At 42.4% G+C, this 139,664-nt stretch overlaps 1 protein-coding gene and 1 long non-coding RNA gene across 2 annotated transcripts; one reads left to right on the forward strand and one right to left on the reverse strand.

Annotated features, from left to right (window-relative positions):
- The first annotated feature begins 13,358 nt into the window (after positions 1-13,358).
- LOC115148688 (uncharacterized) lies at positions 13,359-14,657 on the forward strand. The gene is made up of 3 exons (XR_003866717.1): positions 13,359-13,782; positions 13,956-14,170; positions 14,469-14,657. It is a non-coding gene; the product is annotated as an uncharacterized LOC115148688 (long non-coding RNA).
- Positions 14,658-20,860: 6,203 nt separating this feature from the next.
- LOC115148689 (junctional adhesion molecule C) lies at positions 20,861-70,885 on the reverse strand. The gene is made up of 9 exons (XM_029690793.1): positions 70,751-70,885; positions 26,153-26,221; positions 25,867-25,980; positions 25,498-25,650; positions 24,521-24,723; positions 23,766-23,865; positions 23,491-23,614; positions 23,231-23,285; positions 20,861-23,133 (listed from the first exon to the last, which is right to left on the reverse strand). The coding sequence occupies exons 1-9, from the start codon at positions 70,833-70,835 to the stop codon at positions 23,098-23,100; spliced, it is 939 nt and encodes a 312-aa protein (XP_029546653.1). The 5' UTR covers positions 70,836-70,885; the 3' UTR covers positions 20,861-23,097.
- Between the last annotated feature and the right edge of the window lie 68,779 nt (positions 70,886-139,664).

The following is a 139,664-nucleotide window of genomic DNA, read 5'->3' on the forward strand; positions in this document are numbered from 1 at the left end:
GAGGTAATATGTACATGTAGGTGGAGTTATTAAAGTGACTATGCATAGATAATAACAGAGTAGCAGTGTAGAAGGGGGGGGGGGGGGGGGGGACAATGCAAATAGTCAGGGTAGCCATTTGATTAGATGTTCAGGACTCTTATGGCTTGGGGGTAGAAACTGTTTAGAAGCCTCTTGGACCTAGACTTGGCGCTCCGGTACTGCCTGCCGAGTGGTAGCAGAGAGAAAAGTCTATGACTAGGGTGGCTGGAGTCTTTAGCAATTTTTAGGGCCTTCCTCTGACCCAGCCTGGTATAGAGGTCCTGGATGGCAGGAAGCTTGGCCCGGGGATGTACTGGGCCGTACACACTACCATCTGCTCTCGATGGTGCAGCTGTAAAACCTTTTGAGGATCTGAGGACCCATGCCAAATCTTTTCAGTCTCCCGAGTGGGAATAGGTTTTGTTGTGCCCTCTTCACGACTGTCTTGGTGTGCTTGGACCATGTTAGTTTGTTGGTGAGGTGGACGTCAAGGAACTTGAAGCTCTCAACCTGCTCCACTACAGCCCCATCTCCTTTGTATTGATCACGTGGAGGGAGAGGTTGTTGTCCTGGCACCACAGTCAGGTCTCTGACCTCCTCCCCTATAGGCTGCCTCATTGTTGTCGGTGATCAGGCCTACCAATGATGTGTCATCAGCAAACTTAATGATGATGTTGGCGTCGTGCCTGGCCGAGCAGTCATGGGTGAACAGGGAGTAAAGGTTGGGACTGAGCACGCAACCCTGAGGGGCCCCCGTGTGGAGGATCAGCGTGGTGGATGTGTTGTTACCTACCCTTACCACTTGGGGTCGGCCTGTCAGGAAGTCCAGGATCCAGTTTCCGAGGGAGGTATTTAGTCCCAGGTTCCTTAGCTTAGTGATGAGCTTTGAGGGCACTCTGGTGTTGAACGCTGAGCTGTAGTCAATGAATAGCATTCTCATGTAGGTGTTCCTTTTGTCCAGGTGTGAAAGGGCAGTGTGGAGTGCAATAGAGATTGCATCATCTGTGGATCTGTTGGGGCGGTATGCAAATTGGAGTGGGTCTAGGGTTTCTAGGATAATGGTGTTGATGTGAGCCATGACCAGCCTTTCAAAGCATTTCATGGCTACAGACATGAGTGCTATGGGTCGGTAGTCATTTAGGCAGGTTACTTTAGTGTTCTTGGGCACAGGGACTATGGTGGTCTGCTTGAAACATGTTGGTATTACAGATTCAGACAGAGGTTGAAAATGTCAGTGAAGACACTTGCCAGTTGGTCAGCGCATGCTCGGAGTACACGTCCTGGTAATCCGTCTGGCCCTGCAGCCTTGTTAATGTTGACCTGTTTAAAGGTCTACTCACATCGGCTGTGGAGAGCATGATCACACAGTCGTCCGGAACAGCTGATGCATGTTTCAGTGTTACTTATTATTTAGCTTGTCTAGTAGGCTCGTGTCACTGGGCAGCTCTCTCGATCTTAGTTATGTATTGACGCTTTGCATGTTTGATGGTTCGTCGGAGGGCATAGCGGGATTTCTTATAACTTTCCAGATTAGAGTCCCACTCCTTGAAAGTGGCAGCTCTAGCCTTTAGCTCAGTGCAAATGTTGCATGTAATCCATGGCTTCTGGTAGGGGTATGTACGTACAGCCACTATGGCGACAACGTCATCAATGCACTTATTGATGAAGCCAGTGACTGATGTGGTGTACTCCTCAATGCCATCAAAAGAATCCCGGAACATATTCCGGTCTGTGCTAGCAAAACAGTCCTGTAGTTTAGCATCTGCTTCATCTGATCACTTTTTTATAGACCAAGTCACTGGTGCATCCTGCTTTAATTTTAGCTTGTAAGCAGGAATCAGGAGGATAGAATTATGGTCAGATTTGCCAAATGGAGGGTGAGGGAGAGCTTTGTACGCATCTCTGTGTGTGGAGTAAAGGTGGTCTAGAGTTTTTTTCCCTCTGGTTTCACATTTAACTTGCTGATAGAAATGAGGTAAAACTGATTTAAGTTTCCCTTCATTAAAGTCCCCGACCACTAGGAGCGTTGCCTCTGGAGGAGCGTTTTTCTGTTTGCTTATGGCGGTATACAGCTCATTGAGTGAGGTTTTAGTTCCAGCATCGGTCTGTAGTGGTATGTAGACAGCTACGAAAAATAGAGTTTGGTCTACAGCTTATCATGAGATACTCCACCTCAAGCGAGCAAAACCTAGAGACTTCCTTAGATATCTTGCACCAGCTGTTTGAAAAAAATACATCGGCCCCACCCTGTGTCTTACCAGAGGCTACTGTTCTATCCTGCCGATAGTGTATAACCCGCTAGCTGTATGTTATTCATGTTGGCATTCAGCCTGTTCGGGTGTTTGAATTATATTCTTCATGTCCGACTCATTGAAGAAAAATTCTTCGTCCAATTCAATGTGAGTAATCGCTGTTCTGATGTCCAGAAGCTCTTTTCGGTCATAGAGACGTTAGAAGCAATATTAGGTACAAAATAAGTTACAAACAATGTGGAGGAAAAAAAGAAAAAAAACAGCACGGTTGGTTAAGAGCCCATATTTGGTAGTGAGTGGAAATGTCAAGCGGATGCTACATATTTATACATCCAGTGAAATATCTGTTTCATTGTTCTATCTGTTGTTGGGTCGTCACTAGTTACATATGTTTGGTGACGTTGTCGTGGCAACGGCAAAACATAATCTAGCAATTTTATAGCGACAATTCAAGGAGCCAAGGAAAAATACTTTGCATTGTCAAGTCAGTCTTGAATTCATTGTTCAAAAGAGTTGGGGTCAAGTAACTTGCTAAAGAGTTGAAATGTATTCATTGTTGGTGTTTTTGTGCAAGGGTGGGATTTTGAATTCACTGAAACTGGATACTGCCATTGTCATAAATGGATCCAAGGAATTGAAAACGTTGTTACCCTATGTGACTGAACCTGAGGTGTCCACTAAGAACTGATCGCACATCACAAGTAAGAACTTTTTTATTAAGAGTGCAAATTGCATCGTCTTTTCTGTTTAGCTAACCTTAACCTCAAGTACTTGTTTGACACAAGTAGCTAACCCCTTTAAAGCTGGAATTCTTAATGGTGAAACTGCCACGTCCATTTGGGATATTACAACAACAAAGAAGTTACTGCAAACAACGAAACACTTTTTTTTCCCTCGGACATCATTGCATGAGTGATAGAAAAGCACAAAATGTACCGTTTCGTCCATAAAACAAAACAGTGCTGCGGGCAGCTGAGTGAAAATGGAGGAAAACTAAACTTCCGGGGGCCCTATCATCCTTTCACTCCCTCCTCTCAACCTTATTTTCCTTTGTATCCGCAGCTAAAGCTACTTTCTACCACTCTACATTTCAAGCTTCTGCCTCTAAACCTAGGAAACTATTTTCCACCTTCTCCTCCCTCCTTAATCCTCCACCACCTCCCTCTCTGTGGACGACTTTGAAAAAAAGTTGTCATCTTTCTCCCTTCTCTCTCCAGATGACATCCTGCGACTAGTGAGGTCTGGCCGCCCGACAACCTGCCCACTTGACCCCATGCCCTCCTCCCTTCTCCAGACCATCTCTGGAGACTTCCTCACTAACCTCATCAACTCATCCCTAACCACTGTCTGCGTCCCCTCTGCTGGAGTTTCTCCCCTCCTCAAGAAACCAATACTTTACTCATCTGACGTCAAACTATAGACCTGTATCCTTTCTTTTCTTTCCAAAACACTTGAGTGTGCTATCTCTGCTCAACTTTCTCGTTATCTCTCTCAGAACGATCTTCTTGACCCTAACCAGTCAAGCTTCAAGATGGGTCATTCAACCGAGACTGCTCTTCTCTGTGTTACAGAGGCTGTCCACACTGCCAAAGCTGACTCTCTCTCTTCTTTTCTCATCCTCCTAGATCTATCCGCTGCCTTTGACACTGTGAACTATCAGATCCTCATCTCCACCCTCTCAGGGCTGGGCATCTCAGGTTATGCACAGTCTTGGATTGCATCCTACCTAGCAGGCCACTCCTACCAGGTGATGTGGAGAGGATCTGTGTCTGCACCATGTACTCTCACTGCTGGTGTCCCGCAGGGCTCGGATCTAGGCTTTCTTCACTCTATACAAGTCACTCGGCTCCGTCATATCCTCACATGGTCAAACCCTACACCCAACCCGAGCACTCTGTTCTGCCACCTCAGGTCTCTGGCCCTCCCACCCATACGGGAGGGCAGCTCCCGCTCAGCCCAGTCCAAGCTCTTCTCTGTTCTGGCACCCCAATGGTGGAACCAGCTTCTCCCTGAAGCTAGGAGAGCAGAGTCCCTGCCCATCTTCCTGACAACATCTAAAACCCTTCAAACAGTATCTTAAATAATCCTCCTCCTCAACTTGAATGTACTTTCTATGCCTGTGACGTAGTTGTCCCACTTAGCGATCTTACGATGAATGCACTAACTGTAAAGTGCTCTGGAAAATAGTTAAATGCTAAATGACTAAAATGTAAATCTGGTGGCCGACGGAAAATAAACAGACTGAAAATTAGTAGAAGTGACACTACTATGACTTGATTGTGATATGATTCAAATGTATCAATACCAATCAGCGATGGCACATTTTCTTGTCCATTAAAATAACATCAAATTGATCAGAAATACAGTGTAGACATTGCTAATGTTATAAATGACTATTGTAGCTGGAAACTGCAGATTTTTAATGGAATATCTACATTGGCATACAGAGGCCCATTATCAGCAACCATCACTCCTGTGTTCCAATGGCACGTTGTGTTAGCTAATTCAAGTTTATCATTTTAAAAGGCTAATTGATCATTAGAAAACCCTTTTGCAATTATGTTAGCACAGCTGAAAACTGTTATTCTGATTAAAGAAGCAATAGAACTGGCCTTCTTAAGATTAGTTGAGTATCTGGAGCATCAGCATTTGTGGGTTTGATTACAAGCTCAAACTGGCCAGAAACAAAACTTTCTTCTAAAACTCGTCAGTCTATTCTTGTTCTGAGAAATTAAGGCTATTTCATGCGAGAAATTGCCAAGAAACTGAAGATCTCATACAACGCTGTGTACTACTCCCTTCACAGAACAGTGCAAACGGGTTTTAACAAGAATAGAAAGAGGAGTGGGAGGCCCCGCTGCATAACTTAGCAAGAGGACAAGTACATTTGAGTGTCTAGTTTGAGAAACGGACGCCTCACAAGTCCTCAACTGGCAGCTTCATTAAATAGTACACCCAAAACACCAGTCTCAATGTCAACAGTGAAGAGGCGACTCTGGGATGCTGGCCTTCTAGGCAGAGTTGCAAAGAAAAATCCATATCTCAGACTGGCCAATAAAAAGAAAACATTAAGATAGGCAAAATAACACAGACACTGGACAGAGGAACATTGGAAAAAAGTGTTATGCACAGACGAATCTTAGTTGAGGTGTTCGGATCACAAAGAAGAACATTTGTGAGATGCAGAAAAAATGAAAATATGCTTGAGGAGTGATTGACGCCATCTGTTAAGCACGGTGGAGGCAATGTGGTGGTCTTGGGGTGCTTTGGTGGTGGTAAAGTGGGAGATTTGTACAGGGTAAAAGAGATCTTGAAGAAGGAAGGCTATCACTCCATTTTGCAACGTCATGCCATACCCTGTGGACGGCGCTTAATTGGAGCCAATTTCCTCCTACAACAGGACAATGACCAAAAGCACAGCTCCAAACGATGCAATAACTATTTAGGGAAGAAGCAGTCAGCTGGTATTCTGTCTATAATGGAGTGGCCAACACAGTCACCAGATCTCAACCCTATTGAGCTCTTTTGGGAGAAGCTTGACTGTAAGGTACATAAGCAGTGCCCATCAAGCCAATCCAACTTGTGGGAGGTGCTTCAGGAAGCATGGGTTGAAATCTCTTCAGATTACCTCAACAGATTACCTTTGACGACAGCAACGTTTGAAGGACACAATTATTATTTAAATTAAAAATCATTATTTATAACCTTGTCAACGTCTTGACTATATTTCCTATTCATTTTGAAACTAATTTCATGTATGTTTTCATGGAAAACAAGGACATTTCTAAGTGACCCCAAACCTTTGAACAGTAGTGTCGATATACTTGGGATTCCTATTCAACGCATAGGACTGTCTAATCCTATTTCTAATCCTATTTTCTGTCTAATCCTCCCGAATGGCGCAGAGGTCTATGGCACTGCATCTCAGTGCTAGAGGTGTCATTACAGACCCTGGTTTGATTCCAGGCTGTATCACAACCAGCCGTGATTGGGAGTTGCATAGGGCGGCGCACAATTGGCCCAGCGTCATTAGGGTTTGGCCGGGGTAGGCCGTCATTGTAAATAAGAATTTGTTCTTAACTGACTTGCCTAGTTAAATAAATAAAATAAAACAATTCCTACACCTAAATTCAGCTTGCCAAAGCCACAATGTAAAGTTTTTCACAATAAACCTGGCACTGTCAAAGAGTGTAATGATGAATCCTGTCTATCGCTGTTTGTAGGAGTTTGTCAAATGGAAGTGCTCACTGTTCATCCGTTTCGTTGCCGTGCTGGTGGATCCTGACCCTATTATCGCTAGGTAAGTGATGATCATTCATCAGTCACCAGTTCGAATAAAAAAATAACCAAATTAATTGAGGGAACTGTTAAATTAATCCCCCCCGTCCCCGTCCCCGTCCAACTCCTGCTCAAGAAGAACCCAGTGAGGTTCTCGCAGCACTTCATCGAGTGCATCTTCAACTCCTATGAGAAACACAAGACCTACAACTAATTCCCTCAAAAGGCCAGGATTATGCTCCTATTTGGGGTTTAAAGAAGTTTCATATTTGGAACCAATTGCTTTCTACAAGGAAGGTAATAAGGACTATTCGGAGTCTGTGATTTTGAAACTGTACGCTGTCTTTGGGATATTGCTGACCAGCCCCTCATGGTTAGATGGTCAGAGATTTGCGCAGTGAAAATGTTTTATAGTCAGTGTATGAGTAGTATAAATGGGTTGGTTGTTAAAGTGATAATGCTCAAGAAGCCAGTGTTTGGAGGATATATTGGCACGGGTGATAAGCCCGAGACAAAGTTGATATATACTCCAAACACCGGCTTCGAGGGCATTATCACTTTTATACAACGGGTTACCAACATATTCAAATAATGACTGACATATTTTCATTAACATTTTGATTATTTTATTCATACTATTTCATCCTTCCACAAGATATAGACCCGACATAAGTCTCGGGTTGCTACCAAAGCCGGCTGGTCATTTGTTCTATTGGTTCTGTTGCTAGAGACGCGACCCAGTCGTTCAGTCTTTTTATTCTGTATCTATGGACGCGACCCAGTCGTTCGTTCTAAATATTCCATTGCCATACTGGCTGGCAACGTTCTTATCCCTTGCTTGCTAGCTAGCCAACTACGGCTAACTTACAGTCACGTCAAAAATAATAACAATAGCTGTATTTGCATTTGTTTAAGCAGTTTTCTAGTGACATGTATTTGGATACATCCATAATTGCCGATCTTACTTTGCTACCTGACGGTTTTTACTTTTTCATTACCGTATATTTTTTCTTTTTCCCTCACTCAACTTTTTTCATTCAACTTTCTTACCCCAGAGGTTTTATCTGGACATGGTTCGTCAGGACTTCAAACAGCCGAAGCTAAGTAACATTAACATGATGCCTTCTAATTGCAGTCGTTGTACTTATAATATACAGGAGAACGATCGCCTTACGGCAAGGATAGCTGTGCTGCAAGCCCAGCTTCAGACGCAATCGTTAGGCAAGGGTAATTTCAGTGTAGGAAAGGATGAAACAGCGTCTGTGCCACCAGTAAGTACAGATAGTAACGTTAGTATAAACCCCCTCGCACGGTCCCCGCAGCCGGACAACTTTCTCATGGCTTCTGGAGGGAAACGCTGTAGGAATGCTCAACCGGTGTCGCTTATTCAGCCGACAGAAACTTTCAACCGGTTCTCCCCATTAAGCGAGTCGGAGGCCGAGACTTCTCTGGTCTCTACTCCTCCCGTTATGGGGTCTGAGACGCCGACGGCTCCCACCATTAGCTCTGACAAATTGAAAACCCTAGTCATTGGCGATTCCATTACCCGCAGTATTAGACTTAAAACTAATCATCCAGCGATCATACACTGTTTACCAGGGGGCAGGGATACCGACGTTAAGGCTAATCTAAAGACGGTGCTGGCTAAAGCTAAAACTGCCGAGTGTAGAGATATTGTTATCCACGTCGGCACCAACGATGTTAGGATGAAACAGTCAGAGGTCACCAAGCACAACATAGCTTCAGCGTGTAAATCAGCTAGAAAGATGTGTCGGCATCGATTAATTGTCTCTGGCCCCCTCCCAGTTAGGGGGAGTGATGAGCTCTACAGCAGAGTCTCACAACTCAATCGCTGGTTGAAAACTGTGTTCTGCCCCTCCCAAAAGATAGAGGGCCAATTATCTACAAATTCTTTCTGGGACTCACCCACAAACAGGACCAAGCCTGGCCTGCTGAGGAGTGACTGACTCCATCCTAGCTGGAGGGGTGCTCTCATCTTATCTACGAACATAGACAGGGCTCTAACTCCTCTAGCTCCACAATGAAATAGGGTGCAGGCCAGGCAGCAGGCTGTTAGCCAGCCTGCCAGCTTAGTGGAGTCTGCCACTAGCACAGTCAGCGTAGTCAGCTCAGCTTTCCCCATTGAGACCGTGTCTGTGCCTCGATCTAGGTTGGGCAAAATTAAAAATGGCGGTGTTCGCTTTAGTAATCTCACTAGTATAAAGACCTCCTCCATTCCTGCCATTATTGAAAGAGATTGTGATTCTTCACATCTCAAAATTGGGTTACTTAATGTTAGATCCCTCACTTCCAAGGCAGTTATAGTCAATGAACTAATCACTGATCATAATCTTGATGTGATTGGCCTGACTGAAACATGGCTTAAGCCTGATGAATTTACTGTGTTAAATGAGGCCTCACCCCCTGGTTACACTAGTGACCATACCCCCCGTGCATCCGGCAAAGGCGGAGGTGTTGCTAACATTTACGATAGCAAATTTCAATTTACAAAAAAAAAACAATGACGTTTTCGTCTTTTGAGCTTCTAGTCATGAAATCTATGCAGCCTACTCACTCACTTTTTATAGCTACTGTTTACAGGCCTCCTGGGCCATATGCAGCGTTCCTCACTGAGTTCCCTGAATTCCTATCGGATCTTGTAGTCATAGCAGATAATATTCACATTTTTGGTGACTTTAACATTCACATGGAAAAGTCCACAGACCCACTCCAAAAGGCTTTCGGAGCCATCATCGACTCAGTGGGTTTTGTCCAACATGTCTCTGGACCTACTCACTGCCACAGTCATACTCTGGACCTAGTTTTGTCCCATGGAATAAATGTTGTGGATCTTAATGTTTTTCTTCATAATCCTGGATTATCGGACCACCATTTTATTTCGTTTGCAATTGCAACAAATAATCTGCTCAGACCCCAACCAAGGAGCATTAAAAGTCGTGCTATAAATTCTCAGACAACCCAAAGATTCCTTGATGCCCTTCCAGACTCCCTCTGCCTACCCAAGGACGTCAGAGGACAAAAATCAGTTAACCACCTAACCGAGGAACTCAATTTAACCTTGCGCAATACCCTAGATGCAGTTGCACCCCTAAAAATTAAAAACATCTGTCATAAGATACTAGCTCCCTGGTATACAGAAAATACACGAGCTCTGAAGCAAGCTTCCAGAAAATTCGAAGTGAAATGGCGCCACACCAAACTGGAAGTCTTCCGACTAGCTTGGAAAGACAGTACCGTGCAGTATCGAAGAGCCCTCACTGCTGCTCGATCATCCTATTTTTCCAACTTAATTGAGGAAAATAAGAACAATCCGAAATTTCTTTTTGATACTGTCGCAAAGCTAACTAAAAAGCAGCATTCGCAAATGGAGGATGGCTTTCACTTCAGCAGTAATAAATTTATGAACTTCTTTCAGGAAAAGGTCATGATCATTAGAAAGCAAATTACGGACTCCTCTTTAAATCTGGGTATTCCTCCAAAGCCCCTTTGTCCTGAGTCTGCACAACTCTGCCAGGACCTAGGATCAAGGGAGATACTAAAGTGTTTTAGTACTATATCTCTTGACACAATGATGAAAATAATCATGGCCTCCAAACCATCAAGCTGCATACTGGACCCTATTCCAACTAAACTACTGAAAGAGCTGCTTCCTGTGCTTGGCCCTCCTATGTTGAACATAATAAACGGCTCTCTATCCACCGGATGTGTACCAAGCTCACTAAAAGTGGCAGTAATAAAGCCTCTTGAAAAAGCTAAATCTTGACCCAGAAATTATAAAAAACTATCGGCCTATATCGAATCTTCCATTCTTCTCAAAAATTTTAGAAAAAGCTGTTGCACAGCAACTCACTGCCTTCCTGAAGACAAACAATGTATACGAAACGCTTCAGTCTGGTTTTAGACCCCATCATAGCACTGAGACTGCACTTGTGAAGGTGGTAAATTACCTTTTAATGACGTCAGACCGAGGCTCTGCATCTGTCCTCGTGCTCCTAGATCTTAGTGCCGCTTTTGATACCATCGATCACCACATTCTTTTGGAGAGATTGGAAACCCTAATTGGTCTACATGGACAAGTTCTGGCCTGGTTTAGATCTTATCTGTCAGAAAGATATCAGTTTGTCTCTGTGAATGGTTTGTCCTCTGACAAATCAATTGTACATTTCGGTGTTCCTCAAGGTTCTGTTTTAGGACCACTATTGTTTTCACTATATATTTTTCCTCTTGGGGATGTCATTTGAAAACACAATGTTAAATTTCACTGCTATGCGGACGACACACAGCTGTACATTTCAATGAAACATGGTGAAGCCCCAAAATTGCCCTCGCTAGAAGCCTGTGTTTCAGACATAAGGAAGTGGATGGCTGCAAACTTTCTACTTTTAAACTTGGACAAAACAGAGATGCTTGTTCTAGGTCCCAAGAAACAAAGAGATCTTCTGTTGAATCTGACAATTAATCTGGATGGTTGTACAGTTGTCTCAAATAAAACTGCGAAGGACCTCGGCGTTACTCTGGACCCTGATCTCTCTTTTGAAGAACATATCAAGACTGTTTCAAGGACAGCTTTTTTCCATCTACGTAACATTGCAAAAATCACAAACTTTCTGTCCAAAAATGACGCAGAAAAATTAATCCATGCTTTTGTTACTTCTAGGCTGGACTACTGCAATGCTCTACTTTCCGGCTACCCGGATAAATTACTAAACAAACTTCAGTTAGTGCTAAATACGGCTGCTAGAATCCTGACTAGAACCAAAGAATTGTATCATATTACTCCAGTGCTAGCCTCCCTACACTGGCTTCCTGTTAAGGCAAGGGCTGATTTCAAGGTTTTACTGCTAACCTACAAAGCATTACATGGGCTTGCTCCTACCTATCTTTCTGATTTGGTCCTGCCATACATACCTACACGTACGCTACGGTCACAAGACGCAGGCCTCCTAATTGTCCCTAGAATTTCTAAGCAAACAGCTGGAGGTAGGGCTTTCTCCTATGCTGCTGCTCCAGTTTCAACTGTTCTGCCTGTGGCTATGGAACCCTGACCTGTTCACCGGACGTACTTGTTGCACCCTCGACAACTACTATGATTATTATTTGACCATGCTGGTCATTTATGAACATTTTAACATCTTGACCATGTTCTGTTACAATATCCACCCAGCACAGCCAGAAGAGGACTGGCCACCCCTCATAGCCTGGTTCCTCTCTAGGTTTCTTCCTAGGTTTTTTGCCTTTCTAGTTTTTCCTATGGAGTTTTTCCTAGCCACCGTGCTTCTTTCACATGCATTGCTTGCTGTTTGGGGTTTTAGGCTGGGTTTCTGTACAGCACTTTGAGATTTCAGCTGATGTATGAAGGGCTATATAAATACATTTGATTTGATAACAATGCGCTAATGAGGCGCGATTTCGCCTGGCATAGAAAATGTGATCACGGGGTCTCCCGAGTGGTGCAGTGGTCTAAGGCACTGCATCGCAGTGCTAGCTGTGCCACTAGAGATCTTGGTCCAGGTTCTGTCGCAGCCGGTCGCGAACGGAAGACCCGTGGGGCGGCCCACAATTGGCCCAGCGTCATCCAGGTTTGGCCGGGAGGGATGTTCTTGTCCCATCGCGCACTAGTGACTCGTGGCGGGCCGGACGCAATGCACGCTGACACTTTCGCCAGGTGTACAGTGTTTCCTCCTACACATTGGTGCGGCTGGCTTCCGGGTTAAGCGGCGTTGTCAAGAAGCAGTGCAGCTTGGCTGGGTTGTTTTTCGGAGGACTCACGGCTCTCGACCTTCGTCTCTCCTGAGTCCGTACGGGAGTTGGAACGATGGGACAAGACTAACTACCAATTTCGTGGTAGCCAAAAGGGGTAAATTAAAAATAAAGAAAATGTGCTCACTCGTCAGGAGTGACACTGTTGTTCAGAGGCGCTAACCAACAACACTTCGTTTCAAACTGAAGCTGGAAAGACTGCAAACTAGCTGCATTTCGTTTTAGCTTTTGTTTTTAAGTAAATTTCTTTGTGTATATATATATATGTGTGTGTGTGTGTATGTATGTGTGTGTGTATATATATATATATATATATATATATATATATATATATTTTTTTTATTTTTGGGGGGGATATATCCATAAAAATGATGCCAGCTGATTCATGATTTCGACTGGCTGAAAAACGCTGCCTGACCTCTCTGTCTGTCTGTCTCCTCCCGACCCCTACACGTTCATTACTATTGGACAGCTGGAGATCGAATTTGAATATTAAAACAATGTTGCAAATGTCAGAGAGACAGGTGGCAAGGTTTATACAAAGTTCTGCTGTTGAAAATGACATGTTAGTCTAAAAGAAATGGGAGATAATGTCTGGATGCTTTTTATAGTGGAGATCAAATTTATAAAGTGCCTGGCTGGGCTGATGAGACAGTGGATTGCACAGTCAGATGGAACAGAGTAAATAGGTATTTTAACGTCATAGATTTAGCCGGTGGTAATTTGTGGAAAAGACACTGGCTGGAATGCGCTTTTAACCAATCAGCATTCAGGATTAGACCCACCTGTTATATAATTCGCAACAAAACTGAAGTGTGCGCAACTTTGGGGCCAAACAGACGGGTTTGGTTTAGATTGTTGACAACATGTAAACTATATTTCGTCAACAATGTTTATTGAAAACAAATACATTTGCACAATGAGCACTTGTCTATCAAATGCATCGTTACAGTTGTTGATTAGCTAACTAGCTAATTTTTGCCATATTAGCATTGACATGAAATCAGTCAAAACAAGGCATGGTATCAAGAACAAGATGAAACGAGCCACTTACGTTTCCCCACGTCAGTTTATTGTCATTCTTGCTCGCAATCTGGCCATCCAGAATCACAACACAGCAGACTTCTGCCCCATGGAAGCCTGCACATTGTTTTTGTGAGGTTGTCAGCTAAGCCATGTATGGGACTTATTCTTTACTGTTCTAGTGCGGTTGTGAACTAGACAATTTGAATTAGCTATTCAAGAGCAATTCCCCTAAAAGGAAATGTGTGCCATGTGTTACAGAGTACATATGGGTGCCATTCTGTTCAATAGCAATTATGTAGCTTGCCAGTACCTGGTCCATAACAGGTTGGAAAACACTGTAAATGTCTTATTTGTTCTCCCTGAAAGGAGCCCAGAACAAAGAGAGGAGGGTAACGATCTATAAGTTCCAGCTAGAACATCCTAGGTAAGAGCAACAACTGTGGTACATTGCAGGGTTCTCCCCGAAGAATGTAAAAGGGGCGCTGTTACACCTTGTGGACTGGCTGCATCACTATGTAAATACAAATAAATATATATATTGCATTTTTTACTTGATTTGTTACCATTTAAGGACATTTTGTTTACTCTACATTGCAGGAAATGGCAGTTAGTTGCAAAATCTGAGTTCAAATGCATGCTTTGTGGATGGGGAGCTGCCCCTGGACAGTGATGGGGCGGCGGTGCTAGCCGAGACCTTTGAGATCCTCAGCCTCAAGGAGATCAAGCCGTCAGCGCTGAGTGGGGCGGCAGGGGCTGGTGGCATCGAGTAGATTGCCATGACCAAGGTGGACCAGAAGAAGGTGGTTTCATAGGTACGTTAAACTTTGAATATTGGTACTAGTAAAAATAGATTATGATATTTGTACTAGTAAATAATACAAAAGGGTACTATTTGGTTGCCATTGAAGCTTTGTTTCATTATTTACTTTTACAAGCAACATGTCTTAATAGTATACACACTGTTGTATTATAAAAAAAATTGTAGTAGTGATAATATTGATGATATCACTCTTTGTGTACTTAAAACCACAACTTGTGTTCCAAGCCACTAGAGGGTGCCAATGGCTAACTAACAAACCCCCATCCATCCTTTCATCCACCCACATCCAGAAGAAAGATTTCATCGATAACATGATTCCCATCATCATCAATCTGAAGAGCATGCTGAAACCGAAGCGCTGGCCAGTTCTGAAGGACATCATGGGCTCCCTCCAGGTAAGGCAGAGAGAGAGGACAGCCATCATCATGACATGGAGTCCATTGTCAAGGATAATGTCCCTCATAACGACCTTAGAAATTATACTGAACAAAAATATAAACGCAACATGCAACAATTCATGTAAGTTACAATTCATATAAGGAAATCAGTCAATTGAAATAAATAAATTAGGCTCTAATCTATGGATTTCGTTCACATGACTGGGAGTACAGTTATGCATCTGTTGGTCACAGATGCCTTCAAAAGAAAAGGTAGGGAGACATCGGTGGCATTGTGTTGTGTGACAACTACATATTTTAGTGGCCTTTTGTCCCCAGCACAAGATGCACCTGTATAATGATCATGCTATTTAATCAGCTTCTTGATATGCTACACCCATCAGGTGTATGGATTATCTTGATAAAGTAGAAGTGCTCACTAACAGGTATTTAAACACATTTGAGAGAAATAAGCTTTTTTGTGTGTATGGAAAATGTATTGTATGTTATTTCAGCTCATTTACATTTATTTTACTTTTTTCGTTCAGTGTAGAAACATAAAGTCAATTTAAACTTAAATGTTTAAAACACATTTTGAAGAGTAAAAATGTAAGACTACGCATGGTTTGCCATACAAAATGTATTCCGGACTACCGCAGCAACACAGGGACATAATAGCCTACACACAGTCCGGAGTCCCACTCTTGATAATACCGTCATAGAACCCCACCCCACCCCACTTTGAGCTATGCAGTCTGCAATCCCCATTCTGTTCGCCTCACATAACCCACGCTGTATTTTAAAAGCTATACATTCTAAAAACATTTAACAAGACTAGCTAGGCCAACGAAAGAGGACATGGACGTTAACATTTTAAATGTAACATTTTAAGAATATTTAGCTCTCCCAGCTGACCGACCTCCACATGGGGTCTGTACACCACCGTTGGGTTCGCGTGGCAGAACAGCAGTGTATACCTCTCATAGAAACTGGACCGGAACATCAACTAGGCTATACTCGGATTCAGGTTGATCGCTGTAGGTTTTAGCCTGATTCATTACGTAGAATAGAGGAGCACGCTGTGTTTACACACACTGATAAAGCTTAGCTAATAAATTTGCATGTCCAAGAACACGCTACAACGCGCAGCGCGTTCTGTTCATAAACGCCGGGGAGAAGGCTCGCACTCCTAGCAACCCCACTATCTTGGTTACCCAAATTCCTCCGCACTACCTGTTTTTGTCGCCGGCTGCTTTACCCAGCAGCGAACAGCAACCTCCCCCCGTTGAGGTGAGTGCAATGCGGATACTTGCGAAGGCTATAAGCCTAATATTCATCAAGACCTGCCTGAGCGCTCTGCTGTGCCTTATCAGTTTCAGAGTCTTGCAAGCAAAAAGTTCATGATTTAGTGACATCATCCCTTACAAGCTGTCCCACAGCTTCACCACAATATGTTGGTTGTTTTTATGTTTTCTAAACCGAGGCACAACTTGGCGATACTTCCAGGAACGCTTTCGAAATGGACCAAACGGACCAGGCCAAGGTTTTAGGTTTGAGAAGTCAGTGAGAGAAGTGAAAGGTTCTTCCTTAGTTGTTCATTTTCTCAATCTAAAGGCACAAACTAGATTCAAGCCAATGTCTGAAGTAGTTGAACATGTTACTACTCCAACCTCGTGAAAGGGACAAACTGACACGTTTTCATTTGTCAAAAACAATACAATTATGGATTCTTTCAACCCGACTGTCACCCACCCGCCCTTCATCCACACAAGGTTTCAATCCATACAATGTTTCATGACCCTAAACCCGCCCGGGGACAACAGGTTATGAGTCAACCTGTGCATCACTAATACATCTAAACAGGGCTGAAAAGTGGCTGGTAGCAGGAATATATAACTACTTATGGTAATATATACATGTGAACAGGAGTAATATTGCAAACTAAAATAGCCTCCAACACTCTACTGAACAAATTGGATGCCATCCGTTTTGTCACCAAAGCCCAATATACTACCCACCACTGCGACCTGTATGCTCTCATTGGCTGGCCCTCGCTTCATACTCGTCGCTAAACCCACTGGCTTCAGGTCATCTACAAGTCTCTGCTAGGTAAAGCCCTGCCTTATCTCAGCTCACTGGTCACCATAGCAGCACCCACTTGTAGCACACGCTCCAGCAGGTATATCTCACTGGTCACCCCCAAAGACAATTCCTCCGTTGGCCGCTTTTCCTTCCAGTTCTCTGCTGCCAATGACTGGAACGAACTGCAAAAATCACTGAAGCTGGAGACTCATATCTCCCTCACTAGCTTTAAGCACCAGTTGTCCGAACAGCTCACAGATCACTGCACCTGTACATAGCCCATCTGTAAACAGCCCATCCAACTACCTCATCCCATACTGTATTTATTTATCTTGCTCCTTTGCACCCCAGTATCTCTACTTGCACATTCATCTTCACATTCCAGTGTTTAATTGTTATATTGTAATTACTTCGCCACCATTGCCTATTTATTGCCTTAACTCCCTTATCTTACCTCATTTGCACTCAGTGTATATAGACTTTTTGTTTTCTTTTTTTCAACTGTATTATTGACTGTTTATTCCATGTGTAACTCTGTTGTATATGTCGAACTGCTATGCTTTATCTTGGCCAGGTTGCCGTTGCAAATGAGAACTTGTTCTCAACTAGCCTACCTGGTTAAATAAAGGTGAAATAAAAAAAAATTCAATTGTCTACAAGCTACATATTTAATTTGTCACATGCGCCAAATACAACAGGTGTAGGCCTTACAGTGAAATGCTTACTTACAAGCCCTTAACCAACAATGCAGTTTTAAGAAGAAAAATAATTGTGTTAATTACAAAATAGATAAGTAGAAAATAAAAGTAACAAATAATTAAAGAGCAGCAGTAAAATAACAATAGCAAGGCTATATACAGGGGGTACTGTTACAGAGTCAATGTGCGGGGGCACCGGTTAGTTGAGGTACTATGTACATGTAGGAGTTAGTGACTATGCATAAACAATAAACAGAGTAGCAGCAGTGTAAAAGAGGGGAGGGGGGATGCAAATAGTCTGGGTAGCCATCTGATTAGCTATTCAGGAAGCTATCCAGCTGTTCAGGAATCTTATGGCTTGGGGGTAGAAGCTGTTAACAAGTCTTTTGGACCTAGACTTGGCGCTCCAGTACTGCTTGCCATGCGGAACATGAGAGAACAGTCTGTGACTAGGGTGGCTGGAGTCTTTGACAATTTTTAGGGCCTTCCACTAACCCTACCTGGTTTCGAGGTTCTGGGTGGCAGGAAGCTTGGCCCCAGTTATGTACTGGGTCGTACGCACTATCCTCTGTAGTGCCTTTCGGTCGGAGGCCAAGCAGTTGCCATACCAGGCATTGATGCAACCAGTCAGGATGCTCTCGATGTTGCAGCTGTGGAAACTTTTGAGGATCCGAGGACCATGTCAAATCTTTTCAGTCTCTTGAGGGGGAATAGGCTTTGCCGTACCCTCTACACAACTGTCATGGTGTGTTTGGACCATGATAGTTTGTTGGTGACGTGGACACCAAGGAACTTGAAGCTCTCAACCTGCTCCACTACAGCCCCATCGATGAGAATGGGGGTGTGCTCGGTCCTCCTTTTCGTGTAGTCCACAATCATCTCCTTAGTCTTGATCACGTTAAGGGAGAGGTTGTTGTCCTGGCACCACACGGCCAGGTCTCGGACCACCTCCTTGTAGGCAGTCTCATCATTTTTTTTGTAATCAGGCTTACCACTGTTGTGTCGTCTGCAAACTTGATGATTGAGTTGGAGACGTGCATGGCCACACAGTCATGGGTGAACAAGGAGTACAGGGGGTGGATGAGCACGCACTGTATGTGGGAACTTCTTCAAGACTGTTGGAAAGCATTCCTCGTGAAGCTGGTTGAGAGAATGCCAAGTGTGTGCAAAGCTGTAATCAAGGCAAAGGGTGGCTACTTTGAAGAATCTCAAATAAAATATGTTTTGATTTGTTTAACACTTTTTTTTTTTTTTTTTTTTTTTTTTTTGGTTGCTACATGATTCCATGTGTTTCATATTTTAGATGTCTTCACTATTATTCTAAAATGTAGAAAATAGTCAATAAAGAAAAACCCTTGAATGAGTAGGTGTGTCCAAACTTTTGACTGGTACAGCATATTTATTATTGTCACATCAGTTTACAAACAATGTAAAAATAATATTTCAGTTAATAAAACCGCATACAATTATATTTTTTTGCTTTCTTGAGGAAGGCAGCTCCAGAATGCTAGTGTTTCAGCCTTGCTCAGTGCTGTCTGTGGTGGTGGGGCAGCCAGCGGAAAAAACGTAGAGTAGGGGTTGGTAATGTTCTCTAGTGGTGCCGTGATTGGCTCAGTGTTCTGTCACTCATGGGGACACTATGTCACTGTGAAATCTACAGGGAGAGCTAGAAAATTCAAGCCCCTTGGGTGCTGCCATAGAGTTACATTAGAAGTGCCCATCCAAGAAGGCTCAAGGTCATTGGCCACAGATAAAATTACGTCAAATCAAGTTATATCTACTGTAGATTTGATTGGACTGATCATGTCAACATCATACTTTCTAAATCTTAGCTAGCAGTCATGTATCAAGTTGACAATCTACTGGCAAATCCTTTTCGACCCTTGTCATATGAAGAGAAATTATAGATAAAACGAATCGGTGCTCATCGGCCATTGGACATAAGCCTTACACAACAAGTTGGACATAAGTGGTTTGGAAGGAATCAGTGGCAAACTGCAAGCTTTGCAAAGCAATCACTAGCTTGCTATTCAATGGAGAGGGTGTGTGGTCCAAGTCTGGGTTTAAGGGTCTCTTTTCCAAGCTTAAAAGGATAAACATTCACTTGCAACACACCATGGGCCAGAAAAGGTTGAATTCATTGGTCATGCGTCAATCCAGCATGAATTCTGCTGCGTTCAAATGAACTGGAAACTCTGAACTGGGAAATCTCAGACTTCAGTGAGTTCAAGACTGGGAACTGGAACAAGACTGGGGGGGGGGTCCCAGTTGTCTTGAAAGCACCGTAAATCCACAGAATGCCAGATTTTTAAGGAAACATTTGTCCACAAGAAGGACCGCCGTACCACCTTCCTGTTCAAGTGACCACAGTAAGGTGAGTTCAAAAATGTATTGTATGCTGCTTCATAAATTATGCCAGGGAGATATGTATACTGTAGCTAAGAAAGTAATACTAAGTGTATGTTGTGTGGTAAGCTGTTTGTAGCCCATGTAATAATAACTTGGTCCCCTTCCCCTCATAACTTCCCCTACTGTTCTGACTGGGTGGTGCACATGTAGCCTACAGCCTGTTTGAGAAATGCAATCATCGAATATTGTAAGATTTTTAATTGTCTGCTTATATGCCCCTTATATGCAGTAAATTAGTCTGAATGGACGGTTTTGCTGCCAGACAAGGCTCCGCTGATAGCCAGGTGTAGCGGTGGTAAGGATTCACTCCATGGTGCTGAAAAGAAAGCTCTGCTGTTGGGACAGCTTTATGTAGGCCCTAACAGGTTGTGGACACCATTTGTCACCATTATAGCGGAATTAATGTATAGTCTTGTGGCTTTGCTGGCATGCATTGGTGATGAAATAAAAGTTTGCCATAGTAAAATCACCACTGGTGGTGTTTTCAGGTACTGTCAACAATTTACTGACTAAATGAAAGGTCCTTAAGGTAGAGAGAAAAGTGCTGCCATTGAGTCACAAATCAATGGCTGGCAGCCCCATGGTAAATCCCACCAAGAACAGTGTCCGGAGGTGGCCATTTCCCAGTCACTAAAGTCATCAGTTGGCACTAAGCTACAAAGCTAGAAGTTCTACTATCTTAAAAGCTGCTAACCTAAAGCCGAACCCTACACTTGATCCTAACCAAACTGCTAACCTTATGTCTAACGTTAAAGACCAAAAAGCTAATTTCCCAACATAATATCCTTGTTACATGTTACTCAGGTAACAAACTGAGTTACATTCGGGAAAGGAGTCAGCACCATCTTCAGTGACCGGAGAACAGGTTTGCTACATTTTGATCTTTCGACAGATGCCATTTGATCATAAGAACAATGTGATAATGTGTTCGGTTTGACTTTTTCTTCACAGGTTCAAAGACTGGGGAAGATGTCACCTGATCAGCAGTAAGTAAAAATTGTAAAGCGTTAAACCATTAATGGGCCGAATGTTTCACCTGATTATTCTCTTGTATTTTCAGAACTCGTGTCAAGGCAATGGAACTTGCAGTCCCCACTCAATAATAAAACAAGACAAATCCATCAATAGTTTATTTCTGTCTTTTTCATGTTCTCTTCTGTCCATACTGAACACACTCGCTGTCCTATCGAATATTTTCTGTTTATTTTTGTAAATTAAAATCCACCGCACATGTCAGAATATTAGGAGTTTTATTATTCATAGACATACGGTTTAAGAATTCTCAGAGGATTTGTACCTGGCCTGAGATGGGTGTTACATGAGTTTGGTTCAGAAAATGTAATCCATGAATTAAACATGTGAACACATGAAAAGCTTGAACCTTTACATGACCTCAATGCCAACCTCCAGCATTGGAGAAATTAGAGGAAGATTTTCAACACTGGATAGATGGAACCTCGATCTTTGGATTGGAGGAAACATAATTGGCAGTTAGTATTTGGCTTAGCTAGCCCCAACCACAGAACATGTGTTGGAATACATCGTTCACTGTGTATTTACAACTAAATTGTAGGTTTTAAAGAAAGGGCTTGTAAATAACATCTATTTTCAATGCCTTGGAAGTTGCAGGTGTTTTCTGGCTTTATGGTAAATGTAGGCCACATGCTTTTGTGTTTCTCCATCTATTTAGTCTGTTAAACTTTGTATATGTTCTTCTGTTTTGTGTACTAGTGCTGTGTCTTTACCAAAAATAATTCCCACTATATTTAGGCACTAATACATCTCTATTTCTACTCCAATGGAAAAAAGTTGAATCCTTTAAAGAATGTAAAACAAATCTATATACAAAGCAAAGCAGATATGTACAAATTATTTGGGTGGGAAAATGTTACACTATTGTCTTAAGAATAGGTGGCAATGTCATCATTCCTCTCAAACGCTGTTTGTAGAGTTAAAAATGGTATTAATGTTTTTGTTAAAAAATGTTGAAGCTGATCTATTGTTGTAATGGCAGAAGGCACTTAAAAGGAATGATCTTTATCAATGTACCCGTTTTGTGAAAAACTCAGGCAATTGTTGTGTGTATCGTAATGTTTTGTAACGCTTGGAAATGTCTGAAATAAATTAAGTTGGGAAAATGTTAAATACCATTTGTCTAAGTTGTTTACTTCAATTTTCTATTTCAAATTCAGTTATTTTTGCCTGGGGTAGAGATGATTGAACACTATTGATATCTTCCTATGAGCAAACATTTGGCAGATCAGCTCTACCATTACCATGTATTTTTCAAGCCATGGAAAGAGTTTCATATTGCCTCCTTTGGGTAGTTTTACATCTGCTTATTCTCCAATGTTTTTCACCATAGTCTTGATTGGTGGGGGTGGGAGGGAACAAACAATTATCTATATACAATCAGTACAATTTTTAGCCAACATCAACCCTGTATTATTACATACTGAACATATTCCTGACACAGCAAAAACCCCAACCTGGACAGTATATTCAAAATATACAGGATAAACAGAAAGCACAGAAGGACACTTAAAATCAAGGATATGCAGCACTGATTGTGTAGTGTTTCCTAGCTTTTGGTTGGTACTCTTTGAAGCCTCCTACTGTCTAAGACTATATCTACAATACAAACATCAACATGTAACTTTCTTTCAATATTAACATGGAAATCCCAGCAGTAAATAAAATATCTAAGACCATTCTAGAGGAAAACCTTTATGCTAGGTTTTGTAATTAGATTTTTTTCATGATCAGGAAAAGTGACTGTTTACAGCTGAATACTGAGTGGTTGAAACGCATATTTTTCCCAAAACCCCCCAAAAAACGGTTAGTATTTTACAAATATTTAAAAAAGTAAACCTTTATCTATAGACGTTTCAAAATATATTCCATCAAAAATACTGACATTTCGCTGGTAGAAAAAAAAAGGTTTTTGAAGCAAATGTTTACAGTAGAAATGTGTTATGTTAGATTTACTTCAGAACGTAGCTAAATACTTTTTTTCCCTCCTGGCAGAACATCTTACATAAATGTTTTTTTTTCCCAGCAGATGTTAAAAACCTTTTAAAACATGCAATAACTAACTTAACTCCATAATTTAGCAAAATAAGTTGATTGGTGATAAACGGTCAACAAGTTGGTTTCAAAACTTGTCTGGATCTAACAATGGTTAACAGTTCTATATAGATGTGAAAACTTGTCACCTTTGGCAAACTTCAATCGTTTCAGACATGCTGAGAGCTCAAGGCACGTACTGTGGCAGCTCACTGGTCATCTCACACACTTAATGAGTTCAGTCCAAAGTACCACACTTTTCACTTCCATGCCCTTCGTCTTCCTCTTCAGATGACAAACGAAGATTTGTGTCGGAAGTCGCCCTGGAATACAAAGGGAAGAGCAAGTAAGCTAAAGTTAAAGGACTGCCTAGTTGAACTTTTTTGAGTTTAAAAAAAATCTTAGTTTTTCTTTACGCACCTCGTCCTCGGTTCTGACGTAGTCCACCCCTTCTCCTTTGGCTGGTGCTTTGTAACTGAAACACAATGGAGACATGATCAGAAGGCATTTATGTTGTTGCAAAAACAACACATTTGTAGAAAGAATTGTTCCATGCATGTTATAAAACCTTGGGCCGTAAGTTAACCAGGTCAAGTTGTGAAGTCAAGCTTGTTCATAAAGTCTAAATTGGCAAATGTTGAGCCATGACCCATCCCTATTGCCGCTCAATTTTCACTCACTTGTTTCCAGTCTGTTTCTGGCTGGCGAAGTAGCCACGCTTGTACGCAAAGCAGAGGCCCACTGTTATGCACAATAGCACCACCACCAGCACTCCCAGGATGATCCTGGCAATATTGATATCATCTGGGGAAAAACAACAGGAAGAATGAAGAATTGAAGTTGAGATACCTTCAACTGGCTCTTTATGAATTGAATACCGGACTACTGGAATGACATGCTTCAACAAACAACATGTGTCTTGTGTACAACTTTGTCAGCTGTCAGACAGACTTACAGATTTCCATTGTCTGCGGTCCACACTCTGAGTGGCCCGCGTCGTTCTTTGCTCGGCAGAAGTACTCTGCTGAGTCGTTCATTCTGACAGCACTGAATTTCTGCAGAGGAAAAACCAACAACAGCAAGTCTCAATTACACTCCGTATAACCGGAGTCCTTTCATTCTGGTGTATTTACTGCATGTGGGAAAGTGCAGGCTTATAACAAGGTTCAATTTGAATTACATTGGGGGTGGAACTGCCCCTAAAATGAGTTGCTTTACTCTTCAACAGATATCCCTTCAGTTCTCGTTGTATGCTGTCTCCCATCGGATTTTAACCCACGTTAATGACGGTCTCGTCCTCTAATTCTAGTCCTGTTAATAATTAGTTGGCTTTCAGTTGGATATGAAAAGCAGATTTGGCAGCATGTGCTGGTGGTCTTCAAGGACAAGCGGCCAATATGAACAGTAGTAGGGTGTGACTCCCTGGAAGTAAAGTATGTCAGTGACAGCCAGGCCAACCTTTAGAAGCCAGTGTAAAGGTTGAGTGGAGTGAAGGGGCCGAGCCACTGACTATCTAGGGGGAGAGGGAGTTCAGGAATGTGCCAATGAGGACAGCAGATTCCCCTAATGGCTCAAGCCCCCTCACACCATCAACTGTCACCCCAAAATATCTGCCCCTACCGCTGGGGGCATGGCCACCACCCCCGCAGCCTCGCCCTGCACTACAGTGTCCCCTTCCCTCCCAGTCACCGCACACAAACACACACTCACCAGGGTGCCTGTTTCGGCGTTGAGCGTGTAGGAGGAGTTGATAAACTTAGAGCTGGTCTTGGGGTCATCTGGGATTTCCTCCTTGTTGCGGAACCATTGGTACTGAGACTTGGGGAAACCCTGATCCTCCACGCATCGCAGCTCTGCCGCCGTCCCTACAGGCACCGATTTGGGGACAGCACATTTCGGCACCACTGGCTTCACTGTGGACACAATCACACATTTAGCAATGGCAACATTCAGCATCTGATTGTGTCAAAAACAGCATAGCCCATAATACACACTGAATTATAGTTACTAGGCCAATGAATGATCTCGGAGGGTGGGTATGTGTTTTTTGCCCCGTGCCAAACCCTGCCAACACTTTCCATCTTTAGCACTGCGATTTAGCGGGGATGCAGTTTCAGAGGTTTCCCCATATAGCCCAGAACACGCCTTTGGAGCAGAGCTGCCCCACAGTCAAAAAGCATCCTCATACAGTACATGTGCCAAAAGGTTGGCGTGACCTAAAACACGGTTTCAGCTTACAGCATCGATAGTTATCACTATTGCAGCTCTGTTTTAGTAAAACAGAGGAAAAACGAGTTCCTGTAAACTGATATGGCTGTTTTAGGTACAAAGACATGTTCATTGTGTTTTGTATGTTATGTTTCAAAGCTTCAAGGTTTAAGACTAACGGCAAACATTTTAGCAGTGAAATGAGATGCATTAAAGAATTGCAACGCAAATGACTGATGGCAAACATGCAATTTCACAGAGGTAGCGGCAATGCTCCCTTCCCCAAACATGTCATTTCAGTCATAGCCACAAGGTGATGCATCTTCGTGTGGGTGTACAGTCTTGAATTTGTTCTGGTTTCAATATTATACCACAGTTTACTGTAGTAACACAACTAATGATGTGCTTCTGGTGCAAAAAGCTGGTGATTATGTGTTGAGCAGATGAAGAAATGCGGCTGGGTGGGATGATAGACCTACCTCTTATGACAAGGTTGATCAAAATCTCATCAAAGGATTTAAGGTCAGTCTGGGCGCTGACCTCGCAACGATAACTGGCTGAGTCTGATCTTGTGGCGTTGGTTATCACCAATGTCGCAGGCTCTCTGATCCTTGCTCTGCCCTCCAAATCTCCTGCAGGAGTAAAAAAACATGCTTTAAGTTCCCATTGATTTAATACAGGCATAATTGATGAGTATAAAACAGAATGTCATTCCTTCATTAGTCCAAGTTGTTTGTGTCTGTAAGAGGATTTGAATTTTTTGGGGGGGTTTTGTCACTTTGATATTGATGTTGGAGATATTAGTGAAGACGCCATTACGACAAAGCACTCCGTTGAATCTGTGTTACCTGAGATCTTCTTCTCAAAGTAGACATAACTGGGCTCCCCATCCTTAATTTTCTTCCATTCGATTCTTGGGTTTTTTGTGGAGATGGACTCTATCAAACAGGACAATTCGATAGCTGCCAGAGGAGACAAGAGGGAATTAGATGCAAGTTTTTTTTTTAAGGAAGAAACAAAGGATAGATGTTATCTAGTTCTGGTTCCTTAGTGTCATGTCAAGGTCAAGCAGGAAATGTCTGTAACTGATTGTCGTGTTGGTGTATATATTACGACATCTCTATTGGCTCTTACATTCAAACTCGTTGGCCCATGGTGCATCATTCGTTGTTTTCAGTATTACTGCCAATACGTTGAAGTAGCCTGCAAAACAGGAAAGGAAGAAACATGAGCCTTACTGCCAAACTTTGCCATTACACACACGTGCAATGTCCATTGGTGGCTGTTCGCAGGGCTGTGGTATGTCAGCTGGCTGTTATGCCTGCATTAGGCATGTTTCTAACCAGTCAGTTCATCCAAAATTCCAGAAACTCAATTAACATCAAACCCCTCCATCCCCTTGCTCCCAGTCTACCACCCCACCCAGACGCATTCTTCATTCTTTCCAGCGTACCCTGACCTGAATCTGTTACCTTCCATTTTTAGTCTGGCGGGGCAAACCAATGCGGGCATACGCAAGGCGAGCTCAGTTTCTGCGCACGGTGGGTAATTGTGCAGGCAGACACGTGCCCTTCTCGGTGCGGGCTCTCCCGTGCCAGTGGCAGCCTAGCCGCTGGCTGACACGTGTGCCCATGTAGCAGTAATGGGCCTTGGGTGCCCTGGAAACACGCCCGCTTTGGTTTGTGACAGAGGGATGTACTGTAAAAAGTTAAACCTAAGCAATCTTAAATATCTTATATTAGTGATAATTTACTAGTATTAGTGTTTTCTTCTGACCAAACTAAATTATCGAACATCAATGGCATATAATTTCACTTGTTTTAACGAAAAAAAAATAATACTTAATACAAGTAATTTATCTTACATGTATTTCAAGATATTTTACCTTAAATCGTCTTATCTTTAAATAAGATAAATGAATTGCAACTCCATCACTTTTCAACCTCATATTCATTATTTCCAGCACCAAACCAGTGTCTACATATGTGAAAACGGTGTGTTTCTATGATCTGTGGTTAAAAAGATAAGTGTCCAACAAAATGTTTCTCTGTGACATCACAGGGTGGGATAAAATTTTTTATAAAAAAAGATTTTCAAAAACTGCAACAAGTTTCTAGCCAGAGGGAGGGTATTTTCTTGCTCCCTACATCACCGTGAATCTCATAGTGTTTCAAAATCACAGTTTTCAAAATGTTTTAACTTACGATGATATAGAACTTAACATTATTGTTTTCTACCAAACGTACAAACGTAGAGACACTGGTTTGGTGCTGGCCTTTTTTAGGTTAAAATAAGCACAATTATCTGCCAATGATAGTAGATAATTTAGCTTGGTATGAAAAACCCCCACTAATTTTAATAAATGAATTATCACTCAATATAAGATATTTAGGCTTGATTAGATTTCACTTTTTGCAGTGTGCACCGCAGAATCACACAGAAAGGCCATGCTCCCACACATGCATCCCAACCCAGTCATACACCCATGAATAGTCTCCCTGAGACTAAAGCTTAGGCTCAAGTAGCTGCTAGAGGCCTAAGCCCCCCAATCCATTAAAAAGACAGGAGCACATTTAGAGCCTTTTACTGTTTTAGAGTTCACCGGGCCTCTGCTGACACAGTGAATTAGCAAAGCACCACACAGTTCTTTCACACAGTAAGGCGAGTCGGTGACCTGAAAGCGTAAGGTCACGGATCCTTTGGTAGACCATTCCCCAGGAAATTCTACTCACACCCAGGCATTAAAGTAGGTGTATTTTCTGTGACACTCACCCACTTCCTACTAAGTCAAGGTCAGCTTGCTTTGGTATCATACCAGTTCCCTGCTATCCAATACACTATCCAATGCACGCATGGTTGAGGGAGCTGTCTGGGGTTGCCTTCTAAAGCAGACAGGGTAAGCTGCTTACCCTAATGTCTCTGAGATCATTACTAGATCACAGCTTGTTTACCTTATGTCGTCAGTTTAAACACCATGCTATACATTGTCCCGCATGCTGAAAAAGGTGATTATCCGCCCTCTTACATCAATATAAGATTAAACAATTAAATGAGATGTAGTAAGGGAGTGATCTGTTTACCCTCACTACTTGGACAGACCAGAGCCTTAGATATGCAGTTTTAGAAACTGTTCTTCGTCCTGTCAGCATTACATGGCAACACAGGAATTTTGATAGCACACAGGGCTGCGGGCCAGAAGGTTGTGGGTTGGCATACCACTGTGGACAAGAGTAGGGGTAGAAAGATCACCTTTATGGTAAAAACATTGCATGAATCTATCATCGTATTTGCAGGTCAGAGAAAGAAAAAAAAAGCCTTTTAGAAACATTTCACGCAATTGTACTTCATTTTACATATTAGGAGAATATTTTTTAATTCCACACAAATTACTGAAATTGCAGGCTAAGGATGGACAGAGAAATAGGCCTGTGTGTTTATCTTACCATATTTCTGCAATGCCAAATCAGTGTGTCTTGTTTGCAACGAACCTGTCCCTGTTTGTAAACATTTTTATCTGAGCATGGTACTTTCAAAAGTTAGGCCTACCTTTCCACCCTAGGCCGACCAACGCAGAAAAATGTAAGCTTTAACTGCTGGCTACTCTTCTTCTGTGGCTTAACCCAAAAAAAAAGGTCACAAGTGTTTCCCTAAAAGCTGTCTGGGTTTAAACAACATTATATTGTACAGAAAATGAATAGCTTAATCAATTGACAGTGACAGAATTAGATTACTTCCCAAGCAAAGTACATTTCTTGTCTCCTCGGTTAAAGGTTGTAGCTCAGCCTCTGAATGTCATAGAAAATTAAACAATGAAAACCCCATATCCGTCAGAGTCACATCTTTCCCGTTATTTTACAACTTGTTTGTAGCGTAAAGCATCGCCGACCAAAGCACTGTTATAGATCACTTTATATAAATCGGAACCATTTTATTTTCTTCAAAATGTTTAGCTAACAAGGGGTAGGACTGTTTTTTCCATTTTATTTAATAAAAAGGTAGGCCTATGGCATACCCTCTCATACCCCCTCAATTCAAGTCTTGGTTTTAACTTAACAGCCCGTCACTGACACAGAGGTAAGCCATTTAAAGAGTGCAAGGTGAGTGTAGCATTGACCTACAAATCTATGGATATAGCAGCTTATAGCCTCATTTCGCCTGTCAAACAGGTAAGCCTACCTCTTTATTTTTTAAATAGGAAGAAATAGGCTCCAACAGAAAGCCCTCTTGCTGTTAGTAAAGTCAAATTAAAATGAATTATGCCTACTCGAATTTGCCTACATTTCCGATTGATTTTGCTGCAGCTGCTGCTTCAAGTTTCTGCACCACAGTGTAAGTTAGGCTACTCGGATCTGGCTTATTGTGAGGTCAATAACTCTGATAAATACATCCTGAGCAAGAAACAAATTATTTTGAATAAAATCAACTAAAGTAGTAAGCTATCAAAGTTCACCTCCAGTCCTCATCACCGTGCTCTCTTTCTCAAACTGAACAGAACATAGGCATAGTCCCTGCGCAAGATAGTGCATTTTTTTGGACTAGACCTATAATCAACAACAAAAACATTGTAAGAAGCCTTTGACTCTCCTCCTGAACTCCCACCCTAGGCCTACACAGCACAGCCATTGGTTAGACAGGACACACATTTATCTTTTTATCAGCAAGATCAGAGCAAGATCAGAGCAGGTCGAGGCTCAGGGTTGGAATATTCATTGCCGTGTTAAATGCAGCCTAGTTGTATTTACACCGTCACAGCATCTATGTTAGAAATGTAACTTTGCTCTGTGCTTCTCCGAGCATGGACTTCGTAAACTACAGCCTATAGGCTATGGATCATTTGATTGAGAACACACCAAATAGCCTATAGGTGCACATGATATTGCGTGCCCAGTGGAGAATCAGAGATGAGGGGTGGCATCGGGCATATATATAGCCGTATATATAGATATATATCCGAATGTGGCAGGGGCTACAGTCCATTACGGATTACAAAGAAACCCAACCGTGATCTGCCCAACGATGCCTCTCTACCAGACAAACACACATCGATATATGGCCTAATATAGCCACGTGGCAGGGGCTACAGTCCATTACGGATTACCAAGGAATACCCAACCATGATCTGCCTAACGATGCCTCTCTACCAGATGAACTTAATGCATTGTAGGCATGCTTTGACAACAACTATTGAGCCAGGTGTGAGGGCTGTCAACGACCCAAAGGATTGGGTGATCTTGCCATCTCTGAGACCGACGTGAGAAGAGTCTTTAAATCAGGTCAACACCCGCAAGGCCGGGGACCCCGACGGTATTCCAGGGAGGGTTCTCAGGGCATGCGTAGAATAGCTGGCAGGCATATTCACGGTACTTTTTAACCTCTCCTGGTCCCAGTCTGTGATCTCCATGTTTTAAGATGACCACCATCATTCCTGTTCCTAAAAACTCTAAAGCTTCATGCCACAATGACTACCGCTCTGTAGCTCTCAGTTCTGTAATCATGAAGTGCTTTGAGAGGCTGGTTATGGCACACATCAACTCAAGCATCCCAGACACCCTAGACCCACTCCAATTTGCATACAGCCCCAACAGACAACGCAATCTCAATTGCACTCCACACTGCCCTCACACACTTAGATACGAGGAATACCTGTGAGAATGCTGTTCATTGATTACACCATTGTCCCCTCCAAGCTCGTCACCAAGCTTAGGACTCTGGATCTTAACACCTCCTTCTGCAACTGGATCCTGGACTTCCTGACGGGCCGACGCCAGAAGGTGAGGGTAGACAACGTCACCTCCGCCACGCTGACCCTTAACACAGGGGCCGCTTAGTCCCCTTCACCCACGATTGTGTGGCCACGCACGACTCCATTATCAAGTTCACTGATGAAACGGCGGTGGTAGGCCTGATCACCGGCGACGATGAGTCAGCCTACAGGGAGGTCAATGACCTGGCAGTGTGATGCCAGAGCAACAACCTCTCCATCAACGTCAGCAAGACCAAGGAGTTGATTGTGGACGGGGCGACAGGGCAGCAGTGGAGCAGGTAGTCAGCTTCAAGTTCCTCTGTGTCAAAATCACTAAAAACTTAAAATGGTCCAAACACACACGCACAGTCGGGAAGACGCGACTATGCCTCTTCCCCCTCAGGAGGTTTGAGGGTTGTACGGACATAACATCACTGGGGCTGAGCTCCCTGCCATCCAGGACCTCTATATCAGGCGGTGTGAAAAGATGGCCTGAAAAATTGTCAAAGAAATCAACCACTCAAGCCATAGACTATGATTTCTGCTGCAGCATGGCAAGAGGTACTGGTAGATCAAGTTTGACACCAACTAGCTCTTGAACAGCTTCTGTCCCCAAGCAATATGACTGATAATTTCATAACAAAATAGCTACACGGACTATCAGAGTTAACCATGCATCTTTTTTACCTTTTATTTCAATCTTTTCACTGTCTATGCACACTCACAAACACACACTGTCACTACAAAACACACACACTCCATAATGTTCTCACTCACACATAATATGTACATACGTTTATATTGACTCCACACCCGCAAGCTACTGGTACTCTGTTTCTCTTCCATCTTGTTGCCTAATCCCCTTACCCCTATACATATCTATCTCCATCACTCCAGTATCCCTGCACATGTAAATATGGTATTGGACCTGTCTTTTTAAATATTTCCTGTATATAGTATGCTTACTTAAATACACAAAAGTATTTCATATTTCTTAATCGTATTTCTCGTGTTTTTTTCTAGTAATACATTGTTATTGATTATTGCATTGTTGGGTTTTGAGTTTGCAAGAAATGCATTTTACTGAACTTGTGCATGTGATATTTAAACTTTAAACTTAATAAGCAACTAATTCTAAACCACTGAGAAATACAGAAATTAAATCAATTACAAATGACATGATCCTCCCCTGGACTAGGTTTAAAAAAATACTTAACCCTCCCCTTGACTGAAATTGAAAAAGCACGACCCTCCTCCATTTTCCTCCAGGTAACCATTCTGTAAATTTCGATTGATTGATCGCTAAAGTTCAGGAGTGAGAGCGATGGAAAGGAAGGACTATGAGTAATTCTTCTTTAGTGTAAACCTTTGAAACTTTAATGTTCCCCACATTGCTAATGTTAATGGCTATGAATCTTTAATAACAGTATTTTGGGCTTTGTCTCTCGAGATGTGATCCATTTCATACAGTTCTAGTTCAGACAGACAACAAAAGTTAGGCCCTGAGAGGAAAAAGTTTTTAATTTTGCCTTTTAAAAAGCCCACAAGCATTAGAAGTGACAAGGAATAAAAGCAGTATAAAATACAGTATTTTGTTAATACTGTAACAATGCTTGACTGAAAAGCTAATTTACTGTGTTTCTAAACTGAAACATCAAATTGTTTTGTCAAAGCCTGAAACATATTCCTCTATTCCAGAATATCAAGGGACACGAAGACATACCCTTGGTTATGAAAATAGAGCTCTTTGGCCACGCACACCAGTGGTGGGTTTAGCGTCGAAAGAAGGATGCATATCCAAAATGGAACCTCATACCTACTGTAAAATATAGAAGGGGAAAGGGGATACCTAGTCAGTTGCACAACTGAATGCATTCAACCAAAATGTCTCTTCCATATTTAACCCAACCCCTCAATCTCTGAAGGGGGGCTGCCTTAAAATCGACATCCACGTCATCGTCACCCAGGGAGCAGTTGTTGTGGGGGTCAACTGCCTTGCTCAAGGGCAGAATGGAAGATTTTTCCAACTTGCCAGCTCTGGGATTTGAACAAGCAACTAATCGCTAGGCTACCTGCCTTCCCCAGGTAGTGGTGAATCTTTGAAGTTATGGGGCTATTTTGCTTCCACTGGTCCTTGGGTCCTTGTTAAGGCCAACGGCATAATGAACTTTACCCAGTACCAGGATATTTTTAAGAAAAACATGGTTGTCTCTGGCAGGAGGCTGGAACTTGGCCGCAAGTGGATTTTCCAGCAAGACAATAACCCAGGGCATGCATCAAAAATCCACAAAGAAATGGTTAATTGACCACAAAATCAACATTTTGTAATGGCCCCCAGAAAACTTGTGGTCCATAAGGACCTGGAAAGGTTATGTATGGAGAAATTGTCTAAGATCCCTCCCAATGCGTTCTCCAATCTCAATAAAACATTTTAGAAAAGGCTCAGTGCCGTTATACTCACAAGGGGAGGGTGCCGGGAGTATTGAAAACAGGGTTGCCAATCATTTTGAACCCTTTTCTTTATATAACTTTTTGTTGCTCATCTTTATCAAGGGTGCCAATGATTTCAGTCGTGACGTGAGGTAGGAGTGTATGTTAATGAGGTAATTATAGAGGCCAAGTATCTCATGGTACAACTTGATAAAATAAAAACCTGTTGATGATCGTGTGCACATTAAAGCTGGAATCCTTGAAACAGCCACATCAGTTTGTGATTATTACAACAACAAAGAAGTTACTGCAAACAACGAACACCGTTTTTCCCCTTCGGAAATCATTGGACTCATGACACTCCTCAGCTCGACAGAAACAATAACAATAGTGGTGGGGCGGCCAGTGGCGCGGTTTCCCCCCTACTGCCGTTTCCATCTTTAAGACAATAAACCCATATCAGCTTGCCTAAATATATTACTAAGCATTACTTTGTCTTTGATTTCACCAAACAGCTTTCTTTTGAATTTACTGACTAAAAGGCTAGCTAAGGCTGTAAATAAGACAGTATTAGTGCATGTTTGGTGCTTAAGTTAGCTTGAAACTTTTGTGAGGTCTGGCCTAGAAACAACTGTCCAGGAAAAAAACTTGCAAAAACCCCAGTCAAAAGGAATAACATTAAATTCCATCTACATCCAGAGCCTAATATTAAAGCCACAACACAGTCTTTGGGAGTGCAGAAGGCAGCTTTTTAAACGACATACTAAATTATACTGTGAAAATATATACTGTCCCCGACGAGTCCCGACGTTTGGTAATTTACACACAAAATAGACTAGTCTGCAGACAGGAAGTCTGAATTCCTAATCATTTCCCTGGGTTGGCAGGCGAGGCCAGCTGAACAATACAAGAGATAGAGCGGATCCAGCAGGCCGGGCCCTTGCTTGAACATACATCCTCTTAACAATGACATCCTCCTTAGCGTTTGCACAGCAACAGATGGAGCTTTCCTGATGGGGGCATTAGCGGATCGGCGGCAGTGGCCAGTAAAGCATTCGGAGTCAGGGCGACAATGAGGAAGTGATGACTGTGCACTGTGGGACAGGTATCTCCCGTCTCTCTTCCCGTCTGCCACATCCTGCCCTATGACGCCTCTGTCTTCCTGTCCATTCTCTCTCCGCCTTGCTCTGGGAGAGACTCTTCCCAGTGCCATGACGCAGCCCGACACCTGCGCCTGAGAGGCTGCTCTAGTGTTTCCCACTGGGTTCATATACAGTGGACGGACAGATCTTTGCAGTGTGTGTGCCTTTGTGTGTGTAGTTTAAGCCCTCAAACCATAAAAGTGCTCTGTGACCTATATTACCCTGTCTTTACTTCTCTCTTTCCCGTCTTCCTGGCAGGGCACAGCCGTGTGCCATCTGGCAATTTACATGAATGTTTTTTAATATCCCTCGCCCTCCTCAAGAGGGAAGGCTGGTTCTTCTCGGTAATCTTAGTGTAATGCCCTGATAGAATCCCAGGTTTAGCAGTGCTGAATAAAACAATAGCAGAGCAACTGGAGAAAAAAGCCGTCCCTTAGCTTCATTTCGAATTATACATGCAGATGACATGGAGCGATGGTGATTGAACTGATGACTAGAGAAAGGATGCCTGCATGTGAATTGGATCCTAGCTTTCTATGGTGTTTTCCTATTGGGAATTTCACAAATATTTCCCCTTCTGGTAGTAAAAGAAAGTTATAGAGGAGTGTGAAGTCATAAATGGAGGGTTCCAATTAAGCTTCCCAGTGAAATCCCCAAGTGACAACGCTGCCTAGCACCTCAGCAAGATACTCCCATGCCCCTTTGAAAAACCCCAGACATTAAAGTACCTAGTTTGCAAAGTATCTTCTAGTTGTTGTCTTCAAACATTTTTTTTGTGTAATGCACACAAACACGTGATTAGCAATTTGACACATATCCTCAGTGAACATTCAACAGCACGTGAAGCGGATAATATTCCTCGTTATTTTTAAACTGCTCCATTGATTCAGTTCCCCCAGGAGGAGGAGGCTGTGCGTTCGCTGAGCAAGTGGTGTCCACAGAGCAATTCATTATCCTCCTTAGTTAGCAATGGCATTGGATGGGATGTGTTTCTGTGCTCTGCAACTTCCACTCCATATTGTGTTAAACGTGGCTCTAGTGCTAAGAAATAATGTCCAGTACAACACCTCAAGACTTAAGCCCTCTTCTCCCTCTACTGCTCTTAAAAGTTCTGCATGGCTGCCTGTTGGCCAAGGTGTAGAAAAGGTCATACATTCTCCAATTCAGCCACTCGGGTAACTGCACTTCTGTACCTCCACAGTGTCTTGGCCTGCAGAGAGTTTAACTTGTAGGCGAGGGAGGCTATGTGAACACTTGGAATGCCTCCAAAGAGTAAATATTTATCTTCGCAAGCAAAACTAGGTTACAGTTTTTGTCACCACATACAGTGAACTACAAAAGTATTGGCAGAGTGACATATTTTTTGTTGTTTTGGCTCTGTACTCCAGCACTTTGGATTTGAAATGATACAATGACTAGGAGGTTGAAGTGTAGACTGATTATGGATAAGGCTGAATGAATCGGGAATAATAATAATAATAATAATAATAAGAGTGAGAAATTTACAGAGGGTATTTTCATCCATATCGGTTGAATCGTTGAACCACTTTTTGTACATAAGTAAGTAGCCTTGCACAAGCCTTGGCGTGTGAGAGCTGGAATGGCTCATAGAAGCAGGAACCTATCTCCGGTTTCTGTAGTGTGAGGCAGCTTGAAGTACAAGTACACCCCTGGACAGGACCCTCGTCTATCACAGGCCTTACCCCCGATCTATCTACTTAATGCTGCGTGCCAAGCAGAGACGCATCGGGTCCCAGAGATGCATCTGGTTCGCATCGGATCCCATTTTTACAGTCTTTGGTATGATTTGGCCGGATCGAACTCACCACCTTCCAATCTCAGGGTGGACACTAACCACAAGGCCACTGAGTTGGTCATAGTCCCCCCATTTTAGAGGACCAAAAGTATTAGGACACAATTCACTTATATGTGTATTAAATAGTAAAAAGTTAAGTATTTGGTCCCATAGTCATAGCACGCAATGACTACATCAAGCTTGGGAATCTCCAAATTTGTTGGATGCATTTGCTGTTTGTTTAGCTTGCGTTTCAGATTATTTTGTGCCCAATAGAAATGAATGGTAATAATGTATAGTGTCATTTTGGAGTCCCTTTCATTGTAAATTAGACTAGAATATGTTTCTAAACACTGGATGCTACCATGATTACAGAATATTGAATAATGATGAGTAAGGAAGTTAGAGGCATACATATCACCCCCCCAAATAAATTGCTAACCTCCTTATTGTAATGGTGAGAGGTTAGCATTTTGGGGAATGTTTATTCACAATTCATTCAGCATTATCCATAATCATAGTAGCATCCACATTAATGTAGAATTGTTTAGAAACATATTCTATTCGTATTTACAATAAAAGTGGCGCCAAAATGACAATACATTATTTACCATTCATTTCTATTGGAGACAAAATAATCTGAAACAACCAAAACAAACAGCAAATGCATCCAACACATTTGTAGAGTAACAAGCTTGATGTAGTCATTGTGTGCTATGAATATGGGACCAAATATTAATTTTTGAGTACTTTAATACACATAAGTGAATTTGACCCAATACTTTTGGTCCCCTAAAATGGGAGGACTACATGTATGTACAAAAAGTGCTGTAATTTCTAAACGGTTAATTCGATATGGATGGAAATACCTTCAAATTAATGCTGACAGTCTGCACTTTAACCTCCTAGTCAATGTATAATTTCAATTATTCAGTGCTGGAGTACAGAGACAAAACAAAAACTAAAATTGTCACTGTCCCAATACTTTTGGAGCTCACTGTACTTAACCACTAGCTAGGTTTCCATTCAATTGGTGACAGATTTTTATGCGAATATTCAAAAATGTGCATAAAACAATATGTACATTTTCCCACCAGAGATGTGTTTCCATCAAACTGACTTATTGCGGATAAAAGGCTGTGCACGTAAAAATAACTTTTTTTATGTACTGAATAAAAAAATACAAGTTAAATGGGTTTCCATCACATTTTCAACTATACTGATGGTTTAGTCAGAAAAACTGTTGCATTACAGTATATAGCCAATGTGCCCACTGGTCTTGGCACGTGCTCTAGCCAACAGCTTGCAGATACAGTGCGGGTAAGCTACCTACATGATGAGATTATAATTTTTTATTTGTCAAAACGGCAGCCAAGCATCGATCAACATGTCACCACAATAAGACCCTTGATTTTATTGGAAAGGAGCATCAAGCTCATCACCGTGCACTTTGACCACCCTGTTAAGTTCATCATCAATTATTTCATCTGTAGCCTAATAAATTGCATGCTTTCCGAGTCGTAGGTGGAGGACCACACATCATCACTTGACTCTAAGATTACTTTGATATGATGGTAATTGTATCAATATTTGCGCATAAAGGCGTTTCCACCGCCATTTCTCGCATAATTAATTTTACTGAAACAAAAAGATCCCACCATGTTGAACAAACAAATTGTCTGTCGACATTCATAAAATTGTACCAGAATTTCCTGTTTCTGTCCGCCCAGTCGTGATTTTTTTCATATGTCAGGTTATTCCTTCGAATGAAATGGTTGGATAAAAACCTGGTTACAGAGAGTGTTTTTCTTTGGTCGGTGCTGCGAGAACTTTTCTGGGAGGCCCTTCATGAAATGTGCAGGGTAAACCACATTGTGGTTTGAGTTACTTTGATCCCACTAAAACCAAATGCTTTCACAATACTGTTAGACAGGATAGTGTTCAACAGAAGTAAAATAAAAATAGCCTAATCTCAGTGGCATGCTTTGCTTCCTCTCAAAAATACGAATCTGATTTGTTTTAGCCTTAGGAGATGCCAATTCCCACATAGCTTAGCTGCAAATATATACACTGTCTCTGGACTCGGCCAGACTAATGAATTCATAAATTGACATTTATATTCCATATAGAATAAACTCCTTTCTAAGAAAGCATTAGCACTGACCCCAAACAAAGCATGTTCCAGTTTCCACAGTTTCTATAGCAAAACATGCAAATTCCTGGACCGCTTTCCCTTCCCCCACCAGTAACCAGGAGCGCTGGTTGTCAGGGTTGGGGAGTAACTGAATACAGTTACTCTTACATGTAATCTGATTACAAAACAAATGTAATCTGTTACCAGAAGGGAAAAAAACATTGTAATCAGATTACAGATACTTTTGAATACTTTTAAATTCAGAAAGAATGTTTGCAAAAAAATACATTATGACACATTTCTGTTCTCTCAATGACATTAAATTCAGCATTGAAAAAAGGTGCAAGTTTAAGTTTGTTCCACCTGAGGGAGTCTGACCTCAAGTCAAATGCGTTTGATGGATAATTTTTGTTCTTTTCTGCCTCTTGTGGGGAAAGTAATCCAGAAGTAATCAGATTACATTACTGAGTTTGGGTAATCCAAAAGTTACGTTATTTACTGATTACACACGGTAAACATCTTTCATTCTGCCCCTGAACAAGGCAGTTAACCCACTGTTCCTAGGCCGTCATTGTAAATAAGAATTTGTTCTTAACTGACTTGCCTAGTTAAATAAAAAGGTTAAATAAAAAATAAATAGAAAACTACAGTTTTGGATAGGTAACTAACAGATTACATTTAGAAAGTAACCTACCCAACGCTGCTGGTGGTAGCCCACCATTTTTATGAACTGGGGGAAAAGTGGCTAAATGTGGGTTTTCTATTACAGCACCATTGTGTCACCAGTGATTATGTTAATGCAGTGTTATTTTTTGGGAACTATATATAAACTATATGTTATATAAACTATATGTTTCCATATAGCTTGGGCTGACACTGAGGACTTGTGAAGAGCTGATTCAAAAACCACTGCATCATCAAGACAGTTCTTTGTGAGAAAGTGTTAACCGTGGAAAGTGTTGTTAACCCATGTTCACAGTTAGCCAATTATGTAAATCCCAGCTGAAAAAAGTACCAGTGGCCTGGGCTTGGCCCCAGGTTAGATCAGGTCCGCCGGAGCAATGGCCCATTAGATGGAAACTTAGATGGAAACAGAAAAGTCTGAGCCTTTTGGGGAAAACACTGGTGGTAAGTCCTTAGTGAAAATGTGCCAAACTGACCTCAAGTCTTCAGTGAGAACAACAACAACAATAGCAGGGACCGGTTTTAGGGCAAAGCTTGCAGGCCGAGTGACCGCAGGTTATGTTGTCACAGCTGAGGTCATCCAGCAGTGTCAGTGACCTCCAGCTCCTCAGTGGAGGTCACTCTCGACAGCTGACTTGACGGGTCAACTTTGTCATCCCCTCTCACCCCTATTTTTACGCTTCAGGTCCAACACAGTTTAACATTGTTGTTGGGGTAACATAGTGGCGAGGGCACACTGAAGCCTCTTTATATAAGAAGTGAAGATTAGCACCGTGGGCCGACTAAGACCATTACCAGAGGTATTTAGTTGAATTTTCATCTCGTTTCTTAGACGATAAGCAAAATCGCCCACCATTTGCTTTAGTAAAGTGCCACTTCTGTTCTTATTGGATGATACAAATAACCTCTGGTTTCAATCAAACACTGGATCCATCTGTTCATCCTCCAAGCTTGAGCTCTGACAAGATATTCTGAAATGAAAGGTTTGTCTGCTGTCACAGATGGGCACAGATGAAACCCGAGGAGCAATATAAGCATCTGTGCGTAGGCGGCAATGAAATACAATGAACAAAAATATAAATGTGGATGTTGGTGTAAAGTGTTGGTCCCATGTTTCGTGAGCTAAAATAAAAGATAAAACATTTTCCAAAAGCTTATTTCTCTCCAATTATATACACAAATGTGTTTACATCCCTGTTAGTGAGCATTTATCCTTTGTCAAGGTAATCATCCACCTGACAGGTGTGGCATATCAAGAAGCTGATTAAACAGCATGATCATTACACAGGTGCACCTTGTGCTGGGGACAATAAAAGGCTACTCTAAAAGGTACAGTTCTGCCCCACAACACAATGCCACAGATGTCTCAAGTTGAGGGAACATGCAACTGACATGCTGACTGCAGGAATGTCCACCAGAGCTATTGCCAGAGAATTGAATATGCATTTCTTTACCACAAGCCGCCTCCAACATCATTTCAGAGAATTTGGCAGTACGTCCAACCAGCCTCACAACCGCAGACCACATGTAACCACGCCAGTCCAGGACCTCCAGATCCGGCTTCTTCAGCTGCGGGATCATCTGAAACCAGTCACCCGGACAGCTGATGAAACTGTGTTTACACAACCAAAGAATTTCTGCACAAACTGTCAGAAACAGTCTCAGGGAAGGTCATCTGCTTGCTCGTCGTCCTCACCAGGATTTTGACCTGAATGCAGTTTGGTGTCGTAATCGTCTTCAGTGGGCAAATGCTCACCTTCAATGGCCACTGGCACGCTGGAGAAGTGTGCTCTTCACGGATGAATAGTGGTTTCAGCTGTACCAGGCAGATGGCGGACAGCGTGTATGGCGTTGTGTGGTCAAGTGGTTTGCTGATGTCAACGTTGTGGACAGAGTGCCCCATGGTCTAGGTGGGGTTATGTTATGGGCAGACATAAGCCAACACAATTGCATTTTATCGATGGCAATTTGAATGCAGAGATAACGTGACGATATCCTTATGCCCATTGTCGTGCCATTCATCCCATCACCTCATGTTTCAGCATGATAATGCACAGCCCCGTGTCGCAAGGATCTGTACACAATTCCTGGCAGCTGATGTGCCACGCTGCATGAGGCAAATGATGGTCACACCAGATACTGACTAGTTTTCTGATCCACGCCCCTACTTTAAAAAAAAATCTGTGACCAACAGATGCCAGTCATGTGAAATCTATAGATTAGGGCCTAATTTGTTCAGTGTATTTAACCCTAGGCAACTTTAACATTTGGCCACTATTGCTATGCTGTGATTGGACAATATGTTGTGATAGTACCCTAAGATTCACACATCATCTTTGTGCCTCATTTCCTCGAATCACAGGTTGTCGCTAGACTTGCCTTGCCATTTTTCCTCTCTCTTTTCAGCATTGGGTAATAACTGAACAGGCTAAATATGGCACCGGCGGAAAGTCCTTTTGTATCCAGGAGGCTGGGGTTGCTAGTGGATACCAGATCAGGGAAAGTCCTTTTCTATCCAGGATGCTGGGGTTGCTAGTGGATACCAGAACAGGGAAAGTCCTTTTCTATCCAGGATGCTGGGGTTGCTAGTGGATACCAGATCAGGGAAAGTCCTCTTCTATCCAGGATGCTGGGGTTGCTAGTAGATACCAGATCAGGGAAATTCCTCTTCTATCCAGGATGCTGGGGTTGCTAGTGGATACCAGATCAGGGAAAGTCCTCTTCTATCCAGGATGCTGGGGTTGCTAGTGGATACTAGATCAGGGAAAGTCCTTTTCTATCCAGGATGCTAGGGTTGATAGTGGATACCAGATCAGGGAATGACGTCACATTGGTTGCATCTATATGATGATTGAAACAGTCACTGGAGAAATGTTAACTCGTCATAAAATGATTCAATATCTAATGGTAATGCATACAGGCAAATTTCAAGTTCAGAAATGTACATGGGCTTTGTGGTCTTCCCTCATTCCATTGCGACTAAATATAGTGCAGTTCAAGCAAAGATAACGCAAGCCTCTCAAAGAAAATACCTCAGAGTCCTTCAGCTGCCGAGCAAATGTCATCAGGCTTGATATGGGAGAGGAGGGCTGAGCGTTGTAACAGTGCAAGAGAGCAGCAAACTTCAATAGTATATGCAATATTAAAGTGATAATGCTCAAGAAGTCGGTGTTTGGAGGAGATATTGTCATGGGTGTTGTTGCAAATCGTGCCATACAAGGGGTTACCAACATATTTCCATTAAAAACATTATTTTGATGAATTTATTCATACTATTTAATCCTTCCACAAGATATTTATTAAGCAAGTCAGTTAAGAACAAATTCTTATTTTCAATGACGGCCTAGGAACAGTGGGTTAACTGCCTTGTTCAGGGGCAGAACAACAGATTTTTACTTTGTCAGCTCGGGGATTTGATCTTGCAAACTTTCAGTTATTAGTCCAACCACTAGGTTGGTTATTAGTCTAACCACTAGGCTACCTGCTGCCCCATATAGTCCTGACACAAATCTAAGTTTGCTACCTAAGCCAGCTAGTAGTTTGTTCTGTCACCCAGTCATTAAGTCTTTTTGTTCTGTATTTTGGGCAGTAGGAGTGAATGATAATGCCCTCGAAGCCCAGTCGTTCTTTCTAAATGTTCCATTGACATACTGGGTGGCAAACATTCTTATCCTTTGCGTGCTAGCTAGCCAACTACGGCCAACTTAGTCACATCAAACTGTGCAGCCAGAAAAACAGTAGTAAGTAGCTGCATTTTGTGTTTGTTTAAGCTGTTTTTAGTGACATTTATTTGGATGCATCCATAATGAGCTATTGATGCACGATTTCGCCTGGCATAGAAAATGTACTCTTTTCAGAACACTTGTTTAGAGGAACTAGCCAACGACACACTTCAAACTATAGCTGGAAAGACAGCAAACTAGCTGCATTTCATTTAATTTTACCTGTACATATCCATAAAAATTATGCCAGTTGATTCATGATTTCGACTGTCTGAGAAAAGCTGCCTGCCTGTCTGTTTTGTCCGGACTCCCGACATGTTTATTACTATGGGACAGCTGGATATCGAATTTCCATATTGAAACAATGTTGCAAATGTCGGAGAGACAGACAGCAAAGTTTATCCAAGTCTCCACTGTTGAAAACCAAATGCTAGTGTAAAAGAAATGGGAGATAATGTCTGGATGCTTTTTATAGTGGAGATCAAGTTTATAAAGTGCTTGGCTGGGCTGATGAGACAGTGGATGGCGCAGTCAGATGGAACAGAGTAAATAGGTATTTCAACGTCATAGATTTAGCCGGTGGTAACTTGTGGAATAGACACCAGCTGGAATGCAGTTAACCAATCAGCATCCAGGATTAGACCCACCCGTTGTATAACATGCTATATCCAGTAAGATACCTACTGCTGAGAAGAAACTGTGTGGACTCTCTATCTATCTATATATATATATATATATATATATATATATATATATAAAAATAATGGTCTCTGATTAGAAGTTGTGGTTGGGAATCAGTAGTAAGCTCATTTACATTCCATCTTCTCCAGGTCGACTCTGGCAGAGTTCAGTTTTACCCGGAAGGGCTCTTTGCGCATTCATTTATTCTGCATTTGCATGTGTGGCTGCGATAAGCCCCGCTTCAGGGCAGCCCCCTGTGCTTTTACGGCAGGGAGGGGTCCTCTTGATCTACGCAGGTCAAAGAGTAGGCCTGACTAGAACCAATGAGAGAGTGGAGGGGTTAGGGGGCGACGGTGTCACCGAATGCCTGGGAACCTGTCACTTTGCATCAGTGTTTTCATCTGGCCGCTATCACTTTGTCCTCCAGCTGAGTAGTTACTAACTCACAGGGCTGGTCCACAAAACTTCACTCTTCACCTTTGGTCGCGCAGCCATACCAGTTGTGATCTGCACTCGCTTAACATTAGAATACGGGATGTCAAGTGCTCTAAAATGTGCTATTCAATTGAATTATTAACTAAATGCAAAACATTTCTGAATGGTCTTTGAGGAGAATATTGCCACCCTCATTCATCGAGTCATGTGCAGCGTCTTTGCATGATAAAATCTTTCCTTGATTAAAATAGTGCTCTTGTTTGGTGTCCTACTGGCGTTTCACATGGTCCAGGCCCTCGTGCATGCCAATTGAGACCATTGTTTTGTGACACAGTTTTAGGCAGTAGGAGTGAGTGAATGATAAATTCAACTGAACAATTGTTGATGGCTATTGTGTGCCAGGAATAATGGCATTCCAGCTTTACCCAGTAGAAAAGCATAACTAAAACTTGCATCCCCCAGCCTACAGGCCTAACTGAAATAAGAGGTCCAGAGATCTCTCTGGAACAAAATATGCCTGACCAGATTTACATCTGTAAAGTTGTTAACAGAAACATTGCTGCATTAACTCCTATAAAGATATGAAATATTTATGTTAAATTCAAGGTTGTTAAGAATGTAATCATGTTGTGATAATTAATGCATTCTTTATTCCTCTTGACTTAATATGATATCAGATCTCAACACTCAATATTCCCTTGACGTAAAGAAACAGGCACTTGATTCACAGTATGTTACATCACACTTATCTGCACCAAACAGACATCAGTCCTACTCACAATTACCAGCATTTATCCTTACTTTTCTCCATAAACTATTCCGCTGAGCTACAGAGAAAAATGTCATACTGTGTGCCACCTACAGTGCATTCGTAAATTATTCAGACCCCTTCACTTTTTCCACATTTTGTTATGTTACAGCCTCATTCTAAAATTGATTAAATAAAATTTTTCCTCATCAATCCACACACACACACACACACACCACACACACAATGACAAAGTGAAAACAGACCTTTACAAAGTATTCAAACCCTTTGCTATGAGACTCGAAATTGAGCTCAGGTGCATCCTGTTTCCATTGATCATCCTTGAGATGTTTCTACAACTTGATTGGAGTCCACCTGCGGTAAATTCAATTGATTGGACATGATTTGGAAAGGCACACAGCTGTCTATATAAAGGTCTCACAGTTGATAGTGCATTTCAGAACAAAAACCAAGCCATGAGGTCAAAGGAGTTGTCCATAGAGCTCCAAGACAGGATTGTGTCGAGGCACAGATCTGGGGAAGGGTACCAAAAATGTCTGCAACATTGAAGGTCCTCAAGAACACAGTGGCATTCATCATTCTTAAACGGAAGAAGTTTGGAACCACCAAGACTCTTCGTAGAGCTGGCCACCCGACCAAGCTGAGCAATCGGGGGAGAAGAGCCTTGGTCAGGAAGGTGACCAAGAACCTGATGGTCACACTGACAGAGCTCCAGAGTTCCTCTGTGGAGATGGGAGAACCTTCCAGAATGACAATGATCTCTGCAGCACTCCACCAATCAGGTCTTTATGGTAGAGTGGCCAGACGGATGCCACGCCTCAGTAAAAGGCACATGACAGCCCTCTTGGAATTTGCCAAAAAGGCACCTATAGACACATGAGAAACAAGATTCTCTGGTCTGATGAAACCTGAATGCCAAGCGTCACGTCTGGAGGAAACCTGGCCCCATCCCTACGGTGAAGCATGATGGTGGCAGTTTCAGGATGTTTTTCAGCGGCAGGGATTGGGAGACTAGTCAGGATCGAGGGAAAGATGGACGGAGCAAAGTACAGAGAGATCCTTGACGAAAACCTGCTTCAGAGCACTCAGGACCTCAGACTTGGGCGATGGTTCACCTTCCAACACGACAATGTACCTAAGCACACAGCTAAGACAACACTGGAGTTGCTTCGGGACAAGTCTCTGAATGTCCTTGAGTGGCCCCGCTAGTGCCCAGACTTGAACCCGATCAAACATCTCTGGAGAGACTTGGAAATAGCTGTGAAGCGACGCTCCCCATCCCACCTGACTGAGCTTGAGAGGATCTGCAGAGAAGAATGGGAGAAACTCCCCAAATACAGGTGTGCCAAGCTTATAGAGTCATACCCAAGAAATGTGATATCCATTTTTATTTGTAATTAATAAGGAGTCATTTAAAACACGTGATATCAGATATATACATATACATACATACATGTAACGTAAGAAAATGTGGAAAAAGGGGCCGGAATACTTTCCGAATGCACTGTAGTCTATTCCCTGTGTTGTATTAAATGGCAAGCATACTGTTTATATTACTACCGCTTAGGTAATCTCTTCGTACTTGCCAAGGGCAACATGAAATTCAAAACAGCCAGTGCTATAAGTCTGATAACATCAATAGAATTATGAGAGGGTGTTCTGATAACAGGTAAAAGAATCTAAGCTTGGAACTGCTAATCTACATATTTATATCCAGGCATATTTACACAGGAAGCATAAGTCATGCACATTTTAGTGGGTATGAAAGTGAGAATGGAGAGGAGAGGTGCGCCAGTTCGACATTCTGCTGTGCATAAAGTGAAGCCACCATGCTATATGGGTTGTGCATAGCCTGTTCTGGAGTCAATACTGTACATTAAGTGCAGGTTAGTGGTGAAAAATCAGAGGTAGCGGGTCTGGTAGGGTGAGAACAGGTTAGCGTTTGAGAAGCCTTGCAGCTATAGTGGCCCCCATAGTTCGCTAAATGGTTGCACTCTCAAGTAAGCATAGCAGCACTACATCTCCTGATATTTTACATGCAGCTGGGGAAGCCTTGACCATTCTCCCTTAAGATCAATAGGTGGCTGATTTTTCAACCCCCGGCTGGCCCGTGTAAGATGCTGAAAACACCTTCTGTCAAGGCAAATTGAGTGGACGGCACCCCTGATGTAGCACTCCGGTGCAAACAATCTGACACGCCACACATTTCGGATGTCAAAATAAATTGGGGAGCTCCCTCAGACCGTGTAAGGGCTTAAGAGATCCATGGGCCTAATTCAGCTCATCAGAGTTTTGGCAAAGGATAGAGTCAATCCCATGCTCGAAGCGAAGCTCCTACAACAAAAATCTGTGTTAAATCGTGTTGCTCTCGGGTGCCAGAATTAGCTGCTCACAGCACTCTGCACAGATGGCATCTGCCCTGCTCGCTGCAAATGCCTCACATTCTAGTCCAAGCAGACTGACCTTTTCCTAAATCCTAATTAGGAATGTAATTTCCACCCCAGCCTTTCCAACTGCAATGAAAATAAATGTATATGCTTTGTCGAGAAATGGAAAATAGCTTTGCGGGTTTAAATAGGTTTCTGGGCCAAATATGGTCACAAATTGTGATTGTGATGACATTTTGAAATATAAACTCAAGCAACGGGGTTGAAACATGGGTGTTGCTAGTTCACTCCATAACCCCTGACAGTGTTCATACACAGATAGATAATACTATTGTGGTTAAATCTCTAGACAGTCCCTGAGAGTAAGAGCTACATATGTATAACGTCATCCTATAATAATCCCAGCTCCCACAGACATATGCACAACATGTACTTCTCATCCTTCAACTCTATACCTGCGATAATAACTCTTTCCTAAAGCTTCCCATCAGCATGATACAACTCCTTAATAATTCCTCACAAGCATAAAGAGATACCAATGCGTGAGTTTCCAGAATGTTGCCTCAGCATTTAGTTTACGTCATAATGGCCCAATACACTGGGGTAGGTTCGGCCACATTGGCCCGAGCTACAGCGATAAGCGGCCATTGTTGAGAGTGCCAGCCGATGTATGCAGCAGACACCGGTGAGCTAAGGCTTGTCTGACAGCTGAATAATAACGGCACACTGCTAGCAGAGACGTGTTGATTTAGTGGGGGCAAAAGCCTTAATCCGCCTCACTTCCTGGTCCAAAGGATGCTCGCTGTGCGCTGAAAAAGGGCTGAGTTGACAGGGCGTCCCGTGTGACACTGCCTCTGGGGACAAGGCCATTGGCCAGACTTCACTGGCTCGCTTGAGCTTTTCACAAAACTGAGACTTTTCACAACCTACATATCTAAATCTAGCAAAGTGGTTTGGCTTTATCTATTCAGCTCTCTGTGTTTCCCAATGGAAGTTATCTACTACGTAGGCTTAGATCCTGTTGGAAGTGAGTGGAACAGGTCCGTTTTCTATTGGACAATGTGACAATGGCTGAAACACATTGTAGCACAGCCAGAGATAGTCACTTACTGAACTCTTTAGCCACACAATCATGGTGTTCACAGGGCAGAGTCTGTGAACGCAGCAGGAAGCTCATGAAGTCTCCATAATGGGCCTCCCGGTAGCATTCAGTCCACTCATCGAGATGCTATCTGCCCTGGAACAGCAGCCCAAGCACAAATCCCATCGCACCCACTGTCTTCCTCTCCAGCAGTGCCCCCCCCATAGCCAATCCCATTAATTGCCTTTTGTTTGCACTCCTGAACAAAAGCCATCTTGTGCAGTGGGACAGCAACTTCAAATGACTGGACAGTCAGTCTAGTTGAATGGATAAATAGCCTATACATCCCCCTAGTCACCTCTCTATTCTGGACACTGTTAAGCGGTTTCTTTTTTCATGACATGCCCTGGATTCATATCAGGGATTTCATGACATGTCATGGTTGTCAACAGCCATTTTACTTGATGAGATAGTGTGTTGTAAGGTATGCATTTTAGAATGGTATTCTCACTGGCATTAAAAGAAAAATGAGCTAGCACTTCTATATAAAGAATAGTGAAGGGTGGGGGGAGGGAATTGATACAGTTACATATTGCAATGTCATTTTTGGACGATATGTCTATATTCGACTCAATTTGTTAAAAAAAATATATAGTGCCATCAGAAAGTATTCATACCGCTTGACTTAATCCAGATTTTGTTGTGTTAGTCTGAAATCAAAATTCATATTTTTCCTCACCCATCTACACACAATACCCCATAATGACAAACTGAAAGCATGTTGTTTTTTTGCACATTTATTGTTAATGAAATCTCATTACCTGCAGTGAGGGAAAAAAGTATTTGATCCCCTGCTGATTTTGTACATTTGCCCACTGACAAAGAAATTATCAGTCTATAATTTTAATAGGTTTATTTTAACAGTGAGAGACAGAATAACAACAAAATCCAGAAAAACGCATGTCAAAAATGTTATAAATTGATTTGCATTTTAATAATTATGTGTGTTTATTATATTATAATTAAGTTTATGATTTGATATTTGATAGAGCAGTCTGACTGAGCGGTGGTAGGCACCAGCAGGCTCGTAAGCATTCATTCAAACAGCACATTTGTGCGTTTTGCCAGCAGCCCTTCGCAATTCTTCAAGCATTGCGCTGTTTATGACTTCAAGCCTATCAACTCCCAAAATTAGGCTGGTGTAACCGATGTGAAATGGCTAGCTGGTTAGCCGGGTGCGCGCTAATAGCATTTCAAACGTCACTCGCTCTGAGACTTGGAGTAGTTGTTCCCCTTGCTCTGCATGGGTAACGCTGCTTCGAGGGTGGCTGTTGTCGATGTGTTCCTGGTTTGAGCCCAGGTAGGAGCGAGGAGAGGGACGGAAGCTATACTGTTATCCTGGCAATACTAAAGTGCCTATAAGAACATCCAATAGTCAAAGGCATATGAAATACAAATCGTATAGAGAGAAATAGTCCTATAATAACTACAACCTAAAACTTCTTACCTGGGAATATTGAAGACTCATGTTAAAAGGAACCACCAGCTTTCATATGTTCTCATGTTCTGAGCAAGGAACTTAAACGTTAGCTTTTTTACATGGCACATATTGCACTTTTACTTTCTTCTCCAACACTTTGTTTGTGCATTATTTAAACCAAATTGAACGTGTTTCATTATTTATTTGAGGCTAAATTGATAGTATTTATGTATTATATTAAGTTAAAATAAGTGTTCATTCAGTATTGTTGTAATTGTCATTATTACAGATAAGTAAAAAATAAATAAAATCGGCATTGGCTCCAATAAATCGGTATCGGCGTTGAAAAATCATAATCAGTCGACCTCTAGTGTGGACCATGTTAAATCCTTAGTGGACACTGAGGAACTTGAAGCTCTCGACTCGCTCCACTACAGCCTGTCGATGTGGTTGGGGGAGTGCGTGGCCCTCCATTTCCTGTAGTCCACGATCAGCTCCTTTGTCTTGCTGACATTGAGGCAACGGTTGATGTCCTGACACCACACTGCCAGGTCTCTGACCTCATCCTTATACGCGGTCTCATCATCGTCGGTGATCAGGCCTACCACCGTTATGTCAGCAAACTTAATGATGATGTTGGATTCATGCGTGGCCTCGCAGTCATGGGTGAACAGGGAGTACAGGAGGGGACTAAGCATGCACCCTGAAGACCCCCGTGTTGAGGGTCAGCATGGCGGATGTGTGGTTGCCTACCCTCATCACCTGTGTGCGGCCCGTCAGCAAGTCCAGGATCCAGTTGTAGAGGGAGGTATTCAGTCCCGGGGTCCTGAGCTTAGTGATGAGCTTGGAGGGCACTATGGTGTTGAACGCTGAGCTGTAGTCAATGAATAGCATTCTCACATAGGTGTTCCTCTTGTCCAGCTGGGAGAAGGCAATGTGGAGTGCAATAGCGATAGCGTCATCTGCGGATCTGTTGGGGAGATATGCCAATTGGAGTGGGTCCAGAGTGTTTGGGATGATGGTGTTGATGTGCTCCATGACCAGCCTTTCAAAGCATTTCATGGCTACAGATGTGAGTGCTACACATCTTTTTTTTATGACTCAAAGATGAAGGTTCATACCTCTGTATATTTGTAGGTAAAAATAACCGCAGTTAAGTGTTTCAATAACCGCAGTTAACTGGCCATGTGCTCTATGGCAACCCAATGAAAAATGGGTCCTGGCAACAGAACCCATTTTGATGAATGACCCATGAATAGACTCCTGAAAATGATTGAGTGTTACGAACGACTTTACTCAGAAAACAACTAGCATGGGGCATGGTCGGAAGTTATAGGCTACCTAAACATTGTCTGAGCCATTCAAACAGACTATTCAGATTTTGCATGTTTTCTTTTTTACCTATTATTTACTGACAAAATAGCAGTGTCAACACTTTTATTCCGGTGGAGAGCTGTCCACAATCACTACTATCGATTGAGGGACTCAGCGGTCATACGAGTTATATACTGCTTCAGCTAAGAATATATATTTTTACCAGATTTGAAGTAGACCTGGACTCAATAAATATGGTTATATATTTTGTGAAATGCTGTGGGCAGCAGTTCTGGCGTATTTCATTGTTCCTTAGTAAGCAGTTAGTGTGGAGTGAGTGCGGAGGAGTGTAGAATGTGAGGTCACCCAAAGCGTTTGACACAGTGGGGACAACCGGTCACAGGTGATGCAGACTTTTGACAAGCGTGGACAGGGACAAGGGTCCCTTTTTAAAACTCACCCAAATTCTACCCATAGACTTTCAGTGGGAGAAAGTCCTCCCAGGGCGAAGTCAACTAATGACAACAATCATAACTTCCCCCGTTCATTTGTTTACTGTCCCTTTTTATAATCCTCGCTTGTTAGTGTGAATATCCTTGTCCAACATGTAAAAGGCTGATTAAAGTTCCTTGCTGAGGCAAATACATTGCTCTGCTATGATATATTCTATGTAGTAAATGTTAAAGTTTTCACTATAGTAGGGTTTGTATTTTCATGTTTATTGACATTACAGCGGACCCCATTTTGTCGACTGGTCAATTGTTTGGTTGATAGATTATTGGTCGAGATTTTTTTTAGTTGAGCAGTAGCAAGTGTATAAAAACAAAATGATGGCACACGAGACATGTCGGATTCATGCCTGTCTGAGTGGACTAATCCATTGGAGGTCGCGGGTTCGGCACACCAGTAGTACAGTTACCATTAACTCACAACTTCTAATCTGCAATATTTATTTGGTTACATTAATTTCTGTTAATGCATTAAACATATTTTTACAGTTTTATCGTGGTCATTGTAGAAATGGACACGTTTGCAGAACCTAGGCTACGCTTGTTTGTTTAGGAGTTCTCAATTTATTCATTGGCTTTTGCTTGGAGCGCTCCTGTCAATCTTGATTAAGGACACGCACCTGATTACGCATATAAAAGTAGGACTAGTCGACCTGGCCTGCACGCAAATGTAGGCCTATAAAATGTGCCCATTTGGGGATCTAATACTATTGCTGATAGTCTTAACTCGCCATCACTGTAAAGCTTCTCAAAGTGATTTTTTCTTTGTCTCAAACAGCAAGTCAACAGTCTGTTTTTACATCCATTGAACATGACAATTGTTCCTCAACGTAGCCCATTTGAAAATTCTTTCCAGCTCTTTCCCTTTCGATTACCACTCAGCATAAAAAAAAGGGGTCTACCTGATTACTTTTAATCCCTTTCGCAAAATAGCCTACAGCTGTGTATGTCTGTCCGGAGCTCACTGGCATGGGAATCTCTGAGGACCCAGAATATTTTATAAAATGTTGCAAGTTTGCTATCATGAGCTTAGGGCAGGACCAAGTTAATACAATGTTTCCAGTTCGTTGCAGACAGGCCATGTGTAGCCAACGTGACTTATAGGATATTTATTTTCATCAGGATATTTACCTGCGTGCTGCAATATTTTTATTTGTTGGTTTTACAGTACATCCGGAAAGTATTCAGACCCCTTGAATGTTTCCACATTGTTACATTACAGCCTTATTCTAACACTGATTAAATCGTTTTTTCCCCTCCTCAATCTACACACAATATCCCATAATGACAAAGCAAAAACGTGTTTTAAAAAAACCAAACTGAAATATCCCACTTTTACTCAGTACTTTGTTGAAGCACCTTTGGCACAGATTACAGATTTGAGTCTTCTTGGGTATGATGCTACAAGTTTGGCACACCTGTATTTGGGGAGTTTCTCCCATTCTTCTCAGCAGATCCTCTCAAGCTCTGTCAGGTTGGATGGGGAGTGTCGCTGCACAGCTATTTTCAGGTCTATGTGCCTTTTACTGAGGAGAGGTCACCATCTGGCCACTCTACCATAAAGGCTTGATTGGTAGCGTGCTGCAAAGATGGTTGTCCTTCTGGAAGGTTCTTCAATCTCCACAGAGGAACTCTGGAGCTCTGAGTGACTATCGGGTTCTTGGTCACCTCCCTGACCAAGGCCCTTCTCCCCCGATTGCTCAGTTTGGCCGAGCAGCCAGCCCTAGGAAGAGTCTTGGTGGTTCCAAGCTTCTTCAACTTAAGAATGATGCAGGCCACTGTGTTCTTGGGGACCTTCAATGCTGCAGGCTTTTTTTGGTACCCCTCCCCAATCTGTGCCTCAAAACAATCCTGTCTCGGAGCTCTACGGACAATTCAACTGTGGGACCTTATATAGACAGGTGTGTGCCTTTCCAAATAATGTCCAATGAATTGAATTTACCACACGTGGACTCCAATGAAGTTGTAGAAACAGCTCAAGGATGATCAATGGAAACAGTTTCGAGTCTCATAGTAAAGGGTTTGAATACTTATGTAAATAAGGTATCGTTTTTTTATTTTTAATACATTTGCAAACATTATGGGATATTGTGTGTAGATTGATGAGGAAAACAATTAACGTAATCAATTTTAGAATAAGGCTATAACGTAACATGTGGAAAAAGTCATGGGGTCTGAATACTTTCCGAATTGTTATATATTGGCAATGGCAATAAGTTACTTTTAGATTTGTATCATTTTAATTTAGAATTTTGATTAACCACATGACATTGATTATGAGATATGAAGATTATTATAAATTAAGTTAAACTGTTCCACGAAAATGGCATATTAAAATCATAACTGGCACACAGATCAGTAAGATTACTTGGCACTCCAAATGGAAAAGGTTGCCGACCGCTGGCGTTCCACCAGACTTTTCTGGTGGAAAAGGCGTCCTTACCACCAACTCTCCCAACTCTAAAGTCTCCCAAATTCCACAGCATAAGATGCATAACTTAATAAATCAGGACTATTTCAGAACCATTTCCAGACTAGACACTAACACAATGCTCTCATATAACAAAAAAAGAATTGAGACTTCAAAGTGCGCAATTCCCCGGTGAGCAATCCTAGCGACTGACCCAGTCAGCAGGCCTTCAAAACAACAAAGGCATACTCCAGACTGAAATAGTTAGCATAGGCCGTCTGAAGAGCAGGACAGGGAATGTTACCACTGACCTCCCCCAGTACCCCTGCTTCCATCACCTGCTCGGGAGGAATCCCCCACAGGTTTCTATGGGGAATGCCGGATAAACGCGCTGCATAGCAAAACCGCTGCCCGCTCCGTGCCCCCCATTCCATGGCCGGCTTTAGCACTAGAAATGCAGTCACTCGCATGCCGTTACAGGAAGTAAGACATACTGTACAATGTTACAATGCAACCTGGATGTTGGGACACAATGGTCAGTCACGGAAGTGCTATCATGGCAAGAACAGAGGAGAGCTGTTGACCTTTGTCACCTGCCGGTCTTTGCTTGCATCAAACGTAAGTCCTCTGTGGTGTTCTGTTTGATAAACAAAAGTGCTCCACCGTCAATAGCCTTCCTTTATGTTTAGCCTCAAACATAAGGGAGGAAAAAGGGGGAAACATCAAGATTAAAGTTGCATACAAACGTGAAATTCTGCCACAGTTGCCTGGCAGGGACTTTTTTTAAGTAAACAGTATGCCTTTCCCTGAAGCTCTGAAAGACTGAATGATATAGTTGGCAGATTAAGCAGTGTTTACATGTCAAGACAGAGTCACAAAAAAGATCTGGACCTTTCTAAACCCGCAGGTAATCCTCATTATTTATTCACTATACAGATGTGCAGCTGAGGTGTGCTCATAACCATCATCTCTGTCTGAGGGTTTCTTGCTATGCTTGTTCTTATCTTCTGTGTCTCATGCAATGGAGAATTCCTTTGTATATGCACTTTAATGATACAGTTTAACCTATTATTACAGTACTAGCTGAGTAATTGTAGCATGACAGCTAACCCGAGAGGAAAAAAATTGCCCTTTAATGGGAAATAATTATGGCCAAGCTCATTAGTCACACTGAGGAGAAAATCCCCAGTAATTGAGAATATCCATTACTGGGGAGTGTCACTGGTCTGCATACTGCTTTCTATTTATTTTTTCAAATATTATTATTTATTTGTATATTGTATTATGCACTGTTGGGAAGGGCCGATAAGTAAGCATTTCCCTGTTAGTCTACACCTGTTGTTTACGAAGCATGCGACAATTAAAATTGTATTTGATTTGAATGTCCAGATTCTGATGGACTCTTTGCACCTGCAATTACAGTAGCCTCACCGCCGATAAGTGATGTCTCCAACTGATTGGCCAACTGCTGCCTCTAGTCAAGCGCCAAGCTAAACTGAGGGGAAAACAGTCAAATTGAGTGGGTATCAGTATGTTTAACCTACTGTACATACAGTACTCTACACTACCTTCATTGCTCAAATCTGGGGCCTCCTGTAGCTATATGCTTGATCACAAGGCCTTCCACGAGGCCTTCCACGAGGCCTTCCAAGCCCTGTCATTCCCAGTGCAACGGAGGTCGGTCTCAAAACACTGCACTAACAATCTCCCTGAAACCACGGGATGCTGCCCACGGACATACGCGGGATGATCCTGTGTTGATGATCTGAAATAAAACTGCATGGTTGGCCAGTTCCGCATGAACGACCGTCAGTGCGGGGAATTAATTACACTGAGCAGGAGGCTGTTTAAAAGGGACTCGTCAGCCAAGAGATATACTGTAGATTCCCTCAAAGTGTGGTTGAAAATGCACAAACCCATAAGATCCTTATCGTGGCTCAAACCGGATATAGACAGAATGGGTGGGTCCGAGGAAGCTGCGGTTCAACTTTTGGGGGGTGAGAAACTTTGGTTTTTCCTCTTCTCATCCAACAGGCACACTTTGAAGCCCCGTGTGAGCACTAACACAAGTCGTCCTACGTAAAATGCTTTTGTTCTTGTGTTTTCTACCGTTCTTATTTATTCAATCAATAAATTATTTGTGTGCTCTATTCCTTCTCTCTGCTGTTTTATGCGTTGAATATTTCAGGAGACGCACAGCTGTGCTCTCATTGTTCTTTCGGAAAGACTAAGTCACGTCTTCATCATACCAGCAGTGCATACTGGAAATGAAGAACACTGGTCAAGCCCCTGAAGACATTTGACTCTTTCTTTCTCTATTACTGCTATCAGCTCAGAGTCTTAACTTCCTGATTGTGACAACTCTTCTACTGGTGCAGGTTGACCAGATGTTCCATCAGGGTCATAGTACTTTCATCTGATTTGACAGGACTGTCAGGATATATCTCTGAACTATTTAATTTCATGGTTTGTTATCAATATGCTACATTGCAATGCAGGAAGTCTTTGTCTGAAGATCAGGGTTTGTACAGTGAGGGGTGTCATTTCAACCAATCTCACAACTGATGACATTTTGGGATTTAATAAGCCTATGTAGGACTGCAGACTGACTCAACATGGGTCTGACAAGTCACAACACACTTGTCTGTGTCGGGGATTCAGGGCAACTAAAGTCTGCAATGCAAACCCGTGGGTGGATGGATGAATCAGAGGTTCTATATTAATCTTAGCTTTAATCCATGCAGAGACTATGGAAATGGGGAGGGTATGACAGAATGATCCTGTACAGCTTGCAGATAATTGTGACACTGTGTGTGTGTGAAATGTGCATTCATGCATAGAGGGTCTTATAATCAATGACTTAGAGCATTGTTTTTAGAAAGGAATATTATTCCAGTGGAGACTTGATAAATGCCGCATCTAGGTTTAGTGCTTCGTATTCATAATTTGGGTTTTGGCCATTACAAAAATGGCATGTTTTCTAAGAGCTACAAAACATGCCATTTTCTATCACAATCTATTGTAATACTGACTTCAAAAGCATTATTGTTGCTTCTATTGGGATTAAATAGGTTAAGAGGAAAGTTTGTGGATCTTCGCACTTCAACAAGCAAAGGAAAAAAGGGGTTTTAAAAGGGACAAATTTAATCTGTCTTTTATCTCACCTCCCATGTTGCTTTGCTCACAAGAAGTCGTAATTTCTACATCTCTGCCATTCATCTATGAATTCCTTCCAGCGTTACTCTTCTCGTGTCCAACTTACATGGCCATCTATGGTGAACGTACCAGTATCTTTGTTGTGATATCTTTCCACATTGTGAGGATCTGTTTTAAGCCGCATAATCCCCTCCAATAATACTGTCTGATTATTCTGCCTGTGTGAAACCCCTCCAAGGTCTTGGTGGCTCCTTTTAAGGTAATCTTGTAAGCCCTGATCATGACCATTGTGTAAACATGTTCAACTCGGGAAGTGCGACTAGCAGATGAGATAGCGTGGTCATTTTGGGATGTCTCCGTTGCATTTAACATTAGAAACAATTTAGTTTCATTACAACCTTCTTTCTTTAGAAATCGAGAAATGCCTGAGCTAAATGTGACACATTTGACGACAGTTGTCTACTTTTCTCTCCTATTCGCTTTTTCTTTCCCCTCCTCATCCCTGGCTGATGCAGCAGTGTTTATGAAAATGTATCGAAATGACTGCACTTCCATGCGTTGGTCTTTTTTCTTCTTTTTCTTTTAACTTGCCAATGTCACCAGTTCAGGCAAGCACCCTTATCAGCCCATATAAGCTCTGCTACTAAAATGGACTCTTAAGCAAGCTTCACACATGAATGATTAAACCCTCTTTCTCCAGCTCTGAGGCTACGGCCTTGTCCAGCATCCGGTTACAGCCATGACAAATGTCAGCCAAAGCTCTGTTGTCACAATGAAAATATTTTTCTATAGCTTGCTGTAACATAGTTGACAGGCAAATACTACAGAATATACACCCTCTACCGGAGTTCAGTCGAGGGCCACCATGGTACAAACTCGCCAACAATTTCTGGCATGTCGACAAATATCTCAGGCACTTACTTACCCAAGGTATGCACTCACACACACGTGTGACAGCTGTACTGTGTACATACTGTATCTGGGCTTCTACCGTGTTCTCAGGCACAACTCATGGCAAACCTGAAAACATGGGTCGCCTACGTCCCTGTGATACATTCTGACAGGATTAGGAAATGCCATTAATGTCGCTGGAAATCAAACATTTCAGTGCTCATTAAGTATTTACTGTATACATGCTCTGTTCGAACACTTTTCTCAGGCTTTTTTCCCTACTTAACTGATGATGTTTTAATGGATGTGCTCCAGACTAGGTCAGCTGAAAGCCATCGTGAATATATGTTCTTATTACTGGCTATACTTACAGTCCTGTTTCTGTCTGTATTTACCTGGTATGTACTAATGAAATTATGTGATGACAATTAATACTTTTTGGTCCTTAATTCAAATAAAGCAATACTTCAAAACACTATTACCTGGGCCCAAATGCTGGTGTTTTTTTCAATGAACCCCAAATAAACCAAACAAAGTTATTAAGCTATTATTGATTATTTATTACCATTTCACCAAGTACTAGGTAAATAGCATACTGTAATATAAAGAGTATCCGTGTTAAGAGCATTAATAGGACAAAATTAATTACTGAGGTCATACTTGCTCAGTTACACTGTGGCATCTCTGCCGCATCAAATCATCCTTTTTACCAGTTAATACAGTGGCCCCTAAGTGTTAGCCCTAATGCCATATGGTCTGGTTACAAATCTTCCAACACTATCTGACCAGTCAGCTAAATTAACATTGCAAGTCTGATGCTAATGGTGGATTTAACAGTAAAAAAAGGCTACTGATTCTAATAAGGCCTTCCTTTGTTTGACACAAATGATTTCTTGTAGCTTGTCTGTTCTCTGTCGCCTACTCACCATCATTTTAACATTTAGTGGAGAGAGGCTTTATTTAAGCAATAAGGCCCGAGGAGGTGTGGTATATGGCCAATATTCCACGGCTAAGGGCTGTGTCCTAGCACCCCGCGATGCGTCGTGCATAAGAACAGCCCTTAGCCGTGGTATATTGGCCACATATCACAAACCCCCGAGGTGCCTTACTGCTATTATAAACTGGTTACCAATGTAATTAGAGCAGTAAAAAGAAATGTTTTGTCATACCCGTGGTATATGGTCTGATAAACCATGGCTGTCAGCCAATCAGCATTCAGGGCTCGAACCACCCAGTTTACGATGTGAAATATAGTGTGTGTTTGTAAATTCAATCTGGAGTGCCAGAGTGTGCTCAGAGTGCACTCTGTGCGCGTAAATTCAGAGAGTTGTCAGATTGTCAGTTCGTAAATTCAGAGTGTTTCGCTCTCGGAGCGTTCAGAGCATTCTGGGCTCACAACGGCAGTCAAGCCAACTGGCTAACGTTGGCTAGCTACTTCCAGACACAAATGAGAGTAAAATCTCACTCTGACCATTTTATGTGTTTTCATGTTATCCAGAGCGTTGGTGACTGTAACCGTGCTGCTGGCAACAATTGAATTGTGCTTTTTTGCCGACGTTAAACTGATACCGGCCATATTCAACCGGTGTTCAGCATTCGTAAATTCATCAGTTATTCTGAACTCTGGCACACTCAGACGAGAGTGCTCTGAAATCGGGGTAGACAGCCAGAGTGAATTTACGAACACATCCATATCAATTGGGAACTGTACTGTAGTTGTAGGTTGTAGGCCTACCTATCAGCTGCCCAAATACAGGGTTCGATATACAGGGCTGCCCACTGGCCCGGGGAGATTTTGGAAACTCTCTGGGCCAATCAGTGGCCCGCTTGGGCCAGTAAAAACAACATGGTAATCATGCTATTTTTAATCTAGGTTATATAATTGATGAAAAAAAAAACAGATTCCCGAAGCTGTTATTTCGTTTTTGTCGATTACTTATCACCAGTACGTCGTACACATATAGTAGGCCTATATCTGTCGGGCAGAGAGAACATGCACATCTAAAACGGCTGGTTGTTGCATGGACTTATGATCTCTACCAGTAAATGGTAAGGCAAGAATGGGTATGCAAACCAGGTATTTAAAAAGTTCAAACTGTTGGTTGAATATGTACAATTCAGTCATGATGTAATTGCCTACTTTGAAAATCAGACATTTCCTCTTGGCTATTTGCTCCTTGAAAAATCCTTCAAGTTACGGCAGCCAATTTAGAAGTTCTACTGCAACAATATAATTATTCTGTGATTTCATTTCTTATCAGTTTTTATGAGCGTTTCAATTGACAGGTGTTCTGCCAGTCTGTTGCTTTTGTTGCGCTAAAACCATGTGCGGTTATTATGAGCAAGATAACATTGAACGCATTTCATTACAAAGGGAACCCGGTTTTTGGTTGCTTTCTAGTTTTAAAACAATAACCAATCAATGGCTCTTCAACATCTCAAATGGCAAGACTGACTAGCTACCACATGGACAGACTTCATTAGTGTTTTTGTCGGGAGCATGATGTCTGTTTAGTCAATGCCCACCTTATTCTTACATCTTTTATCATGTGAATGTCAATGCATAATGCCATTGGAAAGGCCTATTAAAACATGCATTATTCTTAGTGGTAATTAGGGTTGCACATTTTGGGGAATATTCAGTGGTGGAAACTTTCCGTGGGAATATATGGGAATTAACGGAAATATATGCAAATGGATATTAATACCGTTTAAATGTAGATGTTTTTCGCATTGGATATATTTACCATATCATATGAAGACAGAAACAAAAATTTTACCTTATCATAAGTAGACATAATTGCAAATGATTAAATCCTTCCAATAGAAAAATAAAAAACTAATTTAGTTACGAACTGAACTTTAATTAAATGAGTTGACTCTTCACATGGGATGATTTCACTGAACAACAAAAGAAAGTGAATATTGAATGATCCATCGCATCTCCCAAAAACATTTTCAACATACATCTGTAAAATGATAACCAAAGCTTTAGTTTCTTGGCTGTCTTCCTCTCAGGCTTCCATGTCTTCTCCCTGGACCTCCTCAATGTCCACCTTTTGAACACCAGACTCTGATTCACTGTCACTTTCCAACCTTGTTGAGGATGGCTCGTTGTCAGGCTCAAAAAGCAAAAAGTTTGCCCGGATGGCCACCAATTTTTCAACCCTTGTATTTGTCAGCCTGTTGCGTGCTTTGGTGTGTGTTCCCAAACAAGGACCAGTTGCGCTCTGAGGCGGCTGATGTTGGTGGGATTTGGAGGATGATGGCGGCAACAGGGGAAAGAGCCTCAGATCCACAAAGTCCCTTCCACCAGGTGGCTGATGAGATATGTTGGCACGACTGCCATATTGCATCTCAATCCCAAAGCCCTTGCTTGGAAGTGTACTTCGCCAGACTGCCAAGAACCTTGCCCTCATCCAGGCCAAGGTGGTGAGACATGGTAGTGATGACACCATAGGCCTTGTTGATCTCTGCACCAGACAGGATGCTCTTTCCAGCATACTTGGGGTCCAACGTGTATACTGTGGCGTGTATGGGCTTCAGGCAGAAGTCTTCAGCTTTTTGATGCATTTCAGAACTGTAGTTTCCTCTGTGGTAGATTGATGACCCTTCACATACCTAACCATTTCCTTGGCTCTGTTTTAGAGTGGATCCATTGTTTTCAATGCAATGATGTCCTTGAGGAGCAGATTCAATGCATGAGCAGCACAGCCAATGGGTGTTTGCAGCATTGTCTGTCACCAGTGCAAATACCTTCTGTGGTCCAAGGTCATTGATTGCTGCCTTCAGCTCATCTGCAATGTAGAGACCGGTGTGTCTGTTGTCCCCTGTGTATGTGCTCTTGTAGAATACTGGTTGAGGGGTGGAGATTATGTAGTTAATTATTCCTTGCCCACGAACATTCAACCACCCATCAGAGATGATTGCAATACAGTCTGTTTCCTCTATGATTTGCTTGTCCTTCACTTGAACTCTGTTGAACTCTGCATCCAGCAAATTAGTAGATAAAGCATGTCTGGTTGGATGGGTGTATGCTGGGCGAAGAACATTCAGAAATCTCTTCCAAAACACATTGCCTGTGAGCATTAGAGGGGAACCAGTTGCATCTACAGCTTGAGCAAGACATTAAATCAGCATCTCTGACTACGTTCCTCCATTGAGTCAAAAAAACTTCTGATTCCAGGAGGACCATGAGCTGTTGCTATCGATAAGGTGTCTGATTCATCATTTTCACCTCGAATAGAAGTAGAGGGACTTTTGTCAGAGGTTGCTTGTTGTGAGCGCTGAGGGAACTTTATGCACTCGGCCAGATGATTCTGCATCTTTGTTGCATTCTTCACATATGATTTGCAAATGTACACAGCTTTTCCTTCTACATTAGCTGCAGGGAAATGTCTCCACACATCCACACCGTGGCATTTTCCTGTAAAGATTAGAAAAGAAAACGAGTTAAAAAAAAATACAATTCTATGTACAGATAAATAGTTAAGTAGTTAGATTAAACAACTCCTTTGTAAAATAAATGTTTTAAAATGAAACATGTTTGGAAACCGGTGAATTAACACTCAGTTAGCAGGCTCAAGCAAACTAAAACCCACATGGTAGCAAACACTAACTAGCAGAAATTGTTAACAAGTTAGAAATTATTTAAACACTTTGCTGTAGGCTACTATTTACTTGTTAACAAAAAAATCATGCATGTCATAAAATATATTCACCCCACCCAGTATTGTAATCAAAACTTACCAGAAAGCATGTAGTCCTTGGCTCAGACAGTGTAGTAGTGTGGGCTCAATAGCATCTCATTAGTGTGCAAGATCTTGAGAATCAGCTGTGCACTGCAGAGTTCACTGCACATGTGATGGAAGAATGCACTGTGCATGCAGAGGGTTGATATTCCATGGAATTGGGGATAGTTTAACCAAAATATGCCACAAGACCTAGAATTGCCTTATGTGTATCCCACAAAAAAAGGGTCACTGTTATAAGCTAACTTCTTTTATGAATTTAAGCAAAATTCCCCAAATTCCTGGGCTTAATTTCCCATGGAAAATTTCCAGGAAAGTTTCTGACCCTTTGCAAACCTAGTGGTAATGCATACCTTTTGGAAAGTTTTTTTCCTATAGGCTATTACAACAATTCATATACATTTTGTAATTGAATTAAGTGCTTAAAAAAGTTACAAATCTTTGAATTTGACTTGCCACTGTCTGTATGAACCATGTATAGGCTACTAGCAAATCAAATCACCTGCTATTGAAATTATGCACGCATCATTCGCTTTCCTGTCAGATTTTGAACTGGGCCCGTTTTATTTATCTTTTTCATTTTGGCCAGTAGCTTTCAGTTGCCATTGGCCAGTTGCCACTGGCCTGTACCTGAATGTTGAGCCCTGTGAATAAGAACCTCTGGACAAAATTGCTAAAACTATGTAATACCAAACTTTGATGGAACAAAGAGTTATCTGATCAAAAATCTAATTTGCGATGGCATGGTAGTCTGCAGTAGACTACTGTACATTTCCTGAGCTTGAGATGGTCGTAAGAAGGATTTCTCCCTGATGATGAATAATTTGTGGTAAATGTGTCATTGGGTGGATAAAGCATCTGGGCCAATTACCTTGGATAGAAACATAAAGAAAAGTCACAGTAAACTCCCAAACACTTCCTTTGGATGACCACAAACATTTTTGCCAGGTCTTAGCGCAAGAATTGCACATCCCTCCCTGGAGGCCGTACAACCATGGCTCTTGCATACTGACATTTTTCGGTAAGGCACTACATCAAGAGAACGCATCAGCTTGGATTAGTTACGGTCAACAAAATTATTGGAATGTCTATTTATTACAATGCTGGTGTCATCTGCCCTTCATAGAGCAGAGTTCTTAAGTGTCTAAGGGATTGGAGTCATCGTCACACCTGCAATTCACAGGAAGGAGAGTGTTTTGACTGTCAGCTTGGCTGTTGGTGATATACATGTTTTGGGACCTAACACCGCTCTCTCTGAAAGTGCCAAATTGCATTTTCAGAAGGGTAGAAAAGCAGTGATGATTGCGCTGAAGCTAGCCAGTTGTCGTCAATGTGTCTTTGATGAATTATTTTTTGGTCAAGGGGAATTTCTAATATGATTCAAATCTATTCTCCAATTCTGAAGAGGAGAAACAATTGAGATAGAATTTAAGATAAAAAAATTCAAAAATTCTGACAATGCCAATAGTTTCTATAGTAGTTGTATTATGGTTTAGATGTCAACACTATGCATATGTTTCAAGTTGAATCATATATTTAGAGTTGCTTGATTACAAGCCCAATGCTTTGGAATAAACAGCGTTCAACACCTGAGGGTGTCTCATGATTCTGGCATCTGGCTATTTATAGAGAGAGTAATTGCCTTTGTGAAAGTATGGTAAATAGAGGATGAATCCAAAGCGATTATCTGGCTATGACTCCCAGCATGTAGCTCAGCCTTCCCTTGCCTTTTCAGACAGGCAGTTCTTCAGCAGCATTCACTTCATCTGTGCACTGTCATTAATTATTCTGTAATAGTTTCACCAATTTGACAGCATCCCAATGTGTGATTGATGGCGGTTGCTCCTGACCTGTTGATGTGCTGGCTCTATCTGAATCCAGTGACTGAACACAGTTAGTAAAAATCCTCTGGTGCTTCCTCCCCTAGGGATCATGCGACCACAGATAGCCAAACAGGAAATCACCCAAGCACTGCTCAGACAGCCGATTGAAGAGCATTTCAAAGATTATTCTGCAGACACAGAATAAACATATCATAATAATGTCTTAGTAAATCAAACAGCCTGCTATTGACAAGGGGAAATATCTCTTCCAGACTTAATGTTGACATATCTCATGACAGACAAAAGTGCAAGAAAGAGAAATAATTGTCATCCATAATTCCATGAAACTACATTGAGGCCTACAGTACCAGTCAAGTTTGGACACACCTACTAATTCAAGGGTTTTTCTTTATTTTTACTATTTTCTACATTGTAGAATAATAGTGAAGACATAAAAACTGTGAAATAACACATGGAATCGTGTAGAAACCCCAAAAAAGTGTTAAACATATCCAAATATTTTTTATATTTGAGATTCTTCAAAGTAGCCACCCTTTACACACTCTTGGCACACATTATAGAAAATAGTAAAAATAAAGAAAAACTCTTGAATAAGTAGGTGTGTCCAAACTATTGACTGGTACTGTAGGCCTCAATGTAGTTTCATGGAATTATGGATGACAATTATTTATCTTTCTTGCACTTTTGTCTGTTGTGAGATATGTCAACATTAAGTCTGGAAGAGATATTTCCCCTTGTCAATAGCAGGCTGTTTGGGGTTTGGCCAGTACATTCAGCTTATACAGCCAGGCTCTAGGCCTATTTTTTTAATCAGTGCTTCTTCCACATGATAGTCTTATTGACATTTGAAGAATGTACATGTTTGCCATTCCTGGAGCACACAGTAAGCATGTCATTTTCAACTTTCCCCACAGCATCTGCCACTGCTTACCAAGAGGAGAAGTGTTTTTTAAAGCATGATAGTGCCGACTTCAATAACCTTTCAAGCTCTTTGTGTGAAGTTCATGTGGATTTGTATCTCATGAAAGACCATTCCATTTTTTATCCAGCTTTTATGTGTAACTCCTTCAGCTAACACAACTGTTATGCTTTCTTAGTTAACTCCCCTTTCATTTTCTTTAAGCCCAATTTATCCGCAGGGGTTTCCTTCTATCTCTTAACAAAACAGGTCAAACAAATCTAACTGTATTTGTCTCATGCTTCGTAAACAACAGGTGTAGAATAACAGTGAAATGCTAACTCACCTTCCCAACAATAAAGAGACTTTTTTTTTTAAATAATAGAAAGAATAATACGAGGAATAAATACACAATGAGTAACAATAACTTGGCTATATACACAGGTACCAGTACAGAGTCGATGTGCAGGGGTACAAGGTAATTGAGGTAGATATGTACATATAGGTAGGGATAAAGTGACTAGGCAACAGGATAGATAATAAACAGTAGCAGCAGCATATGTGATGAGTCAAAATAGTTAGTCCAAAGGGGGGGGGGGGGGGGGGGGGGGGGAATGCAGATTGTCCGGGTAACTATTTGGTTAACTATTTAGTAGTCTTACGGCTTGGCGCTAGAAGCTGTTAAGGGTCCTGTTGGTTCCAGATTTGGTGAATTTGTACCACTTGCCTTGCAGTGGCAAGAGATCAGTCTATGACTTGGATGGCTGGAGTATTTGACAATTTTTAGGGCCTTCATCTGACACCACCTAGTATAGAGGTCCTGAATGGCAGGGAGTTCGGACCCAGTGATGTACTGGGCTGTACGCACTACCCTCTGTAGCGCCTTGCGGTAGGATGCCAAGCCATTGCCATACCAAGCGGTGATGCAGCCAGTCAAGATGCACTCAATGGTGCAGCTGTTGAACTTTTTGAGGATCTTAGGGCCCATGACTAATCTTTTTAGCCTCCTGAGGGGGAAAGAGGAATTGGCGTGCCTTCTTCACGACTGTGTTGGCGTGTGTGGACGATGTTAATTCCTTAGGGATGTGGACACCGAAGAACTTGAAGCTCTCGACCTGCTCCACTACAGTCCTGTTGATGTGGATGAGGGGCATGCTCGGCCCGCCGTTTCCTGTAGTCCACGATCAGCTCTTTTGTCTTGCTGACGTTGTTGTTGAGTGGGAGGGGTATTGTAATTCCCTGTACATTAGAATGCCCCCCCCCCCCCCCATATGCTTTTGATTCAGAATGCCATATGTGCTAACATACGGCGTCTGAGGTTTGGGAGGGACGCCACAGATATTTCTGGTCACCCATGCAGTCACACCAAACACCTCCACCCACTCCTGCTCAGCTGTTTCAGGGCATTCCACTGTAGGAGGTATGTGCTGCGCTGCTTTTATCCCACACATAGACCTTTGTAGTGCAGTTATCGTCTTGTTGTTGTCCATGGATTAGCTTCAACTTGAGTGTAACTTCTCAATTCTGAAATGAATCTGCATGTTTTGTGCACATCACATAATTCAAAATGACATTTCAGATTGTTGTCAAAACCTAACCCCAGAATAGGTCAAATGTAAACAGCTTTACATGCAAACTAGAAATGTAGGCTGGAGCTGCACGCCTTATTAAAGGAAATGGATGCCGTGCTAGTTTAAATGGACAGTGGGTCTACCATTCTCTCACAACTGCTTTGTCTGTTGGGAATAACTCTTAACTCTCTAAACAAATGAGCGCTGAGTGGGCAGCCACTCTTCCCCTTTTCCCTGCCATTTACTGTCTTTCCACTAAAATATCAAGCTGGATGTGACTCGCCAGGAAGGGTCCAGCATGCCATTTAGGGAGTGCTCCAAACATTTGCTCACAAGCTGTGGGTGGGAAGGGAAGCATCTGATAAAAAGCACCTCCTGGGGGAAGCACTAGCAGCACTTTCCCTGGGGCTCACTAACTCCTGCCTACCCCAGTAATGCCACACATTTCAGACAATGAAAAAAGCACCTGTCATCTGGCACTTGTTTAAATGGATGCTTGTAGTTATTAAAGGCGTCAGCTTGCTTCATTTCGGGTGGCGCCTAGCCGGGCTCGGCTAGCAGAACCGAATGTGTGTGCTCGCATACCCCCTTAAAAGACCTTCGCTTGAAAAATAAAAAAAGCAGCAATAGTACTGTTTGTCCGTTTTGAGACGCCGTAGCCAGTATACATTGTCTCAAAATAGTCCGAATTAATCTAAGATAAAATGAATGACAGATTTCTTGAGTTAACGGTTTTGACGAGATCTAAGGGCCCCCGAGTGGCGCAGTGGTCTAAGACACTGCATCTCACTGCAGTATCTGGTTCGAATCCAGGCTGCATTACATCTGGCTGTGATTGAGAGTCCCATAGGGCGGCGAACAATTTGCCCAGCGTCGTTCGGGTTTGGCCAGGGTAGGCCGTCATTGTAAATAAGAATTTGTTCTTAACCGACTTGCCTAGTTAAATAAAAAAATTGTAGTGCAATTTTGCATCTGACTAGGATGTCTGGTGCAGTATTTCTCAAGTGAAAAAACGTGCATAAGGACGAGTCGTCTCTCGTTGAATGACAACAGGCACTTCATTGAAGAATCCCTACTTTTGACCCTTCACCGGCGAGGGGGGGGCGTAGACTTCGGCTACCATCTTTGGTTTTACTTCGGCTACTGTCTTCGGTTTGCTTCGAGAAGAAATGCTGTGTGCCTGAACAGCCGAAAAAACCCTTGCCGAAGTCCAAAACATCACAAAATGTCATCATAATATATGCACGAACTGTTCCGAACTGTTATGGCTGGAAAGCACGTGGACGCCTTAAGTCAAACAAGACAGACGTCTTATCCTTCATTGTTTGTGTGTGTCTTCTTTTCTTTACATACAGTATCTCCTCAAATAAGGGACTTCTCTTCTCACCCAGAGACGAGGCTTAAGCAGACTTACTGTGAGCTGGCATAGAGCAAAAAAAGAACTAGACCAGAGTCAATCATTTCAGTTGGCCAAGCCTCCACGAGTAGCCAAACAAATGTCCCACATTTGCTAAAAGGTAATTTATCAAGTCTGAAATGACATTTGCCACAACCATGCTTTTAAGAAATACATGGTGGATTGTAATGCATGTTTCTTTCACATTTATTCAGACTGGAAACAAGTTTTATTGCAATCAATGAACAAACTTGCATTTTAGAAAACAATAATTCTCGAACTTCAAATAGGAGTGACTGGACCTAAAGGGTTGTTTTGCCCAGGCGCTTTTCTATGCCTATTAAGGAAAGATCAACGTTTATATTGGCCTGGCACTGTTCCACTTTGAGCATTGTTCAGCTCCCACATATCTTGGCACTTCTAAGTGTTGGCAGGAGTACTTAGGCAAAATGCGTTCCCGAGTGCTTACACCTTTCTTAGGAAATCTGATGTAAAACAACTTATGTAAATCCAACAGCCTGTTCTCTAAGATCTGTGATGAATAAATACACAATAGCTACATTTCTCATAACTATTCAAAGTAAATATAAACTACCACATGAGTTCAAAGCAGTTCTTTGACAATGAACAAACAAGCCAATGATGAGTTAGCCTAAAACCAACGAAAGAATATGCATAGCAAGAGATCTAATTCATTTTAGATTCAAGCAACAAACATACATTAAAAAGTATTTAAATGTACAAAGCTGATTAAAGTTATTTTCCTCAGAAATGTTTAATTATGTTTTTCTTTCAGAACTATAGTTGTGGTCAAAAGTATTTCCAACAACAATCAGGGTTAACCAGCTCTTACTATATAGCCTACAGACAATAACAACTGGATAAGCTGTAAAATAATACACCACTTAAAGCAAACTAAATCAGATTGTCAGTAGGACTAAGTCCAGAGCAACAGAGAAAGACACCAGCAACATATTTGGAAGCAGCCTTCTTACTATTCCTAATTAAATCCACATAGAATTAAGCCAAGCCACACACTTGGATGATCAGAGGGGCTGAAGGCAAACTGAAGTCTGTGCCCCCCCCCCTTTCTTGTGTGTCTGTCGTCATGAAGGGTTCAACCAGGCTTAAAGTACACCAGGAAAACAGTTAAGCCAAGCCCTCGCTCAAAGCAAATGAGCACCACCAGTCCATCACGTGGTGCTGTTTAATAAGATCCTGCTACATCTAGTCTTATTTACTGTGTATGCGAGTAGCCTTAACTTAGTTATCATTAACTAGTGATTATACTTCTCATTACAATACACACAATATCAATTTGACATAGGCTATACTATAACACCTGCTACAGGCTATTAGGAACCATTTGGGAACAATTCTAAATGTTTTGGTTACATTTCTGATACTGAGTTCTATTTTGTTTAATTAAGCATAGGCATATCAATGACAACAGTTGTGAAAGTTGATACAAACGTAATTCTAAAATGTTAACATAATAATTAAACGTTCTTTCCGAGGATGTGACCATGCATGAGTTGTCTAAAACACGAGGGAACACTTTTCCGGAACAAATTGCATCATACCCTGTCAGAAACATAGCCCAATCAAAACATGAAAAAACGCCACAAGTTGGCCGGTTGCAGAGACAAATCGCTTGATCTGAGATGGCTAATAAAAAGTTACAAATCAACGTTTTAGAACCGATCTTCAATGAGTTCTCAACGCTTGCAAAGCGCGCTGCATGCTGCTTTCAGGCGGACTGTCTTTATTCCCGAATGGGAAAAAAAACGGTCTCGCATCACTGAATATTGCCAGTCTTAACTTTTATCAACCACAATTCAAACACGTTTGAGCAAACGTATGTTACTATCAAATACGTATTTATTCAACGCAATAACACATTTAGAGTTGAATTGATAGTTGACAACTTTTGAAAGTAAGGAGACGGACAAAAGGGTCTCGACTCATCCCCTTGAAACAACACGCCTCTAAAATAATTGATACATTTTATATCTTCTTGCTATTTCATAATGTAAAGTTTGTAGCAAATAAACATGCGCTGTCGATAACTAACTGTATGTAGAGCAGTTTGCGGGGGGTTATATCTCTGGAGTTCGAGAAGCTAGACATGCCTCCAAATGCCGTACAGAAAAACGGTGCACTGTCAGGCTCGCAGCGGATCAAACATTCCAACGAGCCGACAAGGTTTGAACCTCATGCGTTACCAAACTATTTCTTACTTCTGGTCTTCGATTGCTTACTTTATAATTTAATATATCTCCATTTGAAATCAGAACATCATCTATGAATAACGAGATAGCTGGTTGGCTATAGCTAGTTTGCTGAGTTTAGTTAGGTCGGGAAGAATCACTTAGGTTATATCCTAACGCAGATCACATTGTAGCTCGAAAATATCAAAGTAGCTCATTCTGAATAACAAAAGCGAATGTCACGTCCAGAACGTATCTGAGCGAGGGAAATCAAGCGTGGTCCTCATGCATTTACTTACAGTGAGTTGAGAGCAGGACCAGAATGCAAGCCAGACGTGTTAACGCCATCTTGGAGTCGATGCAATGTTCAATTTGGCCGTACATGCGCAAAGTTAAGAGCTTTTCAGTAGATGGATAGAGGAGGACTGGCCGGGGAGAGAGAGGCGGGGAGGTGAATCAGGTTTCGGTGAATCAGGTTTCCATAGCTACCGAAAGCATCACTCACACAGTCAAGAATTTATGGTTGACAATAAGTTGGAAGACCAGACGTTTTACAACGGTGGAAGCTGTGATTGGGGACTACTGTATTAGGCTACCCATTCTATTATATCAGACAAACTCTGCTGTGAGATTTAAGATACAAATGACAAATTGATCATTTAAAAAAAATGGATCATCAGATATCCGAACAAATCCCATTCTTAAAAATAAACAATAGGCATCCTTCCTAAAACAAATGACTTTGAGATGTTTTGTTGACTATTCATGTTGTGTAGAGTAAACAAGGGATTAATGTGCATTGATTGGAGGCTCTTTTTACTGGCCTAATCCTGTCAGTAGTAACTGCACTTAGGTACAACTCCACAGCTGTGTCATCAAGCAGATCAAGATTGAAAGAATCTGCTACTTATCCCAGTCAATCTCAATTGAGTTTGCATGCAATCGTTATTGCTTTTAGATAGCTAAGCCAACCATTGGAATAGTGTCTGCTAGAAAGTATTTGACTGGATGTGTGTGGATTGCGCGAATGTGTGTGCATGTGTATGCGCATGCGTGCTTCTGTGTGTGTGCGTGCTTGTGTGTGTGTGTTGGTGTGTGGACTAGGAAATATTGTCTGGATTGTGGTGTAAACACCTTAAGTATGATTTCTATCCACACTCATTTATGTGCCTCAAATATGTTGCTTGCAATTTTATTGCGACAATATCAGATTAAATGTGTATTGCTTTGATGAACTGGAGGGTATAAAAACTATTAATTGCATTACACTTTTCGGGTTGTCAGGCTGTCTTTTCCCTAATGAGTTTGTATGGTTTTTAAATATCAGACCATGTAAGTACTAAGTAGTAATACAGAAAATGGAACAATACTGGTCATTTTACAAGTAGTTTACTGTGTTCTGTGTTGTCAAGGTCCACGCAGTGAATAATGTTCAAATGTAAAACGCATTCCCATGTATGCAGCTAATGCACCAGTGTAGGAAAGTAACCCTTAAACCCCCCTACCCCCATACACGCACAAACAATATGTAACAGCTTCTTTTGTTTCCATTGTTTCTCTTATCTTTTGAATAATAGAGGTGCCTTGTCATTTAGAGACTTCCTGAATTCTCAGGTTTACTTTCAGCACTTAAGACAACATTCTTCGTTGCCATCCACTTTAAGTCCAAGTTTTTGGCTATGAGCCCATATTGTATTCACGGCCATCGTTCTTATCCCTGGGTTCCCCTTTCAGGGCATGTTTTAAGCAGAAGGGACGTATAGAGTCAGAAACTTTGACTTGCATGGTTGAATAAAAAAAAAATCTGGATTTTGCCTTGAAACCCATCTCTCGCATCCCTCCCTAAGTATCCATATTTATTATTATATACTCGTGGCTGTTGCTTGTGGCCATCATCAAGGTCAGCGGCTATCTAAGAAGTTCACAATGAATGTCCTCCCATGAAAGTTTAGACACTTGCTATACGTATATACCGAACAAGAATATAAACGCACATGCAACAATTTCAAAGATTTTACTGATTCACAGTTCATATAAAGAAATCAGTCAATTGAAATAAATTCATTTGGCCCTAGTCTATGAATTTCACATGATTGGGAATACAGATATGCATCAGTTGGTCACAGATACCTTAAAGAAAATGGGCCTCACAATGGGCCTCAGGATCTTGTCACAGTATCTCTGTTAGAGGTTGACCGATTATGATTTTTCAACACCGATACCGCTTATTGGAGGACCGAAAAAAGCCGATACTGATTAATCGGCCAATTTTATTTTTTTATTTTTTTGTAATAATGACAATTACAACAATACTGAATGAACACTTATTTTAACTTAATATAATACATCAATACTATCAATTTAGCCTCAAATAAATAATGAAACATGTTTAATTTGGTTTAAATAATGCAAAAACAAAGTGTTGGAGAAGAAAGTAAAAGTGCAATATGTGCCATGTAAAAAAGCTAACGTTTAAGTTCCTTGCTCAGAACATATGAAAGCTGGTGGTTCCTTTTAACATGAGTCTTCAATATTCCCAGGTAAGAAGTTTTAGGTTGTAGTTATTATAGGAATTATAGGACTATTTCGCTCTATACAATTTGTATTTCATATACCTTTGACTGTTGGATGTTCTATTAGGCACTTTAGTATTGCCAGTATAACAGTATAGCTTCCGTCCCTCTCCTCGCTCCTTCCTGGGCTCGAACCAGGAGCTCATCGACAACTGCCACCCTCGAAGCAGCGTTACCCATGCAGAGCAAGGGGAACAACTACTCCAAGTCTCAGAGCGAGTGATGTTTGAAACACTATTAGCGCGCACCCCGCTAACTAGCTAGCCATTTCACATCAGTTACACCAGTCTAATCTCATTTTTTTACATTTACATTTTAGTCATTTAGCAGACACTCTTATCCAGAGCGACTTACAGTAGTGAATGCATACATTTCATACATTTTTTTTTCTGTGCTGGCCCCCCGTGGGAATCAAACCCACAACCCAGGCGTTGCAAACACCATGCTCTACCAACTGAGCTACAGGGAAGGCTAGGCTTGAGTTGATAGGCTTGAAGTCATAAACAGTGCAATGCTTGAAGCATTGCGAAGAGCTGCTGGCAAATGCACGAAAGGGCTATTTGAATGAATGCTTACGAGCCTGCTGGTGCCTACCATCGCTCAGTCACACTGCTCTGTCAAATCATAGACGTAATTATAACACACAGAAATCCGAGCCTTTGGTCATTAAAATGGTCTGATCTGGAAACTATCATTTCGAAAACAAAACGTTTATTCTTTCAGTGAAATACGGAACCGTTCCGTATTTTATCTATCGGATGGCATCCCTAAGTCTAAATATTGCTGTTACATTGTACAACCTTCAATGTTATGTCATAATTAATTACGGCCTTTGTTAGGAATAAATGGACTTCACACAGTTCGCAATGAGCCAGGCGGCCCAAACTGCTGCATATACCCTGACTGCTTGCACGGAACGCAAGGGAAGTGACACAATTTCCCTAGTTATAAGAAATTCATGTTAGCAGGCAATATTAACTAAATATGCAGGTTTAAAAATATATACTTGTGTATTGATTTTAAAGAAAGGCATTGATGTTTATGGTTAGGTACATTGGTGCAACGACAGTGCTTTTTTCGCAAATGCGCTTGTTAAATCATCACCTGTTTGTCGAAGTAGGCTGTGTGATTCAATGAGAAATTAACAGGCACCGCATCGATTATATGCAACGCAGGACACGCTAGAATAACTAGTAATATCATCAACCATGTGTAGTTAACTAGTGATTATGTTAAGATTGATTGTTTTTTAAAAGATAAGTTTAATGCTAGCTAGCAACTTACCTTGGCTTCTTGCTGCCCTCGTGTAACAGGTAGTCAGCCTGCCACGCAGGCTCCTCGTAGAGTGCAATGTAAGGCAGGTGGTTGGACTAGTAACCGGAAGGTTGCAAAAACGAATCCCCGAGCTGACAAGGTAAAAATCTGTCGTTCTGCCCCTGAACAAGGCAGTTAACCCACCGTTCCTAGGCCGTCATTGAAAATAAGAATGCGTTATTAACTGACTTGCCTCATTAAAAATAAAGGTGTGTTACATTTTTATTTTTTATTTTTTAATCGGCAAATTGGTGTCCAAAAATACCGATAACCGATTGTTATGAAAACTTGAAATCGTCCCTAATTAATCGGCCATTCCGATTAATCGGTCGACCTCTAATCTCTGTGCATTCAAATTGCCATTGATAAAATGCAATTGTGTTTGTTGTCCATAGCTTATGCCTGCCCATACCATAACCCCACCGCCACCATGGGGCGCCCTGTTCACAACGTTGACATCAGCAAACCAGTCGCCCAGATGACGCCATACACGTGGTCCGCGGTTGTGAGGCCAGTTGGATGTACTGCCAAATTCTCCAAAATGACGTTGGGGGTGGCTTATGATAGAGACATTAACATTCAATTCTCTGGCAACAGCTCTGGTGGATATTCCTGCAGTCAGCATGCCAATTGCACGCTCCCTCAACTTGAGACATCTGTGGTATTTTGTTGTGTGACAAAACTGCACATTTTAGAGTGGCTTTTTATTGTTCCCAGCACAAGGTGCACCTGTGTAATAATGATCATGCTGTTTAATCAGCTTCTTGATATGCCACACTTGTTCAGGTGGATGCATTATCTTGGCAAAGGAGGAAAGCTCATTAACAGGGATGTAAAACAATTTGTGAGAAATAAGCTTTTTGAGCCCATGGAAATTATCTGGGATCTTTTATTTCAGCTCATAAAACACGGGACCAACACTTTACATGTTGCATTTATATTTTTTTCAGTGTACTTTGTTTATATACTGAGTATGCCAGGCCCACCGGTTTGTGTCAAGGACTGCAACGCTGTAGGGTTTTTCATGCTCAACAGTTTCCTGTGTTTTTCAAGAATGGTCCACCACCCAAAGGACATCCAGCCAATTTAACACAACTTTGGAAAGCATTGGAGTCAACATGGGCCAGCATTCCTGTGGAATGCTTTCGACACCTTGTAGAGTCAATGCCCCTCAATGCTATTCTGAGGGCAAAAGGGGCGGGCTGCAACTCAATATTAGGAAGGTGTTCCTAATGTTTGGCATACTCAGTGTATCTTCTCCATTGATGTTGAAATGTGTAATGCGTCAGGTTAGATTTTACTACTCAGCGTTGTTACAACCATCATCAGGGATTGTTACATGGATCTATGCATTTCCAACTGCATCTAAGTAATAATACTAGCAATACCCTGATTTAACTTTCATTGTCAATTTGTTTCTTTTTCATGGAAGATTCTTTATCCATAAAATGAAGTGGGCAGAGAACGATCCCCTCTTCACATTATTTAAGATAAAATTTGAATTTATCTGTAAATGTGAAAACAAAAATGCAATACGCACAATAGAACGTTTTGACAAATTGAAAATGTATGTAAAACCTCTGTCTGTTAGGTTTATGTACTCTTGTTTGTATTTTCTGTTTTTGTATTTGTTGTGTTCATAATTAAAAAAATAAAATATATATATATATGAATAAAAAAAATAATAATAATATTAATAATAGTAATCAATGATAAGGACATTAGCAGATGCTTATCAGATAGCACACATCACACACTCACCCACAGTTGAGAGGAGCACAAGGTCAGCTGCACTGCATGTTGTGGGGTTTAACACTCCATGGTACAATGCTAGGGGATTGTTGTTAGGATCCAGTCACCAGATCAATTCTCACCATGTTTTACTGCCCCCACAACCAATGCCATGCTCCAGCTAACAGCCATCGGAACCACAATTTTGGTTCAGTCCTCTGGTTATGTAGCTAAGTCAATATAACACTGACATCATGTCCAAGCCCACTTCCCCTTTAACAGAGAATTTTAAAGATACAATTTGAAGTGCAAAATGATCTCATCATATAAATCTTAAATCACATTTTCCAGTGTGCACTGCTGTTTTAATGTATCACAAGACCCTTAGTTTACATTTCCCTTTGACTCTGAGTGGCATTGGCTCACTTGCTGCTATGGTGACCATTCTCATGTTGTAAAACGCTGCAGACAGAAGACGAACTACCTCCCTTGGTCTGTTTTACCCGGACGCTCTGGGTTCACCGAATCTGTCAGTGAAATTGTCTTTGGGTCCGGCGCTGCGACCTTGACCCGTTAGCACTTATAAACTGTGTGAATCTCAGGTGTCCTCTTTATGGCAGTGCAGTCACATGTACCACCAGATAGTACGTGAGCAAAGCCTTCTGGTCCTCTGTCCCTTCGGTCAAATAATCTATATGGCACTGTAGACTAAATCTCTTTTTAAGAGGGCCTCCACGGTATTCCACTATAGTGCAGTATTTGATTTGGATTCATGCCTTTGACACAAGGACATGTAGGCGAGTATATCAGATTCAAGTGGATAGATGGGTGGGTAGGTAGCTGCTCATCCAGGCAGATACTGTGCATACTGTATGTCAGTGGTATTCAAACTTTTTCACCAGGCACCCATTTTTTCCACCAGAATTTCTGGGGACCCCCACCCCAAATCTAATGACACAACCTTAAAATCTGTACATTTTTGGATCAACAAACAACCTTCAATTCATTGCATTTTCATCTCTTATCAAAATGAAAAGGAATCAATAAATATATTTACTCAATAAAATTTTCTCAAAAACGTTTGTATAGTATTCCGTACAATAATCTGTACTCAAAACATTTTCTTCATAAAAACATTTATTTTCCACCCATTTTTTTTTTTAAATTGGCGACCCAACTGCAGTTCAACCGCAACCCAACTGCAGATCCCCCGAGGAGTCGCGACCACGGCTTTGAATACCACTGCTGTAGGTGGATGGATAACATCTCTTGTATCATAGTTTGTAAAATCCCTCAAGGCACATATCAAATTAGCAAATAATTATATACACTGAGTGTATAAAACATTAGGAACACCTTCCTAATATTGAGTTCCACGCCCTATTGCCCTCAGAACAGCCTCAATTCGTCCGGCATGGACTTTATAAGCTGTCAAAAGTGATCCACAGGGATGCTGGTCCATGTTGACTCTAATGCTTCCCACAGTTGTGTCAAGTTGGCTGGATGTCCTTTGGGTGGTGGACCATTCTTGATACATACGAGAAACTGTTGAGTGTGAAAAACCCAGCAGCGTTGCAGTTATTGACATTCTCAAACTGGTGCTCCTGGCACCTACCACCATACCCCGTTTGAAGGCACTTCAATATTTTGTCTTTCCCATTCACCCTCTGAATGGCACACATACACAATCCATGTCTCAATTGTCTCAAGGCTTGAAAATCCTTCTTTAACCTGTCTCTTCCCCTTCATCTACACTGATTGAAGTGAATTTAACAGGTGACATCAAAAAGGGATTATAGTTTTCACTTGGATTCAGTCTGTCATGGAAAACGTGTGTGTTCCTAATGTTTTGTACACTCAGTGTACATAATCAATTCAACAGTTCCAGTGTAAAGGAGTTGGTTTGGTGAGTAACCTCGCCTGAGACTTAACATTAGCTCCCAGAGATGACACCTAGACTTAGTAATGGTCGTTTTCGAATAACAAATCCTCAAACAGAGTAGAAGAAGAAAGGAGAAAGGAAAAGTATAATCAAATAAAAAGGGCCATATCTGTCCCCTCCAATGATGTATATAAACCCTGTATTACTATGTATTGGCCAATGAGAGGCTTTGAAGTCACCGGTCAGCCATATTGGCACCCCTCAGAAAAGCAGTCTTCCATAGGGATTAATGGAATTCTACAGTATTTCATTGACATTTTTCAAGGACAAAATTACATATATTTAAGTATTTTGTTGTTGTTGTGGTGACAGTAACATTAGTAATTTCAAAAAAGTATACTTTAAGGGAAATGTTTTATGTTTAGCTCACATAATGTAATTTAAAAGTATGCACTAAGGTGTCTGTAATAGAATAAACCTTACAAAAACAAATGTAGACATTTATAAATGCATTTCTATAGCTTCCAAAATATGTTTTACAGCGTTGGGGGAGTGCCAAGATGGAGGTGCAGTGGCTTCAAAACAGTGCCCCCTGTAATTCATCTAGTGTATATATAAATGATTTGTCCCCTCGGTCTTGGGGTTCAGCAGCAAAGCCATTACATTACCCTGCTGATGTGCGAACGTTACAGGCTTTCATCATTTGAAGCCTTTATCAGATTCAAGGACGCTCAAAGGAGAAATCTGAAAACCGCCACAACATTCAGTACTCAGACGGATCTCCAGTCTCCACTAGGGGTCGGGGAAGCAGGCACGCAATCAGGGCCCAATGTGACAGTTGATTGGCGAAGGGTGAAGGCAAGGGTATCAAGTCAGTAAATGTATTTATATCCCTGATGTTTCATGTGTTATATTTAGAATGTGATAGACAGGAACACTGAAAGCTTTTGTCATCCAAATTATCTTCAGGCATCTCGCATAGAAAAAAAGATAACACTTTACTTGACATGTAATAATATGTCATAACAGCTGACATAACTTGTCCTAACCTGTCATAATATGGTCATAACACTTATGACCCATATATCTACACCTGTTTTATGGCTGGTTATGACACGTACATAAGTGTCAAAACCCACGTTTATTCAAATTATTTTTTCCCCAGCCAAGATGTTTCCTTTCGTTTGAAAGTCTGTTTGTTAAATCATTTGTTGTTGTTGTAATGAATTCTTTACAGTCATTTTTTTCATCATATTTCAAATAACTTTTAGAAAATACACTTTACTGACATGAAGCATTATGACCATATTGTGTCACTTTACTTGGACTAACAAAATACACTTTATGACACTGTCAAGAAGCGTTATGACCATCATAATCATAAACTCAGCAAAAAAAGAAACGTCCCTTTTTCAGGACCCTGTCTTTTAAAGATAATTCATAAAAATCCAAATAACTTCACAGATCTTCATTGTAAAGGGTTTATACACTGTTTCCCATGCTTGTTCACTGAACCATAAACAATTAATGAACATGCACCTGTGGAACGGTCGTTAAGACACTAACAGCTTACAGACGGTAGGCAATTAAGGTCACAGTTATGAAAACTTAGAACACTAAAGAGGCCTTTCTACTGACTCTGAAAAACACCAAAAGAAAGATGCCCAGGGTCCCTGCTCATCTGTGTGAACGTGCCTTAGGCATGCTGCAAGGAGGCATGAGGACTGCAGATGTGGCCAGGGCAATAAATTGCAATGTCCGTACTGTGAGACGCCCTAGACGGCGCTAAAGGGAGACAGGACGGACAGCTGATCGTCCTTGCAGTGGCAGACCACGTGTAACCACACCTGCACAGGATCGGTACATCCGAACATCACACCTGCGAGACAGGTACAGGATGGCAACAACAACTGCCCGAGTTACACCAGGAACGCACAATCCCTCCATCAGTGCTCAGACTGTCCGCAATAGGCTGAGAGAGGCTGGACTGAGGGCTTGTAGGCCTGTTGTAAGGCAGGTCCTCACCAGACATCACCGGCAACAACGTCGCCTATGGGCACAAACCCACCGTCGCTGGACCAGACAGGACTGGCAAAAAGTGCTCCTCACTGATGAGTCACGGTTTTGTCGCACCAGGGATGATGGTCGGATTTGCGTTTATCGTCGAAGGAATGAGTGTTACATCGAGGCCTGTACTCTGGAGCGGGATCAATTTGGAGGTGGAGGGTTCGTCATGGTCTGGGGTGGTGTGTCACAGCATCATCAGACTGAGCTTGTTGTCGTTGCAGGCAATCTCAACGCTGTGCGTTACAGGGAAGACATCCTCCTCCCTCATGTGGTACCCTTCCAGCAGGCTCATCCTGACATGACCCTCCAGCATGACAATGCGACCAGCCATACTGCTCATTCTGTGGGTGATTTCCTGCAAGACAGGAATGTCAGTGTTCTGCCACGGCTCAATCCCATTGAGCACGTCTGTGACCTGTTGGATCGGAGGGTGAGGGCTAGGGCCATTCACCCCAGAAATGTCCAGGAACTTGCAGGTGTCTTGGTGGAAGAGTGGGGTAACATCTCACAGCAAGAACTGGCAAATCTGGTGCAGTCCATGAGGAGGAGATGCACTGCAGTACTTACTGCAGCTGGTGGCCACACCAGATACTGACTGTTACTTTTGATTTTGACCTCCCCCCTTTTGTTCAAGGACACATTATTCCATTTCTGTTAGTCACGTGTCTGTGGAACTTGTTTAGTTTATGTCTCAGTTGTTGAATCTTGTTATGTTCATACAAATATTTACACATGTTAAGTTTTCAGAAAATGAACGCAGTTGACAGTGAGAGGACATTTTGTTTTTTGCTGAGTTTATAAGCCAGATCGGCCTATCACGTACATGACCTTATGTCAGTCTTCAGTCAAAAAGAGGGTGTCTTGTCCTCAGCCTGAAATCTGCTCCTGCATTCAACCCAGTCATCAGCCACAGAGCATTGGAGTAGGTGCATGTCTGACATTAATTTGTGCGGAACTATAATGATAGTTTCATATGGTCAATTTAAAACAAATATATAGATGTCATAAACATACTGTTGACATGTTGGCTATGGTGTAATGGAGTGTTTTGCCAGGTGTGGTAGATTTTGTGGGTTTTAACACTCTTATGTAGGTGTCATAACCAACTGTAAAATAACTACTGTGATAGGTTTTTGAGGGTTTTTACACTCCTATGTAGGTGTCATAACCAGTCATAAAATAATGCAATATATGTCACAACAGTTCTAAATATATGTGTTGACAGTGTATTTATTACCATATTATAACAGGTTATGAAACGTTATGTCAGCTGTTATGACATATTATGACATAGTTATGACCTTGTCATAATGTATTATGATGCTGGGTGTCAAGTAAAGTGTTACCGAAAGAAAATAGTTGTAAAAAAACACTAGCGTCCAGAAAATGATATTTTAGATAAAATGGTCTGTAATATTTTCCTCCTTTCATGCTCGTTTACAATTTCCACTTGGAACTGGCTTAAGGGAGTAAAAGGATTGAGGAAAGAAATAGAAAGCGATTGAGAATCCAGATTAAATAAATGGGCAATTTTTTCCTAAGGGAATGCGATTTGTCTCAAGTAACCACTTATCATGCTGTGCAAAACTGTCACGGGCATATCGAGGATGCTTCCATACAGTTATTATTACATTTTAACTTGGAATGACCCTCAACTCCCAGGCACATAGTGCTTCATAGCACTGTAGATATTCTCCCTGCTATCACTAAATACTCATAGCAAACCCATATAGCACAAACCTTAGAGGAAACAAAGCACAAGTCGCTGCTCAAGTTAGACAAACAAAATTACTGTTAAGTGTTGAAGCCTTACACACATCAGAGTAGGAATTCACAAATGTATTTTTTCTAATTTGTTTTATTTAGTTGGGCTTCTGAAGCTGTGCCTTGATTAACAGAGGAACCCTAAAGTTGTAATTGTGAAAAAAAAATAAAAAACGGTGACTAACTTTAACAAATGTCTTCATTTATACATTTTATTTAACCTTTATTTAACCAGGTCAATACTTACAATGAAATAGTTCATAACTATAAGAGAATACACATTCCATTGCTTTAAAACAGCATTGAGCCTGATTGAGCATGATTTGATCGTACACTAACAGAAAAGCTGTTATAGAATCCACCCCTTAGTTGTTTGTTTGTCTGTTGGTGCATATTGTCACGTCCTGACCAGTAAAAGGGGTTATTTGTCATTGTAGTTTGGTCAGGGCGTGGCAGGGGGTGTTTGTTTTGTGTGTTTCGGTGTTTTTGGTTTATGTTCTATGTTATCTAGTTCTATGTCTTTATCTAGTTTTCTATTTCTATGTTAGGTTTTTGGCAATGATCTCCAATTAGAGGCAGCTGGTTGTCGTTGTCTCTAATTGGAGGCCATATTTAGTTGGGTTTGTTTTCTCTTGTGTTTTGTGGGTGGTTATTTTCTGTATAGCCTGTGTGCCTTATGGAACTGTTTCGTTGTTTTGTTATTTTTGTTTAAGTGTTCACGGTGCTTTAAATAAATTAAGAAGATGAGCACTTTACCCGCTGCGCCTTGGTCCAATCCTTACGACGGCCATGACACATATGATGAAAAGAAAACGGACCAAATACAAAACTATTTGCACTCAAAACAGACAAAAACCAGAGATGGATAAATTATTGATTTAATAAATCATAAGTACTGGTGCACGGCATAAGGTGCTCACGAGATTAATAGTGGGGAAGCGTTTTTCAGTGCTTCGCACACAATCAAACATATAAGAAAACGGATCAAATACGAAACTATTTGCACTCAAAACACCCATCCAGGACATCTAGTTGAAACGGTGCCTGAGGAAGTCCCGCAGCATTATCAAGGACCCCACACAACCCCAGCCACGAGCCGGTCTCTCTCTTACAGTCGGGGAGACAGTGTTGGAGCATGAGGTCTGATACCAACAGGCTCAGAGACAGTTTCTATCTAAGCCATCACTGCTGAACACTTGAACTGGACTGAGCACCTGCACTGACTTTTCGCACCTTCGCACACATGCTCTCACTCAGACACGCACAGACATACACACACACACATATACAGAACATTCATGCTACAAACAACATCACAACTGCTGCTACCAGTCTCTTATTTACTATTGCTAATACTGCACAATTTAAACACCTGCCGCCAAATCCCCCATTTCCTGATAAATGTCTAAATATTGGACTGTAAATTGTGCTTTCATGTATTATACTCATGCTAAAATGTTTATTATATTCTACTTAGCTATTTACTTTATATTTTTGTATTCTTATCTTTTAGAATTTCCTATTGTTGTTGCGTTGTCAAGAAGAAAGCTACAAGTAAGCATTTAGTTGGACAGTGTATACCATGTGTATCCTGTACATATGACTAATAAAACTTGTGAAAACTTGAACAGATGGCACTCTGGGTAGGTGCTCAGTGAGGTGGGCCCTGGGGTGAAAGGATGGGTGAACCCCCACCCCCTAAGAGGTAACATAAGATCACCTCAGCAGACATCCACAAACCCTTACTCAAGAGAACCTCATCACAGCAAAAGCAGTGGAGGAACTTCTTCTCAACAGGCAAAATAATATATAAGTAGTGAAACAGAAAGCATATTGATAAATGTGTCTTCTGAACAGGGGGATGTGGGTGGTGGGTTTTAAAAAAAGGCAGGAAAGAAGAGGAAGGAAGCTGGTTGCAAGGGTGCCCTTGCAGGATATATAGAGGTTAGTGTTCTTAGTCATAGAATGGAGCTCTGTAACGCCCTGGCCATAGAGAGGGGTTTTTGTTCTTTATTTTGGTTAGGCCAGGGTGTTACATTGGGTGGGCATTCTATGTTCCTTTTTCTATGTTTTTGTATTTCTTTGTTTTGGGCCGTGTGTGGCTCCCAATCAGGCACAGCTGAAGCTCGTTGTTGCTGATTGGGAGTCACACATAAGGAGCATGTTTTTCCTTTGGGTTTTGTGGGTAATTGTTTCTGTTAGTGTTTGCACCTGACAGGACTGTTGGCTGGCGGTTTTCCTTGTTTTGTTTGCATAGTGTTCTTTAATAATTAAAAATGATGAACACTAACTCCGCTGCGTTTTGGTCCACTCTCTCTTCAGACAGCCCTTACAAGCTCAAACAAAACTACAATTTGTACCTACACTATGGTTACACTGAACTTGTCTATTGGCTTTGTAACTACCATGTACTGACAAAAAAATATATATTGTTTGGTAGACGTAGAAAGAATCTTACATAAATGGTGTGTTCGTGAAGAGTATTTTAAGTCTTGGAAAAAAAAGCAGAACACCTTAAAAGCTGATAAAAGGGATAATATATTCATGAAATAAGTTTTTTCAATCTTATTTTTCAGATTTTTTTGTAACGTTTTTCAACCATGTCAAGTTACTTCAGTAGGCTATCAGCCCACTTTCACCAAAACCATTATGCTAACATGTTAATATGCTATTGTCCACTAAACTATAACATAACATACTGAAATCACTCCTTACTGTAACATACTGCCAGTGCCATGTGGCTAATTTTAGCTGAATGGCTTTTTAAAGGAATTATGCTGTTGTAATGATAGTCAGGACAGTGGTCCCTAACTGGTTGATGAATACATTCATTGAATAATGGCAACAGATGTCTGGTTAATACGCAAGTGATTAATTTCTTTCTGCTGAGGCGAGTACTTTGCCAGCACATAATCAGCCATTGGATTCTGTCCGGATGTATGCATTTATTGCTCGGGTAAGGGTCTGTTTTGCTGTTGTAACGGCTGTCATAGAGAGGGGACCAAAGCGCAGCGTGTTGAGTGCTCATGATTAATATTTATTTTAACTCAGAACACTAAAGAAAAAATAAAGAGAAAACAAAAGCGCACAGTTCTGTCAGGTACATAAACTAAACAAAAGACAACTACCCACAAACACAGATGGGAAAAAAACCCCTACTTAAGTATGATCATCCCAAAAAAACAACAACATAGAAATAGAAAACTAGAACCTAAACATAGAGGGGGTGAGCATGTTTTGGTATGCCTTCTCTCGTGCAGTCTTTCCTGCTTTTCTGAAGGGACACCTATCCAAGAAGGCTAATGAAATGCACTTCCTCACTGGCACAAGCAATAGCTCCAACTTCCCTTCCATTGGAAACAACATGTTTTTCACAGATCTCAGGAAGTGGTCTTTGAGGTGTGTTTTGTATATATCTTATTATCAGACAGACGTTTTTAGCTATTAAGCTACACTTTGGAAGTTATAATTAAGAAAATCATTTTTGGGATATTGTCAGAGAAATTAGTTTTGCTGAGGCATTATTTACAGTTAATTTCATTGATATAGTGGCAGTTTAAGCCTATCTCAATGAAAAGAGAAGACACATTGTATTGGGTGAACTTTAAATGAACTGGTGTTTTCTTCTTTTTCCAGAGTATGTAGGTCACTTGGTCTCATCACAACAGGTCACACATTTATTCCTTCTGCAAACCAATGTGTCAAATATCAGTCACCCTCCTATTAATTTAACTGTACACTATCAGGATGGAATAACTTTATCTGGTCAAGGCAACACTGTAAATCACTTAACTTAGCTAGCCATAATATGATTGTTCCCCACTAAGGCAATCTTGTCTCTCTAGCCATAAGAGAAATGGCCTCAGTTTCCTCTGAGGTTTTCAAGCGGCTCTAACAATCACCCAATCTGTTTTATGCCAAACATTACATCAGTCTGCGCCCATAGAGATAGACAAACTTGTTCCTGTTAGAAGGAGCCATGTTAATGGAGAGGAAATATACTGCTCAAAAAAATAAAGGGAACACTTAAACAACACATCCTAGATCTGAATGAAAGAAATAATCTTATTAAATACTTTTTTCTTTACATAGTTGAATGTGCTGACAACAAAATCACACAAAAATAATCAATGGAAATCCAATTTATCACCCCATGGAGATCTGGATTTGGAGTCACACTCAAAATTAAAGTGGAAAGCCACACTACAGGCTGATCCAACTTTGATGTAACGTCCTTAAAACAAGTCAAAATGAGGCTCAGTAGTGTGTGTGGCCTCCACGTGCCTGCATGACCTCCCTACAACGCCTGGGCATGCTCCTGATGAGGTGGCGGATGGTCTCCTGAGGGATCTCCTCCCAGACCTGGACTAAAGCATCCGCCAACTCCTGGACAGTCTGTGGTGCAACGTGGCGTTGGTGGATGGAGCGAGACATGATGTCCCAGATGTGCTCAATTCGATTCAGGTCTGGGGAACGGGCGGGCCAGTCCATAGCATCAATGCCTTCCTCTTGCAGGAACTGCTGACACACTCCAGCCACATGAGGTCTAGCATTGATTGCATTAGGAGGAACCCAGGGCCAACCGCACCAGCATATGGTCTCACAAGGGGTCTGAGGATCTCACCTCGGTACCTAATGGCAGTCAGGCTACCTCTGGCGAGCACATGGAGGGCTGTGCGGCCCCCCAAAGAAATGCCCCACACCATGACTGACCCACCGCCAAACCGGTCATGCTAGAGGATGTTGCAGGCAGCAGAACGTTCTCCACGGCGTCTCCAGACTCTGTCACGTCTGTCACGTGCTCAGTGTGAACCTGCTTTCATCTGTGAAGAGCACAGGGCGCCAGTGGCGAATTTGCCAATCTTGGTGTTCTCTGGCAAATGCCAAACGTCCTGCACGGTGTTGGGCTGTAAGCACAACCCCCACCTGTGGACGTCGGGCCCTCATACCACCCTCATGGAGTCTGTTTCTCACCGTTTGAGCAGACACATGCACATTTGTGGTCTGCTGGAGGTCATTTTGCTGGGCTCTGGCAGTGCTTCTCCTGCTCCTCCTTGCACAAAGGCGGAGGTAGCGGTCCTGCTGCTGGGTTGTTGCCCTCCTACGGCCTCCTCCACGTCTCCTGATGTACTGGCCTGTCTCCTGGTAGCGCCTCCATGCTCTGGACACTACGCTGACAGACACAGCAAACCTTCTTGCCACAGCTCGCATTGATGTGCCATCCTGGATGAGCTGCACTACCTGAGCCACTTGTGTGGGTTGTAGACTCCGTCTCATGCTACCACTAGAGTGAAAGCACCGCCAGCATTCAAAAGTGACCAAAACATCAGCCAGGAAGCATAGGAACTGAGAAGTGGTCTGTGGTCACCACCTGCAGAACCACTCCTTTATTGGGGGTGTCTTGCTAATTGCCTATACTTTCCACCTGTTGTCTATTCCATTTACACAACAGCATGTGAAATTTATTGTCAATCAGTGTTGCTTCCTAAGTGGACAGTTTGATTTCACAGAAGTGTGATTGACTTGGAGTTACATTGTGTTGTTTAAGTGTTCCCTTTATTTTTTTGAGCAGTGAGTATAAAGGGAGAATCAGCCTCAAACTCCTCAAACCATCCTGCCTTGTGTCAAAAGAAGTTGTACCAATGTTTTTGGCCCATTTATGAGTCTTTCTCATGTCAGGTTTTCCTCCAATTGTTTGTATTTTTTTTATGTCACGTGCCGAATACAACAGGTGTAGTAGGCTTTACTGTGAAATGCTTACTTACAAGCCGTTAACCAACAATGCAGTTCAAGAAATAGAGATAAGAAAATGCTTACTAAATTAACTAAAGTTAAAAAATATTTTTTTTAATCAAAAGTAAGAGAAGAAAATGACATAACAATAATGAGGCTATATACAGGTGGTACCAATACAATGTGCGGGGGTACAAATTAGTCGAGGTAATTTGTAAAGTGACAATGCAGCACGGTAAAAACAAATGTAAATGTATTTAGTCCGGGTGGCCATTTGATTAATTGTTCAGTAGTCTTATGGCTTGGAGGTAGAAGCTGTTAAGAAGCCTTTTGGTCCTAGACTTGGCGCTCCGGTACCACTTGTCGTGCGATAGCAGAGAGAACAGTCTAGGACTTGGATGAAAGGAGTCTTTAACAATTTTTTGGGCCTTCCTCTGACACTGCCTAGTATATAGGTCCTGGATGTCAGGAAGCTTGGCCCCAGTGATGTACTGGGCCATATGCACTACCGTCTGTAGCGCCTTTGGTCAGATGCCGAGCAGTTGCCATACCAGGCGGCAATGCAACCGGTCAGAATGCTCTCGATGGTGCAGCTGTAGAGCTTTTTGAGGATCTGGGGACCCATGCCAAATCTTTTCAGTCTCCTGAGGGGAAAAAGGTGTTGTCGTGCACTCTTCACAACTGCCTTGGTGTGTTTGGACCCTGATAGTTCGTTGGTGATGTGGACTCCAAGGAACTTGAAACTCTCGTCCAGCTCCACTTCAGCCACGTCGATATTATTGGGGGCCTGTTTGACCCTCCTTTTCCTATAGTCCACGATCAGCTCCTTTGTCTTGATCAAATAGAGGGAGAGGTTGTTATCCTGGCACCACACTGCCAGGTCTCTGTTCTCCTCACTATAGGCTGTCTCATCGTTGTTGTGATCAGGCCTACCACTCAATCAATCAATCACATTTATTTATAAAGCCCTTTTTACATCAGCCAATGTCAGAAAGTGCTATACAGAAACCCAGCCTAAAACCCCAAACAGCAAGCAATGCAGATGTAGAAGCACGGTGGCTATGAAAAACTCCCTAGAAAGGCAGGAACCTAGGAAGAAACCTAGAGAGGATCCAGGCTCTGAGGGGTGGCCAGTCCTCTTCTGACTGTGCTGGGTTGAGATTATAACAGTACATGGCCATGAATGTTCAAATGTTCATAGATGACCAGCAGGGTCAAATAATAATAATCACAGTGGTTGTAGAGGGTGCAACAGGTCAGCACCTCAGGAGTAAATGTCAGTAGGCTTTTCATAGCCGGGCATTCAGAGTTAGAGACAGCAGGTGCGGTAGAGAGAGAGAGTCGAAAACAGCAGGGACAAGGTAGCACATCCGGTGAACAGGTCAGGGTTTCATAGCCGCAGGCAGAACTGTTGAAACTGGAGCAGCAGCACGACCAGGTGGACTGGGAACAGCAAGGAGTCATCAAGGCAGGTAGTCCTGAGGCATGGTCCCAGGGCTCAGGTCCTCCGGGAAGGGAGGGAGAGGGAGAGGGAGAGGGAGAGAGAGAGACATAGAGGCAGCATACTTAAATTCACACAGGTCACCGGATAAGACAGGAGAAATACTCCAGATATAACAGACTGACCCTAGCCCGCCGACACATAAACGATTGCAGCATAAATACTGGAGGCTGAGACAGGAGGGGTCGGGAGACACTGTGGCTCCGTCTGACAATATCCCCGGACAGGGCCAACCAGGCAGGGTATAACCCCACCCACTTTGCCAAAGCACAGCCCCCATACCACTAGAGGGATATCTTCAAACTACCAACTTACTACCCTGAGACAAGGCTGAGTATAGCCCATGAAGATCTCCCCCACGGCACAAACCCTAGGGGGGCACCAAACCCGGACATTGTTGTGTTGTCAGCAAACTTTATGACGGTTCACCGCGCAGTCGTTGGTGAACAGGGAGTACAGAAGGTGACTAAGCACACACCCCTGAGGGGCCCCAGTGTTGAGGATCAGCATGGCAGAAGTGTTGTTGCCTACCCTTACCACCTGGGGCGGCCAGTCAGGAAGTCCAGGATCCAGTTGCAGAGGAAGAGGTTTAGTTCCAGGGTCCTTAGCTTAGTGATGAGCTTTGTGGGCAACATGGTGTTGAACGCTGAGCTGTAGTCAATGAACAGCATTCTCACATAGGTGTTCCTTTTGTCCAGCTTGGAAAGGGCAGTGTGGAGTGCGATTGAGATTGCATCATCTGTGGATCTGTTGGGGCGCGAATTGGAGTGGGTCTAAGTTTTCCGGCATGATGGTGTTGATGTGAGCCATGACCAGCCTTTCAAAGCACTTCATGGCAACTGACGTGTGTGCTACGGGTCGGTAATCACCTAGGCAAAAGGTCTTGCCCACTTCGGCTACGGAAAGCGTGTCCGGAACAGCTGCTGCTCTCATGCATGCTTCAGTGTTGCTTACCTCGAAGAGAGCATAAATGGCATTTAGCTCATCTGGTAGGCTCGCGTCACTAGGCATCTCGCGGCTGGGTTTCCATTTGTAGTCTGTAATAATTTTCAAGCCCTGCCATATCCAATGGTATGGATGTTGCCTGTAATCCATGACTTCTGGTTGGGATATGTACGTATGGTCACTGCGGGGACGACGATGTCGATGCACTTATTGATGAAGCCGGAGACTGAGGTGGTATACTCCTCAATGCCATTGTATGAATCCTGTAACCTATTCCAGTCTGTGCTAGCAAAACAGTCCTCTAGCGTAGCATCCGCATCATCTGACCACTTCAGCATTGAGCGAATCACTGGTACTTCCAGCTTTAGTTTTTGCTTGTAAGCCGGAATCAGGAGGATAGAATTATGGTCAGATTTGCCAAATGGAGGGCGACGGAAAGCTTTGTATGCGTCTCTGTGTATGGAGTAAAGGTGGTCTAGTTTTTTTCCCCTCTGCTAGAAATGAGGTAAAATGGATTTAAGTTTGCCTGCATTAAAGTCCCCGGCCACTAGGAGCCCCGCTTCTGGATGAGCATTTTCTTGTTTGCTTATGGCTTATACAGATCGTTGAGTGCGGTCTTAGTGCCAGCATCGGTTTGTGGTGGTAAGTAGACGGCTATGAATAATATACATGTGAACTCTCTTGGTAGATAGTGTGGTCTACAGCTTATCATGAGGTATTCTACCTCAGGCAAGCAATACCTCGAGACTTCTTTAATTTTAGACATCGCGCACCAACAGTTATTGAGAAATAGACACACACCCCCGCCCCTCGTCTTACCAGACGTATCTGCTCTGTCCTGCCGATGCACGGAGAAGCCAGCCGGCTCTATGTTATCTGTGTTGTCGTTCAGCCACGTCTCGGTGAAACATAAGATAATACAGTTTTTAATGTCCCGTTGGTAGGATAGTCTTAATCGTAGATCGTCCAGTTTGTTTTCCAATGATTGCACGTTGGCCAATAATACGGAGGGTAGTGGTGGTTTACCTACTCGTCTGCTAATTCTTACAAAGCACCCCGCCCTCCTCCCCCTATTTCTCCGTCTATTATTCACCGGGATGATAGGGATTTGGGCCTTGTCTCGACAAAGCAGTATATCCTTCACCTCAGACTCATTAAAGAAAAAATCTTTGTCCAGTTCAAGGTAAATAATCGCTGTTCTGATGTCCAGAAGCTCTTTTCGGTTATGAAAGACAGTAGAAGCAAAATAATGTAGAAAATGAGTTGCAAACAATGTGAAAAAACAAACAAAATAGCACAGTTATTAAGAGCCCGTAAAACGACAGCCGTCCCCTCCAACGCTAATATTATTGCCCCAAAGATATGGAAGATGGAGGAGGAGAGAAGAGTGAAAGAATCATTATTATCCCCCCAATGAACATGCTTCATTTCATGTTAGTACTCTTGTTTCCCTACAAAGCCTGTCTTCAAACATCTTGAAATATGGGTCATGTTGCCTGTAGTTTTCTGTCAAAGTTAATAGATATTAATGAGCTGTTTCAAATCCATTTCATGTAAAGGTCTATCTATAAAAAGAGTGACACGTAATCTGCCAGCCAAACATTCCCATCATTGTTCAAAAACATATTTTTAGTAACTAGGTTGGTTAAGGGGATAAAAATAAAACTAAGTACTGGCAACTATTTCTGCACAATTACTAGGACTCTCATTTTGATGCCAAACCCACTACTGGTGTGCGTGGCCAAAGAGCTTTATTTTCATGTCATCTGACCAAAGCACCGGTTCCAATCCAAGTAACAGTGCCGTTTAGCAAACTCCAGGCACTTACATTTGTTGGATGACATGAAAATAGAGCTCTTTGGCCACGCACACCAGTGGTGGGTTTGGTGTCGAAATCAGAATGCATGAACAGAAAATAACCCCATCCTGCTGAAAAATATGTTGTTGGATCTTTGATGTTATGGGGCTATTTTGCTTCCACTGGTCCTAGGGCCTTTGTTAATTTCAACAGCATCATGAACTTGACCCAGTACCAGGACATTTTAGCCAAAAATCTGGTTGCCTTTGAGGTGAATTTGAAGCAAAGTGGGAGCTGGAGCCTTGAACACCTTCACCAGGAGTGCAGTGCAAGCAAAAACCCGGGAAAGCTGCATCTCAATTCCAATTAGGTAATGGGATCTGACAGCGGTTCGCCGCACCCAGGCCGAGACACAGCCAGGAGAGGGGAGAGGGGGCTGCAGCGGGCTCACACCCCCTGTCCTCAAAACCCCTAGGGGAGGATAGGGGGAGGTAAGAGGTGCATCAAAAATGATTAGAGCGAGAGGGATATCAAGAAAATTACACGAGAGAATATGATAAATTGTGTGAGAGTGAAACGACGAGAGAGCACAGAGAGAAACGTTGTGAGTGAATCTAGAGAAGGGAGCGAATATCAGAGTGAGGTGGCTGTTGCAACAGATATGGAGGGAAAGTGAGAAAGGGGAGAAGAGATAAATGGAGAGAGAGTGACAGAGAGAAGGAGAAATTGACAGGAGGGGACTCATGAGAGTCATCTCCTGTTCGAATCTAGTTGAAGGCCAACAACAAGGAGAGAATCAATTCCTTAATTAATTTGGGTGGCAGGGTCATGGGAACATTAAGCCCTTGTTGTTTACGTACCTAAATTAAGCGGGATTAAAGGGAGCTGATTCAATCGGATGCTCTGTGCTTTGTGACATGGCGGCGCCATCAAGGCTCTTATGTAGTAATATCCAAGGACATACGAATAGCTTTCTCCAAAGAATTAAAGGCCTAAACCTCTTACACCGTTCTTCCTAAAGCTCTTAATGTGAAGCAGGGATTGTTTCTGGATTTCTCACATCACTAAATGAAAGAAAGACAAATAACGTTTCAGTAGTCTGTCCGTGTGTTCTCCTTGAAGGAAACGGCGCAGTAGAAAAAGGCTTCTTTGGCTCATGGAAGTCTGAACTTGTCTTTATGGCTCAAAACCACAACGCATCTTTTTATTTCAGCAGTTGTTTAATCTCAGTTGACTTTCATTTTCACCTTATTTCACAGTATCACCCAAAACAAATGTTCAGTCAAGCAGGATTATACGTTTTCTGTCAAAGGGGGACTTCCTCCAAAGTCCTTTATCTATTATCCCCAAGTGCCTATCTTCCAAGCCACTGACTTTACTCACTTTCAGGTATTAGTTACAAGTGGATTATCAAGTAGCCAGAGCTGCCATGCATGGGATTTCTGGCACGTGATGTAAGAGCGAGGCTCTGGCCAGAGTGGCCCGCTCACCCCTCACACATGCGAGCCTCACTCGGATGAGCACTGCCCACCTGTCCCTCCCGGCCTGCCACGACTGAGCGACTGTCTCGCCATCTGCCCCACCATGCCATGCGTGCACTGGGCCAATCTGGCCGAGGAGGGAGAGCTGCCATTGGTCGGGAGGTTGTGTACTGTATCGGAGCAATGGCATGTAGTCTCTGTACCCTCCCCTCCCATGGCGGTGCACGGACAGATTTCAGGCCGCCCTCTTCCCTCCCAGGGCTCGTGACACGGTAACATCTGCACAGAGAGGAGAGTCGGCTGGGGGGAGAGAGAGAGGTGCTGGCCCCCTGCCTTGCTTGCAGATGCTCCAGTACAGTATGTTAGGCTAGAGCAGGGGTTCCCAAACTTTTTTGCCTCGTGACCCACCAATTGAGGTATCTTTTGAGTCGCAACCCACCGTAAGGGTTGAGCAGTGAAAAAACATACACAGAAAAAGTAGAACATAGATTAATAACATTTAACTGAATGTAGATTTGAGTATGGGCTCTTGTAACCAATTTTAAGAAATGTACTATAATTATGCAATTATTTGTAAAAATTCTAAAGGATTTGGTGGTGCAAGTGACAGGGGGTGTGGCAATAATATTCCTCTGTCCAGTGTCTGTGTTCTTTTGCCCATCTAAATCTTTTCTTTTTGTTGGCCAGTCTGAGATCTGGCTTTTTCTTTGCAACTCTGCCTAGAAGGCCAGCATCAGTCGCCTCTTCACTGTTGACGTTGAGACTGGACATTTTCTCTGTTCACCTTTTCTAACCTGCTAGGTGTGCCTACCTACCTAAGTCTTTATGAGGCTGTAAGTTCTGTAAAGCTGGTCGGTCCAAGTCGTGTTCCTTCCGTAAGACAGAATTCGCAGAAGTGTGCAACAAACCTGGTGTCCAGATGGTGAGTGCATAACACCCCTCACTGGTTAGCTTCACTTTTCATTTCAATTTCATCCTGGTTTATAGAAGAAATAAACTAGTGAGCCATTTAAGCAGTGCATTGTCAATTGTTTGGTTATGGTAATAACATGTGCTGGTTCTCTTACACAAAATGAAAATGGACATGACAATACTTTGTTGTCTGGAAAGAGGCCAGTTTTAAGAAATGTTTGCCCTGGTACAATAATATACCTCTTATCCATGAAATAGTACTCTTATCCAACAAAAACGTAAATGGACTTGAAATTACTTTATTTAGAAAGCAAAGCATTACTTACATTTGACAACTTCATTTTTTTGTGTCTTGAGGTAGGCTGAATGTGTACCATGAACCATCGCAATTAAAATGAATGGAAATTGATTCACCTCTGAATGTAAACAAAACCACTGAATGCACAAAACCACTGAAGTCGTCTGATTGTTAACTATGTATGCTCCTCTGCTTCTTGGAAAGCTATTTTCTGTGCTAAATTCAACACATCGGGTTATAAATGTATGCATTTATCAGTAAACGTGTATGCTATAGCGCTAGTAAGAGACTAGGAAATGGTGTTGCTCTCTGGTCAACACCACTTTAGTATCCATACCCTAGTCGTTTGCTGCAAAGTAATAATATTTTAAATCATTGTGGATTAGGAAAGACAGTCTATGGCACTGATGTAAGTTCACTATGCCTGATAGTTTGAATATGCTTTGAAGATACAGTACTTTGTTTTCTTCTGTGGGTTCATTCATGTTTTGGGTTCTCAGACATGCTTCGATTGTTATGAATTTGGTAGATCAATGAAGTTGTGCCGGTGTATGACATTGTAGCTTATATTGCAGTTTGTCAATGTATTTGCCCTGCTAATAATGTAGTTATTTGAATTTGTCCTGTGTAGCTCAATTGGTAGAGCATGGCCAGGGTTGTGGGTTTGATTCCCACGGGGGACCAGTACATAAAAAGTATTAAAATGTAAGTCACTCTGGATAAAATGTTCATGGCTGTGCCCAGTAACTCCTCTCTGGTTTTGAAGAAAGTGTAGCATCCAGTTTTGCAAAGGAGAGTACTCTTTATCCTGGCAATCTTCAAAGTGGTATGAAAACAACATCACAGACCAAGAAAAATGGATATGGTGTAAACAACTCCCACAAATCTCCCACTTGCATTCCAATTGTGAGTACAGAGGATATTGGAATAAAGTTAGATAATACCATGCTGTGTTAGAACTAAAATTATAATCTGAGAAATGCAAATTCATACAATTTAGCTAATGGCAGTCAAGTCAGTCTTTTGGCTCCTTAAAATGGTGTAACTGTTGACCGTACCTATTTTTCAGGGTAAATAAATTCATAAAACATTTTATTGCACTCACAACACTGTGAAAGAAAGGGATGGGATGAGGGACTGAATGAGAAAGAGAGAGAGTGAGCAAATGTGGTGGGAGAAGTGTGAGATTATGGTGGAATGCTGACAGTCCAGGTGAGACCCATAACAGCTCTGGAGCCACTACGGACCACTACATGATTTTACACACAATTTTTAGCTCCATGACACAATATGCAACTCCACATTCCTTTCTCTCTGTCTCTCCCCACTGGGCACAGACGTCAGTTCAACAACTAGTTTTGATGTACATTTGATTGAGTTGTCAACTAACGTGAATTCAACATGAATCAAAAAAAATGTTAACCATGTCATTGGATTTATGTTAAAAGTTGGGTGACAAAAATCCCCAAAATATTTTTTCCACGTTGATTCAACGTCATCACATTGAATTTTGTGAACAACGTTGATTCAACCAGTTTGTGTGCAGTGTGTCTTTCTCCTTCTCCGTCACACCCATCCATCCATCGCTCACTCACCCCATCCTCTCTCACAAAGTTATTCACAAAGACACCGCCCTGTCAGAATCACTTCTTCTCTCGTGCCAAACACATTTTAATTATAGAAATGAAGTAAAAAGAGAATAATTGAGAGGTGGAATGGCTTCCATTTTGTGTCATGAACTTAAAAGTATGGATCCAGGCTGTATCACATCTGGCCGTGATTTGGAGTCCCACAGGGCGGCGCACAATTGGCCCAGCATCGTCCAGGTTTTGCCTAGTTAAATAAAGGTTAAATAAAACATAAATAAAATAAAAAGTATGTCAGCGTCAGGCACTGTGTCCAGAAGAGTGGTGGTGACTGTCACGTCCTGATCAGTAAAGGGGTCATTTGTCATTGTAGTATGGTCAGGGCGTGGCAGGGGGTGTTGTTTTTGTGTGTTTTCGGGTTGGTTTATTTAGAGGGGATTTGTTCTAGTTTTCATTTTCTATGTTTGTTTTCTATGTGTGGCCGAGTATGGTTTCCAATCAGAGGCAGGTGTCTTTCGTTGTCTCTGATTGGAAGCCATACTTAGCCCTTTTTCCTTTGGGTTTGTGGGTGGTTGTTTTCTGTATAGCTTGTGTGCCTTACGGAACTGTTTAGTCGTTTGTTTATTTTGTTTGAGGGTTCACTCTAAATAAAGAAGAAAGATGAGCACTATACCCGCTGCATGTTGGTCACCTTTCATCGACGCCTCTGACAGTGACAGAAGAGTGGGCTAATCTCCATTAGATGCCCCCTGCTACCCAGGGGTGGAAAAAGTACCCAATTCTCATACTTGAGTAAAAGTAAAGATACCCTAATAGAAGATGACTCAAGTAAAAGTCACCCAGTAAAATACTACTTGAGTAAAAGTCTAAAAGTATTTGCTTTAAAAAAATACTTAAGTATCAAAAGTAAATGGAATTGCTAAAATGTACTTAAGTATTGAAAGTAAAACTATACAAAATTTAAAATTCCTTATATTAAGCAAACCAGATGGCACAATTTAAAGTTTTTTAATTTTTTTATTGACGGATAACACTCAGACATAATTTACAAACGAAGCATTTGTGTTTAGTGAGTCTGCCAGATCAGAGGCAGTATGGATGACCGGAGATGTTCTCTTGATAAGTTAGTGAATTGGACAATTTCCTGTCAAAATGTAACGAGTACTTTTGGGTGTCCGGAAAAATGGAGTAAAAAGTATATTATTTTCTTTTGGAATGTAGTGAAGTAAAAGTAAAAGTTTCCAAAATATAAATAGTAAAGTAAAGTACAGATACCCCCCAAAATACTTAAGTAGTACTTTAAAGTATTTTTACTTAAGTACTTTGCACCACTGCCGCTACCAAAGTCAAAATGCCCTGTAGTACAAAAAGGTGGCACATTGCCTTAAACAGAGGGCACAGTTCAGGATTCTCCTTTAGTCTACTGTGGTGTGTCCTATGCATTGTCGTCAGAGGTAGTCTGAACAATCTAAAATGACAGGCTTCTGAGAGGTAGAATGACACAAGTGAAGGCCATTCACCACACACAATGACTTAATCAGGCGTATGCATGCATTATCTATTTTTCCTGTCTCCCTTTAAATTAACTGTATTTTAATGTAATTAAGTAATTGCTTTGCCAGACAGCCTCCTGCCTTTACAATGCATTTCAATGCATGGGAGTGCAGCCGCGGTGTGAATCATTTCACTCAACTGCTGCTGAGAACAATTGCAACATACTAGGTCAACAAATTTCCCACCCTATATTTTGGTCACTTGTTGACGTCCATTTGTTGGGAGTGTAGCGTGTGTGAAATCATCTCAAGTATATTAGGAATAATCTCGAGTTCCATGCTTTTGCTATTTCATAAACATCATTGCCCCCTATGGTGGCGGAATGGAAAAGGAGAATCTAACATGATGTCATCACTATCCACAACAACATTACATCACTATTCCTCACATGTGCCACATGTGTGCAATATTTCTTTTTATGAGCGAATCCCATACAATTTCAAATACTATCTGTGCTTTTAAATATCAGTATTGCGTTCATGTAACTTGTCATAATAAGACATATTTTCCTCTAAAGTACTTTCTCTATTTTCTCCTTTCTGTTACTCATACCGCCCTGGATCTAGCGTTTTTCACCATGGATCTTTATGTATTTTCAGAATGAGCCTATCGGCAAGGCCATAACCCTTTGGGTGGTTCAACTAATTTCTCCTAGCCCCTCGCGGTTGTAGTAGCACCAACACCAACGCAATGCCCCCCTCCCTCTCTCCCCTTAGAGCTCCACCCAACCTTTTATTTTTGCTAAATGCTTTAATGGCAGCCTAGCCCAGGGAACTCTGGGAAGGTGATTTAATTTCTCTGTCAGGTCACCCTGTACAGCTCACAGTGTACCTGTTAGTGGAAAATACCTGCCCACAGCAAAGTCACTTAAAGTCAGTCCTCTGTGAAACAGGCAAAGGGCCCACTAAATTGGCCTGACAGCGGAGGAATCATAGAGCAAAATGCCAGGCTGCAGTTCGCTGGCAGCCAAGCTTTTGACACACAGTAATAGCCCCTAGATGTATAGAGCTGCCTGTCTGCACGCTCCCTTTTTTTCTTCTTCGTGTGGGATTGCTCTCTAGTGTTTCGCTTCAAAGCACTACTGCATTAAGCCTACGTTGTCTATTTGAAGTCTTTCTCAGCTTCTCTTCCTGACACACACTTCTTTTCTCATATTACTTTTTTTCACTGGCTCAAACATTTGTTTACCATCAGCTTAGAGCCTATCGGGTGTTGCATTCACATTGATAAACATTTGAAACGGATCTTTCAAGAAATCCATCTGACCTTTCTCTATTCAATGAGTATACCAAACATTAAGAAAACCTTCCTAATATTGAGTTACACCCCCCTTTGCCCCCTTTTGACACCTTTACAAGGTGTCAAAAGTGTTCCACAGGGATGCTGGCCCGTGTTGACTCCAATGCTTCCCACTGTTGTGTCAAGTTAGCTGGATGTCCTTTGGTTGGTGGACCATTCTTGATACACACGGGAAACTGTTGAACGTGCATTTCTTGAAACCCAGCAGCGTTGCAGTTCTCGAAACACTCAAACCGGTGCGCCTGGCACCTACTACAATACCCCGTTCAATGGCACTTAAATATTTTGTGTTGCCCATTCACCCTCTGAATGACACACACACACACACAATCATTTTTGAACTTGTCTCCTCCCCTTCATCTATACTGATTGATGTGGATTTAACAAGTGGCATCAATAAAGGATCCTAACTCTCACCTAGATTCACCAGGGCATTCTATATAATGGAAAGCAGTTATTCTTAATGTTTTGTATACTCAGTGTATAACCAACGGTCCAGCTGTTGGGCCCCCACCTGCACCATCCTGTGTCTGCAAACTTGATGCCCAAACTTTTTTGATGCACTGTCTGGCCCAGATGTTTAATTGGCCTTACCTGGTCAATCCAGACCGAAGATGGTCTACCCCGCTAGAGTCTGGTGCCTCATAAGGTTTCTTCCCATGTAGGGTGTGTTTACTTGCCACTGTGTCTCTGTGTGTTCTTTGGATGTTTGAGGCAGAGTTTCAGTTTTGCACTTTGTGAGATAAAATGTGACTGATAATTTTTTGAATCTTTCAGAGAAATGTCACTGATTTCAATGGAAAATTGAAAACAGACACTTGTGTGTGTCCCTTATTACAGTTGTGTCCTCTTTATGGTGAAATTCTGCCCTCTTGAGGCTAGACTGTAACCATATTCCTTGTACAGCGGGGATTTTCAATTACAGTCATGGAGGACCAAAACATTTCGGGTTTCTTTCTGCTGATCAGGGAATGATTCAGTCATGGGATAGACCTACCAGATTAGCAAGCTCTGGTCAATCAGTGTCATTAATAAATGAATTAGATCAACTCCAGCAATACCTTGGCCCTTGAGGGCTGGATTTGAAAAGCCCTGCAGTGGCTTATTATAATTTACATGAAGAATATGTGTATAGAATTAATTCCTATATTTTAATACTGTGTCTCAAAGATGGTCAGTGTTTATTGTAAAAAAAATCTTATTTACCATTAATATTTATAAAAAAGAGGGCAAGGCGGGCTTATTTTTAAATTCAACCCCTGGTTGTGGTTATTCGGAATGTTTATGACCAATATTTCAAATAGTCCAATTCCTCCATTCCTACTTTGTTGTGTGGTGGATGTATAATTGATTCTGGGATAAACAACAAAAATCATGCCTTTTCAGCAAATAATGGCAACCCCATAAATGGCAATAAATGAGTGCATATTGTTATGAGAGCGGTTTTATCTATTATCTACACTAGAGGGCAACCTTTGTTAATGATTATTGGTGTACTTGCTCAGTGGATATCTCTGCTTTTGTTTCAAGCCCCACATTAGTTGGTTAGATCCTGTGGAAAAGGATTCAAGGCCAGATATTGTTGAATCCCCCTGATGGTGAAGGCTAGGACTATCTGATCCTAGATCAGTCAACATTTACCCTTAGTGTGGAAAAGTGTGCAAATTATTGTAAGAACTAACCATATCATTTAGAAGTTCATTTCTAATACTAAATCTCATGTCAAAACCACATCTTTCCCTCTTTGTATTTGTGTTCTATCAATTGGGAACAGTATTTGTTATTACCTTTTTTGTCGATTACAAAGGCCTCTTCCTTTATATTGATCTAGGAATTGGCTGCAGAGAATGTGTGAGGTGTTGAAATGATCATCATAAGCGGCGGATGGCTAGATGGCCATTGTTAGTACGAAGGACCAGGTTAGGAATTTAGCCAGGACTTCAGCAACACTTCAGCACATTCCAGGTGATCTTGAATGATCATTGAGAGTCAGGACCTACTTTGAACTGCAGGAGGGCACCCTTTGTAAAGAAGTGTGTCCAACCGCTGTCATGGAGCTTTAGGGTCTCATTAGCTTGTCCACAGGCTTTCCTCTCACCTACGAGAACAATGTGAGTGAAGCCTGGAAGGCGAGCCTAGGGTACAGACCAAATTGAGGAGTACCCACTATATGTGACTGTAAAGAGTACAGATGAAATACTGTAGCCTATGAACGAGGTTAACTTTGTCAGTGAATCTGCAGAGCAAATATATGATGTAATCCCATTGTGTAGTCTCAGTCAGCAAGTGACAGTAATCTGTGTTGATAAAATCACGGTGCCAGAATCACAATGAATTTTAATGAGGTGCCAGCCTGCCACCCAGAATACTTTTGAAGTGTGAGAATGAGGCACAAATGTTGGTGACATCATCGGTCACATTCCCATGTAGCGAGTAGAGGCGCTGTAATGGGTGTAATGCTCTTTTTTTAAAGCCTGTAGTGAGAACTCTCGCTTGCCCAACCTCTTGCTTTTCAGAGTTCTTGGAGTTATTATACCAGGGCGGATCAGTGATTCAGCGCTAGCTACTGATTAAGTTTTCTTTAGGTGTGATGTCCTCCACAATTCATTTTAAATGACCTCCAGCACATGTTCACACCAGTGTATGGTGTCCATATTAGGACAGCCTTAGCCTTAGCATACTCAAGTCTTGGGGATGCAGAACCTGTGCTCAGAAGATTTTGTTTGGATGATTTCATGCATGTAGTTGGTTCCACTTTACAACAACAAAAATAATTCTAAGGTGAGAGCTTTTAAGGATCATCATAACACTTGAAGTCTACAGGAAAACTGTTCAAAAACAGGTTCTAACTGAAGTTAAATTTCAATTCACTAAATGTTAGGGTTAGAGGTTAAGGTTAGGGTTAAGGTTAGGAGTAGGGTTAAAGGGTTAAGGTTAGGGTTAGGGGAAGGGTGAGCTAACATGCTAAGTAGTTACAAAGTAGCTAAAAAATAATAAGTAGCCTAGTGGAAAGGTTGCTAATGAACGAAAATGCTAAAGTTGTCCGTGATGAGACACGAACATGCAACCTTTGGGTTGCTAGATGTTCACATTATACACCCACCCATCCACTCCAACCAAGCACCATCCTTTCCATTTTGCCTTAAGTTACCTTCTACACTACATGACCATAAGTATGTGGACACCTGCTTGTGGAACATCTCATTCCAAAATCATGGGCATTAACATGGAGTTGGTCCCCCCTTCGCTGCTATAACAGCCTCACCTCTTCTGGGAAGGCTTCCCTCTGGGTGTTGGAACATTGATGTGGGGACTTGCCTCCATTCAGCCACAAGAGCATTTGTGAGTTCGGGCACCGATGTTGGGTGATTAGGCCTGGCTCGCAGTCGGCGTTCCAATTCCCCAGAGTCCAATAATGGAGCTTGGCATTGCACATGGTGATCTTAGGCTTGTGTGCAGCTGCTTGGCCATGGAAACTGCTCATGAAGCTCCCGAGGAACAGTTATTGTGCTGACATTACTTCCAGAGGCAGTTTGGAATTCGGTAGTGAGTACTGCAATCAGGGACAGATTATTTTTACGCGCTATGCGCTTCAGCACTCAGTGGTCCTGTTCTGTGAACTTGTGTGGCCTGCCACTTCGCGGCTGAGCCGCTGTTGCTCCAAGACGTTTGCATTTCACAATAACAGCACTTACAGTTGACCGAGGCAGCTCTAGCAAGGCAGACATTTTATGAACTGACTTGTTGGAAAGGTGTCATTATATGACGGTGCCACGTTGAAAATCACTGAGCTCTTCAGTAAGGCCATACTACTGTACTGTCCATATTTGTCTATGGAGATTGCATGGCTGTGTTCAACAGGTGTTGCTGAAATAGCCAAATCCACTCATTTGAAGGAGTGTCGACATACCTTTGTATATACAGTGTATCTTATGTAACCATACCATACCAAACGTAACACATGATACTCATTTGAGTGACCCCGATTTACATTTGCTATATTACGTCTAGTCTATGAGACCAGTCTGCAAACACATTCACACACCACACACACCAGCCATCATTGATAAATACATCTACCCTGCTAACCCAAATATCATTGGGTCTTATGACATTGTGTCTCTCACTGTTATTCCAATCCCCTAACCTGTAGTTAGCTGCCATTGCCGACCTGTGTTGCCAGGCAATGCAATCCCCCTGGATCCCACTGTTATGAGTAGAGACTTATGACCTTTCTCTCTGGGGAAGCAAACTGTTCAACTACACACTTGTTGTGAGAACAAGGTTGCCACTGAGTAGCTCCAAACAAAAGTCTCTTCATGTTCTCCATTGTTTTCCACGGGGCTACAACGGCTCTCAAAGTGGAACACTATCAATCCCGAAACAAGCCCCATTGTTCATTCACTGTCAGCCTCCATCCAATCATCAATGAGGTCTTGAACAGATCAATAAGCTCAAGTGCTTAGTAAAGCAGTTTGTGTGAATCGGGGCTTTCTTCTGAGCATGGAGCTCACGGCTCACGTGGCTCTCCATTGTTAATGACGTTCAAAAGCGTTGACTCATCACTTTTCAGGAAGCACACCTCTCTACACTTTTTTCGGGCTGATTGTATGAAAATAGTAAGAATGTTGTAAGTTGTATAGTGTTTATATAATTGATGTTCTTAGCTGTGTTTTCGCTAAATGCTTTATTAAGACCACAAATCTGGGACTCATAGAGAATAGTGAAAAGAAAATTGCATGAAAAGGGACTCTTTCATGCGTCATTCCTCACTATGACTGTAGAGTGTGTAGGTAGAGTTGAGTAGAGTCTCCAACAGTGTGACAGTCATGACCTTTACCTCCATGTCATCGACAGTGGGCCCAAGATTATTGACACCCTTGACAAAATTTGCAAAAATAATAAAATAAATTATTCACATAATGAGCTCCAACAAATGGGGAAATTACATTAAAATATAAACACAAAATGTAAAGAGTTGGTTTCATGTTCCATGAGATTAAATAAAAGATCATAGAAATGATCCATACACACAAAAATGAATCTCAAATTTTGCGCACAAATCTGTTTACATCCCTGTTAGTGAGGATTTCTCATTTGCCAAGATAATCCATCCACCTGACAGGTGTAGCCTATCAAGAAGCTGATTAAACAGCATGATCATTACATCGGTGCGCATTGTGCTGGGGACAATAAAAGGCCACTGTAAAATGTGCAGTTTTGTCACAAAACACAATGACACAGAAGTTTTGAGAGAGTATGCAGTTGGGACGCTAACTGCAAGAATGTCCACCAGAGCTGTTGCCAGATCATTTTATGTTCATTTCTCTACCATAAGCCGCCTCCAATGTCATTTTAGAGAATTGTGCAGTATGTCCATCCAGCCTCACAACCGCAGACCACGTGTAACCATGCCAGCCCAGGATCTCCACATCCGGCTTTTTCACCTGCTGGATTGTCTGACACCAGCCAACTGGACTGCTGATGAAACTGTGGGTTTGCACAACCGAAAAATTTCTGCACAAACTGTCAGAAACTGTCTCGCGTTCCAGTTCATCCCAAAGGTGTTTGACGGGGTTGAGGTCAGGGCTCTGTGCAGACCAGTCAAGTTCTTCAACACCGATCTCGACAAACCATTCATGTATGAAAATCGTCTGTTCTTTCGACAAATCGATTGGTCTAAGTTGTTAAATGTGTATTTTTCCATATTGACACACCCTATGTGTTTTAATAAAATCAACGACATGCATTTAGCTTGTCTGATGCTTTAAGCTTACAGTTTGATGAAATAATAAAAATGCCTCAAGAGGGCGCCAGAGATCTTGATAACCAGAAGGAAAAAAAACTTAACCTGACCCAACTATTCTCCTCCAGCTCCTGCTGGCTTTCACAGATTCTGCCATTACTCTCCTGAATTTCCTGGTAAAAGGCTACATGGGGAGTCTGCAACTTTTATCATGTGAAATGTCAATTTATCTTACCATTTCTGCTGATCTGTGTATCAGTTATGGTTTCATATGCATATTTTCGTGAAACAGTTTCATAAAAATAATTCACATCTTCATATCTCAAAATCATTGTCATGTGGTTAATAAAAATGATATTCATATCTAAACTTAAATGAAAGTAACTTCTATTGCCATTGCCAACTATGTAAAAATGGCATACATAAAGTCAACAAATAAAAACATTGCAACCTGCAGGTAGAAAATATGATTAAAAATAAATATCCCATAAATCACAATGGCAACAAATGGCCTGTCTGCAAAGAACTTGAAATATTGTGTAATCTATTAATTTGTGTCCAGCCTGAAGCTTGCGCTAGTGAATTTAAAACATTGTATACAGTGCCTTGCAAATGTATTCATCCCCCTTGGCGTTTTTCCTATTTTGTTGCATTACAACTTGTAATTTAAATGGATTTTTATTTGGATTTCATGTAATGGACATACACAAAATAGTCTAAATTGGTGAAAAAAAAAACAAAGTGGTGCGTGCATATGTATTCACCCCCTTTGCTATGAAGCCCCTAAATAAGATCTGGTGCAACCAATTACCTGCAGAAGTCACATAATTAGTTCAATAAAGTCCTCCTGTGTGCAATCTAAGTGTCACATGATCTGTCACATATATATACACACCTGTTCTGAAAAGCCCCAGAATCTGCAACACCACTAAGCAAGGGGCACCATCAAGCAAGCAGCACCATGAAGACCAAGGAGTTCTCCAAACAGGTCAGGGACAAAGTTGTGAGGAAGTACAGATCAGGGTTGGGTTATAAAAAAATATCAGAAATTTTGAACACCCCACGGAGCACCATTAAATCCATTATTAAAAAATGGAAAGAATATGGCACCACAACAAACCTGCCAAAAGAGGGTCGCCCACCAAAACTCCCGGACCAGGCAAGGAGGGCATTAATCAGAGAGGCAACAAAGAGAACAAAGATAACCCTGAAGGAGCTGCAAAGCTCCACAGCGGAGATTGGAGTATCTGTCCATAGGACCACTTTAAGCCATACAATCCACAGAGCTGGGCTTTACGGAAGAGTGGACAGAAAAAAGCACACTCAAGTTTTCAGTTCTTTTGTGTTATTTCTTGTTAATTTTACAGTAAAAAATATTTAGCATCTTCAAAGTGGTAGGCATGTTGTGTAAATCAAATGATACAAACCCCCCAAAATCCATTTTAATTCCAGGATGTAAGGCAACAATATAGGAAAAATGCCAAGGGGGTCAATACTTTCGCAAGCCACTGTAAAATATTCTGGGCCCTCAGAGTTTCCTGGCACCCGGTGTGCTCGGGACAGACACAGCTCAGGTTATGGATGTGTCACTGCAACCTTAAAGGTCCTCAATGATGTCACCATTGCCCTTGATTCTAAGCAATGTTGTGCTGCTATTTTTATTGACTTGGCCAAAGCTTTTGATACGGTAGACCATTCCATTCTTGTGGGCCAGCTAAGGAGTATTGATGTCTCTAAGGGGTCTTTGGCCTGGTTTGCTAACTACCTCTTTCAAAGAGTGCATGTATAAAGTCAGAAAATCTGCTGTCTCAGCCACTGCCTGTCACCAAGGGAGTACCCCAAGGCTCAATCCTAGGCCCTACTCTCTTCTCAATTTACATCAACAACATACCTCATAGCTCAGGAAGCTCTCTCATCCATTTAAATGCTGATGATACGGTCTTATACTTAGCTGGCCCCTCCCCAGATTTTGTGTTAAATGCTCTACAACAAAGCTTCCTTAGTGTCCAACAAGCTTTCACTACCCTTAACTTTGTTGTGAACACCTCCAAAACAAAGGTCATGGGGTTTGGTAAGAAGAATGCCCCTAACCCCACAGATGTGATTACTACCTCTGAGGGTTTAGAGCTTGAGGTAGTCACCTCATACAAGTACTTAGGAGCATGGCTAGACGGTACACTGTCCTTCTCTCAGCACATATCAAAGTTGCAGGCTAAGGTTAAATCTAGACTAGGTTTCCTCTATCATAATCGCTCCTCTTTCACCCCAGCTGCCAAACTAACCCTGATTCAGATGACCATCCTACCTATACTAGATTACGGAGACATATTTTATAGATCGGCAGGTAAGGCTGCTCTCGAGCGGCTAGATGTCCTTTACCATTCGGCCATCAGATTTGCCACCAATGTTCCTTATAGGACACATCACTGCACTCTATACTCCTCTGTAAACTGGTCATATCTGTATACCCATTGCAAGACCCACTGGTTGATGCTTATTTATTAAACCGTCTTAGGCCTCACTCCCCCATCTCTGAGATATCTACTGCTGCCCTCATCCTCCACATACAACACCCGTTCTGCCAGTCACATTCTGTTAAAGGTCCCCAAAGCACACACATCCCTGGGTCGCTCCTCTTTTCAGTTCGCTGCAGATAGCAACTGGAACGAGCTGCAACAAACACTCAAACTGGACAGTTTTATCTCAATATCTTCATTCAAAGACTCAATCATGGACACTCTTACTGACAGTTGTGGCTACTTTGCGTGATGTATTGTTGTCTCTACCTTCTTGCCCTTTGTGCTGTTGCTTGTGCCCAATCATGTTTGTACCATGTTTTGTGCTGCTACCATGTTGTGTTGCTACCATGCTGTGTTGTCATGTGTTGCTGCCTTGCTATGTTGTTGTCTTAGGTCTCTTTTTATGTAGTGTTGAGTTGTCTCTCTTGTTGTGATGTGTGTTTTGTCCTACAGTTATAATCACAGCCCCCATCCCCGCAGGAGGCCTTTTGCCTTTTGGTAGGCCATCATTGTAAATAAGAATTTGTTATTACTTCATATGGGTAACTGGGACGTCCCACCTGGCCAACATCCAGTGAAATTGCAGAGCGCGATATTCAAAAATATTAAATAGAAATATTTAACATTCTTGAAAATATGTGTGTTATCTCACGTGACCGTCCCACACTATTCAACAGCCAGTGAAATAGCATGGCGTGAAATACAAAACAGCAAAAATATCATAATTTCAATTTCTCAAACATACGACTATTTTACACCATTTTAAAGATACACTTCTCCTTAATGTAACCACATTGTCCGATTTCAAAAAGGCTTTACAGCGAAAGCAAAACATTAGATTATGTTAGGAGAGTACATAGACAAAAATAACCACACAGCCATTTTCCAAGCAAGGAGATGTGTCAATAAAACCCAAAACACAGCTAAATGAAGCACTAACCTTTGACGATCTTCATCAGATGACACTCCTAGGACATCATGTTACACAATACATGTATGTTTTGTTCAATAAAGTTCATATTTATATCAAAAACCAGCTTTTTACATTGGCGCGTGATGTTCAGAAAATGTATTCCCACCAAAAACTTCCGGGGAATGAGCACATCAATTTACAAAAATACTCATCATAAACGTTGACAAAATAGATAACAATTATTTTAAGAATTATAGATACAGTACTCCTTGATGCAACTGCTGTGTCAGATTTTAAAATAGCTTTTCGGCAAAAGCACATTTTTCAATATACTGAGTACATAGCTCGCCATCAAAGCAAGCTATACAGACACCCGCCAAGTTCTGGGGTCACCTAAACTCAGAATTAGTATTATAAATATTCTCTTACCTTTGCTGATCTTCGTCAGAATGCACTCCCAGGACTGCTACTTCCACAAGAAATGTTGTTTTTGTTTGAAATAATCCATATTTATGTCCAAATACCTCCGTTTTGTTTGTGCGTTCAGGTCACTATCCAAAGGCATAATGCGCGAGCATAAATCGAGACACGAAAAGTCAAAATGTTCCATTACCGTTCGTAGAAGCATGTCAAACGTTGTTTACAATCAATCTTTATGGTATTTTTTATGTAAAAATGCGATAATATTCCAACCGGACAATAGCATATTCATTCCAGAAGAAAAATAAGGAGGGGCGCACGCTATCGGGCTCGTGCATCACGAAGTCCTTGGTCCTCAGGCAGTCCACTCATTGACTGAGCTCCTATTCTCTGCCCGGTTACAGGAGAATGATGAAAAAACTTTCTGAAGGCTTTTGACAGCCAATGGAAGCCTTAGGAAGTGCAACATGACCCCACAGCAACTGTAGTTTCAATAGGGATTCAAAAGAAGAACTACAATTCTCAGATTTCCCACTTCCTGGTTGGATTTTTCACAGGTTTTTGCCTGCCATATGAGTTCTGTTATACTCACAGACATCATTCAAACCGTTTTAGAAACTTCAGAGTGTATCCAAATCTACTAATAATTAGCATATTCTAGTTTCTGGGCCAGAGTAGTAACCAGTTTAATTTGGGTACATTTTTCATCAGGCCGTGAAAATACTGCCCCCTACACCTTGACAGGTAATACATCAAAATAAAGCTTAACTTCTTGTTAATCCAGCCGCCGTGTCAGATTTCAAAAAGGCTTTACGGTAAAAGCAGACCATTCGATTATCTGAGGACAGCGCTCAGCACACAAAACATTACGTACAGTTACCAGCCAAGTAGATTAGTCACGAAAGTCAGAAATAGCAATAAAATGAATCACTTACCTTTGATGACCTTCATATGGTTGCACCCCATGTGTCACGTCGGTTGAAAGAAGAGGACCAAGGTGCAGCGGGGTGAGCGTACATATTATTTTTATTAGAAAAGACGTCGAACAAAACAATAAACACTACCCAACAAACCGTGAAGCTAAAGGCTATGTGCCATAAACAAAGTCAACTTCCCACAACACAAGGAGGGAAAAGGGCTACCTAAGTATGGTTCCCAATCAGAGACAACGATAGACAGCTGTCCCTGATTGAGAACCATACCCGGCCAAAACATAGAAAATAAAGAACATAGAAAAAGGAACATAGAATGCCCACCCTAGTCACACCCTGGCCTACCCAAGAGAATAGAGAATTTAAAAAACTCTATTAAAAAGCCAGGGTGTGACACCATGTTACACAATAAATGTTTGTTTTGTTTGATAAAGTCCCTCTTTTTATCCAAAAACCTCAATTTTGTTGGCATGTTTTGTTAAGTTAACAAGCTAGAACAGCCAAAGGGGGCCGTGTGGCAATCTACTGTAGAGATAGCCTGCAGAGTTCTGTCCTACTATCCAGGCCTGCTATAGACCACCCTCGGCCCCCAGCTGTGCTGATTGCCCCCCATCTATCTTCAGAGCTCGTGCTACTAGGTGACCTAAACTGGGACATGCTTAACACCCCAGCCATCCTAAATCCAAGCTTGATGCCCTCAATCTCACACAAATTATTAATGAACCCACCAGGTACCACCCCAAAGCCATAAACACTGGCACCCTCATAGATATCATCCTAACCAACTTGCCCTCTAAATACACCTCTGCTGTTTTCAACCAAGATCTCAGCGATCACTGCCTCATTGCTTGCATCCGTAATGGGTCAGCGGTCAAACGACCTCCACTCATCACTGTCAAACGCTCCCTGAAACATTTCAGCGAGCAAGCCTTTCTAATCGATCTGGCCCTGGTATCCTGGAAGGATATTGACCTCATCCCGTCAGTAGAGGATGCCTGGTTATTTTTTTAAATGCCTTCCTCACCATCTTTAATAAGCATGCCCCATTCAAAAAATGTAGAACCAGGAACAGATATAGCCCTTGGTTCTCTCCAGACCTGACTACCCTTAACCAACACAAAAACATCCTGTGGCGTTCTGCATTAGCATCGAACAGCCTCCGTGATATGCAACTTTTCAGGGAAGTTAGAAACCAATATACACAGGCAGTTAGAAAAGCCAAGGCTAGCTTTTTCAAGCAGAAATTTGCTTCCTGCAACACAAATTCAAAAACGTTCTGGGACATTGTAAAGTCCATGGAGAATAAGATCACCTCCTCCCAACTGCCCACTGCACTGAGGATAGGAAACTCTGTCACCACCCATATACCCACTATAATTGAGAATTTCAATAAGTAATTTTCTACGGCTGGTCATGCTTTCCGCCTGGCTACCCCTACTGCAGTCAACAGCACTGCACCCCCCACAGCTACTCACCCAAGCCTTCCCCATTTCTCCTTCTCCCAAATCCATTCAGCTGATGTTCTGAAAGAGCTGCAAAATCTGGACCCCTACAAATCAGCCGGGCTAGACATTATGGACCCTTTCTTTCTTAAATTATCTGACGAAATTATTGCAACCCCTATTACTAGCCTGTTCAACCTCAATTTCGTGTCGTCTGAGATTCCCTTAGATTGGAAAGCAGCTGCTGTCATCCCCTCTTCAAAGGAGGGGACACTCTTGACCCAAATTGCTACAGACCTATATCCATCCTACCCTGCCTTTCTAAGGTCTTCGAAAGCCAAGTCAACAAACAGATTACCGACCATTTCGAATCCCAATCTGGTTTCAGAGCTGGTCATGGGTGCACCTCAGCCACGCTCAAGGTCCTAAACGATATCGTAACCGCCATCGATAAGAAACAATACTGTGCTACCGTATTCATTGACCTGGCCAAAGCTTTCGACTCTGTCAATCACCACATCGTCATCGGCAGACTCAATAGCCTTGGTTTCTCAAACGATTGCATCGCCTGGTTCACCACTACTTCTCTGATAGAGTTCAGTGTGTCAAATCCGAGGGCCTGTTGTCCGGACCTCTGGCAGTCTCTATGGGGGTGCCACAGGGTTCAATTCTTGGGCCGACTCTTTTGTCTGTATACATCAATGATGTTGCTCTCGCTGCTGGTGATTCTCTGATCCACCTCTACGCAGACGACACCATTCTGTATACTTCTGGCCCTTCTTTGGACACTGTGTTAACAACCCTCCAGACGAGCTTCAATGCCATACAACTCTCCTTCCGTGGCCTCCAACTGCTCCTAAATACAAGTAAAACTAAATGCATGCTCTTCAACCGATCCCTGCATGCACCTGCCCGCCTGTCCAGCATCACTACTCTGGACGGTTCTGACTTAGAATATGTGGACAACTACAAATACCTAGGTGTCTGGTTAGACTGTAAACTCTCCTTCCAGACTCACATCAAACATCTCCAATCCAAAGTTAAATCTAGAATTGGCTTCTTATTTCGCAACAAAGCATCCTTCACTCATGCTGCTAAACATACCCTCGTAAAACTGACCATCCTACCGATCCTCAACTTCGGCGATGTCATTTACAAAATAGCCTCCAATACCCTACTCAACAAACTGGATGCAGTCTATCACAGTGCCATCCGTTTTGTCACCAAAGCCCCATATACTACCCACCACTGCGACCTGTACGCTCTCGTTGGCTGGCCTTCGCTTCATAATCGTCGCCAAACCCACTGGCTCCAGGTCATCTACAAGACCCTGCTAGGTAAAGTCCCCCCTTATCTCCGCTCACTGGTCACCATAGCAGCACCCACCTGTAGCACGCGCTCCAGCAGGTATATCTCTCTGGTCACCCCCAAAGCCAATTCCTCCTTTGGCCGTCTCTCCTTCCAGTTCTCTGCTGCCAAGGACTGGAACGAACTACAAAAATCTCTGAAACTGGAAACAGTTAGGCTTTTATTCTGAAAAATGAGGGAGAATGACAACATTGAGTGAGTGGACCCTGGGATGTCCTCAGAGCTGGTTACTGTGCGCGACCGAGACCACGTCTTTCTTGTTTTCCTTTTATATTGACGAAGCTTTTGTCCGGTTGAAATATTATTGATTATTTAGGCTAAAAACAACCTGAAGATTGATTATAAACATTGTTTGACATCTTTCTACGAACTTTACGTATACTATTTGGAATTTTTGTCTGCCTCTTGTGCCATTGGATTACTTTTTATTTTTTTATTTTTATTTTATTTCACCTTTATTTAACCAGGTAGGCAAGTTGAGAACAAGTTCTCATTTACAATTGCGACCTGGCCAAGATAAAGCAAAGCAGTTCGACACATACAACAACACAGAGTTAGACATGGAGTAAAACAAACATATTGTCAATAATACAGTAGAAAAATAAGTCGATATACAATGTGAGCAAATGAGGTGAGATAAGGCAAAAAAGGCCATGGTGGCAAAGTAAATACAATATAGCAAGTAAAACACTGGAATGGTAGATTTGTAGTGGAAGAAAGTGCAAAGTACAAATAGAAGTAATGGGGTGCAAAGGAGAGAAATAAATAAATACAGTAGGGGAAGGGAAATTATAGATGGGCTATGTACAGGTGCAGTGATCTGTGAGCTGCTCTGACAGCTGGTGCTTAAAGCTAGTGAGGGAGATAAGTGTTTCCAGTTTCAGAGATTTTTGTAGTTCGTTCCAGTCATTGGAAGGAGAGACGGCCAAAGGAGGAATTGGCTTTGGGGGTGACCTGTGGAGCTTCTCAAAGTAAATGTTATCTTCACCTCAAACAGCAAGCAAACAAAGTCTGTTTTTACATCCATTGAGAATTACAATAGTTCCTCAATGTATTTGAAAAGTCATTCCAGCTCTCTCCCTTTCGATAACTACTCAGCATGAAAGGGAAAATGTCATGCCCTGATCCAGTGGAAACGTCACAAAATAGGCCTACCTGATTACTTCTCATCAGTGCTTGACTTGGACTGAAATAGGTTACGGTACTCATTTTGGGTGTTGGTACGGTTTATATTTAGGTGCAGGAGCTCCACAATACTTTTGAGCTAATATTCTATAAGAGGAACAGGAGCTCAAGCAACAGAACATTTGAGGTGTCGGTACTCAGCTCCAGTGGGCTCCTGCCCAAGTCAACCTCTGCTTCTTAGCCCTGGCGCAAATAACCTACATGTGACGACCGTCGTAAGGAGGAGACCAAGGTGCAGCGCGGTAAGTTCATGATAAATATTTATTATAACTCAGAACACTAAATCAAAACAACAAAGGAAAACAAACGTCACGTTCTGCAGGCTTTACTGAGCTGTACAAAAAAAAGATCCCACACTGAAGGAGGGAATAGGGCTGCCTAAGTATGATTCCCAATCAGAGACAACGATAGACAGCTGCCTCTGATTGGAAACCATACTCAGCCAAAACAAAGAAATACACAAACTAGATTGCCCACCCCACATCACACCCTGACCTAACCAAACTAGAGGAAATAAAACGTCTCTCACAGGTCAGGGCATGACTGTCACGGGATACTAGGAGTGGTGGTTGGAGTCAGGCGCAGAGAGCAGAGGTAAAGTACAACGTCTCTATTTTCTCCGGCACAAACCGGTCACGCCAAAACAGACGGGCGCGTAAAATAAATGATCAACCCAAAACACAGGGCAAACAGTCCGGAGAGAGAAATAAGGCGTCAGCCAGCACATCCAAAATAACACGACAGTGAAAATAATCCCGCACAAACCTAAACAGGCTTAAATAAACACAAATCAAGAAACACAATAGGGAACAGTTGCAACCAATAAGACCATACAAACCGAAAAGGAATAAGGGATCAGCGGTGGCTAGTAGGCCGGCGACGACGACCGGCGACGACGACCGCCGAGCGCCGCTCGAACAGGCAGGGGAGCCACCTTCGGTGGGATTCGTGACAGTGACACTACATGTCACACCCTGATCTGTTTCACCTGTCTTTGTGCTTGTCTCCACCCCCCTCCCATCTGCCCAATTATCCCCTGTATATTTATACCTGTGCTCTCTGTTTGTCTGTTGCCAGTTCGTCTTTTCATGTCAGGTCTTACCAGCGTGCTTTCCTGTCTTCCTGTTTCTCAAGTTCTGTTTTCTAGTTTTTCCCGGTTCTGACCATTCTGCCTGCCCTGACCCTGAGCCTGCCTGCCGTCCTGTACCTGCCTGACTCTGACTTGACCACGAACCTCAGCCTGCCCTGACTCCGAGCCTACCTGCCGTCCTGTGCCTGCCTGACTCTGACCTGATCACGAACCTCTGCCTGTCCTCAACCTTCCCTTTGCCTGCCCCGTGTTTATAATAAATCATCTGAGAACTGTACTATCCGCATTCTGTGTCTGCATCTGGGTCATATCCTGAGTCGTGAAACTACAGCTTTTATTTTATTTTATTTATTTTTATTTAACCTTTATTTAACAAACTATAGTTTTGACAAGTCGGTTAGGACATCTACTTTGTGCATGACACAAGTCATTTTTCCAACAATTGTTTACAAACAGATTATTTCACTTATAATTCACTGTATCACAATTCCAGTGGGTCAGAAGTTTACATACACTAAGTTGACTGTGCCTTTTAAAAGCTTGGAAAATTCCAGAAAACTATGCAATGGCTTTAGAAGCTTCTGATAGGCTAATTGACATAATTTGAGTCAATTGAAGGTGTACCTGTGGATGTATTTCAAGGCCTACCTTCAAACTCAGTGCCTCTTTGCAAGACATCATAGGAAAATCAAAAGAAATCAGCCAAGACCTCAGAAAACAAATTGCAGACTTCCACAAGTCCGGTTCATCCTTGGGAGCAATTTCCAAACACCTGAAGGTACCACGTTCATCTGTACAAACAATAGTAGGCAAGTATAAACACCATGGGACCACGCAGCTGTCATACCGCTCAGGAAGGAGACACATTCTCTCTCCTAGAGATGAACGTACTTTGGTGCGAAAAGTGCAAATCAATCCCAGAACAACAGCAAAGGACCTTGTGAAGATGCTGGAGGAAACAGGTACAAAAGTATCTATATCCACAGTAAAACGAGTCCTATATTGACATAACCTGAAAGGCCGCTCAGCAAGGAAGGAGCCACTGCTCCAAAACCGCCATAAAAAAAACAGACCACGGTTTGCAACTGCACATGGGGACAAAGATCGTACTTTTTGGAGAAATGTCCTCTGGTCTGATGAAACAAAAATAGAACTGTTTGGCCATAATGACCATCATGATGTTTGGAGGAAAAAGGGGGAGGCTTGCAAGCTGAAGAACATCATCCCAACCGTGAAGCACGGGGGTGGCATCATCATGTCGTGGGGGTGCTTTGCTGCAGGAGGGATTGGTGCACTTCACAAAATAGATGGCATCATGAGGGTGGAAAATTAAGTGGATATATTGAAGTAACATCTCAAGACATCATTCAGGAAGTTAAAGCTTGGTCGCAAATGGGTCTTCCAAATGGACAATGACCCCAAGCATACTTCCAAAGTTGTGACAAAATGGCTTAAGGACAACAAAGTCAAGGTATTGGAGTGGCCATCACAAAGCCCTGACCTCAATCCCATAGAAAATGTGTGGGCAGAACTGAAAAAGTGTGTGCGAGCAAGGAGGCCTACAAACCTGACTTAGTTACACCAGCTCTGTCAGGAGGAATGGGCCAAAATTTACCCAACTTATTGTGGGAAGCTTATGGAAGGCTACCCAAAACGTTTGACCCAAGTCAAACAATTTAAAGGCAATGCTACCAAATACTAATTGAGTGTATGTAAACTTCTGACCCACTGGGAATGTGATGAAAGAAATAAACCTTGAAATAAGTCATTATCTCTACTATTATTCTGACATTTTACATTCTTAAAATAAAGTGGCGATCCTAACTGACCTAAGACAGGGAATTTTTACTAGGATTAAATGTCAGGAATTATGAAAAACTGAGTTTAAATGTATTTGGCTAAGGTGTATGTAAACTTCCGACTTCAACTGTATACACTACATAAAAGTTTCACAACCCATTTATAAGAAAAGTCATCTATATCAAGGGTGATATGGGCATTACATTCTTTCACATGTCCAGTCCTCTTAAATGATGTATGTACAAGTGACAACAATGTGGTGCACAGACCAGATCTAGTATGCAAGGAAGATTTGGACATAAAGTATGGACATGATAGATTGGAGACTATATAATTTGATCCGGTTCTCATGCAATATTTCATGAATTTATTATTTTCTAACTCTTTATATCACTATGTAAAAATGAATTCAGATCCTAATTAGGCCTAACATAAATAATATTTCCTTTAAAATCTCAAAATGAATCAAAAAGAGGCTTTAGATGATATTTTTGGATAAAGCTGTTACCAAAGTTACGCTCCGCCCTGTATGACCTTCACCTATACTTCATAAACAGTGTCAGAGGATGGGTTTGTGTTTGGGACCACCTGTGTAGACATACCCTTCATATACAGAGCTGTGAGTCAGTCCTCTCCCCCACTCTGCTTGCTGTGGAGTCAGCAAACACGTAGAGTGAGAGGGAGGCAGAGTTTGAGTAGGGAGCTTCCCGCACAGTGCAGTGACGAACACGCTGGAAACCATGGCAACGCCGGGGAACAAACGTCAGCCATTCTTCATTCTCCATGTGAAGCAGCCATACATTGATGGCGGGGCTGACCACCGTGTGCCGTAGGTAGGGGGGTGGGCAGGGCTGCTGACTGATTCACCGTTGGGGGCTTCTCGATGAGTCCTTTATTCCTACACCTCCTCTGTACACAACAAGGGGGTTGAGGGAGTATGGAGGAGGGGTATAGTGACTCACTCGCTGTGGATGGATTATAGTCCAAGCACATTACAGTAGGAGGCCGCCTGTTTTATTCTATTTCATGTAGGAACAGATGGATTCAGTGGGTGGCTCACTATAAGACGTCAGGTAGAGTAGAGTACAGTTCACAATGTAGTGTGTGGGTGGGTGATGGGTACATGACTGGTTAAGGGAAGGCTCGTGCTGTAAGAGGTTTTGAAAGACAATGTCTGACGTCATTGTTATTCGGTGTGGTTCCGATGAAAAAGGTCATTAGTCTTCATCACTCATGGTCACAGCCCACTCACAGCCCACTCATCAAAAGGTAAGTTTCTAGCAGGCTGCTATTTCAAATGGAGGAATACAAAATGTTTTCATTCTCATGTGTTTCTCAGCACTAATAATGTTAACTTTTTTTTCTTAAGTAAACAACATATTTTCCATATTTGTAAATAGATGATGTACTGTATGTATTTATGTATTTCATAATGTAAACCTATAGTATTTATCTCCCACAGGATCATTCCACAGGTTCAAGATAGAAGTAATACTGTACCCAGACATGTACAACTTTTGCCAGAGAGAGAGAGCTGCAATTGAGACTCAAACCATGGCTACTACACATGTATATGTGTTACAGTATTCCCCCTCAAGAAAGAAGCCGACACTGCACCTCAAACTCGTACAAGTGCATGCTCCCCAACTCATTGTGGAATGATTCCTCCACTGCCACCAATGTAGCGGGAGAGAAAAAGCTGCAACAGGAACTCGAAACAGTGCAAAGGCAATAGTCCAATAGACTGTTCCACAAAAGCCCAGGCCTCTGGGCAGAGGCAGTACAACTATTACATACTTTGTGTTACACAAGCAACTGAAAATTAAGAAAAAGAGCAAACCTGGCATGACTGAGCTCACCCTCCTTGCTAGTTTGTCTGCCCCCCAGGGCTCCATGTGCTGTCACATGCCACCCCCCCAGAATATCAGAATCTGTCTCTCCTCTGAGTCCAGCGCGTTGGGGTATCCTGGAGTGTGCGTGAGTGGGCCCTCCACCATAGGTCAAGACCATGGGCTGGGGGTGGAGGAGGCCGGTACACTCACCCAATGACTCATGGGTATGGTGAATGGCAGTGCCTCTGCCTCACTCTACCAACCCCACTTTCTCCCCAGTAGTGTCCTTCAGGACTCATGCTGGCTGTGGTAACCGTATGCCGAGGGTAAGACGACGAGGAGTAGGTAAATCAATGCAACTCACCTGACATTCGCTTCACTGTGGCAAATGTACAGTATCCATGTAGAGTGGCATTACCTGGAATGGAAGAGAGGTACGCATAAGAGCATCTTCTAAATAGCTAAAAATGTAAATGTATGAGGACAAAGAAGATAAAGGTGGTGGTTTGTTGTCTAAATGGGATTTTTTAAAAATTATTTACTAAACAATATGCATAGAAGTTGAATATACATGGACGTGCCTCACAATTATAAAATGTAAACACAACTAGAGACAAGCTAGCAAAAAAAGTGTGAAAACAGTTGCTAACTAACTGTAAACAACTTTAGCTGACCTGACAACCATTTTGTCTAACTGTGAGGCGAAGCGATTCACTTTTTTAATAAGCAGCAGCACCACCAGTCGTCGCTAGCAAATGTGATGCTAAACTGCAAGTTGTCCCCAGTAATGTTTACCTTTTGACATTCTATTGTCACTCAAATGATACAATTCTCAACCAAATGTTAATCTTACCGGAATCAATGTGAGGAATTATCCCCACACCTCCCATATGTAGCTATGGTACTTTCCGCTGCTAGGTTATCTTCTAAAATAATAGAATGGTTCTGCCCTCCATTATCGTAGCTGTTTCTTTAAGATCAGCTGGCAGAGGAATGAATAGTAGTAAAGCAACACAAACCATGTCTGAACAGAACTGGAAGTCAGAAATTATTGCACCCTGTTTGCTTAATAACCCATTCAGGCATGTTTGAGACGGATTTATTTAGATTTATTCCACCCCAACTATGCTATTTACCCAGTGTTCATATAAATAAATGACAAGCTTCCCTCGAGGCTGACACAGCACATGGTGGCTAATAGAATATGGCATTACCATAATCACTCCAAGACAGCATTACTGTACAGCACAATGCAACAAAAAACTATTTGGCGTTCTACATCTCCCTGGTGAATATTCAGGCATTCAAATTAAGTGTGAGAGTTTGAGTTGCATTGGCCCATTTCAGTTCAAATGAAAGTTGAGTTGCATTGATCTCTGCTGTTCAACTGAAAGCAACTTTGTGTCATGTTTGCCATTTTGCCTTGTGTCCATCCAATCCAAACCACTGTAAATATATTTACAGTCAGGTCCATAAATATTTGGACATTGACCAAGTTATTTTTATTTTAGCTGTCTAACACAACTTGGTCCAGACGTTTAAGCTTGAAATTGAAGGTATTTACATCCAAATCTGGTGAACGGTGTAGGAATTACAGCACTTTTTATATGAGGTCCCCCCCTTTTAAGGGACCAAAAGTAATTGGACAATTGGTTGCTCAGCTGTTCCGTGGCCAGGTGTGTGTTATCCCCTCATCAGTTAATTTACAAGTAAGCAGATAAAAGGTCTAGGAGTTGATTTCAAGTATGGCATTTGCATTCCGAATCTGTTGCTGTTAGCCCTCAATATGAAGCCCAAAGAGCTGTCACTGCCAGTGAAGCAAGCCATCATTAGGCTGAAAAATCAAAACAAACCCATCAGAGAGATGGCAAAAACATTAGATGTGGCCAAATCAACTATTTGGTACATTCTTAAATAGAAAGCACGCACTGGTGACCTTAGACACACCAAAACACCCCGAAGACCACAGAAAACAACTGTGGTGGATGACAGAAGAATTCTTTCCCTGGTGAAGAAAAGCCCTTTCACAACAGTTAGCCAGATCAAAAACACCCTCCAGGAGGTAGGTGTATCTGTGTCAAAGTCAACATTCAAGAGAAGACTTCACCAGAGTAAATGCAGAGGGTTTACCACAAGATGTAAACCATTGGTAAGCCTCAAAAACAGGAAGACCAGATTAGAGTTTGCCAAACAACATCTAAAAACACCGGTCCAGTTCTGGAACAACATACTGTGGACAGATGAGACAACGATCAACTTGTACCAGAATGAAGAGAAGAGTATGGAGAAGGGAAGGAACTGCTCATGATCCGAAGCATACCACCTCATCTGTGAATCATGGTGGAGGTAGTGTTATGGCGTGGGCATGTATGGCTGCCAATGGAACTGGTTCCCTTGTATTTATTGATGTGACTGCTGACAAAAGCAGCAGGATACATTTTTAAGTGTTTAGGGCTATATTATCTGCTCAGATTCAGCCAAATGCTTCAAAACTCATTGGATGGCGCTTCACAGTGCAGATGGACAATGACCTGAAGCATACTGCAAAAGCAGCCCGTATACATTTTTAAGGCAAAGAAGTGGAATGTTATGCAATGGTCAAGTCAATCACCTGACCTGAATCCAATTGAGCATGCATTTCATTTGCTAAAAGCAAAACTGAAGGCAAACTCCCCAACAACAAGCAGGAACTGAAGACAGCTGCAGTAAAGGTCTGGCAGAGCATCACCAGGGAAGAAACCCAGCATCTGGTGATGTCTATGGGTTCAAGACTTCAGGCAGTCATCGACTGCAAAGGATTTGCAACCAAGTGTTTAAAGTCACAATTTAATTTATGATTATGTTAGTTTGACCAATTACTTTTGATCCCCTAAAATTGGGAGGACCACATATAAAAAGTGCTGTAATTCCTACACCGTTCAACCGATTTGGATGTAAATGCCCTCAAATTAAAGCTGAAAGTCTTTCAACTCGTCAAAGATTGTTTCCTTCCAAATCCATTGTGGTGGCGTAGAGCCAAAATAATAATAATAACTTGGTCAATGTCCAAATATTTATGGACCTGACTGTATGTATGATATGACATGCCTTTTGCCTGAGGCACAAACCTAATTATTCCCTCCCAGGTATCCATTCATGTTTCATTGACCATTAAGAACAATCATCCAAAATATAAAAAATGTATGGAATGTACTCGATAAAAGTCACAGGGCGATATTGTGGTCTCAAAACAGCCTGGGTGGGCAACCATAATGGCCGTAATGTAGAGGTTTTAACATGGGGCATAATCTTCTGTTTAGGCAGAATTTAGATATAATCTCTTTTAGCAAGGTCAGACTGTACACTGGCTTTCACTTAAAAAAGGAGATTATTTGGTACAGTAGGCCTAATTGAGCAGTTTGTGCGATCTGACCTATAAGGACTACTGTATTCCCTCTCAACAACCTGTCCTGCTCTGAATGAGAGAAAAACAGTAGTGATATTAAACTTTTTTTCTGATATGAAATTACTTCTCTAATAATCAGTACTTTAGATCTCATCTCATATTTACTGTTGTGCCTTATCAATGAAGCTGTTATTTTGTATTGTGTATTTTGGGGGTAAACAGTGGTGATCTCTCTGGGCAAAATCTCAAAGAACACCCTATTCCCTAAGTGTCACGGCTGTCTGTAAGAGGGAACCAAGGTGCAGCAGAGGATGTGCTCATCATTAGAATTTTAATTCAAACAAACAAGAGAACACTACAAAATGAACAAAACGACAGCAAACAGTCCTGTTAGGCAAATACTCAAACAGAAACAATTACGCACAAAACCCAAAGGAAAAACATGCTCCTTATGTGTGACTCCCAATCAGCAGCAACGAGCTTCAGCTGTGCCTGATTGGGAGCCACACACACGGCCCAAAACAAAGAAATACCAAAACATAGAAAAAGGAACATAGAACGCCCACCCAATGTAACACCCTGGCCTAACCAAAATAAAGAACAAAAAACCCCTCTCTATGGCCAGGGCGTTACAGTACCCCCCCCCCAAAGGTGCGGACTCCGGCCGCAAAACCTGACTCTGAAGGGGAGGGTCCGGGTGGGCCTTCTTACGGCGGCGGCTCAGGTGCGGGACGTGGCCTCTGCTCCACCCTTGACGTCGCCCTCTTAGGTGGCGCACCTGGCCGCGCCGAAGGTCTGGTGGGCGACGCTGACTGCGCCCGGCTGGCGGGCGGCGATGGTTGCGCCCGGCTGGCGGCCGGCGATGGTTGCGCCCGGCTGGCGGGCGGCGATGGTTGCGCCCGGCTGGCGGGCGGCGATGGTTGCGCCCGGCTGGCGGGCGGCCCTTGTTGCGCCCGGCGGGCGGCCGGCGATGGTTGCGCCCGGCTGGCGGGCGACCCTGGCTGCGCCCGGCTGGCGGGCGACCCTGGCTGCGCCCGGCTGGCGGGCGACCCTGGCTGCGCCCGGCTGGCGGGCGGCGATGGTTGCGCCCGGCTGGCGGGCGACCCTGGCTGCGCCCGGCTGGCGGGCGGCGATGGTTGCGCCCGGCTGGCGGGCGACCCTGGCTGCTCCGACGGCACTGACCCAGGATTCACCAGGCTGGGGAGACATGACAGACGCCTGGCCCTAGGCGTAGGCACAGGACTCACCGGGCTGGCGGGCGTCCCTGGCCACTCTGGCAGTTCAGGACAGTTGAGACCCACGGGAGGCCTAGTCCTGGGAGGTGGCACAGGACGGACCAGGATGGGGAGACCCACTGGAGGCCTAGTCCTGGGAGGTGGCACAGGACGGACCAGGATGGGGAGACCCACTGGAGGCCTGGTCCTGGGAGGTGGTACAGGATGGACCAGGATGGGGAGACCCACTGGAGGCCTGGTCCGAGGAGGAGCCACAGGATAAACCGGGCTGTGGGGGAGCACTGGAGTTCTGGTACGGACACTCTTTACCCACACTCCAGGCTGAAAGCCCACTTTGGCCCGGCACAGGCGGAGAGCAGGCATTGGGCGAACTGGACCCTCCCAGCGCTCTGGAGACACAGTGCGCAACGCCGGCGCAGGATAACCTGGACCGAGGAGGCGCACTGGAGACCAGACGCGCTGAGCTGGCACCATCCGCCCTGGCTCGATGCCTGCACTCGCATGGCACTTGCGGGGGGCTGGTATGTAGCGCACCGGGCTTTGAACGCGCACTGGGGACACCGTGCGCTCCACAGCATAACACGGTGTCCTACCAGTACCACGCTGCTTTCGGTAAGCACGGGGAGTTGGCTTAGGTCTACCACCTGACTCTGCCAATCTCCCCGTGTGCCCCCCCCCAAAAAAATTGTGGGGCTGCCTCCCGTGTCCGTTGAGCTCCCTTGCCTCGTACCAGCGCCTCTCAGCTCTCGCCGCCTCGATCTCCCACTGCGGGCGGCGATAATCCCCAGCTTGAGCCCATGGTCCTTTCCCATCCAGGATTTCCTCCCAAGTCCATGACTCCAGATAGCTTTTCTCCTGGTGCCTCTCCTTGTGCTGCTCCTTCCTCTGCTGCTTGGTCCGTTGTTGGTGGGTAATTCTGTCACGGCTGTCTGTAAGAGGGAACCAAGGTGCAGCAGAGGATGTGCTCATCATTAGAATTTTAATTCAAACAAACAAGAGAACACTACAAAATGAACAAAACGACAGCAAACAGTCCTGTTAGGCAAATACTCAAACAGAAACAATTACGCACAAAACCCAAAGGAAAAACATGCTCCTTATGTGTGACTCCCAATCAGCAGCAACGAGCTTCAGCTGTGCCTGATTGGGAGCCACACACACGGCCCAAAACAAAGAAATACCAAAACATAGAAAAAGGAACATAGAACGCCCACCCAATGTAACACCCTGGCCTAACCAAAATAAAGAACAAAAAACCCCTCTCTATGGCCAGGGCGTTACACTAAGTCATCATCACTCATGGTCATATCATTCTTGTCAGTGTTGAATGCTCTAAGTTGGAATATGTGAACTGTAATCGAATACTTCATTGGTTGACCTGTGTAGCCAACACTAATATAACAATAAACAATAATCCGTTTTTATTTAGTAATTTTATTTTCATATGCAAACATTGGTGATAGGCTACACTTAATGAAATCCTTATCTTCTTACAGGAAAAAACAATTGTGGCCCACCTCTGGCTAGTGATGCCTCCTACATTCCCTGACACTGGAGATGGTCCCAAATCGCCAGTTCCCATACCTTTCTCTTGTCTGCACTTTTATTTTCCTTCAGCTCCCATCCCCTTATGGCAATACATGTGACAGGTCTATGATTAGATTTTAAACTCTTAGCTCCAGCGCCCCTACCCCTCTCCTCTTTGGTCAACCTGTTCTCAGAGCATTTCGTATTATTCTTTACGTAAATCCGAGACACTCCATTTAGTATGATATGTTACTTTTCGGATTTACATTTACTATGTTACGTCTAGACTATGAGACCAAGCTGCTTTGGTACATTTCTCCAATTCTCTCACTTTAACTACATGGGAGCTGCGTCCTGTGCTGCGCCCTCCGATGACTCCATTCCAGAGAATGACAGTGTAATATTTGCACCTAGTTTGCCTGGGCAGCGGCATCCCTTCAAGGAGGCGCCGATGGCCTCGTTGATATTCTGAGTCTTGCCTCGGATCAGGGAAGATTCAGAGGAGATTGAGCGGCCCAACTTGAGGAAGTGACAGGCTGTAAGCGGGCTCTGCTGGGATAATGAAGATGACTGGTCTCCTTGAGTGTCTGTCCTACCCTTTACTGCCCCCTGGGAAATACGGTAACCATTTTTGTATCCCCCCTCTCATAGTGCAGTGGTGTGTTCTGGTGTGTCCAGTTTTTCAGAGAGCTCCTATTGGAGCAGACGTCATGTCGACCCTCTTCCCCTGAGAAGGCCCTGAACCATGTTTGATGATGTCATGTAGTATTACAGTTGGAGCATAGGTATCACATATAATAATTTGGTTTATATTTGTCCTATTTCACACATGTACGAGACACGCTCAGAGAGTGGGGTCACAGCCAGGGTCTGACATTATGAACAGCGACCCTGGAGCAATTAGGGTTGAGTGCCTTGCTCAAGGGCACAGCATGGATTTGAACACTCTAACCACTAAGCTACCTGCCGCCCCTCCTAATATCATCAAGAGTTTGCTGGAGTACATCTTTACCCCTTCAAACAACCTTAAAAAGTACTGCAGAGTAGGGTGTATTTCAGTGCAGTTGGCGTTATGCATGTATTAACATCCTTCAATATTTGGAGAGGTATCCGTCAATGTCACTATCTCAAGACTAATTGTCTTGGGAGCTTTGCACCTCCTAGTGACTTTGCAAAATTCCTTTGTTCACAAAGGTTCTCTTATCATACATTTCCAACACATTGTTCTTTACAAGATGAAGACTCAGGCCAACATAAGGCATGGCTACAAAATTGCTGTAATGTTCAAGGTGGAATCAGTGAGATAGTCTGGTGGATATTGGGGATAGAATATTCCTACTGTTGAAGGTAGATACTTAATGCCTGCTGCACCAATCTAGGTATTTGCATTTGATAATTGCATTACTGAATCATTTATTGGACAGTCACTGTGTGAGCCACAGCGTTTCGACACATTCTCAGTGTCATTACGGTGTGCACAGTTTGTAACACATGAAGGTTGAGGCTACAGCCACACAGAGATGAAGTGTCTGAAAATGAAGGATTGAGATAATGGCTTTGATGATGGACAACCACGACCCTTGTCCTTTGAAACACGCACCATATGTCCGGCGTTTGCGTTGGCAGCTCATTCCGAAAAGAGTTCACTCGAGTTCAGCTTTTTACAGACAATGATGAATGGGTCTTCCAATTTCATACTGTACGTCTTCATTTGGGTCTGTGTGGCTGTGGTCTTTCAAAACATAGCTGACATACTGACATACAGGATCATCCTCCATCCAGACGTTTCAACCGATAAGGTGGTGTTCCAACCCCAGTGAGGTAGATCTGTATTCTTCCGCATCCATGGAGAGAGCTCTGATAATATCAGTTAGGATCTATGAATGGAGAGTCCCAAAGTGTCCATATTTCATTTAGGCTAAGTTACATTAGACTTGTGGTTTGACGATTGTGTGATTGTTGTCTTTGCAGGCGATCCAGTAGTACTATCAGTGTCATCCTTATTCGTGGAGTAGTGCATTGTCTGATTCTGAAACAAATCAAATGCACGTTTTTGTGGATCCACTTTCAGCTCAAGAAACTGAGGCTGATTTCAACCTCTTCGGCTCTTTCAAGTTTGATTAACTCACACAATCTGAGGATTAATTAGCTCGCTCAATCAAAGCCATCTCCCTCTTGACATTCTTTGTTTGCACTTAAAAGACAATTGTTTACTGTAGAGGGTACCCACCTCACAACCACAAACCACTGGGCCCTATCCTACTTTGGTGATAGATTAACCTGACTGGGTGACAGTGCATAGCTACTCTAGTTTACCTTCCATAGAGATTGGCGGTGTGCTGTAATAAACCGCTCCTCCACTAAAATACATAATTCCCACCCAGTAAAGGAAATGGCTTCTTCACAGCCACTCTTAGCGTTGCCATGAGAGGACCCACTGGCTCTTGAATGGAGATAGAGCACATAAATTAGTCCCCCAGGTAATTACTGAAGGAGATAGCAGTGCAAGGCCACAGATCATTCACATGCACACTCTAACACACACACACACACACACACTGCAACAATCCCGCTGCTGTCAAATGGTGTGTGGGGAGTTTGTGAGTAATAAAGTTTGTGGGAGTGTGGAGAGAATGTGAGTCAGTGTGTTGTGTGGATGGGTATTAGTGTTTGCATGAGGAATGTATGTGTGAATGGGTGTCATAATAATTAATGGTCTCTCTCAATTCATGGTCTCACTGTCTTATCTATGACTTGTGAACTTTCAAACCACTCATCTGTTGGTCTTCGCTTTAGTTTCAGCCCGTGTTGCCCTTCATGCCCCACAACCCATGGTGCACATGCCCACTGCTGCATTACTTCTACTGTACAGCACAATACAGTCGTGTGCAATGAAGATTGTGAGGGATCCTACCAAGAGATGAGGACTGGTCAGACTTTGACAGAGGGGAAAGAAGAGGTCATCTGCACATCCCTAACATCATTGCCTCATACCCGTTCAGAAGCCTCACTGTCAGAAGCAGCACCTTGAATTTGGGTGACAAACCCGAATCGTTACGCTTAGCAGCTTTAAGATGAATGAAATTCAACCTCTCTGCGATCCCGCTCAGCATCTTGACGTAGCCTCATGGTAGCAGCTGTCAACAAGGCCCGCTCATCTCTTCTCCTGCCACCTTTGTTTTGTTTCATAAAAAAAGAGGTAGAGCTTCAAGGCGTATGGACAGGTGGCAGGACATGTGAAGTCCAGCCGCCTATATTGGTCTGTGGCTGGACAACTGTCCTTGAAGATTGCTTGTCCAGCAGATTAGACGGTTTGGTAAGTCAGGTTTAGTGTTTGTTTGCGGTAAAAATCCTCATTGTAACACTCCAAAACCAGACTTCCCAGCTAGAAATAGCATGCAAGAAGTTTTACTATAATTTCGGCAATGCATGACCAGACGAACCAAGTCTCGGGCCCTGCAAAGGAACATTTTAAAGGCCACACCACTTGTCATCGGAGAGGTACTGTAGCAGTTTTCAAGCTAATTTCCTGCAATTCTACATGCCTCTCTTTTGGGAAAAAGGGATGGGCTTGGAGAAATGTAACCACTTTCAAATTCATAGACAGAGCTATGGATGCAAGGACTGATCATCCATGACATCAAAATGATTAATTCATGTTTTGAGGCTATATAGTGTCTGTTTACACTGTTTACAAACATTGGAGTAAAACAAGTTTATATTTTGGATTCTGATGGGTACCCCAGTTGAACTAAGCAAATTTTATTACACCCTCTAAACTTATTCCACTGATTTATATTTGCGATCTGGCCGAGGACCCCCCTGCAGTACCTCCGCAGACCCCACTTTGAGAACTCCTGGACTAGAGGACAGCCTCCTTAGTCCGTAGCACATATGGACAAGAGCACAGCGTAGACTGACAGGGTAATGTAAGCCCGCTGTGTCTCAGGATCATCTTTTAAGCACTGTTTGTTTTTCTGCATAATTAAGCAGAGCGTCGCTACTCTCCGACATAGTGGCTCATGTGGAGTCAGTCTGTCTACGCTCCATCTCTCACCAAACCCTTTTGCCCTCCTCTAACATTGGCCATCTGGCTCAGGGGCCATTTGTCCACTTTAGTGTGTCCACTGCCAGACAGTGGACCTTTGTCAACCAACGTTTGATATTAGTTGCTGGAAATGAATGTACTTTGCTGTGCTTTTAGGCAACTATCAGAGATGACATATGATGTTGCCTGACTGACTGTCCTGGCTATACATAGACATACTGTATGATCATCATGGCCATAGGGTTTGCTTATGTGCCAAAACCAAAACCCTCTCTTGGCTCTTCACTGAGCATGCCAACAATTCCGTGCATTGAGCATTTTTCAAAACACACAACTTCCCACTTGTACGACCAGAATCCCTTGAAGCTTGGCTGTGTATCACCTGCTTGTATTAGCTCGGGAAGTGTTATTAAGAATTATGAACACGTTATTAACCTACAGATACCCGGAATAAGAATATCATAACTACCCTGACATTGCCACCATAAGCTCTGGGCTTGGGACCAACGTCATTACAGGCCGTGACCTGTTGAAACAAGGACATGCACTCCATTCGCCCTGCTTGTGTAGAAATGCATCACCTTAGCCTGAGTAGATACAGCACACATTATATTTACAGTGCAAATAGAACTCCCCTTTAAGCCATATCAAGGCTTTACTATCAACTGTTGGGACAGGGAAAAGCTGCCATCCACTTTTGCGTACAGTATTTTGTACAGAAACTCAGCTCTGCTAAATCCTCTTCCAGGCCATTAGCCTGTGACGAGACAGACACTGACATATTTCTCCTCTGCTGATTACGCATCGAAACTCGACCAGGGTGAGTGGGTAAATTGTAAGAGTAACTGATTCCATGCCAAGCCTCTGCCAGCGATTGAGCCATAGTTCTGCCTGTCATCAGGAAGGACCTAGTTGGTTGGCTGTCTTATAACCTTGTCATGGTGGTCACCTGACTTGAGATCAGCCAAGATGATGAATGGCACCATTAGAAGATTATTCTTTTTAAACCATCAATCACATTGGAAAGTATAATACAAGAGTACGGTGACACAACTTCCATGAAGACACTTCCTAATATGGACACCGTATGAGAGTGAACATTCATTTTGTTCTGATAGAAAGCCTATCATTCAATACCAAATCTTTAAAACTGTTTCATGTCTTGAGATGTCTTCTGTTAAACCTTAACTATGAGCTTAATTAACTGTATCACTTATTTTAATATTTTATAGTCACTTTGTAAATCTATATGATTTCTTGTATTCTATTTATACAGTATAATAAGATATCCTTCCTTTCAACTGTCAGTCATTTCTGTTGAGGGGACACAGTGGTAATGCTCACATTTAATAATAAGTCATATTAAATTCTCTACTCTGAGACAGCTCACTGTCACCAAAACATATCACGAGCAGTGTAAGTGAACTATGCAAGACATTTATGAAAACAAAAATAGAGCTGCTCACAGACTGTGCAAAACGAATGCATCTGAGTTGTCCAGAAATATCTGATCGTGATGACATATACAAAATATATTCAAAAGTACGTGGACACCCCTTCAATTGAGTGAATTCGGCTATTTCAGCCACACCCATTGCTGACAGGTGTATAAAATCGAGCACACAGCTATGCAATCTCCATAGACAAACATTGGCAGTAGAATGGCATTACTGAAGAGCTCAGTGACTTTCAATGTGGCACCGTCATAGGATGCCACCTTTCCAACAAGTCAGTTCGTCAAATTTCTTCCCTGCTAAAGCTGCCCTGGTCAACTGTAAGTGCTGTTATTGTGAAGTGGAAACGTCTTGGAGCAACAACGGCTCAGACCTGAAGTGGTAGGCCACACAAGCTCACAGAACGGGACCGTTTGTCCTTAGTTGCAACTCTCAATACCGAGTTCCAAACTGCCTCTGGAAGCAACATCAGCACAAGAACTGTTCGTCGGGAGCTTCATGAAATGTGTTTCTATGGCCAAGCAGCCGCACACAAGCCTAAGATCACCATGCGCAATGTCAAGCGTCAGCTGGAGTGGTGTAAAACTCGCTGCCATTGGACTCTGGAGAAGTGGAAACACATTCTCAGGAGTGATGAATCAAGTTTCACCATCTGGCAGTCCAACAGACAAATCTGGGTTTGGTGGATGCCAGGAGAACGCTAACTGCCCAAATGCATAGTGCCAACTGTAAAGTTTGGTGAAGGAGGAATAATGGTTTAGGGCTATTTTTCATGGTTTGGACTAGGCCCCTTAGTTCCAGTGAAGGGAAATCTTAACGCTACAGCATACAATGACATTCTTGATGATTCTGTGCTTCCAACTTTGTGGCAACAGTTTGGGGAAGACTCTTTCCTGTTTCAGCATGACAATGCCCCTAGGCACAAAGCGAGGTCCATACATAAATGGTTTGTCGAGATCGGTGTGGAGCCTGCACAGAGCCCTGACCTCAACCCCATCAAACACCTTTGGGATGAATTGGATCTCCGACTGCGAGCTAGGCCTAATCGCCCAACATCAGTGCCCGACCTCACTAATGCTCTTGTGGATGAATGGAAGCAAGTCCCCGCAGTAATGTTCCAACATCTAGTGGAAAGCCTTCCCAGAAGAGTGGAGGCTGTTATAGCAGCAAAGGGGGGACCAACTCCATATTAATGGCCATGATTTTGAAATAAGATGTTCGACCAGCAGGTGTCCACATACTCTTGGTCATGTAGTGTATGTTGCCATTTAATCATTTCCAAACTATTTTGACTGTTCATGACTTATGGAACAGTAGTGTTTTGGAAAATCCTAAATATACTCCATGAAGTTGTGTTATCAAGGATTTTGAAAGGACAGCCTTTAAGGCGCAGTATTTTTTTGCCACAGTAAATAATTTCTGCTTTGTTTGTTACATTGCTTTTATCATCCGACCCAATATCCATCCCCGTGTTTACCAGCCCCAGTCCCTCCACTCCTGTTACTATCATCACTGCGACCCTTCGGCTGTTTTGCACGGAAGTTCCCTCTTAACGAAAGGGATTTCTTAAATTAGTCAATGGAAATCTCTGGTCTGCTGCGATATCCCTCGCTATCCCTCCGATGCAAATGAGATGGCCACTCCAGCTTTCCCCACGGTAGCAATTAAGCCTAAGCACTGCCATAAAACATTAATCGTGGCCGCAAAGCATGCTGGGCCCTGATTTATAGGGCCGCTCTCCATTGAGAAAATGTGAATATTTTTGTGCTGGAAGTCCCCAGAGCTAAGATCCTAATAGAAGGCACTCTAGGGCTCTTAGCACAATGTTGACTATGACAGAGCTCCATCTCGTATATATTGTAAAATACTGGATGTATGTCCAGGGAGTTGACATAATATGTACAGTATATAAATAATGATGTTGTTGGGACCAGAGTGATGTGTGGCTCCATTGTGCTGTGTAGGTTTGCTTTTCTTTTATATTTTATTGAACCTTTATTTAATTAGGAAAGTCAGTTAAGAACAAATTCTTAGTTACAATGACTGCCTACCCCGGCCAAACCTGGACGACTCTGGGCCAATTATGCGCTGCCCTATGGGACTTCAAATCACAGCCAGATGTGATACAGCCTGGATTCAAACCAGGGACTGTAGTGATGCCTCTTGCACTAAGATGCAGTGCCTTAGACCGCTGCACCACTCGGGAGCCCTGGGGATGGTGTGCCAAGGGGTGGTGTGGGGTGTGGGTTGGGGAGGAGGGGGGTTAGGGGATGTTGTGCATACAAGCACATACAATATGTATGTCTGTGGTGTACACAGTGTTCACGTATGTGCGTAGAAGAACACTGTGTACGCTACAGACAAACAAACTGATACTGCATTCATTCATACACATTATATGCTACCACTGGTTGATTATGTTACCATGCTAACAGAATATATATGGCACAGCGATTGCAGTGATTGATTTTATATCAAATGTCATATATTGCAATGTGCAACCCTCTCATGGACCACTGGCGATTGCATTTAACATTTCTGAGATATGTTAAGGTTCGCCCACTGTCTCTGCCTTACTCCATTTATCTGGAAGTTGGAGAAATGTAGTGGAATCCAATTATGTTTTCTGGGCAATGTCTTAATTGAGGAACCTTGAACACATACTAACTACATGTCCGATTCGGTCCTTATCGGGAGTTTGCGTGTGAAATCCCATAAATCCATGAAGTGTTAGCCAAAGGGGTCTGTCATTAATCACTTTGTTGTGGACCCCCAAGGACACACACACACACACACACACACACACACACACACACACACACACACACACACACACACACACACACACACACACACACACACACACACACACACACACACACACACACACACACATACACAGCCCCTGATAGTGGAAGACAACTTAAACTGGCTGACTGGTGTTCTGAATCTGTCTGTAAGCTGCTTTGCAGTGCAGGTATGCTTAGCTTGGACCTGCTAACATGGAGTTCATTCATGAATTCCCTTATCTTTGGTGTAAAGCTCTGAGGCTTACACAAATCCATATCTTTCTAAGGTTTTCAGTACTTTCCCCAGACAAAATAGCCCCTACATTGAACTAAGCCACATTTAATTATGCTGCAAAGTGCACTTTGGGCTTTACAATAACTCAACCAAATGGTGGTTTTAGTACCTATGAGTGAAAAGTTTTGTCAGGGCCAAATAAAACACATACTACATTACACTGTAATTATGTGCTGGAGACATTGTGATAGCGCGTTCCAATACAGTGGACTGCAATGGTAATCACTCACGGAGAGCCAATGATAAACAGGCAGACAGCATTATCAACATTGCTGGTATCACAAGGCAGCTCAACGACGGAAGAAAGTGGAAGGAGTGAGGGAGAGTACTAAACAAGGGCTAGGTATAGGAGGGAGGGAGAGAGAGAGGGAAGGAAGAAGTGAAGGAGAGTACTAAACAAGGGCTAGGTATAGGAGGGAGAGAGAGAGAGAGGGAAGGAAGGAGTGAAGGAGAGTACTAAACAAGGGCTAGGTATAGGAGGGAGGGAGAGAGAGAGGGAAGGAAGAAGTGAAGGAGAGTACTAAACAAGGGCTAGGTATAGGAGGGAGGGAGAGAGAGAGGGAAGGAAGAAGTGAAGGAGAGTACTGAACAAGGGCTAGGTATAGGAGGGAGGGAGAGAGAGAGGGAAGGAAGGAAGAAGTGAAGGAGAGTACTAAACAAGGGCTAGGTATAGGAGGGAGGGAGAGAGAGAGGGAAGGAAGGAAGAAGTGAAGGAGAGTACTAAACAAGGGCTAGGTATAGGAGGGAGGGAGAGAGAGAGGGAAGGAAGAAGTGAAGGAGAGTACTAAACAAGGGCTAGGTATAGGAGGGAGGGAGAGAGAGAGGGAAGGAAGAAGTGAAGGAGAGTACTAAACAAGGGCTAGGTATAGGAGGGAGGGAGAGAGAGAGGGAAGGAAGAAGTGAAGGAGAGTACTAAACAAGGGCTAGGTATAGGAGGGAGGGAGAGAGAGAGGGAAGGAAGAAGTGAAGGAGAGTACTGAACAAGGGCTAGGTATAGGAGGGAGGGAGAGAGAGAGGGAAGGAAGAAGTGAAGGAGAGTACTAAACAAGGGCTAGGTATAGGAGGGAGGGAGAGAGAGAGGGAAGGAAGAAGTGAAGGAGAGTACTAAACAAGGGCTAGGTATAGGAGGGAGGGAGAGAGAGAGGGAAGGAAGAAGTGAAGGAGAGTACTAAACAAGGGCTAGGTATAGGAGGGAGGGAGAGAGAGGGAAGGAAGGAAGAAGTGAAGGAGAGTACTAAACAAGGGCTAGGTATAGGAGGGAGGGAGAGAGAGAGGGAAGGAAGGAGTGAAGGAGAGTACTAAACAAGGGCTAGGTATAGGAGGGAGGGAGAGGTGGGATGATTTCTGTGCACAGGTGTTCTTAGCTCCAGGCACTACCTCTGAATTCCAAATCGACCCCTAAACCCTACCCCATAGGCACTCCTGTAGATCTGAAAATGTATTGAATTGGTTTTATACAATATGTCAATTGCTTGCCTTGGCCTTATATGGGCTGGGTGTAATTGTGTGCCATGTTGCTTACAAATATCCAGTTGTTTCAGATCTTCCAAGATGAGTAACTGGGGGTTGGAGTAAATTTGCAATTCTGCATATCGATATCAAAGATAGATGTAGATTGAAGTTGTTAGCAATAATCCATAGCGTTTTACTTTTCATCATTATAAGGGAATTCCAACCAAATCCCTTTAATCCTGGTCAACCAAAGAGACCCCACAGGGTGTGCATACCTTGGTCCAAACCAGGTAATACACTTGGTTCAGATCATTGAGATCATTAAATCATTCAGCTTTTGAAACCAGCCCTTGATGAGGTGAATCAGGTGTGTTAGTTAGTTATTTATATTAGACCCCAGGACTGAAAAACTCTATCCTCACTATCCTCAGGGCTGAGGGTTCAGGGGGTCCAGCAGAATTGAGATGTGCTGATAGTGCATCAGTAGCGGGGTGCTTGAGATTAACAGCAGCACGTGTCTGCCTCAGACACTGCCCCAAATGGCCAGCTGGGCTAAGGCAGCAGACTCACGTGTGATGAGAGAACTGTAATTACAATACCAAGGGCAGGGTGCGTCGTCACTCTCTCTGCTGGTGACCACTTCTGTCAACTCAGCACAACTGGAGGGGGAAAATAAGAGAGGGAGAGAGAGGGCTCAGTCTGTAGGTTACTGTACAGGAGCAGTCTTGTGGTGCAGATATTCCATCTCACTCTCCTTGCCGAAATTACTTGAAGTGGTGAGAGTACTCACTACACACATATCGCTACCACCCTCTCCTCCTCAAACACTGATATTGTCCCCACGTGTTGATATGTGAAAAGGTAAGGTTAGAAGACAGGTTAATAAAAAAAGAAATGTGCTCAGGTGTATTTGTCAACTTAATTTTGCGCTTCAATGCAGTGTTAGACTACCATAGGGTTCCTGTAGGACTTGACAACAGTACTGCACAGGGAAGATGAATTGATTGGTTAATTGTATCATTCCAGATGCCTTTGTTGCAAACCTGCAAGGACTATGACAAAAGTTTTACCTATTGAATATGTCATAGTGTTTTGAATTGTGGCACCTAAAACCTTACAAAATCAAACAAATGTTGGTATCTGTCAAAAAAAAACATTTATTTGGTCTCAAACATTCCTCAAAATATCTTGTTGGTACCTGATAATAGTATTTTGACAACAGAGTTTACACTTAAATGTTTTGTTTGTTACAGGTAAGTAAGACAGACAGACCTGTCACGTCCTGACCATAGAGAGCTCTTATTTTCTATGGTAGAGTAGGTCAGGGCGTGACTGGGGGGGGGGGGGGGGGTATCTAGTTTATTTAGTTCTATGTTGTTTGGTTCTAGTTTCTTTTTTCTATGTGGGATTTTTGTATGATCCCCAATTAGAGGCAGCTGGTCATCGTTGTCTCTAATTGGGGATCATATTTAAGTATTTGTTTTTCCCACCTGTGTTTGTGGAAGATTATTTTGAGTTAGTGCATGTTGCACCTCTGTCGTCACGGTTTGTGTTTTGTTTATAGTTTATTGTTTGTCTTGCAAAGTTTCACATTATAATAAAAGATGTGGAACGATACCCACGCTGCGCCTTGGTCTCCTTCCTATGACGAACGTGACCAGACCAACAAGGGCTGGTTCTGTAACCTACTGTTAGGAGTGCTGCACTAGATTTGGAGTGTGTGAAGTCTCTTTCTCTAATACTGCAATAAGAATACCTACCAGTGCCCTCTCCCTATGGTATTTCATCCTTGAGCTACAGTTTGGTTTGCTTTAACATGGTGGCACATCACACAAAACATCAAGTTCTGACTCTACAGGGTTACTAAAGTCACATGGCATCCAAAGCAATGTTTTTGTTGTGCTAGCAAACAACACTGTTGAGTGCCTAACTTCTCACAAGGAATATAAGGGAAAGAACAAGCTTACTCGCAAAACTTCATTCTTGCATTTTTAACAACATAGATAGATGTCTAATATTAGTTGTAGATTCAGCTCACACATGGCCAATTGTGTATATTAAGTAAAATACTAAATATTTTGTTTCATCAACATATCAGTTGTGTGAAAGAAAACATTTAAATAAAATATAATCTGCTTCAATATTGGGCAACTGTGACTCCAATGCAGCATGTCAGAGAGGACTTTATATCCCACAGGTTCCTGCTCCAAAACAGGAATCACCAGGTGTGAACATTTAACTATCATCCTCATGCTCTGTTGCGGTCCACCCTGGGGAAAATGTTGAAAGAGCAAAACCTTTCTGGATCAAGAACAAGATAGTGAGAATTGTAAGAATTGTTATTTAGTAGTTGAAGCATAAAGAATTCTAATCACTTAGGTTTTGCAACTAACAAACTGAGATGATGTTTTTCCGAAAAATCCAAATGATGCATACTTAAGTGATAATGCCCTCAAATCCGGTGTTAGGAGGATATATTGGCAAGGGTGTTGTCAGGCCCGAGACAAAGTTGAGGGCCGTCAAACCGTGCCAATATATCCTCCAAACAACGGCTTTGAGGGCATTATCACTTTTATACAATGAGTTGCCAACATATTCAAATATTGATTGACATATTTTCATGAAAAAAACGTTACTTTGACGAATTAATTCTTACTATTTCATCCTTCCACAAGATATAGTAAATCTAGGTTTGCTACCCAAGCCAGAGACGCGACCCAGTCATTCCAAATTTTTGCTCTGTATCTATGGACGCGATCCAGTCGTTCGTTTTAAATGTTCCATTGCCATATTGGCTGGTAATATTCTTATCTCTTGCTTGTTAGCTAGTCAACTACGGCTAACTTAGAGTCACATCTAACAGTGCAGCCAGAATAACAACGAAGTAGTTGCATTTGCATTTGTGTAAGCTGTTTTGTAGTACACATTTACTTGTATACATCCATAACAATGCGCTAATAATGTGCGATTTCACCTGGCATAGAAAATGTGCTCTCGTCAGCACACTGTTGTTCAGGGGAGCTAGCCAACAACACAACTAACACAGTCGCTTCAAACTGAAGCTGGAAAGACTGCAAACTAGCTGCACTTCATTTCATTTTACCTGTTTTTTTATTGATAGTTAATTGTATATATCCATAAAAATGATGCTGATTCATGATTTCGACTGGCTTAGAAAAGCTTCATGCCTGTCTGTCTCATCCCGACTCCCGACACGTTCATCACTATGGGACAGCCGGAGAACGAATTTGAATATTGAAACAATGTTGCAAATGTCGGAGAGACAGACAGCAAGGTATATTCAGAGCTCCGCTGTTGAAAACTACATGTTAGTCTCAAAGAAATGTGAGAATGTCTAGATGCTTTTTATAGTGAAGATCAAGTTTATAAATTGCCTGGCTTGGCTGATGAGACAGTGGATTGCGCAGTCAGATGGAACCGAGTAAATAGACATTTGGTAGTATGACAAACTAAAGAAAATATAAACGTTTATGAAATGTTTGTTTACTTTTTGAAAATACTAATATTAATGGACCAAAATACCAATACATCTCAAAAATGTCATTTCAGCCTGTGGTGCCCTGCCTTAAAGTGAAAAATCTGAGTCTCAGTGTCACTCTATTACCGTGGATTTACCATTATTGAGACTCACGCCATCGCTCTCTCTCGACGTTCACAGCTGCTGAGGAGGTGGGCAGCTGACGTCCTTTCTCATGTTCCATTAGCAAGCCAGTTACACCATCAGTCACCGACACAGAATGAGTAACAGGTAAGAGTGGAGTACGGGCAACTTATTTTCATTAGTGTCCTTAACAGTTGCATTCCATGACGTCCGTGAGCGAATAATTGCCAGTGTCATCCATCATCATTGACAGATGGCTGATATCAGAGAGCAATGTGACATTGGGAGTTTTACGTTTAAAAACTGTATTCATATAGAGCAGCACCCTTTTTGATGTCATTTACCTTTTAAACTGTATTTTAACCTTTATTATAACCTCTTGTCATGTGAAGGTGTGCACTAAACCATTTTCATGTCAGTTTACAGGAAAATAACCACTTCAGGTCAGTTTTATTCCATTAACTGCTTACAGCCAATCTGAAAACAGACGGCTCATTTTCACTGTACTGTACGTAGCCTGTGTTATAACCCCATTCAAATGTAGCCTATGCATCCAAACAGTAAGACCAGTTAACTATGTCCAAAGCCAGAGGCAATAGAAGTGAACACCTTTCCCCTGGTTGTGGTTCCTCCTGGTTCTCAAACGGCAGTGGATTTGTCCTAAGAACAGATATAGCTCTTGGTTCACCCCAGACTTGACTGCCCTTGACCAGCACAAAAACATCCTGTAGCGTTCTGCATTAGCATCGAATAGCCCCCGCGATATGCAACGTTTCAGGGAAGTCAGGAACCAATATACAAAGTCAGTTAGGAAAGCTAAGGCTAGCTTGTTCAAACAGAAATGTGCATCCTTTAGCACTAATTCCAAAAGGTTTTGGGACACAGTAAAGTCCATGGAGAATAAGAGCACCTCCTCCAAACTGCCCACTGCACTGAGGCTAGGAAACACTGTCACCACTGATAAATATACGATAATCGATCCTTTCTATAACCATTTTTCTACGGCTGGCCATGCTTTCCACCTGGCTACCCCTACCCCGGCGAACAGCTCTGCACCCCCTGCAGAAATTTGGCCAAGCCCCTCCCCCCACTTCTCCTTCACCCAAATCCAGACAGCTGATGTTCTGAAAGAGCTGCAAAATCTGGATCCCTACAAATCAGCTGGGCTAGACAATCTGGACCCTCTCTTTCTAAAATGATCCGCCGAAATTGTTGCAACCCCTATTACTAGCCTGTTCAACCTCTTTCGTATCGTCTGAGATCCCCAAAGATTGGAAAGCTGCCACAGTCATCCCCCTCTTCAAAGGGGGAGACACACTAGACCCAAACTGTTATAGACCTACAGTTGCAGTCGGAAGTTTACATACACTTAGGTTGGAGTCATTAAAACTCATTTTTCAACCACTCCACAAATTTATTGTTAACAAACTATAGTTTTGGCAAGTCGGTTAGGACATCTACTTTATGCATGACACAAGTCATTTTTCCAACAATTGTATACAGACAGATTATTTCACTTATAATTTACTGTTTCCCAATTCCAGTGGGTCAGAAGTTTACATACACTAAGTTGACTGTGCCTTTAAACAGCTTGTAAAATTCCAGAAAATTTTTGTCATGGCTTTATCCAAACATGCATTATTGTCCTTGCACCACACAGTCAAGTCTCTGACCTCCTCCCTATAGGCTGTCTCATCGTTGTCAGTGATCAGGCTGTTGTG

The sequence above is a fragment of the Salmo trutta genome, chromosome 15 (genome assembly GCF_901001165.1).
Source record: "Salmo trutta chromosome 15, fSalTru1.1, whole genome shotgun sequence".
Taxonomy (NCBI): Eukaryota; Metazoa; Chordata; class Actinopteri; order Salmoniformes; family Salmonidae; genus Salmo; species Salmo trutta.

Excerpts from the sequence above, each read along its gene's own strand:
- LOC115148689 (XM_029690793.1), bottom strand. The coding sequence starts at position 70,835 with ATGTACGGCCAAATTGAACATTGCATCGACTCCAAGATGGCGTTAACA. Across the intron at positions 24,724-25,497 it reads GATCAACCTTGTCATAAGAG|TGAAGCCAGTGGTGCCGAAA; the intron begins GTAGGTCTATCA and ends TTGTGTCCACAG. Across the intron at positions 23,134-23,230 it reads ACGTCAGAACCGAGGACGAG|GGCGACTTCCGACACAAATC; the intron begins GTGCGTAAAGAA and ends TTTGTATTCCAG.